This window comes from Geotrypetes seraphini, chromosome 2 (assembly GCF_902459505.1).
Source record: "Geotrypetes seraphini chromosome 2, aGeoSer1.1, whole genome shotgun sequence".
NCBI classification, from domain to species: Eukaryota; Metazoa; Chordata; class Amphibia; order Gymnophiona; family Dermophiidae; genus Geotrypetes; species Geotrypetes seraphini.
The window spans coordinates 212,052,744-212,196,922 of NC_047085.1; positions in this window are offsets into that span (position 1 = coordinate 212,052,744).

Consider the following 144,179-nt stretch of genomic DNA (forward strand, 5'->3'; position numbering starts at 1 on the left):
CAATTTTGTTAACAGTATAACAATAATAAAAAGATCAAATGTAAACATAAATTCAATGAATGAGGTATACTCAGGATTGGCAAATTGAAACAATAATAGCGGTTTTAGCGCGCGCTGAAGATTAGCGTGTGCTAACCCCGTGCTACGCACCAAAAACTAACGCCAGCTCAATGGTGGCATTATCGTCTAGCAATTTAGCAAGCGCTAAGTGCGTGCTAAAATCGCTAACGCAGCTTAGTAAAAGGAGCACAGCACTGGTCGCTGTACATGAAGAAGGACACGGTACTACTCGAAAGAGTCCAGAGAAGAGCGACTAAGTTGGTTGAGGGGTGAGCTAAAATGGTTGAGGGGTTGGAGGAGCTGCCGTACAGCGAAAGATTAGAGAAACTGGGCCTCTTCTCCCTCGAACAGAGAAGATTGAGAGGGGACATGATCGAAACGTTCAAGGCACTGAAGGGGATATACTTAGTAGATAAGGACAGGTTATTCACTCTCTCCAAGGTAGGGAGAACGAGAGGACACTCTCTAAAGTTAAAAGGAGATAGATTCTTCTTCACTGAGAGTGGTGGAAAACTGGAATGCTCTTCCGGAGTCTGTTGTAGGGGAAAACACCCTCCAGGGATTCAAGACAAAGACAAGTTCTTGCTGAACAAGGACATACGCTGGTGGGGCTAGTCTCAGTTAGGGTACTGGTCTTTGACCGGAGGGACCGCCGTGTGAGCAGGCTGCTGGGCAGGATGGACCACTGGTTTGACCCAGCAGCGGCAATTCTTATGTTCTTATGAGCCTTATGTAGAATAAGATCTCCAGAATGTGAACTTATTTATTGTTATTGTGATTATCTATAAAGTATGTCATGGTATATAATTATTTCACTTACAGCCACCAAATCTTGATGTTAAAGCCCAAATAAGTCCATCACTTTCACTTAAAATTCACTATTTCAATCTCGTACTGGATGATGTTTATTTAATAAACCGGCCTCAGACCCACCACCCCACCGCCTAGCAAGAACTTCAAGCGGGAAGAATTACATGGCTCTTCATCATCGGCCCAACGTTTTTTCTATTTGCTCAAATATACTTTCAATAAATTAATTTAAGATTCATTCCATAAATATAATTCACTGAAACTTTAAATAGACTTTAAATTTAACTTTGTCATAGTTAGTTTTTTACTTACCTTATGCGTGACCCGGGAGGGAATGACCCGACATGTTTCGCAAGTGCGCTTTATCAAAGGTCTCCCTAGAGAACATAGTAACATGGTAACATAACATAGTAGATGACAGCAGATAAAGACCCGAATGGTCCATCCAGTCTGCCCAACCTGATTCAATTTAAATTTTTAAATTTTTTTTTTCTTAGCTATTTCTGGGCAAGAATCCAAAACTCTACCCGGTACTGTGCTTGGGTTCCAACTGCCGAAATCTCCGTTAAAACCTACTCCAGCCCATCTACACCCTCCCAGCCACTGAAGCCCTCCCCAGCCCATCCCCCACCAAACGGCCATACACAGACACAGACCGTGCAAGTCTGCCCAGTACTGGTCTTAGTTCAATATTTAATATTATTTTCTGATTCTAGATCCTCTGTGTTCATCCCACGCTTCTTTGAACTCAGTCACAGTTTTACTCTCCACCACCTCTCTCGGGAGCGCATTCCAGGCATCCACCACCCTCTTCGTAAAGTAGAATTTCCTAACATTGCTTTTGAATCCACCACCCCTCAACCTCAAATTATGTCCTCTGGTTTTACCATTTTCCTTTCTCTGGAAAAGATTTTGTTCTACGTTACAAGTATTTGAACGTCTGAATCATATCTCCCCTGTCCCTCCATTCCTTTAGGGCATACATATTCAGGGCTTCCAGTCTCTCCTCATATGTCTTCTGGCGCAAGCCTCCTATCATTTTCGTCACCCTCCTCTGGACCGTTTCAAGTCTTCTTACGTCCTTCGCCAGATACGGTCTCCAAAACTGAACACAATACTCCAAGTGGGGCCTTACCAATGACCTGTACAGGAACATCAACCCTTCTTCCTTCTACTGGCTACGCTTCTCTTTATACAGCCCAGCATCCTTCTGGCAGCAGTCACCGCCTTGTCACACTGTTTTTTTGCCTTTAAATCTTCGGACACTATCACCCCAAGGTCCCTCTCCCCGTCCGTGCATATCAGCTTCTCACCTCCCAGCATATACGGTTCCTTCCGATTATTAATCCCCAAATTCATTACTCTGCATTGAATTTTATTTGCCAGGCATTAGACCATTCCTCTAACTTTTGCAGATCCTTTTTCATATTTTCCACTCCCTCGTCGGTGTCTACTCTGTTACAAATCTTGGTATCATCTTCAAAAAGGCACACTTTTCCTTCTAACCCTTCAGCAATGTCACTCACAAACATATTGAACAGGATCGGCCCCAGCACCGAACCCTGAGGGACTCCACTACTCACCTTTCCTTCCTCCGAGCGACTTCCATTAACCACCACCCTCTGGCGTCTGTCCGACAACCAGTTTCTAACCCAGATCACCGCTTTGGGTCCTAACTTCAGCCCTTCAAGTTTGTTCAACAGCCTACTATGAGGAACTGTATCAAAGGCTTTGCTGAAATCTATGAAAATTACATCTAGAATAGAAACAGTCAATACTATCCATTAACCTGTAACTCCTAACTTATTTTTAATTTTAGCCCCAAAATAACACCATGGCCTCTAATGCCCATCCAACTCCTAGAACTCTTAAAGAGTAAGATGGCGTCGTCGTCCTACTATTCCACTTTAATACACTCCCTCCAAATAGCTGACATCCCCTGCCTCCTATTGGACAAAGCCCTTAACCTATCAAAGACGCCCATTCCACCTCCATATTCAAATTCTGTGGCTCCACAGTATCCAGTTGGTAAATTAATCGCTGTTCTTTCTCATTTAATATTTTTTTCTATATTTGCTCCCACCCCCACCCCCACCCCTGCTGAATATTCTCGATAACTCGCCACCGTCTATTTAAAGTTTCAGTGAATGATATTTATGGAATGAATCTTAAATTAATTTATTGAAAGTATATTTGTAATTCTTCCCGCTTGAAGTTCTTGCTAGGTGGTGGAGTGTTGGGTTTGAGGCTGGTTTATTAAATAAATACAGTTTTATAAGGCAGTAAATATCTGTTATACTAAGGTTAATTACAAAAGTCAAAAATAAGAAACCTTAGATATAAATACAGTTTATCCCGTTTAGGACCTCAGCAGTGCTAACTGTGAGAGAGTTTCATTCACAGATTACAAGCACAGAAGTCTTCATCGGTCATAATTTTTTATATTTTTTCATATAAGTTTCGATTATAGTACTTCATTTAATAAATAGATTTTTGAAAAAAGTACTCATCTCTTTGTTAAAGAAGCATAGCAGGGGTTCTTCACCAACATAGGCTATGTTTCGCCCAGGGGGCTTTATCAAGGTATTTCCCCTGACAAAAGAAGAGAGAGTTACCATAAATAACTTCAGCCTTTATCATTCTATATTACAGAACTAACTCATACAGGCGTAACTTAGAGCCTATATCAGTAGTCTTTGATTTGAGGAAAAATTTGAAAAATGTGAAGTTATTCCTACTGAACAAGTATGTACACAGGAAATGTGTGGACAATGCCAATGGTGCTCTCAAGCGATTGTGGGCCCAGAATGGATCCATCCAGGCACTAAGAGGGTCTTTAAATCAAGGATGAATACCTCATGCAATAGTATGCATGTTATCTATGTAATACAATGCCCATGTCATCTGGTATACATAGGGAGATTTAGTAGAAAAATCATGGTTAGATTAACAGAACATAAGTCTAAAATTAATACCGGAAGTGTAGAAGCGCCGCTAGTCCAGCATTGGCAGGCTATGAGGCATAAAATTAGTGATTTAAAATGGAGAATAATTGATTGCATTGAGATAGGGTGGGAGGGTGGAAACCATGCTGAACGTTTAAATCTTATGGAACAAAAGATGATTTTTTCACTTAATACAGTTAAACCGAATGGTTTGAATACTGAAGTGGAATGGATGACATTAGTTTAAATGTCTCCATGCTCGCTTTCGATTCTGATAGGGTACGTTTGTATGAGGTCATTACGTTGACACTTTTGATAAAAGAACGCCGCCGCCATGTTTCTGCTGCAAACTTTTCCGGCAGTATTCATGGAATCGGCATAATAAAGGTATGTGCTTAAAATATTTTCGAGCGTTTTTATAAACTGTGTTAGACTACTGATATAGGCTCTAAGTTATGCCTGTATGAGTTAGTTCTGTAATATAGAATGATAAAGGCTGAAGTTATTTATGGTAACTCTCTCTTCTTTTGTCAGGGGAAATACCTTGATAAAGCCCCCTGGGCGAAACATAGCCTATGTTGGTGAAGAACCCCTGCTATGCTTCTTTAACAAAGAGATGAGTACTTTTTTCAAAAATCTATTTATTAAATGAAGTACTATAATCGAAACTTATATGAAAAAATATAAAAAATTATGACCGATGAAGACTTCTGTGCTTGTAATCTATGAATGAAACTCTCTCACAGTTAGCACCGCTGAGGTCCTAAACGGGATAAACTGTATCTATATCTAAGGTTTCTTATTTTTGACTTATTAAATAAATGTCATCCAGCACAAGATTGAAATGGTATATAATTATGCATGTTTTCCGTGCCTTACCTAGAAGGTTGGTGACTAGGTGAATCATAAGTTCATTCACTAAATGACAATTCAGTTCCTGTTGGGACTGGGCTCTCTTTAATTTGTCATTAGCTGTTACTTTCTTTTTTTAACCCCAGACCATATGCTTTTTAGCATCCCTTAGGTTTTTTTGTTTTTCATTATCTCTCTAGATTTAAGGTCACTTTAACTCTTCCAGCTGAATCACCATCTCTTATATCTGTTTGGGGTATTTATTTATTCATTCATTTTCTTGCTTCTGTCATACTTGGAGCACCTTAAATCCTATGGGGCTTATTTTCAAAAAAAAAATGCAGATGTCCAAAAAAACAGCATAGTACGGCCCTTGGACGTCCTAAACGCCAGGATGTCCAAGTGCTGATTTTCAAAACTGTATTTTTGGATGTCTTGCAAAGTGTAAAAGTGCCAAAAAAGATACCTAAATTGACCAGATGTCCACTGGAAGGATTAAGTAATAATCCCTCCACACTTCCCCAATAGTCAGTAACTCCCTCCCACCTCCCCAAAATCTGAATGAAACAGTACACACCTGTCTCTAGAACAGCAGCAGCTGGTTTGGGAAATCCTAGTAGAGCAACACACAGGAGTCTTAAGTAGCCTGGTGGGTGGACCCAGGCCCATAAGCCACGCTGACTCAACACTTATGGTGACATGTGTGAGCCTACCAAAACCCAACAAAATCCTACTATACTGCTTAAGGGCTTGAAAGGCAGGTGAGTATAGTAGGTTTTGGAGGACTCAGCATAAATTAGAAGGAGGTTATGGTGAGATGTACTTCTGGCACCCTTTATGTGAAGATCGCAGCAGTGCCTTCTAAGGTGCCCCACTGGTCTATTGGATTTCTCAAAATTCAGAGATAATATATTCCTACTCAACCAATCAATTATTAGTTCCATCTTTGAATTAATCTCCTGTATCTCTGATAAGTTTTCCGGGTTTAATACATGAACCAATTGAATATAATCTGCAAAGGCGAAGGTAGAAAAACCAATTGATTATCCTAATGTTAACAGTGGCGTGAGAAAGATATTAAATAACAGAGGGGATAGAATTGATCCTTGTGGAATCCCAAAAGGATTTTTATACTTAGATGATGATTTGTTGAAGATAACTGTTGAAGATCTGTCAGCAAGGTAGGAAGTAAACCAATCCAGAATCTGTTCTGTTATGCCTATTGATTGCAGATGCCGCAAAAGCAAGTTATGATCAATTGTATCAAATGCGCTGAAAGGTCTAACGAAATTAGGATAACCGATTTGTGGTAGTCCAAGTGATACATAATAGAAGTTGTCAAACCTATGAGAGAGTATTCAATAGAGTGGTGCTGTCTAAAACCAGTTTGATTGGGGTGAAGTATTTTCGTATGCTCTACAAAATCTGAAATCTGGTTGAAGAGTTTCCAAGTTTACCAAGTTTCCAAGTTTATTATATAATTTGATTAATCGCCTATTCCAAGTTCTAGGCGATGTACAATTGCTAAAATAACCAAATATGGGTAATGAATCACACAGACATAAATCTAAGCAAATTAAAATGACAAATGCAAACATTCCTATACAAAGTTTAAATAAATTAAATTAAATAATTTATACATACGATATCAAAACAGAAGGGAAAATTATTAAGGGATTACAATCAGTGTTTAATTCATTATATTTAAGGTAAAAACATTAGGAGGAGAAACAAATATAGTTTGTAATGAAATATTAGATAAAGAGAGACAAAAGCATTATATTTATTCACTAAAAGCATCTTTAAAAAGAAAACTCTTAAGTTTGGTCTTGAATTTGTCCAAATTCTTTTCCTCTCTTATATACAATGGGAGGTCATTCCAGGACTGAGGAGCAGTTATTGAAAAAATAGTGTGATGCCTCGTGTTAATAACTTTTAATGAGGGAATGTCCAGTAAATGTTGGTCTTGTGATCTCAGAAATCTAGAGGTAGAGTAAGGAATTAAAACTCTAAAAATAAAAGCAGGGGTTTTAAATAATAGGGATTTAAAAGTAAGCAAGCATAGTTTAAATAAAATACGATGTGCAACTGGGAGCCACTGTGCCTTTTTAAGTAATGGAGAGACATGATCAAATTTTTTGGCTTTGTAAATAATTTTAATAGAGGCGTTCTGAATAATTTGAAGACGTCTGATTTCTTTTTGTGGCAAACCTTTAAACAAGGCATTACAAATAATCGATTTTAGAGATTACTAGAGAATGAATTAAGATATTCAAAGACTTTGCGCATAAGAATTTGGCCACGGAACGAATTTGGCGAAGTCTATAAAAAGTAGATTTAACCACCTGGCTTATATGATCGTGGTATGATAGTTTGTTGTCAAATATTATTCCGAGAATCCTAATATTTTGAGTCGTCTGCAATGGAATGCCTTTAATAGAAATGGGAGAAAGAAGTCTACAGCAGTCCTTCCATGGAAAGAGCATGATGTTTGTTTTATTAATATTCAAGGCTAGTCTATTAGTATCCAGCCAATGGTGAATTTGATCCAGCTTTCCATTTATTGCTGCTATTTCTTGTGAATTATTGGGATCAATTGGATGTAACAGCTGTATATCATCCGCGTAGTCGAATACCGAAAATCCAATAGACTGACATAGAGTCATAAGGGGAGCAAGAAAGAAGTTAAATAAAATAGGAGAAAGTATTGATCCTTGAGGGTTGCCATAGGGTAATGAAAAACTTTCTGAAGTCATATTATTAAAAAAGACATTGGAAGAACGGTTTTCAAAGTATGACTTAAACCAGAGCAAAACCTGATCAGTCACACCGATGGATTGAAGCCTATTTATTAAGAGGGTATGGTCAATAGTGTCGAATGCAGACGAAAGATCAAGTGAAATCAATACGACAGAAGTATGGTGATCTAAATGATATAATATGGATGTTGTCATACCGATTAAGGAATGCTATTTTTTCTGTGAGTTTGGCCAAAAATGGAATATAGTTTCGAAAGAGGAACTGTTTAGATTCATAGTCATTATTGTACAATTAATGTCAGCCAATGATGGACTAGAAAAATGCGAAAACATGGAAAAAGGAAGGATAGCAATTTCTTCTTTATCAAGGAGGGTTATATTAGTATTTTGTTGAGGAAAGGTTGATCTTATTTTTTGAAATTTTCCAATAAAGTAGTTTGCCAATTCATTGGCAGATGGAGTGTTATTACATAATGTGAATTAATATAAACCGTCCTGAGGTCCCTTGGGAGAACAGTATAGAAAATAAAATAAATGAGTAAAAGAGGGCAGGGGAGGGGCGCCACTGACCCGGGTGCCTCTCATCCTTGCTACGCCACTGTCAAGTTAGTCTCTGTTCTCCCCAAGTTTGATTCAGGATTTTGGCCTCTTTCAAGTACAGTGTTCCCCTGTGAATTTGCAGTTCACAGATTCACTCATTTGCGGTCTGCTCTGACTGCCTCTTCCTGTAGTAAAGTCAGGCTACACCAATCAGGAGCTGCGTGTCAAATTTCGAGGGAGTACTGTATTTGCTATTTCTGTATCTTGGCCTTCAGAATAGTGTGCAGAACCATCATTCTCTCCTGAGAATTTTTGAACAATGGTTCCAGTTCTGTTCCAGTTTCAAGATGATCTGGCTCTAATGATCCTAGTCTACTATCACCTCATCTTACTATTGTTGTAACTATTTCATTGTCTCTTGAACTACTTTTTAGTCCAAAGTCTTTTTCATTAGTCTCTGATTCATTATCTCCTTGTCCTGCAGAGATTTTTCTCTTAATATCAAGCAATTTGTTCTGCACTATGGTCAATAGTGTGTCCAAGTTTTTCTTAATTTCCTTGGACAAGTCACATAACCCCCCATTGTTTCAGGGATAAGCGCAGAGTGAAAGTCTCTCAATATAGGGAAATTTGAGTATTTATTGTACCTGAAAAAGGCATGAGCCAAAATCCATCCCCCTGATCTTGATTCTCTTTTAATCTTGTCAGCTTATTCTAGATACTCACAGAGGATCACTTTTACAAAGCTGTGCAAAAAATTGGCCTGTGCTATGATTAGAGTGACTGTAAAATGGTCCTATTTTGTATTTGTACAATAATGGCCAAGTGCTAATTTTCCCATTAGCGCATAGCCATTAGCGCATGAGCCCTTAACTACATGAATTTTGTAGGCATCAAGGGCTCATGTACTAACCATGCACTAATTGCTTCGTGCACAGAGATGTTACTGCGCTGATTAGTGCTGGGCATGCCTACTCTCTGCCCCCAAACATGCCCCCAGAACTAAAAATAAACCTTATTTTTTAGTGCATGGGAAGCATGCGCAGATGCCAAAAATACCACAGGACACCTGAGTGCACCCTGCAATAGTGGATTTTAACCTGCGGGAAGAAGCACACAGGTTTGGATTCTCTAACTAGCATCTGTAGGTGCCCAAGCTCACCTAAAAAAAACCTTTTAAATGATGTTTTTAAATGAGTTTCAAGGCACCTACTGATGTCTAAAAAATCAGTGCCTGAATCACGCCTCAGTATTTATTTATTTAAAAAATTTATTTAAAAAATTTTCCTAGGCGGTATTACAAAAGTAACATCCATAGAATGGAACAGACAAGACTTATACAAACATCTCAAATTACAGATCATTCCATGTAGACAGTGGGTTCACAGATCCTAGCATTACACTCATCCTAAAACCAGCATTGAACAAAACATCTTTTATTAGAATGTCTCTATAAAAAGTCTAGTTTTAAGCATGTTTTTGAACTTCTTAATATCAGATAGAGCCCTTTGCAGTCCAGTTAATTTGTTCCCCAGTGTTACTCCTATGAAGGAAATAGCGGAGGTTCTCGTACTCTCATAATGTATTTTTGGAATGTCCATCAGTGACAATCGTATCGCACCCTCAGATCTCAGAGTTCCGAGCGGTCGGTAGACAGCCATAATTTGCGATAGATACGAAGGAATCCCATGGTAAATGACTCTGTAAACCAACGTTAATGTTAATGTCTTGAAAATAACACATGATCGCACAGGTGGCCAATGCAGTTCCATCAGCCAAGGTGTTATGTGTTTGAATTTTCTTTAGGCCGCCTAATGTCAGAAGTGGTGTTAGATGGCCTAAAGCACCTATGTAAGGCACGATTCACGACAAAGATAGGCACCGGAAATGTAGGCCTGGAAAACCTACATTTCTGGCAACTACCTTCCCCGGAGGTACGATTCTCTTAGGTTGTCCACTGCCAGCATATAATTCCACTTTATGATTTAAGTTCATGGCTTCTGCATGGTATTTCTTTATCCAGCATCATCTTCAGCTGGATCACTCATTTTCCTCTCTGATTCTGTCCTAAGTTTCGGTTCATTAACTGTTCTTCAATACATCACCCCTCACATACTTCTGTTTACCTCTAGATTCTTTTATCTCTCCCTTTCTTTCTGTCAGTGCCCTTTGCCCCTCTTTATTAAAAGCACAAGAACTAGCCGATTACTTCTGCCAAAAGATAGCCAAAATAAGACAAAAATTCTCAAATAACACAACAATCTCACCTGCATTTGAAAACTCAACCATAAATAACCCTATTCCAACAGCCAAATGTACAAATTTCAAAATTCCAACCATAAACGACATTGAAAGACATCTTAAATCAATCAATCTAAAAGGCTCTCCTATAGAACTTTTTCCACCGTTCTATCTAAAGAAATTTTTTCCTTATTTCGGTCCTTTTATTCTATCGCTCATACAAAATAGTTTTTCCTCTGCTACTGTCCCCACCACTTGGAAAACCTCTATTGTCACACCAATAATAAAAAATTTCAAATCCGGTCACGACGACTCATCCAATTACCGCCCCATTTCCAATTTACCATTCTTAATGAAACTGTCTGAAAAATTAGTCTTTGAACAGCTTTCAGAATTCATCGAATCCTCGAACGCATTACATCCCAATCAAACTGGCTTTCGAAAACATCACAGCACTGAATACTCAATGATCGGCCTCGTTACAACTATACACTACTTTCTCGATCATCATAAATCTGTAGCACTCTTTTCTCTAGACCTATCTGCAGCTTTCGATACTATAGATCATGAACTTCTTCTCAATCGTCTGCAATCATTAGGTATAGAAGGCCAAATTCTAAAATGGTTAACATCTTTTTTATCGGATCGTATCTCGAGAGTCAAATTCAATGAAACCTACTCTGCTAACTTCTCTTCATCATATGGTGTTCCACAAGGATCAATACTATCTCCTCTTCTATTTAACATTTTTCTATCCCCGCTTATCACTATCTCACAGTCACTAGGTTTTACAGCCTTTTCATACGCTGATGACATTCAACTCATGCACCCTCTCAACCCAGAAAACGCAGAAGAAATAAAAATTATCAATGACAAATTAGAACTAATAAAAAACTGGCTAAACAATAACAAACTGGTTCTAAATACTCAAAAAACAAAAACAATGCTTTTCACTTGGAAAGGAGACATAACTCCAAAAATACCATTCGTACTTGATAATATTCCTATAGAATCGGTCTCTAAGCTGAAAATCCTCGGTGTAATAATCGATGTAGATCTTTCATTTCATAGTCACATTAGCGAAATAGTTAAATCATGCTTTTACAGATTACAGCTTCTTCGTTCAATTTCTACCTTTTTAGATTCCAAATCAATCAATATCTTAGTTCATTCTCTTATAATTTCTAAATTAGATTATTGTAATTCTCTTCTAATCAACATAACCCAGAAAGAAAAGAGACGACTCCAAATCATCCAAAACACATCAGTTAAATTAATTCACAAAGCAAAAATATTCGACCATGTTACCCCTTTACTTATCAAATCTCATTGGCTCCCCGTATCTCATCGAATCACTTTCAAAATTTTATTTTTGGTATACAAAACATTGAGATTTAACGAACCCCAATTTATATCAAAAATGATTGTCCCATATAACTCTTCTCGCTCTTTAAGATCTTCCTCATCACAATTGCTTTCAATCCCCTCGCTGAGAATCATAGGCACAAGACGTAATGATATGTTCTCCGTGAAAGCCCCTACACTGTGGAACTCTCTTCCAAATTTTATTAAAAACGAAACAGACCTCGTCTCTTTTAAGAAAATTTTAAAAACATATTTATTTCAAGATGCATTTGATTCATGAAATGTAACACTTTAGGTTCTTGCATTCTTTTTATCTTATCTTACCCCATTATTACCCAATGTGCTTTCCTTTTGATGTTAAACTCTAACAAATAACAAAATTGTAACTTTCCCCCTCCTTCCCACTCTTTCCCGTCTGTCCAATTTGTCTGTCTCTTGTCTAACTTTCGTAAATTAATTGTATTACCACATTCTGATGGTTTTTAAATTGTACATCGCTTAGATATTGTTATAAGCGATTCATCAAATGAATATTAAACTTGAAACTTGAAACTTTTGGTTCCACGGAGTCTTTAATGCCACTTTTGAAGTCCCACAGCTTTATTGTCTTGTGGCAGATACCTGCCAGGAGAATTTAAACAAGTTTGATTAGAAGTTGATGGATAATCTTACTGTTAAGAGCAGAAAATCACTTTCCCTATTGCATTTAATGGAACTGAATCATCTTCATGATTCAGAATCTGAAGACAAATAAAGATGAACCGATCTGGATTTTATTTTTGCTATGCTCAGTCCTAATAACTGGTAATGAAATAGGTCATGCACTGTATTCATGTATTACATATTTATTTTAGTTAGTGCATTTCTTTTGTAAATTGCGATACCTGTTTTTATTTGATAGTATTATTAAAACGTGCTTTTAAATCAAATAAGAAAAAAGTCAAAGTTAAAGGGGTCCTGTTAATCTCCGGCAAGCACTAATGCACTATCGTGGGGTACGCTCAGGTGTCTTGTGGTAGTTTTTAGATCTGTGTCTGCATCCCACATGCTAAAAAAATACTTTTTATTTATTAGCACTGGGAGGGGGGGGTGTTTGGGGGCAAAGACTAGGTGTGCCCATTGCTAATCATTTTACAAAACTGTAGCACAGTTTTTTGTGCCAGCCGTGGCCGTAACAGCACTGACGCTCATAGGAATTCTATGAGCGCCGGAGCTGTTACTGTCGCGGCCAGTGCTAAAAACTGTGTTACGGATTTGTAAAAGGTGGGGTTAGTGCAGCTACATTGCTGCATGTTAACTGATTAGCGCATGGTTAGCGTGGGAGCCCTTACCACCTAGAAAACTGTAATAGCCAAGCGCTAATTGGGAAATTAGCGCATGGGCATTAATCGAGGAAATTGATAAACGCGGTCATTTTACAGCCACATTAAAAGTGGCCTCAGTGCCTGGGAAACTTGCAGGCTAGTCATAGCGCAGGTCACTTTTCAGCGCAGCTTAGTAAAAGGGTCCCTAAAGATTTCTACCTTTATATAAACCGGTGGCCTGTTTGAACACGCAAGGCTGACATAAATGGAAAAACCCTTGTCCATCTCACTTTATACTTATTTAATACTGCAGGAAGACACTTTACTTTGACCTGGCAGTTTTCTCATCTGCCTTAGGGCTTCTAATTCATTCCAAAGTAGAACTGAGGTCTGACACCATGAGCTTTCATTAAGAGCTACCTTGGCATTTCCCCCCAATTTTCTATCCTTTCTCGACCCTCTTCAGCTATTGCAACAATCTGCTAGGAACTATCCTCAGGGCTCCTTGCGGAACCTTGAAATCCCCTAGGTCCATATTCAAAGCCATGTGTTTGGATAACTGTTGTCATAGGCAGCAGAACGCTGTTTGGTTAGGGAGGTGGGCCCAGGAGCTCCGCCCTAGCCCAGTGGAATCCTACGGCATGGCCTGTCACCAGCTCCCAACTCCACCTCCTCCTGGCATTGTACTTTAAATCTTCAGGGCAGCTGCTGCGCAACGTCAATGAGCGGGCCTGCCCATGGAAGTAGAATGAAGGGTTCCGGGACAGGCCTGATCATTGACGCTGTGCAGTGGCTTCCCCGAAGATATATAGTACAACACCAGGAAATGGGTGGGAAGGTGGGCACCAACCATCGACCACCAATTTTTGGGGAGGCCATGGCCCCTGTGGCTTCCTCCGTTCTGATGCCTACAATCAGAGCTTGTACCTGTGAAGCGACTTGCTCAAGATAATAAGAAACTGCAGTGGAATTTGAACTGGGCTCCACTGCTCTAACACTTAGGCTACTCCTCTACTATCCAAACACTGTGCTGAATATCTGGATTTAATTCAGTCATGGAGGCCAGCCTTTAAAACAAATGGTGACTACCACCCCACCCCGCAACAAACATCCTGAGCCCTGGTGACTGAGGGAGCAGACAACATGCAATGGGAAGCAAAACCATGTCACTGTGCCTGGCAGCGGGCAGCACTGGCCCTGGCCTGTGTCTCTAATTCCACTATGGCTCTCTTAATAGGGCAGGGGTTTGGACCTTTCCCAGCAATGCCTAGTCACAAAAAGGATGTAAAATGTGAAATCTGTAAATAGAGTCACTTTTCTATTCCCAAGTCAACCTTATCCTATTTTCAACCTCAGATCTGACCTAGTTGTAGTTTTTTTTTTTTGTGCTTTGCAGTGTGAGTCACGTAAAGCCACCTTGCCACCAAATTATTTTGCATAATCTTTCCATGAAAAGGGCGGGATGTTAGCACTTTTTCAGAAAAGGTGTGCTTGCTAAGGGAAAGGCTACGTGCTTTTTCAGTGTACACATGTAGCAAGTGCTGGCTGGACAGATCTGGCTGCTGTTACACATACTATGGGGTGTTAATTGCCTTAGAATAAGCAGTTTGTTTCTATTTTGACTGGTCTTTTTGGCATTAAACAAGAAATCAGATTGTTACTTATTACGATTCTGGAAGTATTTACAGTATTTCTTTTATATTTCTAAATTACAAAAATATGATCAGAAATAATCATAATCTTGCTACAGAAACCAGAATTATAGGCCATCAAAGAAAAACCATGGCAGAAAACCCTTACTAGTCCACAATAGGTGAAAGACCAAATATCTCAAATTAAAGGAGAGTGTGGTGTAGTGGTTAGAACTACAGCTTTAGCACCCTGACATTGTGAGCTCAAACCCTGAGCTGCTCCTTGGGACCTTGGGCAAATCACTTAATGCTCTACTGCCCCAGGTACATTAGATATACTGTGAGCCCCCCAGGACAGACAGGGAAAATGCTTGAGTACCTGATTTGTAACCAATTCTGAGCTCCTTTGGAAGGATGGGCTAATAAATAAATAAAGGCCCATAAAATAAATAAATGGCCCATAAAAATATTTAGGTTAAATTCAGCAATGAACACCTATTCAATGCAAACTTCTTTACTCCAGAGACACTAATTGAGAGCTGTGTGTTTCTTTTTAGTTTTAAGTTAAATAATCAGGCCCCGGTATTCTAAACTTATCATGCCTTTAATGATTAACACTAAACCAGTTCCAACCGGTTTAGAATCGAAGTACTTCAGCTCTCGATGCACATAATGGCACTGCAGAGTCCTTTCCATGCTTCATAGTATCCTCTGATAATAATATGTTAATATACTACAATGAGGTCATTAATATTAAAATGAGCACTCAGGGAGATGCCCAGACATTGCCTGGTGATGCTCAAAATGATGTGCTGGGGGGGGGGGGGGGGGGGGGAGGTGGGCGTAGCCTGGATCGCTGAGAGATGGCATCATAATTCTACCTACTTCTCCTCTCCTCCTGATTACTACTTTAATATTACAACCAGCTTATCATCACAATCTGCGTTTATAACCTGCGCTTGAAAGCTATGATTTGCTATTATAGCAGAATGAGTACCAACAAACAATATAGAAATGACTTTTTTTGCTCCACGAGCAATTGAGGAATGAAACTGAAACAGGACCCTCGATGAAATGGTGCCGACACGTGAAAACCAGGACATAATAGACCTGATTTTGGCAGAACTCCTAACAATCAAATTGATGATACAAGATAGCGTGTCTAATATTAGCACACTCCAAATGGAAATGACAAGTCTTTTGAATCAGATTCAGTCCTGTGCATCTCACACCTCTTAAATGGAGCATCATCTATCTCATGTTGAAGATGAGGCCTTTGAATGTCACCAAGATCGAGACACGCTGGAAATGCTGCAAAATGAAATTGAGAAAGCCAACAACTGCAGCAGGAGAAATAGCTTGAGGATCATTGGAATTCCCGAGGGAAGAGAGGGTCAGAATGTGCCAGCATTTGTTGAAGACCTCATCCGTAAACTACTCAACATTTCATTTAACCATCCCTTTGAGGTGGAATGGGCCCACAGAATCCCTGCTCACAAGCCTGAAAACATGCATGGCCCTCGAACTATCGTAGCACCTGGCATAGGAAAGCCTAGTAGAGCTCCACAGAGGTGTAGTGTGTTCAGTGGGCTAGTGAACCATAGAGTGGAACACCCAAGCCCATAAGCCACTCTAACCACTACATTCATGGTGGAAAATGTGAGCCCCCCCCAAACCCTACTGTACTGCTATATAGGTGGCACCTGCAGCCATAAAGGCTATTGGGGTTGTAGACAGATGAGTATAGTAGGTTTTGGGGGGCTCACCATAACTTATAAGGGAGTTCTGGTAAGATGTTTATATGGCATCCTTTTTGTAAAGTTCACAGCAATGCCCTGTAAGGTGCCCCACTACTCTGCTGCTATGTCTGGGTGGCCAGTCCATCACAATGCTGGCCCCTCCCACATCCAAAAGATATGGTTCTGGACTTTTGGGACTTGGATGAATTTTGGGTTAAGAATATGGTATAAAAATAGACATAGTGGCGGTCTAGACAATAAAATGTCTGGACGTACAGATAGATGATTTTTGAAAAAAATATATTTTGGACATATTTTTTGAAAGTGGACATTTTGCCGCTGCCAACTTTGGGCAACTAGCGCCCTATGTCCAAATCAGATTTAGATGTATCTTTTGATTATGCTCCTCCACATTAATGCCTGATGTCTGATTTCACTGTACATGTCTTTCTCGTTTATGCCATTGTGAAAGTGTTTGGGGGGTAAGGGGGATTGATTGAATATTACTGTACTAAATTATGTTTGTAGGCATTTTGTATGGATGGAGGGTTAGTTGTGTATTATATGAATGTGTATTGATTTATCTTTTTGTATACTTACAAATCAATAAAAAATGTTGAACTAAAAAAATAAATAAAGTGCTGACCTTTAACTCTCCAAAATTGCTGGCAAGTCTGGAGATGCTGGAAGTGTTAAAAGCGTGTTTTAGGTGCATGTGTTAAAGGTGCATCTTATGCATATGTGTCAAAAGTATACACCAGCAGGTCTGGTCTGAAGTTCGCACGACAGATGGAATTGGAAGATACATTTATCATATTTGATGGAAGGGTTGTTCCATATACATGTATGTTACAAGTGCATCTCATGCGTGTCTTAAAGGTGTGTCTCCATGCATGTTTGTTGAAAGCATATACCGGTAGGTCTGGGGCTGCCGACTGCATGAGAGGTGGAAGTTCATAAAAAGATATGGCGGGTAGCATATACAGTACATGTATACATACATATATATATATATATATATATATATATATACTATATACAGGCAGTCCCCGAGTTACAGGCACCTGACTTAAGTATGACTTGCACTTAAGAACGTAGGCACAGCTTCATTTGATTTCACTGAGCAGTATTTCCAGTGGCATAGACTCCTACACTTCTCCTGCAGCAGATTCAGGAATGATGCATGGCCACATTAAGAACAGTACGCGGTTGTGCTTGCTGTACCTTAGAGAGAACACTGGTAGGGACAGTTGGCCCTTTTGTCAGCTGGGAGCAAAAGTAAGCACCGAGAATCTTAACATCTAGAAGTTCTGAGTTACATACAAATCCAACATAAAAACAGCTTTCAAAACGTAACTCGTTCTTAAACCGGGGCTGGCTGTATATCCCACAGAAGCAGTGTAGAAGAAAGCATTTACATGGTTTGCTGGTAATTCTCCAACTCTCCCCTCTGCTTATGAGGTACCACTTCCTGGCACATACACAAATTTATGCCTCTTTCCATGGTCTATTCTGCGCATGTGTCGGTCACTTTCTCCAATGACTGATTGGATGGAATTTCCATGGAGCTCCACAGAGCTCATTTGCATGTGAAACTTTTGCAGCATTGCTCGTCTTTTTCAAATCTGAAAATTTGCTGGCACTACAATGACCCACAGGATTTTAACAGTAAGGGCTCCTTTTACTAAGGTGCGCTAAACATTTTAGCGTGCGCTAAATATTACCGTGCACTAACCACACGCTAAATGCTAACACCTGCATGTTAGTCTATGGATGCGTTAGCGTTTTAATGCACGCATAAATTGAGCCGCAAGGTAAGCATGCGCTAAAACGCATAGCGCACCTTAGTAACACAGAGAGTTTAGGGACCTCATTGAGTAAAATGATAAGTAACATGGAACAGTCTGCCGGAAGAGGTGGTGGAGACAGAGACTGTGTCTGAATTCAAGAGGGCCTGGGATAGGCACGTGTGATCTCTCGGAGAGAGAAAGAGATAATAGTTACTGCAGATGGGCTGACTAGATGGGCCATTTTGCCTTTATCTGCCGTCATGTTTCTATAATTATTTCAGATTTAGGGTCTCATTTACTAAACTGTACTAAGACCCCCTTTCACTGGTCTTCCCCATGTGCTAGGCCCATTTCTAGCGTGGCCATAAAATCAGCCCTTTTCTATTATATTCTTATGACTGTGCACTAAAATTAGCATTAACACATGGTCATTAAAAAAAATTTATCACGGGCACTTTTACTGCCTCCTATTTTGGAGGTGCCAAGGGCTCCAGCGTGGTCTGCGTTATTCAATATGTACACAGTAATGCCAGTGTACTAGATGAATAGATAATTGATGCCCATTCTCTGCTATGGACACACTCCACTCCCCCCCTCAAAATTACTGTGCACTTAGGCGTAGTAGCGAGGGTGGGAGGCGCCCGGGTGGTGGTGCCCCCCGCACCCTCCTCTCTGCCCTTTTTCTCCTTCCTTGATCCCCATGCCACACTCGCACCCTCCCTTCCCTCCTCTGTACATATTTAAATCTTCGCCAGCGTGAGCCACTGTTCCAGTCCTGCGACCAGGAAGTGATTTCAGAGGGGACACAGGCTGGCGTGAGCAGCAGGCTGGAGAAATTGCTAATGCTGGTGAAAATTTAAAGAGGTATGGGGGGGAGGAAGGGCATGAGCATGGGAAGGCAGAGAGGTGCAGGCACCCCCACTAAGATGGCACCCAGGGAAGTGGGCCCCTCCCCACCTCCTTGCTATGCCACTGCTTTTTTATTATTATTATTTATTTATTGAATTTCACAATATTCACAAGTATAAATCTTGTTCCATGTAATACAGGGAAAGAAACAATTCAAAACAAGTTTTTCAACATTAGCAAAATAAATTTAGCAAAATAAATTTTACCCCCTTCCTTAGACCACTATGTGGGGAAGTAGTAACAACAGTATAATGGAGATGAATTAAGGTATCTAACACTGAAATAAAAAGAAAAGGCTTAGGGCTCCTTTTACTAAGCTGCACTAGCGGTTTTAGCGCGTGCTAAGTGTGCGCTGCATTGCCCCGCGTGCTAGACGCTAATGCCAGTATTGAACTGGCATTAGTTCTTGGGGCGTAGCGCGGGGTTAGCGTGCGGGGCAATGCAGTGCGCTAAAAACGCTAGTACATCTTAGTAAAAGGAGCCCTTATGTCGCTATTGGTTGCAATATTCAAAAATCCATTCCTTAATCAATCCTTAATGATCTTTTTAACTTTTAGAAACTCCCTCAAGTGGTCTGGAGAATAAAAAGTATATTTAATTCCCAAATACCTAACCAGGCATTTACAGGGATATGCTAGAAGAAATGTAGCACTTAATTTAAGATTCTCTTGGCGTAAGGAAAGAAAATATTTTCTTCTCCGTTGCCTAGCTTTCAAAACATCTGGATAAATCCAAAGTCTTCGATCTCCAAATAGTTTTTGAGAATTTTTGAAATATAATTTTAGAATCATGTTTTTTTTTTCATAAAATTTTATTAGTTTTCAAAGGTACGATATAACATATATAACAATGATATACTACAAAAAGCACTGTGTGTATAAGAAAATAGAAAATACAATGCATACACATGAGCATTTGTGGATCATATGCATTACAAGTCAATAGGCTAAGATATAACATCCATAATGCGTGTATGGGCCAGCTAAGATTCACAGTATCTCAAAAGTGGAGCCCATATGAGTTCATATTGGGAAAGGTTGTTATTTCTCTCAGCTATTACCTTCTCAAATTTTCTAGTTAAACAGAATTCCATCATGCATGAAAATCAGCTTTAAAGGTCTTTCCAGTTATAAAGAATGTTCTGAATAGCTAATGCCATTAGAATAGTAAACAATTTAGTTCTTATGCAAATCCATCGGGGCTAAGAGCCCTTGTGTCATTAGAATTACTATGGGAAAGGTTAAATTGTCTGCTAGGTCAAGTATGGAACTCATGGTACTCTACACTCTGGCCAAGTATCCTTTGATTTGATTACACGTAAATAGGAGGTGCATCAATGTACCTGTATCTTGCTGACAAGACCAACAATTAGGTGATAGTGATGAGTCAATTTTGTGTGAAAGGAGAGGAGTCCACGTAGGTTTATGAAATAAGAAATAAATAGATTGTAATAGTGAAGCTGATTTTATGGACTTAAATAAATGAGACCAAACATAATTTCAGTCTATAGCATCAGATGGTAAATTCAACTCTTGGAACCATTTGTTTTCAGTAGTAGATGGAGCAGCATATTTAGCCATTTGAAGCATTTTGTACCATAAGAAAGCTGTACCACCCATATTGGAAATTTGAGTAATATATGAAAGGAGACTTGGACGGTGATCTGATTTGGTTACATTAGAGAATGTTTTCATTAAGCAGTGTTGAATTTGCATTCAATGGAAGTATTGGGTTGGGTTAAGGTGAAATTTGTTGGAGAGGTCTTGGAAGGATAGCCAGCGATCATGTTCTAGTAAATCCTGGAGGAACTATATTCCACTTTGTTGCCATGTAGACCAGGATATCATTGTGTCCTGTATTGTAATCTGAGGGTTATTCCAAAGGGGAATAATACGAGATTCAGATTGGTAATGGAATTGGTAAGTCTGAGTCGACTGCTACCACAGCTATCTTCAAAGATGTCAAGATATGATCCAACTTGTCTTTTTTTAGAAAGAGGTAAACACGCAATACATTGTAAGTTGGCTTTACCATAAATGTCCTGTTCCAATTTAGCCCAGGCACTTATAGTGCTGTTGTTGCAATCTGGTAAGGTTTGCATCCAATATCGTAAAATGAATGAGTAATGATACTGAAGAAAACAAGGGAAGTTGACTCCACCTCATGCTTTAATTGCCTCCAATTTGAAAAGATTGCTTTTTGTTCCAGATAACCTGAGATAGAAGAGAATCTATGTTTTTATAGACATGTTTAGGGAGACGAAATGGGAGCATACTTAAAACATATGTTATTTTAGGAGAAATTACCATACGAATTGACTCCAGTCTGCCCCACCAAGAGAGATTGAGAGGGGACCATTTGTGAATGAGGAACTTCACATTTTCTATCAAATATTCAACATTAAGTTGGATTAATTCTTCAATAGTTGGACCTAGGTGTACACCCAAATATTTCATTTTGGACTCAGACCACTGAAAACCATACTGTGTAGCATCATATTTGGCTTCAGGACATTTGAGGGGCACAATTATAGATTTATTCGTGTTTAGCTTATTTCTGGACTCCAGGGAGTAGCTCTCTATCGTGGATAATAATTGTGGAAAAGAAGATGGGGTAACATATAACAATATATCATCTGCATAAGCGGATATTTTTATTTCTTGATCTTTATGATGAAACTTGTATAGAGGGGTTATTTCGAAAGGCAATCAGTAGGGGTTCCAAGATAATATCGAAAAGAAGTGGGGAGAGTGGGCATCCCTGTCTAGTACCTCTACTGGGAGTAAATGTGGAAGATAAATTACCATTTATACAAGTCCTGGTAGTAGGGGATGTGTAAAGGACTTGAATTTTTTGAATGAAGCTAGTAGAGAAACCAAACCATTTCAGTGCTTGAAACATAAAAGGCCATTCAACTCTGTCGAATTCCTTTTCAGCATCTAGACCTATGGCCAGAATTTGTTGATTCTGATGATGATGTTGATTGTGTAGTTGTGAGATGATATTAGAAAACGTGTATGTATTATCTGAGGAGTATCTACTGGTGATGAAGCCACATTGATCTGGCTCAATGATTTTAGTAACAATCGATTGTATTCTGCGGGAGAGCAGTTTAGCAAAAATTTTGGCATCAACATTTATTAAAGATAATGGCCTGTAATTTGGGATGTGCTATGGGTCCTTGCCTGGTTTTGGTAATACGATGACGGTTGCTTCCGTAAACAATCCAGTAATATTACCTGACTCAATGAGGTATTCAATATATTGTAAATAATAATAATAATAATAACAGCTTATATACCGCAATACCGTGAAGTTCTATGCGGTTTACAAAAGATTAAGCAAAGGTACAAATTGACTGACTTCAAGAGGGGAAGAAGAAAGAGAAGTAATTAGACAGGAAATTCATTGTTGAGGAGAAAAGTGATCAAAAGGACAGTAGGTCACTATTGAGAGGAAAGAGATAAGTGGATCAGTTGTCAAGATGTTTTAGGAACAGGTGTGTTTTTAGACGTTTCCTAAATTCCTCATAAGTAGAGGGAGAAAGTAATTGTTCTAGGTCTTTACCCCATGATGCTGCTTGGTGTGAGAGAAGGAATTCATGGTGTTTTTTCAGTTTGCAATCTCTCACTGGGGGGGAAATGAAGTTGGAATGTGAACTTCTCTTGTGTCTGTTGGTTGAGAAGGAGAAAAGGTCAGTAATGTATTTGGGGGCAAGTCCGTGTAATGCTTTAAAGCAGAAACAGGCAAATTTGAACTTTACGCGTGCCTTCATCGGCAGCCAATGTAGCTGCCGGTAGTAGGGTGTCACGTGGTCAAATTTTTTTAGTCCAAACATTAGTCTGACTGCTGCATTCTGCAACAGTTGTAGGCGTCGCATATTTTTTTGGGAAATTGCCAAATAGGCGATGTTACAGTAGTCAAGCAGGCTTAGTACGAGGGATTGGACTAGGATTCTAAAAAACGATGTAACAAAATAAGCTTTAAGGGATCTGAGTTTCCAGAGAGTGAAAAATCCCTTTCTGATTAAGGAATCTACTTGGTTTTTCATGGTTAGGCATTGATCCAGAGTTACACCTAGTATCTTTATGGAGGGCTGGATAGGGTAACTAAGGTTATTGATACAGAGGGGTGATTTAATGTCAAGTGGATGTGGTGAAGCAATGAAAAAAGTCATTTTATCTGAATTAAGTTTGAGCCTAAAGTTTGTCATCCATTGTTCCATCATGTTTATAGCTTCTGAAGCTTTGGGAATAGTTTCGGAGATAGAATTGGTGAATGGGATGATAATCGTAAAATCATCTGCATAACTAAATAGTTTTATCCCCAGATGGGTTAGCTTCATGCCCAGTGAGGACATGTAGACGTTGAAGAGCAATGGGGATAGTGGAGAGCCTTGGGGCACACTGGATGGATTGCTCCAGGTGTCAGAAAGCTCATAATTAAAACGAACCTGATAGGTGATAAGATAATAAGATAGTAAGACTTCTTGAAATTCCTTGTAAAATTCGACAGTTAGACCATCAGGTCCTGGAGTCTTCCCAGTAGCCATTGTGTTGATGACACAGGATAATTCTTCAGCTGCGATAGGTAAGTCTAGTAATTTGGTATCAGACAGTTCTAATTTGGGATGAGGAAGATCAGTCTGAAAAGAAGAAAAAAAGGGGTGATCTCTATTCAGTTCTGACGTATAGAGTGTACGATAGTACTCCATGAAGGCTTGTGATATGTCTGATGGATTAGTTAGTATGGAAGCATCATCCAGTGTAATACTGGTGATGGAAGACTTATTCTCTCTGTTCTTAAGAGATGCGACCAGAAGATGACCACATTTGTTGTTTTCAGCAAAATAGGAAGCTGATTGTTGAAATATGGTATTGGTACTTAATTGGATATTATACTGGAATTTTAATTTACCATAGCTGTTTTGGTGTGTTCTATAAATTTAGGGTCTTGTAGGAGAGCGGAGTTAAATCTCCATTGTTTAAGTGTGAAAGGAGGGGGGGGGGGTTGATATTAATTGTTAGAGTTATAGCAGCATGGTCTGAAATGGTGATCGGTTGTATATCTGAATCAGCAATATCAGTTATTATGGATTTACTGATAAGAAAGTAATCAATCCTGGAGTAAGAGAGGTGTGGATGTGAGAAAAAGGTAAATTTGTTCTGTATAGGATGTGAAATTCTCCATATGTCAGATAAATGTAAGGACTCAGACATTTGATGCACTGCATACCAAAATCTCGGTTTTTTTTGTATCCAACTTGAGATTTGTGATCTTTAATTGGATCAAGCACCAAATTAAAATCACCACCAAGAATGATTTGGGAATCAGTAACAGTAATGATTGAAGCTGAAATTTCATGGAAGAATTTAGGGCTTGTCTGCGTTTGGAGCATAAATATTGTAGATTGTAAATTTCGATACACCACATGATAAGGTATCTTTGACCATCTCCCACTTAAGTCTGAGGAAGATGAGAGTACATTGAGGCTTGATCAATTTCTGATGATGGTTAACACTCAACCCCTATTCTCGATTGCAGGAGAGAAATAAGTAGGTAGTGCCCAGGATAATTTTATTTTCTTTGATGCAGGATCATCTAAGTGGGTCTCTTGAATCAGAATAATATCCGGGGCAAAAGGTTCCAAATAGGACAATACTTTTTTTTGTTTTGATCTTATTATTAAGCCCTTTTGCATTTAAAGAAATTATTTTAAGTGACATTAACAATATATATATATATATATATATATAAAGTCATAGTATGTTTCGAACATAAATTATAATGAACAAATATCCCATGTGCATACATAGAAGTAGCTGTCAAGAGAAGAACTAGCATTACAATAATTGTGATAAACATCGTCATGCAGTAGAGAACACAGTGAAATAGCGATGAAAACATCTCTGAAAAACCTAACGTGAGTGCAGCTAAATAGCAGGCAAAGAGTGGCAGGGATGGAGCACCCTCATGCACAATTCAAAACATAGATAAACTACTTAAAAGTTTGTGAAGAGAACATGCAAGATATTTTAGCAACATACAAGAGGTGAGGCAGCATGTCAGAAAATGCTGCCAATCTAGGAGTAAAGGTGTCATGCAGATCCGTTGGTGTGCGAGCAGCATGCAGAGTGATACCCAGCACAAGTCAAACCTGGTGTATGGGAGTTGGAGAATGCTGCTCGATGAATGTTGCAAGATCTTCGGGGTTGAGGAAATTCTTCGTTTGATTGTTGATAGCACTGCACAACAAAGTTTTTGCTTCCTGAACACTGCTGGGTGTTTCTTATAGAATTTTGGGTGCTGATCATGAATATTACATCAAAAATTACCCATCACGTACCATTTCAGAGAAATCTTCAATTTTGTCGTGATTTTTTCTTATATTTGGATGCAAACAATTTTTTCTCCCATAAGTGTCTTATCAACAACGGTTTGTGCCACCTGGGTATGTCCATGCATAAAATCTAGCCAGGTTGGAAGCTGTTTTATGGAAGATGACATCCTGGGCATGTCTGGGCAGGTCTGAACGAGCTTGCGCTGTCTCACCATGCTATAATGGTGGCTTCCATACACCGATCCTGCTCATTTGGTTAATATAGATAGTCCGTGTGTGTATATAGTATCAGTATAGTAAAGTATAGTAGTATAGTAGCTGTAGCAATATAACAGTAAGTAAGCTTGATGCTATAGACGTTTTGGTGTCGGGCAATATGTCTCGTCGGTGTCGTAACAGCCGCGACACATTCTGCTATATCTGTGGGGAATATACACTTACGCCTCAGAGACGTTCGATGACTGCCCTTGTAAAGAAAGCCTATCATCTGTATTTTGGCTGCAAAATAGGTGATCAAGACAAGCAATGGGCGCCTCACATTTGCTGTGCGACATGTGCTGTTAGTCTGAGAGCCTGGCTCAGAGGTACTCGAAAGACGATGCCATTTGCTGTTCCGATGATATGGCGAGAACAGAAAGACCATGTGACGGACTGTTATTTCTGTTTGACTAATGTGTCTGGTTTCTCTGCCAAAAACAAGAAGTCAATTGAATATCCTAATCTGCCTTCAGCAATGAGACCCATGCCACATGATGACAGTCTTCCAGTTCCGAAACCACCAGAGGATTGGACCTTAGACGAACCAGATAAAGAAACTGCAGTGCAGGGTTCTAACAGTGACATTGACCCGGATTTTGAACCATCCTCATCAGGCGATCCACATCTGATAACACAGTCCGAATTGAACGATTTGGTCAGAGATTTGGGTCTGTCAAAAGCAAAAGCTGAGCTGCTAGGTTCGAGACTGCAGGAATGGTGTTTGCTATCACCAGGTACGAAAATTTCTGTGTTTCGAGACCGGCATCATGATATAACCAAATTTTTTGCACAAGTCGACAGTCTCTGTTTCTGTTGTGACATTGAAGGATTGTTCTCGGTCTTTGGTTGTGATCACAACCCGGAAGAGTGGCGTCTTTTCATTGATTCGTCAATGTTAAGCCTGAAAGCTGTTCTGTTGCACAATGGCAACGTTTATCCTTCAGTACCTGTTGGCTATGCAGCACATATGAAAGAAACATATGAGAATATGGAAATGTTACTAAAGTATGTCCAGTATACCAGGTATAACTGGAATATCTGTGGAGACCTCAAAGTCGTTGCTCTGTTACTAGGACTGCAGCTTGGCTATACAAAGTACTGCTGTTTCATCTGCGAATGGGACAGCCGAGACAGAGAGTCGCACTATTCTAGAAAGAACTGGCCACTCCGTAAAAAGTTAGTTCCAGGACAGAAAAATGTAGCACATGAATCGCTTGTTGACCCGACAAAGATATTTTTGCCTCCTCTTCACATTAAACTGGGACTCATGAAGAATTTTGTGAAAGCAATGAACAAGGAAGGGGAAGGTTTTCGTTATTTAAGACAGATGTTCCCAAGAATAACTGATGCCAAGATCAAAGAGGGTATTTTTGTTGGCCCCCAGATCAGACATGTTATGAGTGACAAGCGATTTGAAGATCTGTTAGTTGGGCCGGAAAAAATTGGCTGGAAAGCCTTGAAAGACGTTGTTGACAATTTTCTGGGCAATTACAGAGCCCCAAACTACATTCAGCTGGTAGACAAACTTCTCAAAGCATACAAGAGAATGAAGTGCAATATGTCACTCAAGATTCATTTCCTCCATTCACACTTGGACTTCTTCCCCGCAAATCTCGGTGCTGTGAGTGACGAGCACGGTGAAAGGTTTCATCAAGACATAGCTACGATGGAGAAACGATACCAGGGCAATTGGAATCCGTCAATGCTTGCCGACTATTGTTGGATGCTACAACGTGATGCACCAGACACTGAATATAAAAGAAACTCGGGAGCAAAACACTTTTAATTCTGTTTCATTTAGTCGCTTGTGCGAAACGTAAACTTGACTATATATTTTATTGTCAGTAAACATAAAAATGTCTATTTCTCATAGTTCTTACGTGATGCAGTAAAACCAAAACCATATTTGAGCATACCAAGTTGGTACCTGTCATAATCACCAAAAACTTTTCAGGAATCAAGACTTAACCAAAAAATTGTTGTGCAGTGTAGTCACCCTCATTCTGGCCGGGTATAGCAGTCCATATTTAGCATTTAGTTGCTTCAGTCGAGGCCTATACGACAGCAGCTGCTTGCGTTTATAAGCCGTCATCTTGCTGAGGTCTGGTACAAAAAGTATGGTTGCTCCCTCGTGTTTCAGCAGAGCACAAATTTTGGCGTGCTGCATTATATCCAACACTTGTTGATATCTGAGCAATTTCACCACTACTGGTCTAGGGTAGCGATCATTGGAGTTGTGATATGATGGCACACGGTATGTCCTTTCGATCTCAAAATCTTTCCGAAATGTGAGGTCAAGTAATTTCGGGATCCATGCTTCAAGATGTTTAATGAGATCACGACCTAGAATTCTAAAATTGCTTCTTCACGATCTGTTATTACTATCTTCAAGCTCCTTTTCTAATGCTGTAATACGTTGAGTTTGTTTACGAAGCTCAGTCGCGTTGTTTGTAGTCACGTCCATTTTGTTAACAACAGGATCTGGATGAGCTCCTTTGGTCCCTATGACCCATGCTCAATGTCCCCAAAATACTCATCCTAACTATTCAATAAAACACAACCACTCTATTTATTGGGAAATTAGCCGCAGCTCAGTTTATTGATATAAATCATGTTAACATTTTCATAACTTTATTAAATATAAATCCAAGAGCTCCCCCCGAGCTACCAAAAACATACATTCTGTGCCCTCGACCCTGCCACTTCAACAAGGGTCAGAGGGGTGCCATGTCCCTCATGCCCCTTTATCCGGGTCACCTGACCCACCAGGCACGGCACCCCGCCGGCCCACCGCTCATCACCCGATGAGCCCCAATGACCGAGTAGCTCGGGAGATCCGCCCCAAGCTTCCTGAACGCAAGAAAAAACAAAAAAGGGGAGGGTGGGAGGGAAAACCGCCTTGGAGGACCCGGACAGTTAAGTCCTCCGAGCCCTCCCCCTTTTATCCCCTCGCCTCGTTGTGCACGCCCCGGCCCGACCAATAAAATTCAAAAACGGCTTTTTGCCTTTTCGGGTCCAATCAGCCACAACGCTGATTCTCCCGCCCCCCCGACCGCCCCACCAAATCGTAACCCGGAGCTCCCCAGCCCCTTGTTACATCCCGCCATTCTACACGAAGGTCTCTGGCTCCCATTAACAACAGGATCTGGATGAGCTCCTTTGGTCCCTATGACCCATGCTTAATGTCCCCAAAATACTCATCCTAACTATTCAATAAAACACAACCACTCTATTTATTGGGAAATTAGCCGCAGCTCAGTTTATTGATATAAATCATGTTAACATTTTCATAACTTTATTAAATATAAATCCAAGAGCTCCCCCCGAGCTATCAAAAACATACATTCTGTGCCCTCGACCCTGCCACTTCAACAAGGGTCAGAGGGGTGGCATGTCCCTCATGCCCCTTTATCCGGGTCACCTGACCCACCAGGCACGGCACCCCGCCGGCCCACCGCTCATCACCCGATGAGCCCCAATGACCGAGTAGCTCGGGAGATCCGCCACAGGCCTGTGGTCCCACAGGCTCCCCCCCCCAAACAACAGAGCAGCGGCTAACCCAAACCCAAAACGCGCTCGCAACCCACTGCGAAATCATCCAAGAGTAAATCACACCCGATGTCGGACAAATGCACCCTGTCAACATGAAAAAGCCCGCCGCAACCAACGTCAACCCACCCATGTAACAATTGAGTACCGCCTTGCGACTCGACCCACTTTCCCACCTGACGGTTAAACTTAGCCAACCCTCTAGTCCACCGACGGGACGCAAGACACCGCGGGCGCGGAATAACGTCCGACCACAACACATGCGTGCCCGGAAACCAAGCAAAAAGAACCCGCAAATCGTCCTTAATAACGTTAACTAACTGTCGAGCCGACAGTGAATCAACATCATTGCCCCCCAAATGAATAATGAGCACGTCCGGACGACGAGGGCAATCCCGCAAATGAGACAAGAACGGCAAGAGCTGATACCATCTCATGCCACGCTGACCCCACCAAGATACTCGAACACCCAGATGGCCCAGCCCGAGGTGACGACCTCCAGGGCGCAACAATGACCGCTCTCCGGCCCAATGCACAAAAGAATGGCCGATTATCCACACGGAACTGCTCCGACCAGCACCTGAAAGACAAAACATATGTGCCACAAACAGAACAAAAAACTCACCCACCACCCCACAATAACACTACCGACCCTCCGAGCTACCCCCAGGTCCCATAACCGCACCGGAAGGTCTAATATAACCGCGGAAAGCCCCGGACACCCATCGACCCAACCGCCGAATGCCATCCTCCGACATACCGGCAGCACTGGCACAGGTAGCTGCACCTATCCGAAACGAGTGAGTGCCGTAACGACTAGGCTCCTCACCACAGCGCACCAAGGCCAAACGAAGCACCGCCAGGAACTGGAATCTGGAAAGAGGGGACCCATTCGCGTGCACGAACAAGACAGGGGAAACCGCAACTCGAACGGACAAAAATTCGCGCAAGCAAACCACTGGACAAGAAACACAGTCCACCACCCGATGAAGAACCAACCACTGGCCACGGCCGGCCTGATCCGTCTTAGAACTAGCCACATAGATTCGCACCTCACCGACTCCCAGCCGCAGATGGTGAACCAACAACCCACGCCCTCTGGCCCTATCAGCAACACTGACCAACAACTCCCCCACACGCAACGCCCCAAAAAAGGCAAGTGAAAAAACCGCCCGAAAAAGGGACGACTCGTATGACGAGTGGGCCAAATCAGGTAATACCAATAAAAGCCGCACGAGTAAGTCATGCTGAATCGGCAAGCGCGAATCAGGCCTAGGAGGAACAACCCTGCCCATTGCACGCAGCAAACGCCGAACCACAAAACCCGAGGAAGGACAGTTCCAACCCAAAGCTCGACAGAAAAAGGCAAACCCCGCCAACCGCCCCTGAACCACCCGTTTGGAGACACCAGCTCTGCTTGAGTCCAGCACGAAATCCTCAAGAAAGGACTCGGCCACATGCCCCGGAACCCAACCCCTGCTGAACAAAAAGTTAGAAACCACACGGAAACCAGCTGAGTAATGCGACCAAGTCGCAGGTGCTACCGACAAACGGAGCATTTCCCACACTCCTTCTCGACCAGGCTCCACAAATTCTCCGGCATCGCCAAACCTTCCACATGAGCCTCTGGCGCGAGTTGACGAAACTGTGAAAAATGGAAACGGGAGAGAGCGTCAGCAATGCCATTCTGCAAACCGGGCACATGCCGAGCCCGAAGAAAGACATTAAGACGCAAGCAGCGCAGAACCAACTCCCTGACTAGCACAGCCACTGACAGGCAGTGAGCCGTCTGCCTGTTAACCACCTCCACCACCCCAAGGTTATCACACCAAAAAAGTACACGCCTATCCCTCAATTTATCGGGCCACAGTTCACATGCTACAATGAAGGGAAACAATTCCAACAGCGTGACATTACGTGTGATACCCCGAGCCACCCAATCCTGGGGCCAACGCTCCGCACACCAGGCACCCTGACAGTAAAGGCCGAAACCGACTCCTCCTGCCGCATCGGAAAATAACTCTAAATCCCCATTAGACACCTCCGGGGCCTGCATAGGCAAGCAACCATTAAAATCTTGTAAAAAACAAGCCCACATGCGGAGGTCCGCCCGAACCCCGGCCGACAGTCGCAAAAAATGCCGCTTATCCCGTACCCCAGCCGTGGAAGCAGACAGCCGACGCGAAAAAACGCGGCCCATTGGAAGCACCCGACATGCAAAATTAAGGGAGCCAATAAGCGACTGGACAACATGCAAAGTAGACTTACGGGCAGATAACACACGCCCAATGAGATCGAGCAACTTCCGAACCTTCTCCATCGGCAGTCGAGTTACCAGCGCCTCCGAATCCAACTCAATCCCTAGAAAAACCAGGGACGTAACTGGACCCTCAGACTTGTCGATCGCCAAAGGTATCCCAAATTCATCAGCCATCGCTTCGAAAACCCCCTTAAGTCGCTCGCAATCGTCCGAATCACGAGGGCCTATGAAAAGAAAGTCGTCGAGGTAGTGTACCACAGCATCCAACCCAGCGCGCTCAACAACCACCCAATGAAGAAACGTGCTGAACATCTCGAAATAAGCGCATGAGATAGAACATCCCATGGGCAAACAACGATCATAAAAATAGGCACCCTCAAAACGAAACCCCAACAAATGATAAGACTGAGGATGAACGGGCAACAACCTGAAGGCAGATTGAATGTCCACCTTCGCCAGCAGAGACCCCCGGCCAGCCCTGAGGATAAGCCGCACAGCACAGTCCACCGAAGAATACCGCACCGTACACAAATCACGGGGTATACCGTCATTAACAGAACACCCAACAGGACGAGATAAATTATGAATGAGGCGGAACTTACCAGGTTCCTTCTTAGGAACAACCGCCAGTGGAGACACCATCATGACTGGAAAAGGCCGCTCACGGAAAGGACCAGCAATCCGCCCCAAACGCAATTCTTCCCCCAATTTACTACGTACTACCGAACGCAACTGAGTAACCGACGACGCGTTGCGCAACCGCGCCCCCGACAATTCGCCCCGAAAAGGTATCTCAAAACCGACTGAGAACCCACGCTCCAACAGAGAACCGACGCGCGCTGGCCGGTAACGACGCAACCAAGGACCCAACGCACTCACCAAAACCGGTGTGGGAACGACACCGCTACTTGCCGAGGCTCGAGGGCCCAGAAGTCGGTTTCTTGGGACACTTAAGCAAGGGGTGAGGCTGCCCACATTGGGAGCAGGCGTGACGAAACCTGCAATCTGTGAAGGAGCAACTCGATTTGTTGAATCTCCAACAGACGTCACTACCTGCTCCCCCACCGGATCCCACCCCCATCCCGGACCGAAAGGGCCGTCCGCCACCCGAAACGCTCACCGGAACGCGACCCCCGCACCCAGAGACCGCCCCAGACTTGGAGGACATATGCGTCAGCCATAGGTTAACATCCTGCGTCCCCCAGGACATATGAGAATTCTCCTCCATTTTATCTCTAAACGCCTCATCATAGTTCAACCACGTCCAACCCCCGAAACGCTGGTACGCGTCAAGCACAGAATCGGCATAAGCAAGCAATAAGCCATAGTCGCTAGGACGCGCACGCCCCCATACACTAGCAAGCCGCATAAACGAACGGATCCAATTAAGGATAGACCGCGCAACCGGAAAAGGCTTGGAAGAACCCACCTCCCGCTTCGACTTCTTACGGCTCCGCCGATGCACCCTACCTTCCAGAAGACGAAAAATATCAATGCAAGAACGCCGCCTAATCTTACGCCGCAAGGTACACGGCACCCGCTCCCAAAGTTCGGTCAGGGCCACCAAAGCGGGCACACCCCGACCCTCACCCTGTGGAGCAACAGCGCCGCCCCCTGCAGAACCAGCCTCCCTCACCGGCCCGAGAACCAAAGAAGAGGAGGCCGACGATGAAGAGGAGGACGAAGAAGAGGACTGACTAGATGAGGAAGACTCACGCCTGCGCCTCCGCTTCCCTCTACCCCCCTTCTTACCGGATTTCCCCCCAGCAACCAAAGCAGGCGCCGCCTTACCCGCAACAGAAGGTCCTTCCACAGGAACGGAGATGCCGCCGGAAACAACCTCCGCCGCGGATACAGATGGACGCTCCACAACAGCGACGCCACGGCCAGCAGCCACCACATCAACAGAGGGACCAGCAGCGCCACCGCCAACAGCTACTGTCTCCAACGCTGACGTAACCGCAACTCTTTCGCTGGGCTGTCGATCAGAGGCCACGCCAACACTGGCTGCCGATGGACCAGGAACTCCGCCAACTGCACTCCACTGGCTCTCCGGCACGACCAACGGACTCTGTGGAGAAAAACCACAACCAGGAACAGAGCCCAGGAAGCCACCCCCAGGCACCCCCCAACCAGCACCCCCAGCCCCACTCGGCAGGGGCCCGCCAGTCCACCCGGGAACAACACTCCCGCCCCAAAAAGGAGAAAACATGCCAGGGTTCCATCCCTGTTGCCCAGAACCCCACCCTTGCTGCCCGGAACCCCACGGGAAAACCCCATAAGGGACTCCATAAGGCCCCCCAGAACCAGCACCCCACGGTCCCATACCCCAGCTGGTGGATGGCTGGGGCGACTCACGAAAGACCCTCCCCTCCGAACGGGCAGACCCATCCGCCCCAAAAAAGGGGGATGCCTGCCCCGCAGTACCACTACTACCGGAAATGGGGAGAGGAAGAGCTACAGGCTCAGGCTGGTCACCGGAAGCCGGCTGGGTAACCAGAGCCACACTCCCCATCCCCGGCAGCAGACCAGGAGCCACTGAGCTGCTGCTTTCCGGCCGAACAGACTGCCGCCCGCCCGACTTGCCCTGCCCCCCATGTTTCGTCTTCGCCGACGCCTTGCGCGACGCAGCCCCATCCGCGGGCGCCTCAGGCGCCGAAGAACGTCCCGCCACGCGGCCCGTGGAGGCAGCGATCGCAATGGCCGACAGGGCATCCCTTTTTGACCTGCGTGACGGCCTGCCCTGCACCGCTGCACCTCCCGAACCCACCTGTTCGTCAAAGTCCTCAAGTAGGGAATCGCCGGCACAAATGGAAATCTCAGCCTCATCCGAAGCCCCCGCAGCCGATCTCGCCGCCATGCCGCCGCCGAAAAAGACACTGCAACCAGCAAAAACCGCCTTGGAGGACCCGGACAGTTAAGTCCTCCGAGCCCTCCCCCTTTTATCCCCTCGCCTCGTTGTGCACGCCCCGGCCCGACCAATAAAATTCAAAAACGGCTTTTTGCCTTTTCGGGTCCAATCAGCCACAACGCTGATTCTCCCGCCCCCCCGACCGCCCCACCAAATCGTAACCCGGAGCTCCCCAGCCCCTTGTTACATCCCGCCATTCTACACGAAGGTCTCTGGCTCCCATTTTCCAGCATAGTGACACGAGTCTGCAGCATAGTAAACTCTGATGTGAGGTTGGTGAGTTTCTCATTGATTTCAGTAGTTTCCGATTTCGTATCTGACACCAGTTCCTTTAATTCCTTGAGTTCTACCAAAATTTCATGGTTGCTTTCTGTATTGGTTTCTGGTAGTGGCATCTTGGATGGTGATATCGGTTCTGTTTTGTGCCACTTGCTTACCTTCTTATCAGCCATAGTTGTCGCTCTTGTTGCACAGTTATTAATCGGTATAGGGTAAAACTTCGCTCAGCGTGTTCTAAAGACGTAAAAGTTAGATTTGATATTAATAGTTTATCAATTTGAAACTTAGGGTGCAGGAGCTCCGTTCTCATGCTGCCATTCCCTACGGGCTCAGTAGCGCCCCCCTCTAGAATCATGTTTAAATCTTGTTCAAAAGCGAAAGATACTAAGAGAGTAGCTCTTTCAGAATCTTCGGACAAAGTTTGTTCCAAGAGAGTGGAGGCATTTCTAAAATCAATCTGTTTATCTTCACCGTTTTCTTTTCCCCCCCCTCTTTTTGAGGAATTTTTTTATTTGGAAGATAATAAATTTTGTTCAATGGAGAAATGTTGTTAGGAGGAATTTCTATGCCACTGCTTAGGGGTCCTTTTTCCAAGCTGTGGAAAGGATTAGCCTGTGCTTTCCACAGCAAGAGATGGCTTATTGCAGGATGCACTAAAGGCATCCCACAGTAACTCTGTAATCTGTGCATACATACACACTACATGCTATGAAATATTTTTTTTTGCGGAGGGAGTGCTTTTATGCTAGTCGGTCAGTTGGTTCTAACTGATTAGCTCGTGAGCCCTTACTGCCTACAGAATAGGTGGTGGTAAGGGCTGATACACTAATCTTGTTTAACGGCCACATCCTAAATCATTTGCATGCAAACTTGAGAGCGCATCGATCATTCCTGGAGAATCGGCCAACAGCGATCCAGTCGGTATCTTTAGTGCATCCAGGCCTTGGTGCAATATGTATTATAACCAAAAAAACTGTGTTGCTAATAGTATTTAACTTGGTATTTAAGATGACTTCCCCTCCTACTTGAGTTATATAGCACCCTCACTTGCACCATATGATCATAAATTTATATGCAAAACTGGAGATGCCAAATCTTCATCTGTTGTTTTTATTTTTTTACCATTCAGGGACAAAGACCATAGAAGTCTTATACAAGTAATTGGTGAAGCTCTGCTTGGAGTATTGTGTCCAATTTTGGAGGCCTTATCTCTCTAAGGATGTAAAAACACTTGAGGAAATCCAGAGGATGGTAACAAAATTTTACAGGGTTTGCACCAAAAGATATATGAGAAGAGACTGGAATACCTGAACAGGTATACTCTAGAGGAGAGGAAAGAGAGGTAATATGATACAGATTTTCTCTTGTCACTGACTCCAGTGCGATTCTTCTTTCTGTGATAGCAGTCAGGTTCTTTCCTTCTGCTGACCTAATTCCCCCCCCACCCACTTTCCTGTGCAGTAAATCCCCATTCTTCCCTCCTACTTGCAATGCCAGCCCTATTACTATTTTCAATCCTGTTCTCCTAATTTGACCTCTGTATTTGGCATCAGACTGCTTATCATAAGAACATAAGATTTGCCGCTGCTGGGTCAGACTAATGGTCCATCGTGCCCAGCAGTCTGCTCACGCAACGGCCATTAGGTCAAAGACTAGTGCCCTACTAGAGTCTAGCCTTACCTGTGTATGTTCTGGTCCAGCAGGAACTTATCTAACCTTTTCTTGAATCCCTGTAGGGTGCTTTTCCCTATAACAGCATCTGGAAGAGCGTTCCAGATTTATACCACTCTCTGGGTGAAGAAGAACTTCCTTACATTTGTATGGAGTCTATCTCCTTTTAACTAGTGCCCTCTTGTTCTCTCCACCTTGAAGAGGGTGAACAATATCTCTTTCTCTACTAAGTCAATTCCCTTCAATATCTTGAATGTTTCGATCATGTCCCCTCTCAGTCTCCTCTTCTCAAGAGAGAAGAGGCCCATTTTCTCTAGCCTCTCGTATGGCAACTCCTCCAGTCCCTTAACCATTTTTGTTGCTCTTCTGTGGACCATTTCGAGTAGTACTATGTCTTTTTTCATGTACGGTGACCAGTGTTGGACATAGTACCACAGGTGGGAGTGCATGATAACCTTCTCTAATCTGCTAATGATCCCCTTCTTAATCATTCCTATCATTCTGTTCGCTCTTTTTGCCGCCGCTGCGCATTGCTTGGATGGTTTCATTGTCTTGTCTACAAGTACTCCCAAGGTTATATATGGCGCAGCCCCTATCTACCTAGTCAATAGTTTTTCCATAGCTATGCATAAATACAGCAGAAAAACTCATGCTTTGTTTAATTTTCCTTCTGCAAAAGGTTGTAAAAGCAAGAAATTTCTTAATCACTCTTTAGCATCTCAGGCAGCTTTTTATGAAAAAGAATTTCAATCACTGTTGCTTACAGCTGATTCCTATAAACACTTTAGAAAACAGTTGAAAACCTATCTTTTCCCTAAATATGTGACTACTTAACTCACTCTATTTCATGGATCATGTAATCCGAGTAGAACGTTTTGGTAACATGGTTAATAAGCACAATGTTCTGTTATTATGTTATGTTATGTTCGTTTCTCCCCCGGTTAGAGTATGCAAACTAAAAAAACACCATGAGCATCTTCTCTCACATCAGGCTGCTCTATGGGGTAAAGACCTAGAACAACTCCTATTGCCCACCACTTATGAGGTATTCAGGAAACGCCTCAAAACCCACCTATTCCTGAAATACCTAGACAGTTGACCCACTTCCCTCTTTCCCCTCCCTTGCCCTTTCTCCCCATTGTTCCCCACATCCCTTAAGTTAACTCAACTTGTACGTCAACTCAACTTGTACTCCACTAATCTTTTGTAAACCGCATAGAACTTAACGGTATTGCGGTATATAAACTGTTGTTATTATTATTATTATTATGTTTCCTGTGGGTTCTCTCCGAGTACAGCACTGGACATCCTGTATTTGTGCATATGATTTTTGTTACCGACATGCATCACCTTGCACTTATCCTTGCACTTGCCATTTCGCGGCCCATTCCTCGAGTGTGTTTATGTCTTATTGTAGGTCTTCGCAATCCTTCTGTGTCCTCACTAGCTTTGTATCATCCGCAAATTTAATCACCTCACTCGTCATACCAATTTCTAGGCTGTTTATAAATATATTGAAGAGCACGGGCCCGAGCACTGAACCCTGTGGCACTCCACTCATGATGCTTTTCCAGTCCGAGTATTGTCCATTTACCCCCACTCTCTGTTTCCTATCTGCCAACCAGTTTTTAATCGACGTGAGTATTTCACCCTCGATTCCATGGCTCGCAATTTTTCGAAGTAGACGTTCATGGGGAACCTTGTCGAACGTCTTCAACAATCTAGATATACGATGTCGACCGGGTCACCCTGGTTTATCTGCCTATTTACTCCCTCGAAGAAGTGCAGTAAATTTGTCAAGTAAGATCTTCCTTTGCTGAAGCTGTGCTGGCTGGTCCTCATCAAATTGTATCTGTTAAGGTGATCAATTATGTGGTCATTTATTAGTGCCTCTACCATCTTTCCCAGCACCAAAGTCAGACTCACTGGTCTGTAGTTTCCCAGATCTCCCCTCAAACCTTTTTTGAAGATCGACATAACATTTGCCACTTTCCAGTCTTCCGGAATCTTTCCTGATTTGATCGACAGATTGACTATTAGTTGAAGCTGTTCAGCTATAACCCCTTTCAGTTCCTTGATTACCCTCGGGTGGATGCCGTCTGGTCCCGGGGATTTATTGCTTTTAAGTCTATCAATCTGTCTGCATACCTCTTCTAGACTGACTGTTGACCGTTGACCCTGTCAATTTCCCTTCTTCATTTCCAGTGTATAGCCTGTCGGCTTCTAGTACTTTGGATAAATCCTCTTCAGTAAATACAGACAAAAAATGTGTTCAGTTTGTCGGCGATGGCTTTGTCCTCCTTTAGTATTTCCTTTATTCCATGGTCATCTAACAGCCTCACAGCTTCCTTTGCAGGTCGTTTCCCCTTAATATATCAAAAGAACAGCTTAAAATTCTTTGCTTCCTTGGCTATTTTGCCTCATAATCTCTTTTGGCCTCTCTCACCACCTTATGGCACTTGCTTTGATGTTTGTGCTTTTTCCAGTTTTCATCCGTTTTTGTCCTTTTCCATTCCTTAAATGAAGTCTTCTTGTCTCTGATCGCTTCCTTCACTGCTACAGTGAGCCACGCTGGTTCCTTGTTCTTCTTCCCCTTGGAACCCTTGTTGATACTGGGTATATATAGACTTTGCGCCTTGGTGACTATGTCCTTAAAAAGGGACTGTGCTTGCTCTAGTGTATTTACAGTGCTTATCCTCTTCCTAATCTTCCAAACCATGACTCCCATCCCTTCGCAGTTTCCTTTTTGGAAGATCAGTGCCGTGGCCATCGTTCTGGATGTAGTTTTTGGTTCCTGTGTCTAGGTTGAAGTGGATCAAATTGTGATCACTGTTTTCCAATGTCCCTTCTACATCTATACCTTGTGCCGGTCCTTGTAGTCCATTTAGAATTGCATTTCTTCTCGTATTTTCCATGACAAGTTGTTCCAGGAAGCTATCGCCTACAGCATCCAGGAACTTGGTCTCCCTACTGCAGCTGGAATTGCCTAGGTTCCAACCTATCCCCGGATAATTGAAGTTGCCCATGATAACTGTGTTGCCTCCCTTGCATTCGTGTTTAATCTCGTCCGTCATTTCTCCATCAGTCTCTTTGGACTATCCTGGATGTCGGTAGTAGATGCCGATCTTCGTATCCGTTCCATTTATTCCCGGTATTTTGACCCATAGAGACTCTACCCTATTATTTGTTTTTGGCGTGTTCTCTCCAGTAAACTCAACTCCCTCTTTTTGTCCTATTCTGTCCCTGCGGTATAGCTTGTATCCACACAGTGTCTCAGACGTTGTCCTCGTTCCACCATGTTTCCGTGATGCTGATGATGTCTAGGTTATCTTTTTGTGCCATAGCTTTCAATTCCCCCATTTTATTCCTTAGGCTCCTTGCATTTGTATACATACACTTAAGTTTGCGGCCTGTTGCTGTTTTGCATTTCCGTCCCCCTTCTGTCTCCCTCACTTCCGTCCCTTTCGATCCGTCGGGATTTCTATCTTGCCTATGATCCGGTGAGTCTTCCCTGCAATCTTCTTGTATGGTATCCTCTAGGTATACCATTTCCCGAACCATTGACTCTTGGTCGACTGTTAGCTTTCCCCTTCTTTTTAGTTTAAAAACTTCTCACAGTAATAAGCTCATACTCTTTGGTATCAACAGTGTGTTTACAGTATTTATGCATGTGTGTTGGAGAGGTGGCATATTACATTTCATCCATTACCCAAATGAAAACGGAATATAAAAATATACTGGATGGGTAGGAGGAAAGTAATGAAGTGATCTCAAGGAAAACTATTTTGCCTGCTTGGCCTAGACTAAAGGGTTTTGTCTTCTGCCAGGTGAGAAACCGAGTTAGTTTTCTTTTGCATGCATTTAGTTGATAACTTCCTTATCTTATGTGGAAGCTGTAATCTTAAATGTGGTCTTTGCTCAACATTCACACATGCTTTAGGAATCAGTCATCTGCAACACCTATGTTTACCTTACTGGCATTCTTTTACTACTCACACAGATTGTAATGCTATAAACCTGGGGAGGAGCTGCTATTGCTGGGCTGCTTTATTTTTCTTCATGCTTGCTACTGTTACAACAATGGACTGGATAGTAGGTTTCAGCTTCTGCTGCCTATAGGCTTGTGCCTGGAAATAATTTTCATTTTCGGATTATTTCTGCATATTTTAAACAACGTTTGGACTTTTTTTTGTTTGCTTAACACATTCTCAATGTTTAACGACTAAGTACTTAAGACATGTGCTTAAAATTAAGCCTAACATACTAACATAGTAACATAGTAGATGACGGCAGATAAAGACCCGAATGGTCCATCCAGTCTGCCCAACCTGATTCAATTTAAATTTCTAAATTTTTTCTTCTTAGCTATTTCTTGGGTTCCAACTGCCGAAATCTCTGTTAAGACTTACTCCAGCCCATCTACACCCTCCCAGCCATTGAAGCCCTCCACAGCCCATCCTCCACCAAACGGCCATATACAGACACAAGCCGTGCAAGTCTGCCAAGTACTGGCCTTAGTTCAATATTTAATCTTATTTTCTGATTCTAGACCCTTTGTGTTCAACCCACGCTTCTTTGAACTCAGTCACAGTTTTACTCTCCACCACCTCTCATGGGAGCGCATTCCAGGCATCCACCACCCTCTCTGTAAAGTAGAATTTCCTAACATTGCTCTTGAATCTACCACCCTTCAACCTCAAATTATGTCCTCTGGTTTTACCATTTTCCTTTCTCTGAAAAAGATTTTGTTCTACGTTAATACCCTTCAAGTATTTGAACGTCTGAATCATATCTCCCCTGTCTCTCCTTTCCTCTAGGGTATACATATTCAGGGCTTCCAGTCTCTCCTCATACGTCTTCTGGCACAAGCCTCCTATCATTTTTGTCGCCCTCCTCTGGACCGCCTCAAGTCTTCTTACGTCCTTCGCCAGATACGGTCTCCAAAATTGAACACAATACTCCAAGTGGGGCCTTACCAATGACCTATACAGGGGCATCAACACCTTCTTACTTCTACTGACTACGCCTCTCTTTATACAGCCCAGCATCCTTCTAGCAGCAGCCACTGCCTTGTCACAATGTTTTTTCACCTTTAGATCTTCGGACAGTATCACCCCAAGGTCCCTCTCCCCGTCCGTGCATATCAGCTTCTCTCCTCCCAGCATATACAGTTCCTTCCTATTATTAATCCCCAAATGCATTACTCTGCATTTCTTTGCATTGAATTTTAGTTGCCAGGCATTAGACCATTCCTCTAACTTTTGCAGATCCTTTTTCATCTTTTCCACTCCCTCTTCGGTGTCTACTCTGTTACAAATCTTGGTATCATCTGCAAAAAGACACACTTTTCCTTCTATCCCTTCAGCAATGTCACTCACAAACATATTGAACAGGATTGGCCTAAGCACTGATCCATGAGGGACTCCACTACTCACCTTTCCTTCCTTCGAGCGACTTCCATTAACCACCACCCTCTGGCGTCTGTCCGACAGCCAGTTTCTGACCCAGTTCACCACTTTGGGTCCTAACTTCAGCCCTTCAAGTTTGTTCAACAGCCTCCTATGAGGAACGGTATCAAAGGCTTTGCTGAAATCCAAGTAAATTACATCTAGCATATGTCCTCGATCCAGCTCTCTGGTCACCGAATCAAAAAAATTCAATCAGGCTCATTTGGCACGATTTATCTTTTGTAAAGAAATGTTGCCTCGGATCCTGTAAACCATTAGATTCAAGGAAGTACACTATCCTTTCTTTCAGCAAAATTTCCATTATTTTTCCAACAACTGAAGTGAGGCTCACCGGCCTGTAGTTTCCTGCTTCATCCCTGTGACCACTTTTATGAATAGGGACCACATCCGCTCTCCTCCAATCCCCAAGAATCACTCCCGTCTCCAGAGATTTGTTGAACAAGTCTTTAATAGGACTCGCCAGAACCTCTCTGAGCTCCTTTAGTATCATGGGATGGATCCCGGTCTGGTCCCATCGCTTTGTCCACCTTCAGTTTTTCAAGTTGCTCATAAACACCCTCCTCCGTGAACGGCGCAGAATCTACTCCATTTTCTCGTGTAACTTTGCTAGACAATCTTGGTCCTTTTCCAGGATTTTCTTCTGTGAACACAGAACAGAAGTATTTGTTTAGCACATTTGCTTTCTCCTCATCACTTTCCACATATTGGTTCCCAGCATCTTTTAGCCTAGCAATTCCATTTTTCATCTTCCTCCTTTCACTAATATATCTGAAAAAATTTTTGTCTCCCTTTTTTACATTTTTAGCCATTTGTTCTTCCGCCTATGCTTTCGCCAGACGTATCTCTCTCTTGGCTTCTTTCAGTTTCACCCTGTAGTCCTTTCTGCTCTCCTCTTCTTGGTTTTTTTTTTTATATTTCACGAACGCCAACTCTTTCGCCTTTATTTTCTCAGCTACTAGGTTGGAGAACCATATCGGCTTCCTTTTTCTCTTGTTTTTATTGATTTTCTTCACATAAAGGTCCGTACCCATTTTTATCGCTCTTTTCAGTTTAGACTACTGTCTTTCCACTTCTCTTATGTCCTCCCATCCTAACAGCTCTTTCTTCAGGTACTCTCCCATAGCATTAAAGTCCATACGTTTGAAATCTAGGACTTTAAGTATCGTGCGGCCGCTCTCCACTTTAGCCGATATATCAAACCAAACTGTTTGATGATCACTACTTCCCAGGTGAGCACCCACTCGAACATTAGAGATACTCTCTCCATTTGTGAGGACCAGATCCAATATCGCTTTTTCCCTTGTGGGTTCCGTCACCATTTGTCTGAGCAGAGCCTCTTGAAAGGCATCCACAATCTCCCTACTTCTTTCCGATTCTGCAGACGGAACATTCCAGTCTGTATCCGGCAGGTTGAAATCTCCCAACAGCAGAACCTCCTCTTTCCTTCCAAACTTTTGGATATCCACAATCAGATCCTTATCAATTTGCTGCGATTGAGTCGGAAGTCTGTAGACTACACCCACATAGATAGAAGTTCCATCTTCTCTTTTCAGAGCAATCCATATCGCTTCTTCCTCTCCCCAGGTCCCTTGCATTTCAGTCGCTTGGATATTGATCTTTACATAGAGAGCTACTCCTCCACCTTTTTGACCATCTCTGTCCTACCTAAAAAGATTATATCCCGGTATGTTTGCATCCCATCCATGTGATTCACTGAACCATGTCTCTGTGATAGCGACAATATCTAGATCTGCCTCTAACATCAGGGCTTGCAGATCATGAACTTTGTTGCTTAGACTGCGAGCATTTGTGGTCATCGCTTTCCAGCTATTTTTCAGTGATAATCTCCTTTTTCGTATGGATTTTTGTTTCGTTTCACTTTTTGTTGCAATACTAAGAAATGAGTTGCTGATATTGCTTATGTTGCAGTCTTTACTACTATCACATCTTTTCTTTTGCCGGGGGTGGTCTCTATAATTGTCCTTCGTACATACACCACCCTCACCTTCTAGTTTAAATGCCTAGAAAAATATTGTCTAAATTTCTCTGCAAGGTTTCTTTTTCCTGCTGTAGTAATATGTAGCCCATCAGTGCAATATAGCTTCTTGTCCTTCCATGTATTTCCCCATCCTCCTATGTACCTGAAGCCTTCTTGATGACACCAGGCTTTGAGCCATCTATTAAAGTCCTCTGTGTTTTTCACTCTTTCCTCCCCCTTTCCATATGCAGGCAGTATTTCAGAAAAAGCTAAAGTGTTTACAAAAGGTTTCACGCCCTCACCAAGCTCCCGAAACCTTTTGTAAACACTTTAGCTTTTTCTGAAATTTAGACAATATTTTTCTAGGCATTTAAACTAGAAGGTGGGGGTGGTGTATGTACGAAGGACAATTATAGAGACCACCCCCGGCAAAAGAAAAGATGTGATAGTAGTAAAGACTGCAACATAAGCAATATCAGCAACTCATTTCTTAATATTGCAACGGAAAGTGAAACGAAACAAAAATCCATACGAAAAAGGAGATTATCGCTGAAAAATAGCTGGAAATCGATGACCACAAATGCTCGCAGTCTAAGCAACAAAGTTCATGATCTGCAAGCCCTGATGTTAGAGGCAGATCTAGATATTGTCGCTATCACAGAGACATGGTTCAGTGAATCACATGGATGGGATGCAAACATACCGGGATATAATCTTTTTAGGAAGGACAGAGATGGTCAAAAAGGTGGAGGAGTAGCTCTCTATGTAAAGATCAATATCCAAGCGACCGAAATGCAAGGGACCTGGGGAGAGGAAGAAGCAATATGGATTGCTCTGAAAAGATAAGATGGAACTTCTATCTATGTGGGTGTAGTCTACAGACCTCTGACTCAATCGCAGCAAATTGATAAGGATCTGATTGTGGATATCCAAAAGTTTGGAAGGAAAGAGGAGGTTCTGCTGTTGGGAGAGGTCTACTTTTAAATGGACAGGCACTGGCGCAGTTATAAATATAGGCATAGTGGTGGTCTGGACAATCAAAAGCCTGGACGTACAGAGAGATGATTTTTGAAAAAAATATAATATAGACGCACTTTTCGAGAATGGACATTTTGCTGCTGCTGACTTTGGATGAGTAGTACCCTACATCCAAATCAGACTTTGACATGTTTTTTGATTATGGCCCTCCACATGTCAAATGATTTTAAAGCACTAGCACTTATAGATTACCCTTATTGTACAACTCGACTCCTTCGATCTTTCCAGCAAGACTTATTATTGGTCCCTTCACTAAAAATTGTTGGAACTAGGAGAAATGATATGTTCTCTGTACTAGCTCCCCAACTGTGGAACACCCTTCCTCTATTTATCAGAAAGGAAAAAGATCTTATTTCTTTTAAAAAATTATTGAAAACTTTTTTATTTAACGATGCTTTTAACGATTAATTTCCTTTCCTTTCTCCCTTTTTTTTTTTTTTTTTTTTTTAAATTTATTTTATATATTGTCTTTCCCTTCCATTTGTTCTTTCCCTTTATTAAGAGAAATATTGTAACCCTTTCCCTCCTTTCCTCCTGTTATGTCTTATGTTTTTGTTAATTGTTAGGTAAAGAGAAATTTTCTCTATTTTATTTAATTAATTAATAATTATTTGTGATTATGTTTCGGATGTTTTGCAATACTAATGTGATATTATGTTTTGTTTTCTTTTAACTTGTATTTTATTGTACATCGCCTAGAAAGCTTTATATAGGCGATTAATCAAAATAAACCTGAACTTGAACCTGAACTACTCCTAAGTGGGAAAAGGGGGGGGGGTGAAATTAAACCCCATGAAGTGTGTTAAGGACCAAAGGTAGTGTGACGTGATATGGGCAAGAGAGAAGCAGCATTGCTGAAAGAACATAACGGATGAAAGAAATGTGAGTGAAATGTGCACTGTATATAAATGTGATTATAAACTGGAGAAGCAATAAGTGAAAAAATGGTAGAAAAAAGATAAAATGAAAATGGGATCTAGTTTCAAAAGAGTGCACTAAAGAAGGGGAGATGAAAGGGACCATGATCCTGATGACATGAAAAGCACTTGAAGAAAGAAATGAGAAAAATGAAACAATGTAAACGAAAGGAAGTGTGAAAAGCAAGTGACATTAAGACCATGTATGTGATAACCAGTGCTGGTGCAGGACAACCATGTTAGTAAAGTATCCGTAAAATAAAGAAAAATTGACCCCAGCAAAACCCGGGCGTCTAGTGAAACACCACCTATTTATATCTTAAAATGAAAAACCACAGAGAAAATAAAAAAAAAAAGAAAACCAAAAACTTGCAAGTAACTTGCAAGTGTAGGCAAACTTAAAGACGCTGCGGGAAGGATCACGCGATTAAAAATATAGGAGGTGGTGACATGAACACGCTGAAAATGTGAACTGCGAATGTGAGGAAGCTAGAAAAAACTGGAGAAATTATATAAAACAAAAACTACACTAAACAGTAAAATTCCCCCCCCCCCCCCCCAAAAAAAAAAAAGAAAAGAAAATGAAAAGAAAGCGAATAAAAGATGAAAAAGTGAAGATGATACAAAGAGATGCAGTGTTGCTTTGGAACATGTGGTGAATGAAAGGATGATATGGTGGGTGGAATTGCCACGAAATCTATGGTATGATTTGAGCATGAATTTGTGTACAGGAAACAAGTAATATGACATAATATACTAGAATATATATGAAATTATAATAAATAAAAAATATGTGTAAAAAAGAAATATATAAAGACAAAAACATATAGGGAATAATAACCTGTGGGGATGGTGTGTCTAAATGATGCCATATTACTTAGGGAGTAATTAATCTATTATCTGTGATAATCCTCAATAGCAATCAAATCACAGATTAAATCCTTTAATTAACGTGACTAATTAAGATAGTGCTCAGACCCACAACAGTGTATTTGTTCAAGTGAGGGGAATACTTAGGTTTCATGGCTTCTCTTCTTTAGGACTTTTTTTTATATTCTTTATTCATTTTTAAAACTTACAATAAGTGCAACAGCATATAACATCAATTTATATTTAAATATATCACTTAATATCCTATTAAAATTTAATTCAGGTCCCATAACCCTTCCTCCCCCATATACAATGACTTTCATCAAAAATAAGAAGACATATAATAACCTTCCCCTCTCCACATTATTTTCACTCATAAGAAAACCAAAATACCCCAAATATTTGTTTTGACACAGTTATTACCATACATGGGCCTGCCTGTTATGTGACCAGCACTACATCTGCCACAACGAGCAGTTAAGTATTTTTGATTGCTATGTTTATGAGATCTAGGCGGTAAGACATTGATAGTGCAATGATGGTCTGAGGGCAGTTCATGTTTAGTTCATTTCACTTGAACAAAAACATGGTTGTGGGTCTGAGCACTATCTTAATTAATCACGTTAGTTAATGGATTTAATCTATGATTTAATTGATTGCTATTAGTATACAAATTACATTACATTACATTACATTAGTGATTTCTATTCCGCTTGTGCCTTGCGGTTCTAAGCGGATTACAAGTTAGAAGACTGGACATTTCCAGTAGCATTGCAGTACATGTAATCAAGAAGGTATCCAGTTACAATTATTAGTCTGGACTTTTCCAGGAGAAATTGATAGCAGGTAGTAGATAGTGATAGGTTGTTTAGACGAATAGAGATAATACTGTCCGGGTGTTGCTGGTGGAGGTGATGGAGGTGGTCATGAGAGCATTTTCTAGTACTTTTGTGAGGTTATGATGATGGGAAGTGTTTTTTGAAGAGATGAGTTTTGATTTCTTTTCGGAATACTTTAATGTCTATTGATTTGGTCAGTAGATTGGTGATGGTAGTATCGATCTTTGCTGCCTGTGTCGCTAAAAGGCTGTCGTATAGTTTCTTTCGTCGTGTTCCTTTGAGAGGGGGGTGAATGAATAGGCTCTGAGTTCTCCTTAGTCTGTGTGAGAGGTTACGGTGTAGTCTGTTGTTTAGGTAACTGGGGGCTGTTCCATGTATTACTTTGTATAGTAGACAGTAGAATTTGAACTGGGATCTTGCTTTTATTGGTAGCCAGTGTGAGTCTAGGTATGCTTTGGTGATGTGGTCATATTTGCCGAGTGAGTATATGATTCTGAGGGCTGTGTTCTGAACTGTCTGTAATTGTTTTATCATGTAGTTTGGGCATGACAGGTATAGGCTGTTACAGTAATCTACAATACTTAGTACTAGGGATTGTACTAATATCTTGTATTGATCTTTGTTGAAGAATTTTCTTATTTTTCTTAGGTTACGTATTGTGAAGAAAGCTCTTTGGATGATTTTGTGGATTTGAGACTGCATTGTGCAATTTCTGTCTAGTTGTATTCCCAGGATCTTGAGTGTACTTTGCATTGGGTACTTGATTGTATTTAATTCTAGTTCTGTGAGAGATGGTTTTTTTTCCTTCTCTAGTAGTAGGAATTTAGTTTTTTCCGAGTTCAGTTTTAGTTTATGACTTGACATCCATTTTTCTACCGTTTCCATTATTATTTTCAGGTGGTTTGTGGATGATGGGTTTTGAATATTAAAGGGGAGGAGGATGGTTATGTCATCCGCGTAGCTGAATGATACTGTGTTTAGGGCGTCTAGGGTTATGCCTAGGGATGCTATGAAGAGGTTAAATAAAATGGGTGATAATGGTGATCCTTGTGGTACTCCACATGGGTTTGACCATGGGTCGGATAAGTGCTCTTTTGATTTGACTTTGTATGTTCGTGTTTTGAGGAAGCTTTGGAACCATTTGTGAACATTACCTGAGATTCCTATTGCGTCTAATGTCTGGAGTAGCGTGTGATGGTCAACTAAGTCGAATGCCGCAGAAAGATCGAGTTGAATGAGAAGCAGCTTGTTTCCTTTGCTGAGGTGTTGTCGGACAATGTCTAATAGTGATACCAGTAGAGTTTCTGTGCTATGGTTGGATCTGAATCCGGATTGTGTTGGATGTAGTATGTGATGGTCTTCAAGGTAGTTGGAGAGGTGTTGTGCGACAAGGCCTTCTGTTATTTTAATGTATAGTGGGATTGAAGCGATTGGTCTATAGTTTGCAGGATTATCTATAGGACCTTTGGGATCTTTTAGGATAGGTGTAATTATGATTTCTCCTAATTCCGGTGGGAAATGACCTTCGCTTAATGTTGTTTGAATCCATAGTGTGAGGCTAGCTTTAAATTTGATGGAAGCTGTTGCTAGTAAGTATGAGGGACAGTTGTTCAAGTCACATGAGGATTTGCTGTATTTTTTGTAAAGCCTATCCAAGTCTGACCATTGTATCTTTGGGAAGTTTGTCCATATCCTGTCTGCTGGGATTGCTTCATCTGTTTTGGGATTGATGCGTATTTCTTCTATGTTGATTCTTGAGTTGTTGAATGTGGATCTGGTTGTGATGATTTTGTGTTTGAAATGATCCGCTAATTGGGTGGCTGTGGGAGTTTGGTTTCCTTGGGTGGCGAGAAATGGTTTGGTATCAGTGAGGTTTCTTACGATGTCAAAAAGTATTCTTGTGTCTGGTTTTTCGGTGCTGATGAGTTTGGAGTAGTAGTTTTTTCGTTTTTCCTTCAGTTTGGTATTGTATTGTTTGATTAGGATTTTCCATTCGTCTTTGATGTGATTGTGTTTTTGTTTTTTCCATGTCCTTTCTAATTGTCTACATTTTCTTTTTAGTTGTAGAAGTTCGTCGTCGAACCATTTATTAGATGGTCTGTCTATTTTGTTTTTGTTTTTTATTGGAGCTAGTTCGTTTAGTGTAGATTCACTGAGGGTCCGCCAACTGTTTATGAATTCTTTGGGGTTGTTGGGGTCGATTTCGGGGTCGACTGTGTTCCAGAATGTGTGAGGTTCGATTTTCGGTCTGATCTTGATGAGTGATTTCTTTGGGATGGGTTTGTTGTTATTTTGATCATGTGGAAAAACAGACCATATAGTGGAGTGAAATGTGACAGTGAGGCCGTGAGGCTATTCTACCATGAATGGAGACTAGTGGCATGTGTGATAGGTGAAAAATAAAGCACAATGTGAGGTACCTGAACATACATATGGTCCTGTAAGTGTGATAAATCTTACGAACATATTACAAATACATTAGTTCAATCTAATAATACAAAATAGACTAATATATAAAAAATAATCTATATATATAAAATCGGAGGTATGTATGTGTGTATGTGTGTGTGTATGTGCCGCGATCACGCAAAAACGGCTTGACCGATTTGAACGAAACTTGGTATGCAGATCCCTCACTACCTGGGATGATATGTTCTGGGGGTCTCGCGGCCCACCTGCACACATGGGCGGAGCTACAAACAGAAAATCAGATTTCACCCATTCATGTCAATGGAAAAAATGTAAAAAGCTGCCATTCTCACAGTAATTCAAAAACGGCTTGACCGATTTGAACGAAACTTGGTATGCAGATCCCTAACTACCTGGGGTGATATGTTCTGGGGGTCTCGCGGCCCACCTGCACACGTGGGCGGAGCTACAAACAGAAAATCAGATTTCACCCATTCATGTCAATGGAAAAAATGTAAAAAGCTGCCATTCGCACTGTAATTCAAAAATGGCTTGACCGATTTGAACGAAACTTGGTATGCAGATCCCTCACTACCTGGGGTGATATGTTCTGGGGGTCTCGCGGCCCACAACTCTATGTTGCTTGCTCAAGGGTGGGTTCACCCAATAATTTATATGTTCTTGCTCCAGGAGGTGAAACTAAAATTGTTGTTTATAATCACGTTTTGCGTTAGTTGTATTGTATTCATTTTGTCAAATATTTCACATTTTAATTTGAATATTGTACTTTTTATTAAGCTGTAAAAAAATAATTTCATTCACCACTATAAAGTATCTTTATTTGAATCCATTTACAGTGTTATTGCTATAATTAAATACCCGTGCAACGCCGGGGCATCAGCTAGTAATATAAAAAATAATAAAAATAAAATAAAATGCATAAAGCCATATAAAAATAGAAAATGTGAAACATCTAAGAAATAGAAAACATTAAAAGCAATACAAAATATTATAAGCAATATAAAACATCAAATACATCTTTCGTAAAAGACATACACAGGCTTAAAAGGCTGATCAGTAGAATTGGTGAAGCAAAAATCTAAATGGAGACAATATACAGCTAGAGCAAGATCTGACATAATGAACAGGTGAACATAATGTGCAAAAGAGTAAAGTGAAAAGGCCAAAAACATCCAGATAAAATAATTACAACAACCACAGATACATGTCATAATCTGAAGATATGGGAAGGATAAATAATGACTGCATTTGAAAAAATGGCTGAATATAGAATGCATACCATCTTGGTACAAATCTTAAAGTTTCAAAATCATATAGTGCCAGAAAAAAACTGAACAAACTGAGGTGGGCAAATAATATGATCTGAGGCAAAAGGGGGCAGGTATAACAAGAAATGAATGAGTTCAATGTCCAAGTTTAGGCCTAATGGAGAGACTGTATTAAGTTCAAAAATAGCTCATTGTTCAGCACTTAAAAGTGTGAGGTTCGAATCACCACCTCTCCAACGCTTTTTGAAGGTCTTGAAAATGAACTTTAAGGGACTCTTCTATCAAACTGCGCAAGCAGATTTTAGCGCAGAGAGCCATTCTGAATGATCTGTGCTGCTCCTGACGCTCATTGAGTTCCTTTGAGCATCGGGAGCAGCGCAGTTCCCCGTACTAAACACTGCTATCACAGTTTGATAGAAGATGGCCCCTGATCGAGTTTTCTAACTCAATCCAATGACTGACAAGGGGAACGGATCTCACATTTCTCAATATGCAGCTGCGATGTTCAATTATGGGTGTTTTGATTTTTCTTTTCATTTTGCCAATATAAAGTAATTCATATGGGCACTTGATGATGTAGATCATGAACTCTATTACTGGTGCTTGTGAAATTCAGTTTGTAATTATTGCTAGTCCTGGGGAGTGTAAAGGAGGAAATCTGAAGACAATGTTTACAAATTGAGCAACCCCCACAGAGATGGTGTTCTGTATGAATAGGTGTTGTCGTGTTGATGATTGGATGTGCGGATGGTACTAGTTTATCGCGTAAATTGCCTTCTCTTGAGTAGGCGATGACAGCCTGATTTTTCTTGAAGCATTTATGAATTTCTAGGATGTGCCAATGGTTTCTAATTATTCTACGAATGTTGTCAGAAAAGTGGGAGTATTTTAAAGTGCACACTAACTTTGGAGACTTCTTATCTCTGATGCCAGTTTCCAAAAGGTCTTCTCGGTGTTGTAATTTGGTTTTTGATAGCCATCTTTTATATGATCAGTGGAGTAAGCTCTTTGTTTAAATCTGGTTGCCATAGTCACAGCTTGTTTCTCAAATTCTGTATATGATGAACATAATCTTTTCAAATGCATGAATTGACTGTAGGGTAAATTCTTTTTTTAATTGGTTCTGGTGAAAGCTGGAAAAGTGTAACTATTCTTATTTGTGGGGTTTTCTGTATATTGTGGTAGAAAAACTGTATCATTCTTTTGTGATGAGAATATCCTAACAAGGAATCTGTTGATAGTCATATGTCATTTTGAATTTGAGATTATTGTCACACAAATTTAACCATCCTAAGAAAAGATTCAACCTGATTTCATTACTCTTCCACAGTTGAAAGGGGATAGATTCCGTACAAACGTAAGGAAGTTCTTCTTCACCCAGAGAGTGGTAGAAAACTGGAACGCTCTTCCGGAGTCTGTTATAGGGGAAAACACCCTCCAGGGATTTAAGACAAAGTTGGACAAGTTCCTGCTAAACTGGAACGTACGCAGGTGAGGCTGGACTCATTTAGAGCACTGTCTTTGACCTGTGGGCCGCCGTCTGAGCGGACTGCTGGGCACGATGGACCACTGGTCTGACCCAGCAGCAGCAATTCTTATGTTCTTATGTCGACATAATGCTTGCACATTCGTATTTCCTCAGAGAACTCGTATTCAGTTAGAAATCTGTTTTGAAAATCAGCGACATACAAGTTTTCTATGTCAGGGGCCATGGAAGCACCCATTGCGGTACCTTTTGTTTGTAGATAAAAAGGACCATCAAAACAAAAATAACTTTGCGTTAAGGCTATGGTTGCCAATGTGATTATGAATCTGTTGGGAATCCGTGTAACCTCTTTTCTGTTGTGTAACGTTTGTTCTATAATGTGAATGGCATCAATCTGAGGTATATTGGTATAGAGTGACTCAATATCCAATGAGTGAGCATACCAATGAGTGAGACATAGGTGGGACTGTAGGTTACACACATCCCTGCCACATTTAGTTACCTGCACTTACGTCAGCTCTGTACACTAGTACACTTCCCCCTCCGCATTCGCGGTGATAGGGGAACGGCAAAGTAGTGAATAGAGAAAAACCGCAAAACACTTTTCGTATGTTATTTGCGGTTTCCCCCCCCCCCAAAAGACACAAAATCTCAAATAACCTGACCTGAAAGTGTATCTGGGAGGCTCGATTTTCTCAGTGCATCGCTGGGAGCAGAGATTTCCTGTGATGTAAATATGGGGGCAGGGCCTTCGATCGAACAACCGCAAATAACCGAAACTGTGGACCGTGAAACTGTGAATAAGGAGGGGTTCCCAAACCTAGGTGCCTAGTTTCTGTTACAGAATAGACTCCTACTGCCCACCATTGGGGTGACTAAATGGAGGTGTACATATGCACTGTCAGATCATTACAGAGATCCCTGGGAATAATTGTTTGCATTACCCCAAATCTGGCAGAATGAAGCTGCAAATGATACGTCGTGTGATTGATATGTTAGTGTTAATCATGTGTTTTGTAATACCTTGTGTTAAAACTTCATTATACAGTAGCCTGTTTTTGTAGGTTTCACCTAATAATTCATTATAATGATGTATGAACCACCCCAATTGTTAAGTGCTGCTCTTTTGGCTATGTCAATAAAGCGTGAAACACAGCTGAAAATTTTGACTGTTGTTTTATTGACTCAGATATACCATGGTATTAATTAGTGCTATGTACAATATAATTTGCTGGAGAAGAAACATGACTATAAAGACTATTAGTACTTTCTCCTGTTCTCCATCCCTGAAAGGACCAGTCACAGAACAATAAACACACAAGAGCTCATTTTGTACCTATACAGGCAATTAAGGGCAGGAAAGCAGACAGAAAACATGTTGCATCAATCTTATTTTTCATGAGCATCTTGAATTTATTATTGCATCCCTTCTGGCAATTACCTGCTCTAAAACCTAGGATGAGACCCTGTTGACTGGGTCCAGTAAATAAAATAATTGGATGTGTAAACCATGTTCAGAGACTCTGCTAGTTCTTTAGTCAAAGAAGAGAGTGTGTGGGGGTGGGGGGAAAGGGGGAGTGTGTGTGTGTTGCATGTAGCCAATGCTCCTGGGAAGGATAGAACATTTTTTAAACTTTTCTTTTGTTAAATTAATGAAAAATGGTGGTCATTATCACATTATTTACCTGTTAGGAAAAAAAAAAGGTTAATGAGGGAATTCTATATATAGCACCTAGTAATTTAGGGTTACCATATGGCTCCAGAAAAAGGAGGAAAGATTGAGACTTCCGGGTTTTACTTCCATTGAAAGCAATAGAAGTAAAACCCAGATGTCTCAATCCATCCTTCTTTTTCTGGAGCCATATGGTAACCCTACCTAGTATATGCTATTTTGTGCCAATATGCAGTGTGGACAAGCATTACACTAGTCAACAAGCATTTTGCTACTGGAGTTCTGTCACCTGTACCTTAACAAGGGCCATATGCTGAGAGTGGGGGTAAATGGACAATACTCGGATGTAGGACGCCTACAGCTGCCTAAAATCGGGACGCACTTTGGAGAATCAGTGCCTTAGAGTTGATCTCAGTTAGGGTTCTGGTCTTTGACCTGGAGGCTGCCTTGGGAGCGAACTGCTGGGCTGGTCTGACCCAGCAGTGGCAATTCTCATGTTCTTATGTTCTAAATCTGAAGACAGTTTTCGTCTATCACATCCTGTTTTTAAGTTATGCATCAGTTTGTGTTTATATCATTTTTGTCAATAATGCTACCGTGAAGCGTCGGTATTGTACTGTTTCTGAAACAAACAAAGACAAGGCCCAAGTATTCCACAGTGAAAGAACAGAAGTCCAAACACAAAAGGAAAAACTGTAGAATGCAATGATCTTGATGAGGTGTTCATTAAGACAAGTAAAATAATAAAAATATAAAAATATAATGATCTTCACTTTGTGAATGACTGATGTATGATGTGATATGGATCCTACACGGTCCGTGTTTCAGCTTAAAGCCTTCTTCAGGGGTCCAGATCAATATTCACTCAATGATGTCAAAGATATGAATAAAACCTTGTCCATGAAACGCAGCAATTTGAAAGTTTATATTAAAAAGTGATTGTGCTGCTTTTTCTACCTGTGAATTTTTATATTTTGTTTGTTTTTAATTATAATTATTATGAACAGACAAGGTTGTTAAAACCATCCTGATAATTTCTGTTATGTCTGCGAACTATTTACTGCACAAGATCAGCAAAAGAATCTGTCTAATAGACTTCAAAGTGCTTACAAGCATTATTTTGGCTGTAAAGTTGGTGACCAAGATAAAGCGTGGTCCGGATTAACACAGTGGCTGAATGGGAAACAGAAGAAGATGCCTTTCGCTGTACATGGTGTGGCGTGAACCAATAAATCATCACTAAGACTTGCTATTTTTGCATGATAAAAATTGCTGGATTCACAAAGAGGAATAAAGCAAAAATTGTGTATCCTGATTGCCCTTCAGCAATTAAACCCGTTCCTCATGACTCAGAGAATCCAGTTCCAATTCCTCCTTCCACATCTGCAGCACAATGTGCCGAAAGTTCAGATAAAGAATGTGCCTCTGCAGCTGTGGCGGAGTTGTATGAACCTGAAGTGGATGAAAAGCAACCTCACCTGCTAACTCAAGAAGATCTTAATGATCTAGCTAGAGACTTGTCACTTTCAAAGGAGAAAGCAGAATTGTGTGAGTTAAGAGAGGCGTAAATATATGCTGTAACTTGTCTCCTTATAGTCTTCGAGTTTGTTTTCAGAGTAAACTCCTTAACACAAGTTTGGTGGGACACAGTTCATACTCGCAATATTGTGCCGATGTGGCAAACTGTCTAAAAAAATCAGTAAAACCCAGATGTCTCAATCCGTCCTTCTTTTTCTGGAACCACATGGTAACCCTACATCAGGCTACTCCAGAGACCTGCTTGCTGCTGTATAGAACTGGTCATAACATCTGAAGCTGTCAGACAGGCAGGTATGTACTGTTTCATTCACATCTTTGGGGGTGTGAGAGGAGGTCAGTGACCACTAGGAGAGTGTGGGGGATATCATGTTTACATCCCTCCAGTGGTCATATATTTATTTATTCAATTTTCTATACCATTATCCCATAGGGACCTCAGAATGGTTTACAAGAATTTATTCAGGTACTTAAGCATTTTCCCTTGTCTGTCCTGGCGGACTCACAATCTATCTAATGTGCCTAGGGCAATGGGGGATTAAGTGACTTGCCCAAGGTCACAAAGAGCAGCGAAGATTTGAACCCACAACCTCAGGGTGTTGAGGCTGTAGTTTTAACCACTGTGCCACACTCTCCCAGTTTGGGCAGCTTTTTGGTACTTATTCATTATTAAAATAAGTCAAGTCCCAAAGGTCCAAATTATGCCTTGGACATATTCTTAAATGTTTGATGGTAGAACAACATCAAAGTCTTAAGCCCTCCCTAATCCCGCCCACATCATGCCACCAACATGCCCCATTGAGATTTTGACAAATTATTGATCAACAGTATAGATATCCGTCTACAATATACGTTTTGAAAATAGCAAATTGAAAATGAGCCCTATTGAAGGCAAACAGCATGAAGAAGTTAGCAATCTTAAGTTATCACTTCTAGAACTACCCTGATGGTGACATTTGTCCTTGAACTAGATTGGAATCATATCCTATGGCTATATTTTCGTCATATGGATGAGCTATTTTTGGGCTCTAAAGTTCATGTGTTCCCTGACTTAGCTAGGGAGATACATAGGAGACGTCAGGGTTTCCTGACATTAAGGCTGAGAGCAATAGCTCTTGGCATGACCTTTGTGCTACGATTTCCTTGTTAATGCTTAATTAATGTTAAATCTAAAAATTATTTGTACTTTGAGCCAAAATAGCTCTTGGACTTTATTTCATCTAAGGAAGAACCAAGGGTTACTGAATGACTAAGCTGTATGCGTTGGCTTTTGGAGTAGGTGGGGTATTGTGATTTTCTTGTATAAATATATTTTCCAGATATAATTTCTAATCTTGGCTTCTTTTCCTCTCCTTCCCTTTTCCTTTTGTAGTAATATGTGGATTATATAGGAGAAAGATTTTCTTCTGAAATATTATATATATATATATGTATATACATACATATATATATATACAGTATATATATATATGCATATATATATATATATATATATATATTTTATTTATCCAAACACATAACTCAGCTGATAGAGAGCTTATATTAAAATCAAGAAGCTGCATTGAGAATTGAATACAACACTGATTGGTTTTCAATAAAATTTGGTGTCAGGCAAGGATGCATCTTGTCACCTTATCTGTTCGACCTGTACGGTGAAACCATCTTCAGAATAGCAAATTTGGAAGAAGAGAGTGTCGGTTTCAAAGTTGGTGGCTGAAATATAAACAACCTGCACTATGAAAATGATGCAATGCTTATCACTAGCAACAAAGAAGACATGTTGTATCTACTGAGAAAAGTCAAAGCTGAAAGTCATAACATGGGATTAGAACTGAACATAAACAAGACAAAGATCATTAACATGGAAAATGATGAAGATTTTGAGCTTGAAGGTGATAAAAGTTGTAAAGGATTTCAATCTCCTAGGCTCTTTTGTAAACAAAGAAGCAACTAGCAGGGAGGAAATACTCCATAGAATTTCACTTGGTTGCTCTTCAATGAAGACTCTTGATGTGGAGGGGCATAATCGAAAGGAACGTCTAAGTCCGTTTTCATCTAAGTCGCAAGTCGTCCAAAGTAAAAAAATAGCATAGGACACATTTTCGAAAAATATATTCAAAAAATATATGTTTTCGAAAATCGTCTAACTATATATCCAGCTGCCTGATTGTCCAGATCGCTAAATTGTCCATCTTTATAACACATTTTCATCCAACTTTTCGTCCAAGTCCAAAATGCCTAGAAACAGACCTTTTGGACGTGGGAGGGGTCTGCAAAGTGCTGGACAGGACACCCATACAGAGCACATAAACAGTGGGCTACCTTACAGGGCACTGCTGTGAATTTCACAAAAAGGGTGCCATGTAATCATCTAACTACAGCTCCCTTATAGGTAATGGTGAGCCCCCCCAAACCACCTCCAGAATCTCCTAGACTCACCTATTTACCACCCTAATAGCCCTTATGGCTGCAGGAGCCACTTATAGGGCAGTACAAAAGGATTTGTTTTTTTTTTAGGGGAGTGCACATGTTTCACCATCAATGCAGTCATTACAGTGGTTTAAGGGCATGGGTGCTCCTCTCCATGGGTCCCTAACTCACCCCCAAGACCACTTAAGCTGCCTCTGTGCAGCGCGACTAGACTTTCCTATGCCAGGCTGCCAGGTGCTGATGGTCTGGAGGCAGAATTTAAAAGTTGTGATTACGATTTTTATGGGGGGGGTTCGGTGATCACTGGGGTAGTGAGTGGGGGTCTGTACTATGTGTTTGCAGTGCTTATCTGGTCACTTTAGATTGTTTTTTTGTGACTTAGACCATGTTTTAAATGGTCTAAGTCACAACGTCCAAGTTTCGTCTATGCTGTGTTGTAAAACGTTCGGTTATATTTGCAGTATGACTAAGTCTAAGCTGGCCCACGTCCCACCCAATTCTTGCCCTCGACACTCCTCCTCAAACACCCTGTTTAGCTCTGGTCATTCAGTGGCACTGTGAAGGCCTAGGTCATTTTTAAATACGTCCAAAGCTCGGTTTTATTATCAGCACTTGGACGTATTTTGACAATGTTTGTCCAAGTGCCGACTTAGGCCGGTTTTTGGACATTTGTCACTTTCGATTATGAGCCCCAAAGTATTCAAAGGCAAGTAGGTAACACTTTAAATGAAGATCAGACTTCTCCATGCATTCATTTTCTCAGTGGTCAGTTACAGATGCAAAAGCTGGACACTATGTAAACAAGACAGAAAGAAGATTGACTCATTTAAGCTTTGGTGCTGGAGAAGGATTTTAGGCATGCCGTGGACTGCCAGAAGAACTAACAAATCAATTCTGGAAGAGATCAAACCATCTTTGTCACTCGAAGCCCACATGATGAAGTTACGACTGTCTTATTTTGGTCACACCATAAGAAGAGAGAGATCACTGTAGAAGGACATCATGTTTGGGAAGATCAAAGGAACCAGGTGAAGAGGGCGACCTGCAATCAGATGACTGGACACTTTGAAAACAACCATTGTGATGATGCTGGAGGACCTTTCCAGGCTATCATAAAACCGATTTCTTTTTAGATCCGCATAGCACCTACCATCTCAAGCACATTACCCAACCTCTCAATCACATTACCCACCCTCTCAATCACATTACCCACATTTCTGATCAAACTTCCCTACCCCCAATCACATCCTCCTACTCCTGATCAAAGCCCCTATCTCCGATCAAACACCCACACCCAACCCTCACTTCCTAGATCCCATTCCTCCATACTCCAAAGGGCATCCAGACACTATCATGGTCCTCTTACCAGTCCTGTACCTTGTAGTACAGTGGGCCTAGGGAAGGAGCAATCCCTAGTCACTCTTTCCCTGCCAACATCAATTCCAAAATGGCACCCCTAGTGGTTGTCCCATGATACAACCACTAGGGGTTATGTTTTTGTATATTACGACTATTAAGGGTCATCTTTCCATAAAAAGATAGCATTGCTCCTTTACAGAGATACAGCAGGTAGGTGAGTCCTGTATTAAATCAAGGCGCAGTAAAAGCACAACTTTTACCACACCTTGATTACTTCCCTCCCCAGATGCTACTTTTTATTACATTTCAAATAATACAGGGTGGGCCAAAAGTAGGTATACAGTATTTATTTATTATTTCTGTTTATGGCATCTAAACAAAGAAAGAGAAATGAAAATAGAGTAGCTGGGCTGGTAAATAATTAGCCGCACGGCAAACAAAAATTCTTACAGTCACACATCTGAAAGGCCTTTGCTCTCTAAAAAGGACTGTATTTGAGAGGCCTCATGAAAATATAAGTACAGTATGTCCATGATACATTTATAAGTGAGATTTAGCACCCATACATAAAACTTTGATGATAAGAAAAAAACTTTTTATGTCTAGTTTGAGTCCATTTTGAAACATCAGGAACAATTGAAATCTTCCCACCAAGAAAATTAGAACATATCAGTCACATTTAAACTACCAGGTGAAACGTCTGCCAACTGGGGTTCTTCATCACCCCCAGTTTGCCTTTGTTTTGAAGAAGGTAAAAAATAAACATTTTGAAGAGGAGGCAACCTAGAATCAGACTAGTGCAAAACCTTTTTTCAAAAATCTATACAAGAAGTCTTTAGAAGGTGGTAGAACTCGTGGACATGAATTTAGGTTGCAGGAGGGCTGACTAAGTAAATACTTTTCACAGAGAGGGTGGTAGATACCTGGAAGTCCTCCTGCAGGACATAATGGAGATGAAACCAGTAACAGAATTCAAAAATATGTGGGATAAACACAAAGGAATCTTGTATGGAAGGCATGGAACCAAACAAGCTTAGCGTTGATTAGATGTCAACACCAGTAACTAAGAAGCAAAGTCAGCACTGGGAAAATTTATATGTTCTATGCGCTGAATATAGTTGGACAGATAGGCCAGTTCTGGGCAGATTTCTAAGGTCTGTACTTTGATCATGGCTGGATAGATTTGGATGGCCTGGAGTGGGGCTTCTATGACAACTTCAGTAGTTGGAGAACAAGGCCAGTGGCCAGGCAGACTTCTATGGTCTGTGTCCTGAAACTCAAGATCAAATATGCCTATGTAGTATCACTTCATGCCTTATGCTATGAATTTATATTGTTGGGCAGACTCGATGGACCATACAGGTCTTATCTGCCATCATCTACTGTGTTACTGTGTTATTTTTCTCCTTTTTTCCAGTCCTGTGAAGGTATAAGAATGTCCCACACTTGGATGATATATTTTAAAGGTAAGAGTCCTGTGTTAGAGAGCTCAAAAGAGTTCTGGTTTGTCATTGAGGAACTTGAAAATCAATCAGCTACCTGCTGGTAGTCTCAGAGAAAACATTTACACCTTGATCGCTTCAATCAATGTGGCATTATTCCAGAGGGGTAACGCAGAGATTCTCCATCTGGTTCAGCTAGAGTGAAGAGAAGGGATAACATGCTTATTACAGTGCATCACACGAGGAGGAAGCAGATGAGAATTCTGTAGAACAGGATGTTGGAAGTCAGATACCAAGAGATGGCCCCAGAATGAAGAAGCCCTTAAAGCCCTCCTCTCTAGAAGATCCTATGCCTGATCAAACTAAAGAAGATCCTGATAGAATGTGGCTTTGTGAATACAGAGAGAAGATACAGATTCACTTCCTAACAAATATACTCTACGACAAATTATCATCCCTAAAAAGTTGAATTTTAGATTCAAGTTTATATTGTTGAACCATCTCATTTATCCCCTCTTTTACGAAGGCATAGCGTGGGTTTTAGCTATGTGATGCTGGGTTCCACGTTAGGAGTCACTGTCCAGGAAAAGGATCTAGGTGTCATTGTTCAGGATACGTTGAAACTTTTAGCTCAGTGTGTGGTGGTGGTGGCGGCGGCTAAGAAAGCAAATAGAATGTTAGGATTATCAGGAAAGAAATGGAAAACAAAGATGAAAATATTATAATGCCTTTATGGTATGGCTGCACTTCGAATACTGTGTGCAATTCTGGTCACTGCGGCTAGGGCTCTTCAGCTTGGAGAAGAGATGACTCAGGGTAGATATGATAGTAGACTATAAAACACTGAGTGGAGTGGAAAGGATAGATGTGAATTGCTTGGTTACTGTTTCCAAAAATTCTAGGACTAGGGTGCATATGATGAAGCTACTAAGTAGTATACAGTATATAAAACAAACTAGAGAAAATATTTGTTTATTCACTGTGTAATTAAACTCTGGAATTTGTTGCCAGAGAGTGTGGTGAAATCAGTTAGCATAGCAGGGTTTAAAAAAAGGTTTGAATTATTTTCTAAAAGAGAAATCCATAGGCCATTATTGAGATGGCTTGGGAAAATCTACTGCTTATTCCTAGGATAAGCAGCATAAAATCTATTGTACTCCTTCGGATCTTGCCAGGTACCTACAATCTAGTTTGATCACTGTTGGAAACAGGATACTAGGCTTGATTGACCTTTGGTCTGCCCAGTATGACAATTCTTATGTTCTTATTCCACTTCTGTGGTACTTCTCATTCTGTTTCTGCTCTAGGTTTCAACAAGGTGTCTGTGAATTTAGACTGGTATCTACTATGACTTGTTCCATATAGCATTGCAATTTTGTTTCCAGCTGATATTGTGGTTATTGAAATAGTGTCCTGGCTCTGTTTCAATAGGGAAGTGATGGAGAGGAACATGGTGATATAATTCAAAATAGCATGGGATAAACATAGATGCAGGGCAGGATTTTCCTATAGGCTAACTAGGCTTCAGCCAAGGGCCTCAAGATCCGTGTCACATTTTTTATAAAGGTTAGTACATGTTTCATTTAACATATTGATATATATTACAGTAATGATGTATTTTATTATCTCTCATGTAATTTACAAACTTAAAAATGGGAGGTGAAAGGGCCTCATAAGTGGAATAGCCTAGGGCCTCTTTTCATCTAAATCCGGCCCTGCATAGAGGAATTCTAATTAGAAAACGAAGGCTGTAAATTAAAGAGCTAAGGCCAGTACTGGACAGACTTGCACAGTCTGTGTCCCATATGTGGTGATATAGTGTAGGATGGGCTGGGGAGGACATCAATGGAAACTCCACTAACTTGGAACATGAGGATGTTACTGGCCAGATTTTATGGTAGATATCCTACAAACAGGATAGTTGGATAGGATGGAGAGAGCTTGGATGGCAATTTTGGCATTTGGAAACTAAGACAATACCAGATGGACTGTACAGTCTACAACCCAGAAATATCAAAGAAGAGACAAGTTAATTTAATCATGTAATTTTTTTTTGTAATTAGAAAACGAAGGCTGTAAATTAAAGAGCTAAGGCCAGTACTGGACAGACTTGCACAGTCTGTGTCCCATATGTGGTGATATAGTGTAGGATGGGCTGGGGAGGACATCAATGGAAACTCCACTAACTTGGAACATGAGGATATTACTGGCCAGATTTTATGGTAGATATCCTACAAACAGGATAGTTGGATAGGATGGAGAGAGCTTGGATGGCAATTTTGGCATTTGGAAACTAAGACAATACCAGATGGACTGTACAGTCTACAACCCAGAAATATCAAAGAAGAGACAAGTTAATTTAATCATGTAATTTTTTTTTGTAATTAGAAAACGAAGGCTGTAAATTAAAGAGCTAAGGCCAGTACTGGACAGACTTGCACAGTCTGTGTCCCATATGTGGTGATATAGTGTAGAGAATGACACGGGGAGCGATCCCCGCAGCGAACCGCTGCGTGGCTGCGGTTTGGCTGCGGGTTATGGTGACCTCATTAGCAAATCGCCGCAGACGCGGGGACAAATCCTTTCACCGCCCGCAAAAACGGTGAATAGATTTGTCCCCGCAGGCCAATGTCCCCCCTTCTAGGAACCGCTATTTACCTGTGTTTCACCGTGCTCCTCATTTGTCAGATCAACCCTTCCTGCCAATAGAACCCGCCCCCCCCCCCGACGATCGCCCTCAGCCCTTCATGCCGACAGAACCAGCCCTCCCCAACGATCGCGGCAGGAGGATATCCAACCCCTCCTGCCAGCTCCCCAACAGCCCCCCTATGATCACTGGTAGGAGGGTGCCCAACCCCTCCTGCCGGCACCCCCAACGGCCCCCTATATCGCCAATAGGAGGGTGCCCAACCCCTCCTGCCGGACCCTCCCCCAACAAACCCCGCCATCCCGAAACACCACCCTTAGTCTTACTTTCCAAGTTGGACCGGACAGCTCCTCGCTCGTCTGGCCAGCAGGCCTGCCTCCGTCCAAATGAGGCGGGCCTGCCCCTCCCCTCCCCTGCCTAACCCACAGGATCCTAGGGCCTGATTGGCCCAAGCACCTAAGGCCCCTCCTATAGCGGGAGTGGCTTTAGGTGCCTAGACCAATCAGGCCCTAGGATCCTGTGGGTTGGGCAGGGTAGGGGCGGGCCCGCCTCATTTGGACGGAGGCAAGCCTGCTGGCCATACGTGTGAGGAGCCGTCCGGTCCAACTTGGAAAGTAAGACTAAGGGGGTTCCGGGGTGGGAGGGTTCGTTGGGGGGGGGGTCCAGCAGGAGGGGTTGGGTACCCTCCTGCCGGCGATCTTAGGGGAGGCCATTGGGAGGACCGGCAGGAGGGGTTGGGTACCCTTCTGCTGCGATTGTCGGGAGGGCCGTTGGGGGGGGGGTCTACAGGAGGGGTTGGGTGCCCTCCTGCCGTGATCGCTGGGGGGAGGGGAGACTTGCAGCCGTAGCCGCGGTCACTATGCTAATCACGGCAGGGAGATCTTTGCCGCGATTAGGTACAGCGGCCGCGTCTACTTACCATGTAGGCTAACATTGTAAGCATTTAAAGTACATGTCGTGTTTGTTTTTGCATTGCTAGCCCCAGGGGTGGTGGAAGATTAGTGATTGAAAAACTGTATGAAAAATAACTATTTTAAATTTAGTGATCAAAATGTGTCAGTTTTGAGAATTTATATTAATTAATTTTTTCTCTGCGTGTTTTGTTTTTGTATAGTTATTAACTAATATTTAACTAAGTTTTAAAGTTTTAAAGTTTTAAAGAATGTTTCCTTTATACGTAAATAAAGAAAAGTATATAAAATCGTACCCGTTTGAGGCTTTTATGTATGCAGCGGTGACGGTGACGGGGCGGTGAATGGGGTTGCAGTGGCGGTGACGGGGCGGTGAATGGGGTGGCAGTGGCGGTGACGGGGCGGTGAAGGGAATGGCGGTGACGGGGCGGTGCAGAGGATGGTGAGACGGGGACGGGGCATTGACGGGGACCAATTTTTTCACCGTGTCATTCTCTAATATAGTGTAGGATGGGCTGGGGAGGACATCAATGGAAACTCCACTAACTTGGAACATGAGGATGTTACTGGCCAGATTTTATGGTAGATATCCTACAAACAGGATAGTTGGATAGGATGGAGAGAGCTTGGATGGCAATTTTGGCATTTGGAAACTAAGACAATACCAGATGGACTGTACAGTCTACAACCCAGAAATATCAAAGAAGAGACAAGTTAATTTAATCATGTAATTTTTTTTTGTAATTATTTATAACAAAAAAACAATGCGTCAAAACAGCAGTATGGGGGGAGCGTTTGCAATCATGTATTTTTAATGGACATAACTAATGGGCAGACTGGATGAACGATTCAGGTCTTTATCTGTTAAGTTGTAGATTAGGGGAGGTCAGCAATATCGTAGTTTGCCAGCAGTGATTCTGGCCACTAAGGCCAGGAAGAGGACAATTTCTTGGGTGGTTGGTCTCATGGAGACATCCTTTCAGTCAGTATGGCATTACTTGAGTGGGCCCAGTAGCAGCCTACTTAGGGATTTTTGAATTCTAAGAACTGGGAACAGCCCTTGCAGAGAATGCCTTCTAACTGGAAAATATGGTAGAGGACACTCAGGGCCGCCATCAGAAATTTCTGGGCCCCTTACTGAGCAATCCTATTGGGCCCCCCACGCACCCCTTCTCCCCCCCCCCCCCCCGACCCTCCCTTCTTCCATGGGCCGAATACACACATACTTTTCTCTGTCACCGCACTCTTTGACCAAAAGATTTGTAAGCCTGCAACCACGTCAAGGTAGACTCTTTCAGCAGGGCCCTAACCTAACCTAAACTAAACTAATCTATACCTATCTATTCTAAACTAACATATGTCTAATACTGAACTAATAACAAACTAACAAACATCTGCATAATAAATAACTAATAAATAATAGTGCTAGTGGCTATAATTCACTTTTGAATGTAAAATCTCAGTTAAGGATTTCTTTTGACCTTTGTAGGCCAGAAGTAGATCACAATTGCACAATATTTTTTGTAACAAGTATTAAATGTGTTTTTATAAATACTGTAAGCTTAATAAATATATCAGAAAAAACTACACATCTAAGCACATATCTGAACATACACATCTGTATGATCCCATCCTCCTCAGTTTGCCTATAGCTGCATCATGCATGTTAAAAATGTACGATATGTTGATATGTGCACCTTCCTTCCTTCCCATCCATCCTCCTCAGCCTGTCCTTACACATCCACAGCTGCATGTTAATGATGATGTATATGTTATGATGATAAATAAGTGCATATGAGCACATCATTAACATGCAGCTATGGATGAATATAAAAAAGAAACAATATTCTGTACAATTGTCAATTTATAAATGAGCGTCTTCTCCCCACTCTCTCTTCCCCATTTCCCTTCAGCGTCCTCAGCCCACTCTCTCTCCACTTTCCTTCAGCGCACACACATAAAAACAAGCAAGTAATTTATATCATTTTCATTCTATTCATTCATAGAAATTAAAGCCTAAATAATGCCAGTCACATAACAAAACATGATTTTACAAAAATAATTCCCTGCACAGTCAAGCCTGCAAGGATTACTAGATGTCTTTCAGCAGCTCCCCTCCCCCTTACCTTTGTGGCCAAGTCAAAATGATCTACCAACAATAAAATTTTAAAAACACAAAGCACGCTGTACGCAGAGAAAATGTTAATTATCATTTATATTCCGCGGGTTTTCAAAGAGGTCAAGGCAGATGACTTTATGCAATGTCACCTCAGTAACAACTATACAAAAATAGACAAATATTCCCCCTCCCTTTTTACTAAAACGCGATAGCGATTTTTAGCGCAGGGAGCTGCGCTGAATGCCCCACGCTGCTCTCAACGCTCATAGGCTCCCTGCACTAAAAAACGCTATTGCGGTTTAGTAAAAGGGGGCCATAGTGCAAAATATAGACAGCATATATAAATTCTCAAAGCAGACACATTTTGATCTTCTATTCCCCGTGTACACAACCATCTCTTTCCTTCCCTTCCTCTCTCCCAAGTCCATGCCTTCTATGTCCAAAAACCCATTCCCTTCCCCACCTCAGCATCTCTTTCCCTCCCTTCCTCTCTCCCAAGTCCATGCCTTCTGTGTCCAAAAACCCATTCCCTCCCCCACCTCAGCATCTCTTTCCCTCCCTTCCTCTCTCCCAAGTCCATGCCTTCTGTGTCCAAAAACGCATTCCATCCCCCACCTCAGCATCTCTTTCCCTCCCTTCCTCTCTCCCAAGTCCATGCCTTCTGTGTCCAAAAACCCATTCCCTCCCCCACCTCAGCATCTCTTTCCCTCCCTTCCTCTCTCCCAAGTCCATGCCTTCTGTGTCCAAAAACCCATTCCATCCCCCACCTCAGCATCTCTTTCCCTCCCTTCCTCTCTCCAAGTTCATGCCTTGTGTCCAAAACGCATTCCCTCCCCCCTTTTGTGTTCCGCGTTTGCCTCCCAGCCCATCTTTGTAACTTTCTCAGCAAAACGGAGCTCGAGCCGAGAGGCTTGTTTCCTGCCGCGCACAAATAGCCGACCGGAAGTATTCTCCGACGTCAGCGCTGACGTCGGAGGGCAGGCTTTGCTTAAGCCCTCCCTCCGACGTCAGCGCTGACATCGGGGAACACTTCCAATCAGCTAAATGTGAGCGGCAGGGCAGGTAGGAACAGAAGACGAGCCTCACGGCTCGAGATGTATTGAACTCCGAAGGTGCCCCGTCCAGCTTTCTCCTGTGCATCTGAGGCGGACCGCCCCCTCCCTAGACTGTGGCCTAGGACCCTGGGGGAGCCCGGGCCCCCTGTCAGCTCCGGGCCCCTGAATGCAGGACTGGTAGTACTGCCCTGATGGCGGCCCTGAGGACACTAGCAGAGCAGTCTTGGAGCTGACCCCAACTGGGCTGTGGAGATAGAGCCAAAGCAGAAATGTAGTCTATCCATTTGGTTATACACGGTGGGCAGAGGAAAAGTTTTACCAAGAACTACTTGGCTGATGTGCTCATTATCCACAACTTTTATGTATATTTGATTGCAGCAGCCTTTTATGTCCATCAAGTTGTCTGCTATCATTTATGGCTTTTGCCATTCTGAAAAGGGGAGAGAAAGACAAGTGCCAAGAAAGTCATGTGTGCCTATGTTACAAAAGCAGAGATAAATTTGAGTCATGAAAAATGAATGACAAGCACCGAGATCTGAAATCCCTGCTATAAACTGTGATCAGCGCAGTTTTCTGTATGATCCCAAACATTCACACTGCTGTGTGTGGCCAAAGCTGGAACCCTAGGAATACAGCCAAACACACAGGGGTTGCAAGAAAAGCAATAGTTTGTAGAGCTCAAAACAAATATTTCTTATGTCTGTTTTCTCCACAGACTGGACACTCAAAAACAAAAAAACAAAACATTTCTCCTTATTCCACGGTTCCTACAGTCTTTCCTCAACACAGCGGTTAGTCCAGACTCTGTTACTCAAAGTTCTAAAGAAGCTTGTCCTAACTTACTCAAGCCTCTGCTTCTGGTAACAATCTCTGCTGAGGTCCACCCTTCTTCATCAGTCTCTCCCCAGGCACTGCAGCCAACATCACATTAATGTCCGTGCATATGCAGAGGCCCTCCAGATGTGGCCCCGAGCTCGGGGACATCTAAAACCCGAACAAACTGCCAGGTTTTGGAATGCCCTCAGGGTACCCAGACAGTCCTCTAAAAAGAGGACATGTGTTTTCCCAGATGTCTGGAAACCTATTTTAACCTTCTTTTCTCCTGGGCACCATCTCTCTAACTTACTGTCTCGCAAACTTTTTCGAGCCGGGGCACACTAAACCTAGTGTCCCCGCCTCGAGACACACGGAAGTGCACTGGCATTGGCATGATGATATGTGCATTCATGATGTCATGTGCATTCATAATGTCAGCGCGCCGCCGTCAGTGCATGTGCAAAGGCCCTTCAAACGGGCCTTACACCATGAGAAGGACCTGCGCTGGAGAGAAGGGCTGGCAGAGAGAAGAGGTACCGACGCCGGCCCAGCACCTCTTCTCTTCCCTAGTGTACTGCGGCAAACCTGAAATCTCAGGAGGCACACAGTTTGCGATACACTGCTCTAACTCATATCTTGCTTCTTGTCTTGTTTCCATGCTGTTCCGAGATGGAAGTGTAGCTAAGTGGGCTAACAAGCCAACTAGCATCAATAATTGGGGGCTAACAATCATAATTGGTGTTAATTGGCAACATTTTGGATTTGCGGGCACATCTTGCTAAGCATTAGTCTATAAAGATCCTGATGCAAATCTTATAGCGCACAACTTAAACATGAGTGTGGCCATGAGAGGGACAAGAGCAGATCAGGGGCATTCACTGTGCAAGATTACTGAATACCAGGGATCTGTGCCAAGATTTAAACCAGGTTTCAGTTGGTGTAAATCTTCACACATAAAGCTTGGCATGGAAATTGACTAAGTGCTATTCTATAAACCAGCGCCCCCCAACTTGGTGATTGTGAGCCCACTGGGACAAACAGAGAAAAATGCTTAAGTACCTGAATAAACTCATGTAAACCGTTCTGAGCCCTCCTGGGAGAATGGTGTAGAAAATTGAATAAATAAATAACACATGACCAGACAACAAGATAGGAAAAAGAATTCATTCATTAGAATATATCAATTTTTAGACAAGAAGCAGAAGGTGTCTGAATCAATGCTTGTCAGTGGTAAAGGAGCCAGAATCATTTTTTTCCCCAGTACCAGGTGGAAGTTGTTGCGTCACCAGTCGGTTGTTCGTCCCTCACACAGCCTATTTGGTAAAACGTGGCCTCGTCAGGCACTACCAAGAACACAGCAAGATTGTTTGTGCATTTGGACTCCGATTGATTCATTTTGGCTTTATTCTCTTGGATGATTTTGTTTCATCAATTATTCTTGCACTTTCAATTTCATGGAATGGCCCCTGACGCAGGAAGAATACGCTGAAACACGGCCCATGTCGGGTTCATCAATAAATTTAAGCTTTGCCTGGAACCTGAAGGCCCATTGGCCCAGATTCTGTAAACGGCACCATTATGTGTGACCACCCAGAAATGTGGTGGTCACCATTATGTGTGACTGCGCTGTTTACAGAATCACCGCCACATCGAAAGTAGGCCAGGGTTTTGCAGGCCTACATTTCCAGTGCCTACTTTTGACAAGAATTGCGTTGATAAAGGTGCCTACTGGCACCTATGTCCACTTCCGGCGTAAACCACACCTACTTTCAGCAGAGGGCGCCGGTAGGCACCTCTATGGATGGGAGATGGCTGCCGTTCTTTGCAGGCACCTACATTTTTTAAAATGTGTTTTTAATTAGTTTTAAACAATGTGGTCAATTACCACACCATTTATCACCAATTAAAACAGGTGGCGGTAGGGCGCCTACTGCCATCTTACATACAGCCCCTTTTAGCAAGCTGCGCTAGAGGTTTTTAGTGTGAGCCGACACGGTAAATGCTGCAATGCTCATAGAATTCCTGTGAGCGTTGGAGCACTTACCTCACCAGCCCGTGCAAAAAAATCTCTAGCACAGCTAGATAAAAGTGTGTGGGGGGAGGGGGGGTTAGAGCACCGTTACGAGAATCAGGGTTTTTGTGTTTTCTGTGTGGCTTCCTCTCTGCACTGACCGACCATGCAGGCCAGTGTCTCCTACCCAATGGCGTAGTAAGGGGGGAGGGGCGGTCCGCCCCAGGTGCCAACTCGGTGAGAGCGCAGGCACCCATTCTCCTCTCTGCCCCCACTCCTTCCCTGTCCCACCACTGCTGTGGTGGCATGCTGTTTCCCTTCCTCCACACCTCTGCAACGTTCCTGGTGTGAGCAACAACCCCCAACCTGCTATTGCGCCAGCGTCGGCTCTTCCTCTGATGCCACTTCCTGGACCCGCGCTTAGGAAGTGACATCAGAGGAAGCGCCAAAGCTGGCGCAACTGCAGGTTGGGGGTTTGCTGCTCGCACCAGGAACATTACAGAGGTGCGGGGGAAGGGAAGTGGCATGCGGGTGGCAGGAGGGGGCAGGGAAGGAGCATTTAGTGGTGGAGCGGAGAAAAGGGCGGGGAGGGACAACACCACCCAAGGCATCTCTCACCCTTGTTACGCCACTGCTCATGCCCCTTACTTCACACTGTTACCCCGTTCCCTGTGCCATTTTGTTCTATATTTAGCTGATATGTTCAGTTTGGAGCTTCTATTTTTAAGTGCCTATTATTTATAAATTTAGGTGTTTACTTTTCTAGTTGATTTTGTGTTCTTTTAGACTCCTCCTCTGCCCTCCAACCCAGCCAGCTGATTAACCATTCCCCTTAACTGTATCCATGACATCCTGTTTGTCTGTCTTGGCTCTTTTCAGCAGGGACTGTCTTCTTTGTGACTGTGTAGTGCTGTATGCGTCTGGTAGCACTATAGAAATAATTCATGGTAGTAGTAGTGTGAAGAGTTTCAGTCTTTGGGAAGCAGAGCTGAGATTGTGATGTCATAATGCCTCATTCCACCAATGCCTAAGAGCCAACCTCATCAGTGATGTCACAATGGCTTGATTGTTCTGTACTCCCCTCTGCCCTCTAACCCAGCCAGCTGATTAACCGTTCCCCTAAACTGTATCCATGACATCCTGCATCAGTCTTTGGGAAGCTGAACTGAAATTGCGATGTCATAATGCCTCATTCCACCAATGCCTAAGAGCCAACCTCATCAGTGATGTCACAATGGCTTGATTGTCCTGTACTCTCTTCTGCCCTCCAACCCAGCCAGCTGATTAACCATTCCCCTTGACAGTATCCATGACATCCTGTTTGTCTGTCTTGCCTGTTTAGATTGTAAGCTCTTTCGAGCAGGGACTGTTTTCTTCTTTGTGACTCTGTGCAGTGCTGCGTGAGCCTGATAGCGCTATGGAAATAATTAATAGTAGTAGTACTACATGCTTGCGTTTGTCAGTGTTTTTGTGACGCATTTGCTATTGCTGGGTACTTTTTCTAGTTGAATCAAACAGACACAGTTGCCCAGTTGAGCAATCATCAGCCCTTAGAAAGCACAAAGACGGAATAGAAGATCCAAGGCAGGTGAAGGGAGGGATGAGAGAGCACTTAGGGCGTGATGTTTTTCCAGTGTTTGTCCAACAATCCACAATTCTTGCTCATATAAACACTTTGCTTTATTTTTCCGTGGGTGGTGTTTTATCAGCATTTATTGGTTGCAAACTAATTATGTCCTCGCATTTCTCTGTCCAGTAGGTAAACTGTTTATTCAAAAACTTGTTTTTATTTAAGGGCTTTATTTTCCAAAATGCATGGTGCTCAGAGATTTACCTAACGGGATTAGACACTGACTAAGGTGTGAATTATAGATAAATTACATGTACCTACGCCTGTGTTTTGATATTCCGTGACTCATGGTGCAGACTGTTTGTGCAACGTTCATGGGCAGAGATGTCTTTTAAAAACAATGGTGAGCAGTGATAACAAAAGTTACAAGAGCTCTCTCTCTGGACTGTGAAATCCTTCACCAAGTCATGCAAGCTTCACAGCATGATACAATATGGCGAATGTCATACAGCTAGTCTTATGTAATACTAGGTCGTTTCACTAATGGGTTGCTTTGCCTTATCCTGCCTGAGGATCTAATTTAAGACTAAAAAGTCTTAATAGCTGGAAATGGTTTTACTGTAAACAAACCTTACGTCAGTTCTAGGCATGATCATACTGATTCTGGGGGTACATAAGAATATAAGAATAGCCCTCCTGAGTCAGACCAATAGTCCTAGTTTGGTATCCTGTTTCCACAGTGGCCAAACCCGGTCTCAATTACCTGGCAAAAAACCAAAAGAGTAGCAATATTCCATGCTACTGATCCCAGGGTAAGCAGTGACTACCCCCATGTCTGTCTCAATAATAATTTGCTGGAGGATTATTTGTAAAATGACACTTATAAAATTATCCCGTGTATGTGGTGACATGTACTTGCATGTTGCTCTGGAGAAGACATGTTCAGGGTCAGGCCCTGAATGAAGTGTGGGTAGAGTGGCAACTTCCACATGTAATTTATAAAATGCCTTCGTAGATCGGAGAAGGTTATCATGCCGCTGTACCGGGCCATGGTGCGCCCTCACCTGGAGTACTGCGTACAGCACTGGTCACCGTACATGAAGAAGGACACGGTACTACTCGAAAGGGTCCAGAAAAGAGCGACTAAGATGGTTAAGGGGTTGGAAGAGCTGCTGTAAAGCGAAAGATTAGAGAAACTGGGCCTCTTCTCCCTCGAACAGAGGAGATTGAGAGGGGACATGATCGAAACATTCAAGGTACTGAAGGGGATAGACTTAGTAGATAAGGACAGGTTGTTCACCCTCTCCAAGGTAGGAAAAATGAGAGGGCACTCTCTAAAAGGGGATAGATTCCGTACAAACATAAGGAAGTTCTTCTTCACCCAGAGAGTGGTAGAAAACTGGAACACTCTTCCGGAGTCTGTCATAGGGGAACGCACCCTCCATGGATTCAAGACAAAGGTTGGACAAGTTCCTGCTGAACAAGGATGTATGCTGGTAGGGCTAGTCTCAGTTAGGGCACTGGTCTTTGACCAAAGGGCCGCCGCGTGAGCAGACTGTTGGGAATGATGGACCACTGGTCTGACCCAGCAGCGGCAATTCTTATGTTCTTATGTGTGCCCTCCAAGGACAATTCTGTGACAGGGTGCTTGCATGGCAGGAAATTCCAAATTTGATATACCACCTATCAGAAGATATCAGAGAGGTGTATGAAAGACATAGCAAAAGGATAAAGAGAACAGTGAGGGCAAAAAGATGAAGATGAGAAAAGAGGGAAGAATTACAATTTCTATTGGGAAGAAAAAGGGAAGTGTGTGTGTTGGGTGGGGGTGGGGGACGGGGGGAGGCTCAGTTTTGCAGCTCACATACCCACTCTGGAAGGTTTCAGGTTTATTAATTTTTTTTAATCGCTTAGGGGCACTAGGTTCATACAAGCGGGTACAATACAAATGAAAAAGAAAGAAAAGAATGCCATAACATTTTTTAAAGTAAGAATAAAAATAAAAACAAATTGTTTTCTGATATCCTCTTCAGGCCCCCCAGTGCAGCAACCCCTAACAATAAAGCTAAGCTCTGGATTTGGCAAACCCTCATATCTGAGAAAACAATCTAAAACCAATGGGCCTTAAAATAAGGGTAATGACAAAACCGCTCATTGGGTGGAACATGGATGGGGTTAGCTCTTGTGCATGCCACTTACAGATTAAAGTACAATAATTTATGCATTTTTTTTTCTATATTTAGGTACTTGTAGTTATACTGGGTCTATGGCAGGTACCTGTGGGTGTCTAAATGTAAGCTGTGCCTATATTAGGTTAATCTTGTATTCTATAATGGAAACTGGGAACCCAGATGCTGTTTTAGAGTATGCACTCATCGCATGGTATTGGGGTGCTTAAAGCAAGGTGCCCATTTATAGAGGTACCCCCTTTATGTACAAACATTTACACCTTCTCTTGAGCAAATATATATATAAACTGTATATATATCTATATATTTATATCTATCTATCTATCCATCTATATATTCATTCATGACTTCATTCTAGCTATGAATTTTGCTGTTTATGTGAAGCAATTTTATAAAAACACAGTACTGCCCAATATTCAGTCTGTGGCAGTAAGTGGTATTTGAGCCATTCACAGGTTGAACTGACCCTGGATGCTCATTATTGGGGCATATGTGACTCAACATTATTGAAAATTCAGGTATCAGCGGTCAATGGACAATGTACAAACTGGTGCCAAGTTAATTTGCATGTCTAAAATTAGGACACCATTTTTCCTGATCTAACTATGGCCTCTTTGATGAAGTCATTTAGTGAAGGCCACTGTGGTAATTGTCCCGAAGCCCATAGGGATTTAAAGGGATTCGGGGCCATTGCCACGAGGCAGCTGCTAGCATGGCTTTGTAAAAGAGGTGGGTGGGGGTGTTTACGTGGCTACTCAGTTGATTAGTGGATTGAAAATTGCCACTAACTGGTTAAGTAGGTAATCCTCCTCTACTTCCCTAGCCTGACCCTACCTAATCGGTTAGGAAAGGCTTGTGGGCTAGAATACGGCCCACTAAGTGCTTTTCTCTGGCCCTCAGAAACTTGGCAAGTCTTGTAGTGCTTACGGCAGAATTTCTGCTTACACGCCTCAACTCAACTCTCTAAGCATGAGCTGTGCAGTGCTGGAAGTTCAGGTTGATTTCATAGTTTCAAGTCTCACAAGACTTGAAACCACGAAACCAACCTAAACTTCTGGGACCACGAAGCTCGAGCTTGCAGAAAGCCAACTTGTGGGAAACCAGGTGAAGGAAAAGAAACTGAGTGAAGGCTGGGGGGGGTGGGGTGGTATTACATGAGTGAGAGAAACTAAGTGAAGGCTGAGGGGAGGGGGAGGTTTCGTGAGCATGAGAGAGACTGAGTGAGGGGACAATGCACTCCCATATTTTGCCACTATTTGACGCAAAATACTATTTGCAACAAAATACAGCAGAGCATGTTTTGGCCCTCCAATATGTTACAAAATAAAATGTGATCCCCAATATAAAAAGGTAGGTTTAGGAGATGGCCAGTTAGTGGCAATATCAGGCAGTACTAACTGGTTAAGAGCTGTCAAATATCATGTGATGGGTCACTCAGCAGAGTTTAACAAGGCAGGAGTCTCTCTTGCCTCTTTAAACCCTTTTGACTATCAGGCAGATAGGCTTTTTCTATTGCCTCTCTAAAATAACCACCTAGTTAGCTTCTCCACTTGGGCAACCTGTTATAAAATTACTTTTTATAGTGCAGATGCTATATTGTGCGACCAAAGTTGTGTGCACAGCTTAATTGTTTAATAACCTAATCAGCACTGACAGGCAATTAACATCTAATTGATGCTAATTGGCAACTATTAGAAGTCACACACACGATTACGATTACGAATAACTGGAAAAATTGGAAGAGGCTGAATTACAGCTGTTGGTGGAACTGTTTATGTAACCTACCCTCTCTAACTGCATTCCATATGCATTTTTCATACAGTTCTTCACTGTCAGTTTAATTTCCATCCTATAAGTTCACATAGAATTTTTCTTTTTTCAACCATCTTTATTTTCTCTTCTTTATTAATTTCCAGGTACTTTAGTTAGATTGTGAGCCTTCGGGACAGTAAGGGAATTTTTTAAGTACCTTCTTACTTCTCATTTATAATCTTAATGTATATATTTTCTTCAAACCGCTTAGAACCTAATGGATGAAGCGGTATATAAGAAATAAATTACATTACATTACATATTCAAACTGGAAAGGATAATTGCCATGCAGCAGGGACATTTTAAAAAAATTTCAGGTTATTTGGGAGCCATTAACAAGATACTGTAAAGATTGAAATTACTGTATAGAATAAATATTATTTTTTCCCTTTGGTTCATACACGTCTAGGGTGGGGTGGGGAGATGGGAATATTTTATGATTTCTTTTGCTTATGAATAACTGTTGGATATAAGGGAGGGACGTTATTTGATGCAAGTTAGAATTTGATGATATATTAAGTGTTATTAAAGTGTAAATGAATTATGTATGCATGATTTGATTATGTATTGTTTTGTGTGATTTTTCCTTTTTTCCTTTGGAATTATTGAATATTGTAATGTATTCAAAATTATAAATTAAAAAAAAAAAGTATAAATGATTGTATTATATGTTACACTTATTGCGAGCTTTAAAAATGAATAAAGATTAATTAAAAAAAAAAAGAAGTTACACACACACAATTTTCTAAGCACAGTTTATAAAGTGGTGCGTATAATTCTAGTGCGCAGATCTCAAAAGGGGGCATGGCTAAGTGAGGAGCATGGACGGCTCATGGGCATTCCTAAAAGTTAGACGCACTCATATAAAATATGCCTGATCTGCATACAACTTAGGCGCAAATATTTAGGCCCATTTCATTGACCTAAATGGGTGCACCTAAATGTTAGTCTTGCATGCACGTACTAAGAAAGTATCATTCTGATTGGCATCAAATTTTTAGGTGCCATATATAGAATTTGGGGGCAGTGGCATAGCGAGGGTGGTGGTGTCTCCCCCCCTTCTCCACCCCTGCTCCTTCCCCACCCCCTCCTGCTACACGTGCTCCCCTTCCCTTCCCCGTACCTGTTTAGCTCCCCGGCGCGAGCAGCATTTTTAACTTGCTGTCCGCGCCAGTGACAACTCTCCCTCTGATGTCACTTCCTAGACGCAGGACCCAGAAGTAACGTCAGAGGGGAGTGCCGAGGCTGGTGCGAGTGGCAGGTTGGAGCTGTGGCTTGCACCAGCTAGAGCTAGAGGTTCAGTGACGGGTAATTGAAGGCGCGCGGCAGGGAAGGAGTGGGAAAGAGGGGGGGGGAGGAGAGAGGAGAAGAAGCACGGGCACCCCCACCAAGATGGTGCTGGGGCAGTCTGCCCCCAACCTTACTATACCACCGTTTGGGGATAAGTGTGAAAACTACTTTATGTTTGAATTCTTAGAATTACAACAAACTCCAAAAACAGAATTGCCAAAGAACCTTATAAAGAGACCCACAAAAAGGCAAAAAGGTCAAAGGTTCCCAAGAGTGGTAGTGAAACAGTGTCCCCAGCAAAGGTTAAATCAATAACCAACACAATAATGTGTATAAGGTAAGTAATTATCAGAATTTTACAAGACTTAGGTCCCCTCAGTGCGAAGGGACAGCGACGGGAGCATAGCTACAAAGCTTCACGCATCAAGGTGGCGCCAGGAAGGCGTATACCTACACACCATCATAGGGTTCCAGAGTGTGTGTTTTTAAATCAAAATGACACTATCACCAACAAAAGCAGTGCAAAATAAACACAGGGCACTATTACAGCAACCAAACAGGGAACCCCCCAGCCAACTCCCAAAATTGAAAAAGCAAAACTTAGCTTCAAATGATTTTCATCCAATGTCCAAGGGAAGTGAGACAGGGCAGATGGAACGCCAGAAGACCAGGTTCAACCAGCCTGGTTTCGGGAACAAGTCCCTTGCTCAGGAACCCATAACTGAACAAATCAATCAATGGCAGTCCTCCAGGAGAACTGGGAAAAAAGGAGGAGCAAACAGGCCTTCCCGGCGCCATCTTGATGCGTGAAGCGTTGGAGCTATGCTCCTGTCGCTGTCCCTTCGCACTGAGGGGACCTAAGTCTTGTAAAATTCTGATAGTTATTTACCTTATACACATTATTGTGTTGGTTATTGATTTAACCTTTGCTGGGGACACTGTTTCACTACCACTCTTGGGAACCTTTGACCTTTTTGCCTTTTTGTGAATTCTTAGAATGGCAATCTCACCACCCCTCTTTAACTACGACAAGTTTACAAAAGGTCACTTACCCAAATCCTTTTAAAATGATTTGTACAGAGCTGCCAGTTTTACACAAAGTTCCTGTCATTTTCTAAAGGTGACATCAGTTCTCATAACTTTTAGGGAGAGGGTATTTTGAAAAGAAAAGGTCAATGGAAGCTTGAGGCCTTATCACCTGCGTCTCTGCCCGTTGACCATCCCACATACAGAGGTAAGAGAATGATTTTTAAAAATAACATGCATGTGCTGAGCCATTTGAACTATGTGACCTAAAGCCTTCTGTATTTAGGCTGCATCATGCAGGACTATTTTTAGGAGGGTGTCAAGCTATCAGCTATAGATAGCGTGTGGTGAAGAGGTCAAACTGTATGACTCTTATACACAGGCAGAAGTCAATCAGGCTTATTTATATGCAATGATTTATCTTGTAAAAGCTTATGGAACTTTATTTAACAAAGTGGACTGTAACCCTGCCAAAAGTGGGGCAAATGAGCAGACTTTAGCTGCAAGGACTTTTGCCGTATGCCTTTTTTTTTTTTTTTAAATGGTAGGTTAAACCCGTATAGCATTTTACCCCAGAAATATACAATTTTGGTGAGGGGATAAACTATTTTCATTGGGGATTCCTCCTTTGCTCTGCCCCCTTATTCATAAATTACAAAACCTGAAATATTCTAATCAGTTAGTTAAAAATAAAGGGCTCCTTGTACGAAGCATAGGAGCTAATACCGCCATGGCCTTTCAACTTGGACTATTGTTTTCCCACTTCCCTTATGTTTTCACATCCAATCAACTCTTTCTTCAGGTACTCCCCCATGCTACTAAAGTCTGCACATTTGAAATCCAGGACATTGTGGTTTGTGTGGCCATCCTCCACGTTGGCTGTTATATCAAACCAAACTGTATGATGATCGTTACTTCCCAGGTGGGCCTCCACTTGGACATTAGAGACACTTTCCCCATTTGTGAGTACCAGATCCGGTATCAAATTTTCCCTCTTCAGTTCCATCACCATTTCTCTGAGCAGAGCTCCTTGAAGGGCATCCACTATCTCTCTACTTCTTTCCGATTCCGCAGACGTAATTTTCCCATCAGCTTGCATCAGGTTGAAATCCCCCAGCAACAGTATCTCTCGTTTCTCCCCCAGTTTTGGGATATCTGCAACAAGATCTTCATCAATTTGCTGCTCTTGAGTTGGAGGTCTGTAGATAACACCCACATAGATAGAAGTTCCATCTTCTCTTTTCAAATCTATCCATATCGCTGCTTCTTTTCCTCAGGCCCCCTGCATTTCAGTCGCTTGGATATCAGTCTTCACATAGAGAGCTACTCTTCCACCCTTTCGACTATCTCTGTCCTTTCTAAAAAGATTATAGCCTGGTATGTTTGCATCCCATCCATAATTAGTATATTAGTATATTCACAATAAATAATCCAATTAATACCATAAGAACATAAAATCACAGACTGTGCTAATGAATAAGATCACATTAAAAAATGATTAAAACATACCCCAAATATTATTCAACAAGTATCACCTATTGGCAATAGTATGAAACATTAAAAAAGCAATCATTAGACATTTATGGAACTTTTCCCAAATCAGTTATAAATCTTAAAAATGTAAAATCAGCCTGTCTAAAAAACACATACAATCTTGATCAACAATTCTCTTTCCAACAAATTTTCACTTCACAGAGGCACTCGCCAAGGCTGTCCACTCTCCCCCTTATTATTCAACCTAGCTCTAGAACCTCTCCATTCGTCAATGTCCCTCAATTAAAGGCATTTCCACTTCCTCTCGACAGATTAAATTAGCGGCATATGCTGATGATGTTCTCCTCTTTATCCAAAATCCTACTAATTCCCTTCCAGCTCTCGTTAACATCGTCTCTCAATACTCCTTGCTCTCTGGATACTCAGTTAATTGGGAAAAATCGGAGATTTTCCCCCTTAATGATCATATCTCTCCCTCAGACCTCACTCAATTTTCTTTCCCATGGTCGCATGGGGCTGTGAAATACCTAGGTGTCTTGATACATAAGGATCCAATTCACGCTCAAGATCTTAATCTGTCTAAAATCAAAAACATAGTCCTGAACACGATATCTCGTTGGTCTCCATTGTATTTATCTTGGTGGGGCAGGATTGCTTCCATCAAAATGACTCTTGCCCCCCAAATAAATTATATCCTCTCAATGCTCCCATCTTTATGTAAGAAAACATTTTTTCTATGGTTGGATAAAAAAATTTCTGAATTTATTTGGAATAAGAAAAAGCCTCGAATTGCTCTTGCCAAATTGAAAGCCTCCAAAGTTCATGGCGGTTTAAATTTACCAGATTTCTACTTTTACTATATTGCATCAATGGCCAAATATGGAGCTTATTGGATCACTGACCCCTGCTCCCAGGACCCTCCAGCTTGGTTTGAGATAGAATGATTTATATGTACACCACTACATGTCTCTTGTATGGCAACAATTTCAATCCCTAGACACTTGAGAAGATACTCTCTGTTGAGTGCGACGCAGCATGCCCTTCATCTATTAGATGCGATAGCAGAAATTTCAATCAAAGATAGCCCATTTGTGTCTATTTGGAACAACCCCAAACTCCAACACAATGGAAAATCACTTTCATGGAAAAGATGGCAGCGGGCTGGGCTGTGGTTTCCTCATCAAATAATTACTCAGACCTCTATTGTTCCTTTCAATACACTCTGCTCTACATACTTATTACCTCCTTCCACATTTTCTCAATGGCTTTCCCTCACTGAAACAATATCTTCTCAGTCCCTACGATTTGACTTTGAGTCATCCATTCACACTATACGCCATTGGTCTCTACTGGCTATATCGAAGGGCAAAGCAATCTCTTTATTTTACAGCATACTAAGGGACAACTCCTTTATATTTTCTCCTCATTCCATGAAACACTGGGAATCCATACTAACAACCCCTCTTACTGATGTTGACTGGGATCTTTTTGGTCCTCGACAAATCGTCCTCTCTTATCCTCCAGAGTTTCACAGTCAATGTTCTTCGTCATGTGGAATGCGGTATGGACTCCTTTTCGGATGTGGAAAGCCAACCTTAAACAAGACTCTGTATGCTGGAATTGTATGAAGGAGGCCGGAACCCTTGATCATATGCTCTTCCACTGTACTCCAGTTCGCTCCTTCTGGTCTCACATTTGGGACACTATAAAGCACGTTACTAACTGTTCGGATGAACTTTCCTTGGATATTATAATTCTCAGATCTCAACACCCCTGCTTTGTTCTTTCGAATTGTCCTCCTAAACTTATTGACACTATGTTTGTGACTGCCCTTATGCATATATTAAAGAATTGGAAATCCTCTTCATCATTGGATTATACTTTTTGGTGGAAATCTTTGTGCATGTATCATAAATTTGAATCATATGCTTATGAGAAGAAAAATATTGCTCGACTATCCATGAACATGACACTATGCAACTCGCCTTGGAAATTATTAGACTCCTATGTTAGTTCTCTTTCATAGACACTCCTGTCTTTCTCTCTTTCTCTTTCTCTCTTTCTCTCTTTCTTTCTCTTCTTCTCTTTCCTTTCTCTTTTCTCTCCTTCCTTCTTTCTTTACTGTTTTCTTATAAGCAGTCCAAGTACTTTGGATGTCTTAGAAGATTTCAAACCTAATTACAGTTGATTGTAGTTACTGCTGTGTTACACTAAGTGTTATTAATTTTGAGATCCCGATGTCGTACATGTATCTGAATGTATATTTGGACTGTATCTTTTCATAAAGCTTAATAAAAAAAATATTGAATAAAAAAAAAATAAAAAAAACACATAACCTCTCACCTCTCCCTTGCAAACTGCAACTGTGGTGAAACTGTCGTCAGTTATCCTAATAAGCATAAATCCAGTTTATTAAGGACATCTGTCGTTTAAGGTCAATGGGGGATTTAGGGGTTCTCTACACATTATTTAACTATGTTAGATTGCAAAAATTTCAATTTCTTGGTACCAAACTATTTGAAACCTAAATGATTTCAAGGAGTGGGGGATTGTGTGGTGCAGTGGTTAGAGCTACAATCTCAGCACCCCAAGGTTGTGGGTTCAAATCCCATAATGCTCCTTGTGACCATGGGCAAGTCACTTAATCTCCCCCCCCCCAATTGCCTCAGGTCCACTAGATAGAGTATGAGCCCACCGGGACAGATAGGGAAAATGCTTGAGTACCTGATTGTAAAAAACGCTTAGATAACCTTGATAAGCAGTATATCAAATCCTAATAAATTTGAAAAGGAGCCCTATATCTTTAGTGCTCCTATATATTTGACTTTGATTTTTTTTTTTAAGAATTATAATTGGTTATTGTCTCTCTATTGTTTGTAAAGTACTTTTTAAGCTCAGTTCAGCAGGTCTGAGGTTGCACAGTGCTTTGTATATGTTGGCTTTGTATTAGGTATTCTACCTCTTAACCTCACTTGTTGACCTAGGGCACTGCATTAGGTGTTCTTAATTAAATAATAATTTATATGACCCTTGACCCTGGCACACTTGTCTTTAAAGTCCTTCACCTGACAACAGTTTCACCACAGTTGCAGTTTGCAAGGGAGAGGAGATATATGTTTTGTAGACCAGCTGATTGTACATTTTTAAGTTTTATAACTGATTTGGGAAAGATCCCACAGTTGTCTAATAACTGCTTTTTAATGTTTCATACTATTGCCAATAGGTGATACTTGTTGAATAACACCCTTTGGGTATGTTTTAATCATTTTTTAATGTGATCTTATTCATTAGCAAAGTCCACAATTTTATGTTCTTATGGTTTTGATTGGATCATTTATTGTTAATATACTATCTTGTTTTATTTTATTTTTTGACTGTCAGTTTTTACAGCCCCCTGATGCAGGCACCAGCAATATTCAGTACTGCTGCCTACAGAAGGAACACGATGATGAAGAAGAAGAGGGCTTCAACAACATCCAGAAGAGGTAGATGGTTTGGAATACAGTGCTTCCCCGCAAATTCATGGTCCGCGATTTGCAGTCCTGGTCATTCGCGGTATTTTACGAACGTGAAGGGGAGGCAGGAGAGGACAGCCAGAGCGCCGGCGAGTGAAGGAAACCACTCGCGATATGATCCGACCGCCTCTTCCTGTACTACAGTCAGGCCTCACCAATCAGGAGCTGCGTGTTAAAGTAGCTCCTGATTGGCGAGGCCCGACTTTAGTACAGGAAGAGGCGGTTGGAGCATACAGTAAGTGATTTCCTTCATTCGCTGGTGCTCTGGTTGCCCTCTCCTGCCTCTCCAGCTGCCCTCTCCTGTCTCCCCTGCCTAAAAACCGTATTCGAGTTTTTTTGACATTCGTGGGGGTTCCTGGAATGGAACGCATGCGAATATCGGGAGAGCACTGTACTCCTCAGTTTTACTCTCCTTCCAACTCATAGTCAGAGGTAGAAGGGGAAGAAGAGGAGCAAGTAGATGAAGATGAAGAAGAGAGACAAGATCATACCTCTCGTCCTTTCATGTAGCCTGAGAATAACAGTAACATCATTCCTATCATCACAAATATACAATATAGAAGTTGCTGACCCTTAGAACCAGCCCACATGGGCTCAGGAATGATCCATGAGGTGCAAGGCTTGAGCGCCACCAATAACACTGAAATCAGCATAAAAGATAAGTGCAATAATGTCATAACTGATCGTATGGAAAAGTGATAAAGTGCTAAGTGCTAAGTGCATAGTTCACTGCTATCTACCATTTTTGAGTTCATATTCTTTGGTGGTGCAGGTGTCTGAGGTATTTTCCTCTTATTAATAATCATTCATATAGTTGTGCACAGGAAACTTGTTTCTATACTTTGACGAAGAACATTTTTTTCCAGACTCCATTTGGATTGTCATCCTCATAGTAGAGAGACTGGAAGACTTTTGTCCGCAGAACTTATTTATGGGATGTAGAAAATACGTTGTGTTTTAGGGCTGCACTATGATAGAGTGGGAGTGTGAATGAGGTCTTAACGTGGAAGTATTAGGTCTGTCCTAATTGTAATGGAGTTCTTTTCTCTCCATAAGAGCTCCTTTTACAAAGCTGCAATATTGATGCTGCTGCAGTAAATGCACCGAAGCCCTTAGGAATTGAATGGGCTTTGGTGCATTTGCCGTGGCAGCGTCGCAAACATGACTTTGTAAAAGGAGCCCTAAGTTTTTAGTTTACTTTGTAAACCACCCTGATTTGGAAAGGCTGGGTGGTATATCATGGGGCGCATTTTCAAAGTAACTAAACCATAGAAATGTATGGTACTTTATGTGTCTAAGTGCTTTGATAATGAGCCTTTCAAGTCTGTTACATAAACTAGAAAATGATGTGGCCAAGTGAGTAAATGTATCCTTATTGAAAGGCTGTAAAGAGAAGCACTCAAGAAAATGACTTGGCCCTATGTTGTCGAGGATAGAACGTTTGCAATTTTGCTTATAGCTTAAGGGGCAATTTTTAAAGTGTCCAACTTAGGGCATAGTTTGCTGGTGATTTTTAAGTCATTTCTCAGATTTACTTTTTTTTCTACTAGCCTATGACTTAGAATGGATATCTGTTTTTCCTGCTGGTATGAACCTGGCTTATCTCTTTTCTTGCTCTTTGATGATTAACTGCTCCTCTAAAGGTTGGCATATCAAACCTTGCAATAAATAAAAACATAAACAAAGCGTAACCCATAAGGATGTCCAAGCGTAACCCATAAGGATGTCCCAGTAAAAATAGGGACAATTACATCAGGACGTCCCAAATGTTCTCACATGTATTTTCAAACAGGAAATATGTCAAAATTTCCTGTTTGAATGAGTTGGATGTCCATGTGCTGGAACTCCAAATAATGAAAATGTGTGTGGGGGGGAAGGGGGAAGAGGAGGAACGGGGGGATGATGACAAAGGAACATGGGATATGACAGCATTCTTAAAACATTGTCACATAGACATCCAAGCAGAGCAGAGGAATAGTCTAACGGTTAGGGCAGTGGACTTTAAACCAGGTTCAAATCCCATTTTTAACTGGTTATAAAAAAAAATTATTTTGTAATTGAGAGAACAGAAAAATACCTATTGTATCTGAATTTACACCATTTCAATAGCCTTCAGACTTGCAGGTGGTTTATATATTTAGGTATAGCAGGTATATATCACTATACCTAAATAACCGCTAGGCTACTCCTCAGATCTACATGCCCATGATACCTAAAGTTGTCCCAGAGCCTGGTATTCAAGTTTCAAGTTTCAAGTTTAATAAAATTTGATGGTTCGCCTATTAAATCTAAGCGAATTACATAATAAAAAGGATAGTAGTATAAAACAGTAAAACAAGTTATTTTACATTAACATTTTTCAAAGGGCTATGACAGATTGACAATACAGACGAACTAAGAAACATTAGGAGAGGACATTAGGGAATAAAAGTTACAAATTGTTGTTTCCTCAAGGGAAGAAAGGGGTATTCATCTCCAGCTTCACTTTCAAGGGAAAGGGAGGGGGACAGTAACCACTGACTAGGGGATTAAGAAGGTATTATGCCTTAATCCCTCCAGTGGCCAGTTGCTCAATCAGAGCCCTTTTTTTCTTTTAATCTTAGATGTGATTGAAACAAGTTTAACTAAGGATAGGATAACCAGGTTACCTATTCCAGAAGGGAGGCATTTGGGCCGCTCCTGGATTTCTGCCAACCTCATCCTGTTGCATTATGGGACCTGCAATACTAATTTCAATGGATAGAACCATGAACTACAAATATCACACTGTTTTGGGATGTAATTTTAAAAGCAGGACTGGCCAAAAAGTCTCCCTTCTGGAATGGGTAACCTGCTCACTCTAAGGCAGGGGTCTCAAAGTCCCTCCTTGAGGGCCGCAATCCAGTCGGGTTTTTAGGATTTCCCCAATGAATATGCATGAGATCTATGTGCATGCACTACTTTCAATGCATATTCATTGGGGAAATCCTGAAAACCCTACTGGATTGCGGCCCTCAAGGAGGAAATTTGAGATCCCTACTCTAAGGGCATCCTTCTTTTTAGATTTAGATGTTTCCTTCCCTTTGATAGCTGCTATTGGACATCCTGATTTTGGGCCCTTCCTTTGGTTTCATATTCGGGGGAGGGAGGAATCACTGGAGGATTAAGGAGATGGCTTACCATCATCCCTCCAGTGGATAGCTTCTCAATCAGGGTACCTTTTTGTAACCTGGGTGTACTAGATACCTAACCAGATCTAAATAACAATGTTCATCTTTTTGGATATAGATGTTCCTCCCCCTTCTTGAAATCAGAGTTAGACATTCATATTTTAGCCCTTCTCTAGTCTCACCCCAAACATGGCCAGACCACACCACTTTGCCAAATGGACATACTGCAATTTTAGATGTCTGTATCCTGGCTTTATAAAATTGGGATTTGAAAGTCCATGCAGTATGGATGTCTTCATGCCAGTTTTCAAGTATTTAACCTTTGGATGCCGTGGGCCTCTCCTGCCTCTGTAAACTTTTGCTTCTGGTGATGGAGCTGACTTTTCCTAGACCTGGGCAGTGGCACCTTCATTTTTCTTTTCTATTCTTCTCTTGTACTTGTTTTTGTTGCTACTTATTTATTTTATTCTAATTCATATTTACAGTTGTATTTAAGACTAATTTGACTGCTTACTGAGAAGATTTTAAGTTGCAAGTTATTCTGTTTATTGATTTATTGATTCTATAGCATGTTATTGACTCTGTAGCGTGTGCATTTCTGTGTATCTCTGAAAACCTTGTGTATGTATCCTGTGCAACCCATTCTGGGCTCTTGGAGAGGACGGGCTATAAAAATGAACAAATAAATAAATAAAACATGATTAGAGCTTCTAAAATAAGGGCCATAGTATTTTATAAATTATGCATGTATGAGTTCGGCCCAAGCTCCTCCTATTTCTACACCCTGCTTTGCAAATCCATGTTATGTAAGTTAAGTAGATATTTACAGAATAGTACTTAGGTGGAATATTGACAGTTACACATGTATGTGCAACTACATGCAAATAAATGTCCTTATTCTAAACATTTAACACGCATAATCGGTGAATAAATGTTAGTACATAGATTATGGGCTTATTCTCTTGTCTGAAAATTGATTATGACATTGTGGCATCTTCACAATAACCTGGTTTCTCATTTTGTCTGCAAAATGGCTGCATTTTATATGTCTTTCGTCAGTCAGCCTGTACCATTTGAGTAAATTATCTACAGAGAGAGAGAGCTCAGCTCGGCAGTGGTCCCTTGGATTTGATGCTTTCTGGTGACTCAGATTCTGTTGATTGAGCTGTGCTGCTAATTTGCTACAATAGCAGTTGAATAATGTTTCTGGAGGGTTTATACACACACAGAGTAATGACACAATACACTATAATTATTTACTTAGGATGACATCAGTGCTGGTGTTTATTGTTGTCTGTGCTTGGCTGACTTGATTTAGATAAAGATAAGTTAGGCCAAAGCAATTTGATCCAACTAGCATCAACATAAACAACCAGAGCTGACTACGGAGATAAAATTTACGTAGCTTGTGTAACATTTTCTTCATTTGCTCTTTGCACTGCGTTACCCGGTATGGTTGCTGTGGGTGACCAGGACTGACAGGTTGCCAAGAACACTGCAAAGTCATTTTGCAATGTGCAGTCATGGTGTGACCAGCCCTGCAACACACCCTAGAAATAAAACAAAATAATAGTTCTGGGCAGGCAACCACAGTACAAAATAACTAAGAGCTATACTGGTGTCTATAGGCCATGATATTCAGTACATTAAAGCTTCGTATAATAATGTGAACAGGACCTTAAACAATTACATCCACCTATAGAAACACGGTCGGTGTAAACAGTGCCCTGAACTGAAGTGGAACTCCCTGCTTAAAGAAGTCATTTTCAAATCAAATAACTGAGGAAAGCATGTGGTGCATGGGCTATGTAATTCTTTTGAACCCTTCTGCCTATGTGTGAGCATGTGTGTGTGTGTGTGTGAAGCTGTATTGTCTCTGTTAGTGTTTTTGACCTGAAGTAGAGAAAAGACGAGGTGGTTTGAATGGAATGGTAGTTCGGAAGGAATGATAAAATAAAAATGTATCAGCATCGGGGGAAAGGAAGCAGCAAGCATGTAGGCATGCTTCATAGAATTATTTCCAGTCCCTACGTCTGGAGAGGAAAGGAAGAGAGGGGGAGGATATGGTACATAGGGATGGGAATGGAAGAGAGATGCATGAAATGCTATTTAAGAAAAGATGGGGATAAGGGTAAAAAAAAAGAGGAAGGAGATAGTACACATGGATAGAAAGGAGGACAGGGGAAGGAGAGATGGAACAATAGATAGGAGAAGGAATCAGAAAAATGGAAGAAAGTTGAATATTAAAAGTTAATGCCAAAGATGGATGTAGGGCAGAAAGTGAAGGAGAAAAAACCAGAAAATAGATAAGAAAGCCCTGGAAACAGTTAAGAGTATAGGCAGAAGGAAGTGCAACCAGAGATTGGGAAAAAATGAGCAGAAATAAAATCACCAGACATCAAAGGTAGGAAAAGTAATTTTATTTTCAGTTTAAGTGATTGAAATATATCAGTTTTGATAATTTATATCTGCTGTCTATAATTTGCACTGTTCAGGAAGAAATGCATTTCTTTCTTTTTCTCTGGTGTTGTACTGCATGCAGACTCTGGCATCTTAGGGTTCTGTTTGTATATATTAGAACTTTTAGTTTGTGGTCCTGTATTTGCATAGAAGGGCATAAAAAAAGTCTAAGTCCCCTTTTGGCCTAAGGCCCTAAACGTTGAAAGTAGAAGCAGGGAAAATGTCCATTTTCAAAAAAAACAAACATCCAATAGGAATTGTGGTTTTTTTTTTTAAAATAATGGTCTGCCTCTATGTTCAGCTGTTTAAACACCCAGACCACCAATATTTATTATTTTATTTATTTTAATTTCTTATATACCGCTATACCTTAAAGTTCAAAGCGGTTTACAGTAAAGATACATTTTGTCAGGACGTGTTGTGCGAGGGGAGAGAGGGTAAGAGTTAGTCTCAAATCTAGAATTGGGGGGGGGGGCAGGGTAGAGCGGAGAAGCGTTGTGAGGAAGAGGAAGTTGGGCATTTAGAATTTGTTAAACAATCGAGTTTTCAGGGATTTTCTAAAGCCTGCGTATGTAGTGGCCTCAAGTATGGGTTTTCCAAGCCAAGTGTTCAGCCTGGCTGCCTGGAAAGATAACATTCTATCTAAAAACTTTTTGTATTGGTAAGATTTCAGGGAGGAGTAATTAAATAGGTTTGTTCTGCGAGTGCTCTTGTTGGAACCGTTGAGAAGGAACTGGGAGATTAGGTAAGTTGGGAGCATCCCAAGGAGAGCTTTGTAACAAATACAGGCAAACTTGAAGATGATTCTGGATTCTACGGGTAACCAGTGGAGTTTCTGATAGTACGGGGTAAAGCACCTAAGTCCCAAACGCCCAACAAGAGATTTTAGGCGAAGGAGGAGCCAGTCCTTCACCTAAAATCTATAACCGTCTGTAAAAAAGAACACTGGTTACAGAATCCACCTTTCCTCAGCAACGATCGCGGCAGGAGAGATGAGCCATCAGGCAGGAGGGAGCCCAAGCCCTCCTGCCCTGGCGACTACTCACCCGCCCGACGATCGGGGCAGGAGGGAGCCCCAGCGACCCAACCCAGCCCAGCCCAGCCCACAGGAGGGGCCTAAGGCTACTGGGCCAATTCAGCTCAGCGGCCCCTTTTTTGGCACTTATACCTGTTTTGACTTGGTCTAAGTCAGGGATCTCAAAGTCCCTCCTTGAGGACCACAATCCAGTCGGGTTTTCAGGATTTCACCAATGAATATGCATTGAAAGCAGTGCATGTACATAGATCTCATGCATATTAATTGCGGAAATCCTGAAAACTCGACTGGATTGCGGTCCTCAAGGAGGGACTTTGAGACCCCTGGTCTAAGTCATAACGTATAAGTGCCGACTAGGCAACTTGCCTAAATCTTTGGTTATACCTGGTGTATGACTAAGTGTAGGTTGGCCTGCCTCCCGCTCATCTCCCGCCCTTTCTCCTCCTCTAAAAATGCCTCTTTTCGCTCTATGTGTTTAGAGGCAGGGGAAAGGCCTACACTGGTTTTAGATACGTCTAAAACCAGCTTTTGGTTATGGGTACTTGGACGATCAGGATTTTTGATTGTCCAAGTACCCATTTAGGCCACTTTTTAGACATTTTTTTTGTTTTGATTATGAGCCCCATAGGGTTTATCTATGTTCTGCACTTGTTACCGAGGCCAAGTGTTCTAGTAGGAATGAATGTCGTGAAGTGTTATTTGGTGTCATGGCCCAAATATGAAGATATTTGTTGACTCTTCATCAACTCTTTAGGACCCAAAAGGGCCCTTACTTATAAATTAGTGAAGACCACTGCTCTAGAGCATGTGCTAATTACTAGTATTATCACAGAAGTAAGAAGTGAAGTATGAGGGGCTGCTGAAAAGTTCTCAACTGAACCAACAAAGTTGGGGCAGTCTCCATCGAAGGCTATACACTTAGGACATGATTTTGTATAGGATTCCCGGTCTCAGCAACTGCCTAAGTGACTTTTGAGAATGGCACACAGGCATCCTAATCACATCTGTCCTAATGGACAGAAGCCTAACCCTGCCTAACCACCCCGATTCTCTAACTGCTGCCCATGTCACAGGTGCTGGTTAGAGAATCGTGTTGCCGCTGACCTGATTATGGTAAGGGAATTTCCCTGCTGCGATCAGTTGAGTGGCAGCTGATGGGAACCCTCAAACCCCCATGGGAGGGGCTTTAGGTATCCCAGTGCATCCCAGGATGCACTGGGAAGGAGGCCTAAGACTCCGGTTGGCCCAGGTGCCTAAGACCTCCCCTTTAGTGGGTCTGCTGGCTGGAGGGTGTATGCCTCCCTCTGGCTGGACCTTAATTTTAAAAGATACAGGGGGAGTGGGGGGGATCAGGAGTAGTGTTCCTGTTAAGGGGGATGCTGGGTGGGATCTCCAGGTGGGTGGGGGGCCCTGGAAGGGGGGAATGGTTGCCAGGTGGCCGAGGAATGCTTCAGGGGGGGGAATTGGGCATGCCTCTTACTGGGGGATGCTTTGGGGGGGAGGGAATGCTTTGGGATGTGGCTGCAGTAAGGACTGGGAATCCCTCCTGCTGGCCGGCTTCACGGGGGAGGTGGGCTCCCTGCTGCGGCCGTTCAGCTGATTGCAGCAGGGAGATTTCCTTGCTGCAATCAGCTCACTGGCCCCATTTATTTTAAATACAGGCCTACATTTCAGGTATCTTTTGTGGTCCCTGGGAGATGTCTAGGGCTGCTTAAACTCACCCAAGGCCACTTCCAGGTGAAACCATGCCCATGCCCAGCCTTGGGCAAGCTTAAGTGTCCCCACACGTCTCCCTCAACTGTGACAGATGCTTACAGTGTAGCTGGCCTGCCTCGGAGTGTTTTGTTTTTTAAACATGCATCCCAATTAGTTGGTTTGACAGTGGTAAGACGCCTACCACCTCCTACAATCAGGACGCCTATTATAGAGTTTGGACCTTAGTCCTTCAGTTTTCCACTTTTTTCATTCCATAGTTTGCCGATGGAACAAAAAAAGTGGTAGATCACTGGACTAAGGGCTCTTTTTACTGTGCTGCGTTAGGGCATTAATGCGCGGAATAGCGTGCGCTAAAATGCCACGCACGCTAGATGCTAATGCCAGCATTGGGCTGGTATTAGTTCTAGCCACGTAGCATGGGTTTAGCGCACACTAAAACGCTGCATGCGCTAAAAACGCTGTCACAGCTTAGTAAAAGGAGCCTTAAGTGTATAGCCCTCTATGGAGGCTGCCCCAGCTTTGTTGGTTGGGCTGAGAACTTCTCAGCGGCCCCTCGCATATAATGCCTACTTATACCCCCCTTTTATGAAGCCCCGCTAGGGTTTTTTATCGCTGGCCATGGCGGTAAAAGCTTTGACGCTCATAGACCAAGAGTAGAAAAACAAAAAATAAATTATATACAGTATGTATAGTATATGTATATATGTGTGTATAATAGCTAGATGGATATGTATGTATACGATATATATATATATATACTAGTCTTTAAGCCCTTTAACGGGTGCTAGAATAGATGTGTGTGTCTTTCTTTCTTTCTTTCTTTCTCCTTTGCCGCTGTCTGTCTTTCTTTCTTTCTTTTTTTTTTCTTTCTCTTTCCTTGGCTGCCCACCACCACTCCTTGCCTACTCCCCCTGTCCAGCAGTAGCCCTTCTCCCTTCCTTTTACCTCCCCCATGTCCAGCAGCACCACTTCCCTGCTCCCCCTGTCCAACAGTAGCCCTTCTCCCTTCATTTTACCTTTTACCTGTTTTTTGTGGTGGTCTGCAGTGGTTTTGGGGTCGCAGCATCGTGGAAGAAAGGCAATGTTTGAACCGCCGTAGGCTCCTATTGATGGTGAAACTGCTGCATGCTCTACTGCGCATGCGAAACCGCCGAATGAAACAGTCGCACTCTCTTTCTTCTGCCTCCTTCTGCCCCACACACCACAAGCCGCCCCACACTCCTCAAATTGAATTTGGCATGGAGGCACACATCACGGCGGCAGGGATCACGGCCTCCTAAGTGCGCATGCACGCTTAGGGTTTTATTATAGAGGAAATATATATATATACTAGCTGATGCCCCGGCGTTGCACGGGTATTTAATTATAGCAATAACACTGTAAATGGATTCAAATAAAGATACTTTATAGTGGTGAAAGAAATTATTTTTTTACAGCTTTATAAAAAGTATAATATTCAAATAATAATGTGACATATTTGACAAAATGAATACAATACAACTAACACAAAACTTGATTATAAACAACATTTTTAGTTTCACCTCCAGGAGCAAGAACATATACATTCTTGGGTGAACCCACCCTTGAGCAAGCAACATAGAGTTGTCCATGGGAAAAACAGGGGGATCTTAAATCCATTCCACAGTATGTAATAGTTTGTCCTTGTGATTTCTTGATTGTGATAGAGAATGCAAGTCTCACTGGAATTTGCAATCTCTTAAACTGAAAAGGAAGATCTGTTGGAATAAGTGGTATCCGCGGGATAAATACGGTTTCACCTTGTCCCTTTCCGGTTAAGATAGTCGCTTCAATTACATTGGACAGTAACCTCTTTACACAAAGCCTTGTGCCATTGCAAAGTTTTGGTGGGTCAAGGTTGCTAAGTAACATAACTGGAGATCCCACAGCTTTTTACATTTTTTCCATTGACATGAATGGGTGAAATATGATTTTATGTTTGTAGCTCCGCCCACGTGTGCAGGTGGGCCGCGAGACCCCCAGAACATATCACCCCAGGTAGTGAGGGATCTGCATACCAAGTTTCGTTCAAATCGGTCCCACAGCTTTTTACATTTTTTCCATTGAATTGAATGGGTGAAATCTGATTTTCTGTTTGTAGCTCCGCCCACATGTGCAGGTGGGCCGAGAGACCCCCAGAACATATCACCCCAGGTAGTGAGGGATCTGCATATCAAGTTTCGTTCAAATCGGTCCCACAGCTTTATACATTTTTTCCATTGACTTGAATGGGTGAAATCAGATTTTCTGTTTGTAGCTCCGCCCACGTGTGCAGGTGGGCCACGAGACCCCCAGAACATATCACCCCAGGTAGTGAAGGATCTGCATACCAAGTTTCGTTCAAATCGGTCCCACAGCTTTTTACATTTTTTCCATTGACTTGAATGGGTGAAATCTGATTTTCTGTTTGTAGCTCCGCCCACGTGTGCAGGTGGGCCGCGAGACCCCCAGAACATATCACCCCAGGTAGTGAGGGATCTGCATACCAAGTTTCGTTCAAATCTGTCCCACAGCTTTTTACATTTTTTCCAATGACTTGAATGGGTGAAATCAGATTTTCTGTTTGTAGCTCTGCCCACTTGTGCAGGTGGGCCGCGAGACCCACAGAACATATCACCCCAGGTAGTGTGGGATCAGCATACCAAGTTTCGTTCAAATCGGGCAAGCCGTTTTTGCGTTGCCAGCTTTTTACATTTTTTCCATTGACATGAATGGGTGAAATCTGATTTTCTGTTTGTAGCTCCGCCCACATGTGCAGGTGGGCCGCGAGACCCCCAGAACATATCATCCCAGGTAGTGAGGGATCTGCATACCAAGTTTCGTTCAAATCGGTCAAGCCGTTTTTGCGTGATCGCGGCACATACACACATACATACCTCCGATTTTATATATATAGATACATACATACAAACACACAATTTTAGATTTAGGCACATATATTTCAGCCTGTCATTTAGGTTCAATAATGTACTTAACAATTTTGGCAAGATAAGGCTGCTGACGTTTCCCTTCTACCTCTTATGCAGGTGCTATTATGCTGAGACGAGCAGATAAAGGACAGGTTCAACCAGTCCTGGCTTTGCATTACTTAACATTTTGTCTTATTGTTCTTTTTATTGTTTACTGAAATCTTCTATACCACTACAAATGACTGGGAAGTTAATTCAGAGAGGTTTACATGAGCTTGGTTTATTTATTTATTTTAAAAATTTCTATCTTGTTTATATCCTAAGCGGGTAACAAATGATACATACATAAAAGATAACAAACTTTACAAATTCATCAGAACATCAAAAATAAAAATCATTATCTGATATTCAATTCACATTTACATGAGCATCCATAATGGTGTTACAATATGTGAGCTTCAGTAATGTTGTTATAATACAGAGTTAGGGACTTTCTGTGTTGGATTTCTATACATGCACTTCTGTGATGGTGTTATACAATATAATGCATGATTAGAATGGGACTGCTTTTTTTCTGATTATACCATATTTACACACTTTCTTCACTAGGGGATACTAAATTTGCCCTATATATAAATTTATCTTCCATATTTATACCATGGTACATTCATCTTACGTATTCATTCCATAGTACACTCCTCTTTTATTCGTATCGTCCTTCCCCCCCAGCCATCTTATCTAGGCCCTATCCCTACCCTCTAACTCCTCCCAGGACTCACCTGGGAGGCTCCATGATAGTCTAGTGCAATGAAGAGGGAGCAGTACCTTTAAGAACTTAAGATCTTAAGATCCATTATGGGACAGACCAAAGGTCCATCAAGCCCAGTATCCTGTTTCCAACAGTGGCCAGCCCAGGTCCCAAGTAGTAAAACAGGTTTTATGCTACTTATCCTAGGAATAAGCAGTGGATTTCCCCAAGCCATCTCAATAATTGCGTATGGATTTCTCTTTTACATAATTATCTAAGCCTTATTTAAACCCTGCTAAGTTAACTGATTTTACCACATTCTCCGGCAATAAATTCTAGAGTTTAATTAGTTTGTCTTAAATCTACTACTTAGTAACTTCGTTGCATGCCCCCTCGTCCTAGTATTCCTGCCTCATCTTACTCTGGCTTCAAAAAGATACCTATGACTCTTTAGTGGTAGTCTTTTAGAATTACCAATAACAGGATTGGATCTGGGATTAGATCTATTGGGGATTGCTGGAGGGAAGGTTAGATTGCACCAAAAGGGGGACAATTAAAAAGTGCTTCCTCCTAATTACATTAAATGAGCCCTGATTAAGGGGAAACACTTTTTAATTGTCCCCCTTTTGGTTGTTAGCCCCTGATGCAGCTTAATTTCAGACAAAACATGGCTACATCGGGTAGGTCTGAATTGACTATTCTGCAATAAAATTGTCTGGTTTCCACATCGCTTGGTGTGTCTATTCTGCTCCTTGAATATCAATATATATTTTTTTAACTCAAAATGGGTTTACATACATAGCAACAAGAAATAAAATGGAAAACGTTGGGAAAAATAATAAAGAGCAAATCAGGGGAATCCAAGCTGTTTCTATTGCTGCTCTCTGATCCTTAGTTGGAATTGCCCTACTGAGTTCTTTCCCCCTCTCCTATGAGTTAAATGGCGGAAAGGCAAGAGAACTGTTTGATACATTGCAGCGTGGAGCCTTCAAAGCGAAGCTATAAATACTTACTTAATTTTTTGGCATCCCTCTGCTTCCTCACAGCATACATAACAACTATCCCCACTGAGATCAATAGGCAGCTCTGCCTTCTTTGTAGAGAAGTTAAAAACAATGGATGTCAAATTACTTGGGCTGTAATAACAGATTCATTACAAAGATGTGATGCGCCTTTTTTTTCAGTCTGTTTCTGGTGTTGGTTCACATACCTCTCTTGTTACAAAAGCATACAATTCATTATGAAAAATACAGACTTTATTACCCTATTTAAAAAAAATGAATATACAGTATATATCTATAAAGGAAGCGCTTATACAGCCAGATAAAACCTACCTAAGTACGAGCGATGCAGAAATAGAAGATTAGATTAGATAAGTAGTATCCCAAAATCTGTAAGTTAGAAGCAATGCTTTAGGTTGTGATATTCTAGAGCTGAATACTGATTTCTGGTATTATTTAATTTAAATTAATTAATCAGCACTTGTATTTTGTTCTTTCAGTCACAAAGCAGAGCAGTTGACATAAATTCAAAACAATAATGTTCACAATAAAAACAATGTAAAATCATGCAACTTATAAATATACAGATATATTAAAAACAATAATCAAAGCCTATAATATATAAACAATATTAATCCAAACCAAATACCTAACACTTCCCCTTTAAATACTCAGCCTCCTTCAATATATCCACCATTTACTCCCAGTTATAGCAGCATATCATAGTAATATAGTAACATAGTAAATGATGGCAGATAAAGACCTGAGCGGTCCATCTAGTTTGCCCAACAGTCATGCTCATTATCAATTCATGATTAAACCAACAATGAATGTGGAATTTCTGGGAGAAAGCCCGTAGAAGTCCGCTCAGCATTTTCCTTAGGTTCCAACTACAGGAGTTGCCATAGAAGTCCATTCCAGCCTATCTGATTTCATCATTTGCAGGAGACAAGCCATAAAAGTTTGCCTGGCACTGGCCTTAGTTCTTCACAGCCGGAGTTACCATCTATGCACCGCTTGACACACCAAACACACATGCCACCATTTAAGTTTTGCTTTTTTATACCATTCATTTTCTAATTAGAGATCCTCTATGTTCATCCTACACCATTTTGAATTCCATCATCATTTTTGTCTCTATACTTCCTTTGGGAGGGCATTCCAGGCATCTATCACCCTCTCCATGAAAAAGTAATTTCCTGACATTATTCCTTAGTCTACCATCCCACAACCTCAATTCATGTCCTTTATAGAAAAGACTTATTTCTCTATTAATACCTTTCGAGTATTTAAATGTCAACATAATAGCTCCCCTATCTCTCCTCTCTACAGTGTATACATATTCAGACCTAGTCTCTTCTTGTATGTCATACCATTTTTGTTGCCTTCCTCTGGACTGCTTCAAGTCTTTTTACATCCTTAGCAACTTATGGCCTCTATAACTGAACACAATACTCCAAGTGGGGCCTCACAAGTGACTTGTACAGGAGCATCAACACCTCCTTGCTTCTACTGATTATGCCTCTTTCTATATAGTCCAGCATCCTTAGGTTATGACCACTGCCTTATACTGTTTTCTTGCCTTCAGATCCTCGGACATGATATCACCCCAAGGTCCCTCTTCCCGTCTGTGCATATCATCAGCCATCCATATAAGTAGAAAAAAAAGCATATTTTCAGCAATTATATAAAAAAGGTAATCAGAATTACTTTTCAAATTATCAGGTAAGCCATTCCAGATCACTGGTGATATCCTTAAAAATATTCCAATTTTGTCCTTTCAAAATGAATATCCTTTGGACAGAATATTCTGAAATTGTGGGTACTGTTTGATATCAAAACCCTTCATGGCACATGAAGAATTAGTCTATCACGTAGGTATCCTGGCTTTTATAATAAGCATGAAAGGCTAGGTAAAAAAACCTTAAACCTTATCCTCAGCTCTGGTGGCAGCCAATGTCAAGAATCCTACAGAGAAGATACTCCATCTCACCTGTTCTATGTTTAATGATCTTAGTGCCATAATTGGATTAGATTTATTACATTTGATATACCGCTAATACATGAGTATTAAGCAGTTTACAATACTACTAAATAGAAGTGGAGGTTATAAAAAACAAACAAAGAAACAAAAAAACTCTAAAATACATTAGGGATAGAAGATACATGTTTAGAAACCATCAGAGGGTAGAATAAATACAAAAAGGTCGATAGAGGGCATGAAAGCGCAGGAGATGAGAAAGTGGGTAGGGGTAATGAAGATATGAGAATCAGAGACACAACGATCAGTAAGAATTAGAGCCATTGTTGTAAATGCTAAACATACGCAGACTATGGCAGACTATTCGATTTTCTTTAATGATTTTTTGGCATACCCTGCTAGATTGCATTACAGCAGTCTAGGTTACTTAACACAGTCATCTGGACCACTTAAGGAAATTCTAAGGTCTTAATTAGGATTATAACTGCCACATACTGTATTTAAACCACACATTCTACACCACAACATTAATTTGGCCTTCCAGCCTAAGCTATGAAATCAAGCAAGATTCCCAACCATGTGAGGCTAATTTTTCCTGTTAGAGGGTCCAAACACACCCACAAAATCAGCGGAGGAGTAGCCTAATAGGGTGAGTAACATGCTGAGAACCAAAGGCACCTGGTTCAAATCCTACAGTGGCTCCTTGTGACATTGAGCAAGTCACGTAACCCTACGTTCCTCAGGAATAAAGTTAGATTGTGTACAGGGAACCGGGACAGGGACAGGGAAAATATGTTACCTGAAAATAGTTTGCTTTGGAAAAAGGTATGAGCTAAATGGACCTATTAACTCTTCAGCCAAGCATAGACTATAGACAGTCCTCTGGTTTTAGGAATGAAGGTCTTAAATCAAAAGGAATTAATATGAGAGGGCAAGTTCACTATTAGAACAAGTGCACTGGCTGCTGATTAAAAAGAGAATCCAATTCAAGATAGCCTGCATTGTCCACAAAGCGATCTATAGAGAAAGCTCGGAGGGACTAACTTCTGATATTAAAGTCCCACGCTCCTTCAATTCATGTGTATCGCAGTGCTTCAAATTACCCTTCCCATTACTTCAGCAAGTTCGGCAGAAGATGTTTGAAGCTACCTTTGAATATCAAGGTTGCCTCATTTGGAACAACCACCTCTCATTCTAACAATGTAACTTCCAAACTTGATCTAAATCTTATTGTAAACAGCATAGATTCTTTGCAGAAAATTGTGGTTTTGTATTGTAAATAGAACACAAAATTGCAAATTATTAGCATACATATAAGAATAAAACCTGAAGGCCCAGATTTGAATAGTTAAAAGGCTAATGTACAAATTAAAAAGCACAGGGGACAAAGAGGATCATTGAGAACACACTTGGAGTATTGTGTTCAATTTGGAGGCCATATCTGGTGAAAGATATACGTAAGAAGACTTGAAGCAGTCCAGAGGAAGGTGACAAAAACGGTAGCAGGTTTGCACCAAAAGGCATACGAGAAGAGACTAGAAGATCTGAATATGTAGAGGAGGGACAGGGGAGATATGATACAGACATTTAAATACTTGAAAGGCATTGATATAGAACCAAACCATTTCCATATAAAGGAAAATGGTTAAACTAAAGGGGAAAATTTGAGGTTGTGGGGTAGTAGAATCAGGAGTAAAGTTAGGAAATTATTTTTAATGAAGAAGATGGTTGATGCTTGGAATGACCTGGGATGAAGGAGAGTAAAACGATGATGGAATTAAAAAAAAGTATGGGATGAACACAGAGGATCTCTAGTTAGAAAAGGGATGGTGCTGGGCAGACTTTATGGTCTGTCCCATAAACGATGAGATGGTTTGGATAGGCTGGAGTGAGCTTTAACAGCAACTCCAATAGTTGGATCCTAAGGACAGAACTGGGCAGATTTTGTGGTCTATGGCCTGGAAACATCAAAGAAATAAAGACAATTTAATTTAATCATGAATTTATAATGCATGTAACTATTGGACAGACTGGATGAACTGTTCAGATTATGACTTCCTCCTTAAAAAAATGTGAAAGGCAATTTTATAAAATAACTATGCCCATTGCAGACATAAGTGTTTAGAATACTAGCTTATACAGTATGCACATATATACTAATATTAGTCTTTAAGCCTGTTACATTAATGGGTGCTAGAATAGATCTTTCTTTCTTTCTTTCTTTCTTTCTTTCTTTCTTTCTTTCTTTCTTTCTTTCTTTCTTTCTTTCTTTCTTTCTTTCTTTCTTTCTTTCTTTCTTTCTTTCTTTCTTTCTTTCTTTCTCTCTCCTTGGCTGTCCACAACCACCCCTTGCCTGCTCCCCCTGTCCAGCAGTAGCCCTTCCTTTTACCACCCACTGTCCAGCAGTACCTCTTCCCTGCTCCCCCTGTCCAGCAGCAGCCCTTTTCCCTTCCTTTTACCTCCCCCCTGTCCAACAGTACCTCTTCCCTGCTCCCCCTGTCCATCAGCAGCCCTTCTTCCTTCGTTTTACCTCCCCACTGTCCAGCAGCATCCCTTCCCTTCTCCCTTGTCCAGCAGCAGCCCTTCTTCCTTCCTTTTACCTCCCCTACGGATCATGGACGCAGAGAATACGAAGTTTGAAGTGTGCATGCGTGCTTAGGGTTTTATTATAGTAGATGCTGTCTAAGCGCTATTCTGTAAATATGCAGCTACTATGCATAGTATAATCTTGTCCTTGAGAAGCCTGATTGGTCCTCAGGGCTTCTAAAGGGATGCTGGGATGGCAGGAAGTTATTCCCAGAGTGTAGAAGATTCTGAGAACAAAGCTATGTGAGAATCTGGTGAAGCCCTATGTACTCTTAAACCATTTTGTAAAGATATGATGTGAAGGTGTTAAAATCTTACTCAGTACTGGTAGTGGCAGAGCTGCCTTACTAATTGTGTAGCCCTATGCAGACCAGTTCAGAGGTCCCCTGGTGGTTAGGTATGGCCCTCTGTCTCCAACCTCCCCTACCTTGAAACTTGAGTTTCTACGTAGAAGACTCAGGGCAGCAACTACGATTCACTTAGGTTGTCTGCTGCTGATCCCAGAGCCTGCTGGTCTTCAGCTTGCTTGTTTTGAGATCGGGGCAGGCAGAAGAGGAGAGGGCTGAGGAGAGAAGCAGAAGGCAGGAAAGAGGAGACACGTGGAGGCAGAAGGGAAGGAGCAGGAGACGAGGCAGAGGGTGAGCGGCTGCGGCGAGAGTTAGCTCCGCCCACTCCCTGACATCACCAGCAGCGGAGTTCCCCCTTAAATGGGGAGGGGCTAACCGGATCAGCTTGTCTTCAGCTTGCTTGTTTTGAGATCGGGGCAGGCAGAAGAGGAGAGAGCTGAAGAGAGAAGCAGAAGGCAGGAAAGAGGAGACACGTGGAAGCAGAAGGGAAGGAGCAGGAGACGAGGCAGAGGGTGAGGGGCTGCGGCGAGAGTTAGCTACGCCAACCCCCTGACATCACCAGCAGCAGACTTGGAGCTCCCTCTTAAAAGGGGAGGGGCTAACCGGATCAGCTTGTCTTCAGCTTGCTTGTTTTGAGATCGGGGCAGGCAGAAAAGGAGTGGGCTGAGAGAATCAGAAGGCAGGAAAGAGGAGACACGTGGAGGCAGAAGGGAAGGAGCAGGAAACGAGGCAGAGGGTGAGGGGCTGCGGCGAGAGTTAGCTCCGCCCAACCCCTGACATCACCAGCAGCAGACTCGGAGCTCCCCCTTAAAAGGGGAGGGGCTAACGGCGCTCAGCCGTTCGGCGCGCGGCGAAGGCGAGTGGCAAAGGCGCTCGCCTTAGCGAGAGCACCTTTGCGAAGGGCCTCAAGAAGGGCCAAGTCACTACACCCAGGAGCACCAGGTAAGGAAGAAGCAGGCGCAGAAGGTACAAACACACACAAGCAACAGTAAGGTAAAGTAGAGAAAAGGTAGCACACGCAAGAAGAAGGCGACAAGACAAGAAGCAGGCACAGAAAGAAGCAGGCACACAAGGAACAAACACACAAGCAAAGGTAAGGTAACACATAAGCAAGGTAAGGTAACACACAAGCAAAGGTAAGGTAGAGCGAAGGCAGCACACACAAGAATGTAATGTAATGTAATGTAATGTAATTTATTTCTTATATACCGCTACATCCGTTAGGTTCTAAGCGGTTTACAGAAAATATACATTAAGATTAGAAATAAGAAAGGTACTTGAAAAATTCCCTTATTGTCCCGAAGGCTCACAATCTAACTAAAGTACCTGGAGGGTAATAGAGAAGTGAAAAGTAGAGTTAGAGGAAAAATAAAAATAAAATAAACATTTTAACAAGACAGCATTGATCTAAATACTTTGGAAGGTAGAAGAGAGGAGAGAAAGGAATAGAAGCAGGCAGCAAGGCAAGAAGCAGGCGCAGAAGGAAGCAGACACAAGGACACATAATCTTAACTGTTATCTTAAAGTAGGACAACAATGGAAGCAGAGGGAAACCAGAAGATGAGCTTTCCGGTGTTCTGCACAGACTGTCATATGTATGACTACCTCCCCTCGGGGAGACAGTCGTATGTATGCGGTTGGTGTCAGGAGCTGAAAAGCTTGAAGGAGGAAGCCAAGCGACTAGAGGACAAGATACAGGAGCTAGAAGGACTTTGCACCATGGAGGACCCAATCAGGACCACTGAAAACTTCATGAGCAAGAGACACATCGAGGAGGAAGTCAGGGAACTCGAGGAATTCATTGAGGAAGCATACAGGAGGAGGGTGGAAGAAAACGAACTTCAGATGAAAGATGAAGTAATACCAGCACCAGTATGGAAGGGCAAATAAGTAACAGATGACCTCAAAGAAGACAACCACAGAGGAATACCGTATGAGGGGGATGAATTGGCTAGTCGATGCCCAGAAGAAGGAGAGAAGCACACCGAGGACATTGACCTGAGACCGAAGCGGAAATTGAAGAAGGGAAAGTCAGCGATACTAGTGGGAGACTCGATCCTGAGGCATGTGGACAGCCACATAGCAGGAGGGAGAGAGGATCGACTGGTGACCTGTCTGCCAGGAGCAAGAACCAAGGACATCGGGACAAAATTGGAAATATCCTGGAAGGAACGGAGATGGAAGAGTCCGCAGTAATGATCCACATCAGAACGAACGATGTCAGCAGGAGAGACTACAGAAGAAGAACACTGATAGAACAGTTCAAGATTCTGGGAAGGAAGCTGAAGATGAGGACCCAGAAGATAGCGTTCTCGGAGATCCTACCGGTACCAAGGGCAGATGTGAAAAGGCAGGAGGAACTACAATCAATAAATGCATGGATGAGGAGATGGTGTGAAGAAGAAGGATTCCACTTCGTGAGGAACTGGTCAACGTTCTGGGGCAAGAGCAAGCTCTACAGGAAAGATAGACTTCACCTGAGCACGGCGGGAACTAGACTTCTAGCAAACAATGTCAAGAGAGGAATAGAACAGGCTTTAAACTAAGAAGAAGGGGAAAGCCGACAGTCGACCATGCGTCGATGATTCGGAAGAAGGTATTCCATGAAAATACTAAGGGGAAAAAAGACTGGGAAGAATCGAGGGACAAATTGCAGGAGTCGACTAACCCAGAAGAAGAGGTTAGAAAGATTTTAGCAAAAGAGAAGAAACTAAAGACCTCAGGGAAGCACAGGGAAAGGAAATGAAGGCAACAAAATACCAGGAGCTAAATTGCATATATACTAATGCAAGGAGCCTAAGAAACAAAATGGGGGAATGGCCAATGCAGAGGACATAGACATCATTGGAATCTCTGAAACATGGTGGAATGAGGAAAGCAAATGGGATACAGCACTGCCGGGGTACAAGCTCTATCACCAAGACAGGTCAGGACAGAAAGGCGGTGGAATAGCACTATACATAAAAGAAAGCATACAATCGACAAGAATGGACACAGCAGAGACGACCAACAAACTAGAATCACTATGGGTTAAAATACCGGGAAGGAAAGGGCCTGAAATAAAGATAGGCCTATACTATCGTCTGCCCAGACAAACCGGAGATATCGATGAAGAAATGGAAGCCGAGATGAAGTGAGAATGCAAAAGTGGTAACATGGTTATTATGGGAGACTTCAACTACCCCGGGATAGACTGGAGTCTTGGAAGCTCAAGATGCGCTAGGGAGACAGAATTCCTGGAGGCTATACACGATTGCTTCATGGAGGAAATGCCACTCTGGATCTAATCCTAAATGGACTAAGGGGACCTGCAAAGGAAGTGGAAGTAGTGGGACCGTTGGGAAACAGCGATCATAATATGATCAAATTCAAGGTTGAAGTAGGAATACTGAAAGGAAAGAGAACATAGCGACAACTTTTATCTTCAGTAAAGGAAACTATGAAGCAATGAGGGGAATGGTAAAGAAGAAACTTAGGAACACTTCCAAAAAATGGCAAACAGTAGAGCATGCCTGGTCTTTTTTCAAGGACACGGTGAGCGAGGCGCAAAATCTGTATATCCCCAGATTCAGAATGGGGTGCAAAAAGAGTCGAACAAAAGACCCGGCGTGGATAACTAAAATAGTGAAGGAAGCGATAGGCAATAAGAAAAATTCATTCAGAAAATGGAAAAAGGACAAAACTGAGGGAAACTGGAAAGAGCACAGGAAGTATCAAAAAGAATGTCACCGTGTGGTTCGAAAAGCCAAAAGAGAGTATGAAGAGAGACTAGCCAGGGAAGCACGAAATTTCAAACCGTTCTTTAGATATGTTAAAGGGAAGCAGCCGGCTAGGGAGGAGGTAGGACCACTGGATGACGGAGACAGGAAGGGAGTGGTGAAGGAGGAGAAAGAGGTCACGGAAAGATTTAACATGTTCTTTTCGTCTGTATTTACAAGTGAAGACACAACCAACATACCGGAACTTGAGCAAATCTTCAACGGAAATCAAGCACAAAAGTTAACATCCATGGAAGTGAGCCTTGATGATGTGCGCAGGCAGTTAGGAAAACTAAAAACTGACAAATCCCGGGGTCCAGATGGAATCCATCCAAGGGTTCTGAAGGAACTTAAGGAGGAAATAGCGGAACTACTGCAGCAAATTTGCAACCTATCCCTGAAAACAGGCGTGATCCAGGAGGACTGGAAGATAGCCAACGTTACGCCCATCTTTAAAAAGGGATCAAGAGGTGACCCGGGAAACTATAGACCGGTGAGTTTGACCTCGGTTCCAGGGAAAATGGTGGAAGAACTGATAAAAGAAAACATCGATGAACATTTTGAAAGAATCAAACTTCTGATAACCAGCCAACATGGTTTCTGCAGGGGGAGATCGTGCCTGACTAACTTATTGCACGCGGTGACTTAGAGGCAGGAAGGAGCAGCGTAGCTGAAGTTCAGCTTCAGTTAGGAGAGGGGCAGCGTTTGGTGCCGAGCACCAGAAAAGCAGGCGGAGGGAAAGAGGAGACAGGGCTGGGGAAGAGGCGAGAGTTCGCTCCGCCCTCCCCAACGCGTCAGAGCCAGTGCCGGACTCCCCCTTAAAGGGGAGGAGCCAACAGCACGCGAAGGAGCCTTGAGAAGGAGCCCAGGCAGCCCAGCAGCAAACCTAACTTTAAGCTAAAAAAAAAATATATATATATATATAATTTCTTCTCTCCACTTTCTTCTTTCTCTGCCCTTTCGGCTTCTCATTCTTCTCTCTCTCTCTACTCTTTCAGCTAGCTGCACGCCGGAAACCACTCTCAACCACAGAGGGACCGTAGGAGCAAGGAGAAAGAAATGGAGGCTAAAGGAACACAGCAGAGCTACCCAGTTTACTGCATCGAGTGTCATATGTATGACTACCTCCCCTCCGGGAGGCGGGCATACATATGTGGTCGGTGCCAGGAGCTGGATAGCCTGAGGATGGAGGTAGGCAGATTGAGGGTCAAGGTCCAGGAACTGGAGGGACTACGCAACACAGAGGAGACGAGCTGGCCAAACAAGGACACAGACGGAGAAGGCCTCATTGTAGACCAGGTGAGGGACCTCGAGAGATTCATCGAGGAGGCCTATAGGAAGGTGGAAGAACAGGACCAGCAGCTGTACAGACGGATGTCAGCAGACGAGACCCAGGATCCACAAGGCGACACCGGGGAAGGACCTAGCGGAGGAACCACACAAGAGGAGGAGACCGTGACTCACCGAGACCCCGAGGGAGAGACACCACACTACACAGAGGACACGGACCTGAGACAGAGGAGGTTGCTGAGGAAAGGGAAGTCTGCTATTGTGGTGGGAGACTCGATCTTGAGAGAGGTAGATAGTCACATAGCTGGAGGAAGGGAGGACCGGCTAGTGACTTGTCTCCCAGGGGCCAAGATACGAGACGTCACTGACAGGATCGAGAGGATCCTGGATGGAGCAGAGACAGAGGAGACTGCGGTGATAATCCACGTCGGAACAAATGATGTGAGCCGGAGAAATTTCAGCATGGCCACGCTGACTGACCAGTTCAGGGTCCTGGGGCGTAAACTGAAGCGGAATACCCGGAGGATAGCATTCTCAGAGATCCTGCCTGTACCGAGAGCAGATGCAAAGAGGCAGGCAGACCTCCAGGCTGTGAATACATGGTTGAGGAGATGGTGCCAGGAGGAGGGTTTCCACTTTGTGAGGAATTGGACGTCGTTCTGGGAAAAGAGTAGGCTCTACCGGCGGGACGGCCTGCACTTGAGCACAGAGGGAACTAGACTACTGGCCACCAATGTGAGGAAGGAGATCGAGAGGGCTTTAAACTGAGGAGAGGGGGAAAGCCGACAGCTGATCTGATGTTGACGCTTCGGACAACAGTATCCAGAACAGATGCTGAACGGGCTGACTGCATAGAGGATGTAGAGAGACCGATGGATCTTATGATCAGACAGCGAGGGAAACAACAAGTAAAGGGAGCTTGCTGGGAGGAGACTAAGGGGCATGGGGACACAGGGGGACTGGGTGGCACAAGGGCGAAAACGGAGGGCAACATAGGGTTCACACAAGGCGAGGGGGATCGAACAGAGGCCAGGGCCCAAGAGGGGGCAAGAAAACCCAGAGGAAAAGCGGGGAAGTGGGGCGACGGGAAGGTGGGGAAACTGAAAGCTACGAGGGTAAAAGCTGAGGGCAAAGCAGAAATTCAGGAAACAGGAGAGGCGGCCCAGGTAAATGCAGAGGTGGAGGAAAAACGACGGGACCTGCGATGCTTTTACGCAAATGCAAGAAGCCTCACGGCCAAGATGGGGGAACTAGAGGTTGTGGCCAAGGGGGAGGACCTGGATATAATTGGAATTACAGAAACATGGTGGACAGAGGAGAATCATTGGGATGTAGCGCTGCCGGGATACAAACTCTACAGAAAGGACAGGACCCACAAAAAGGGGGGAGGCATATCACTATATATAAAGGACTCTATCTACTCGGTCGGGATGGATATGGCAACGAAGGCAGAGGGGCTGGAATCGCTATGGGTCAAATTGCCAGGAAACAAGGGTGCAGGCATAAAACTGGGGCTGTACTATCGCCCACCTGGTACACCGGAAGGAGTCGGGCACGACTTGGAAGCTGAACTGAGACAGGAGTGCAGGACTGGAAGTGTGACAGTGATGGGGGACTTCAACTACCTGGGGATAGACTGGAGTACGGGCCACTCCAACTGCACTAGGGAAACAGGATTTGTAGAAACTGTGAGGGACTGCTTCATGGAGCAACTGGTCAGGGAACCGACGCGAGGGAGTGCTACTCTTGACCTTATCCTGAACGGATTAGGGGGGCCTGCAAGTGGGGTAGAAGTGGGAGGACCACTAGGCAACAGTGACCACAATGTGATCAGATTCACATTAGAAAGGGGGACACCCACAGTAAGGAGGACCGCAACAACTGCGCTCAACTTCAAGAAAGGGAACTATGTTGCTATGAGGGAAATGGTGGGGAGTAAGCTCAAAAACATCTATAGGATGGAGACTGTGGAAAGCGCCTGGACCCTATTCAGGGACACCCTGCAGGAAGCACAAAGAAGGTACGTCCCCAGTTTCAGGAAAGGCTGCAAGAACAAGAGGTCAAAGGACCCAGTTTGGATATCAACAGAAGTAAAGAGGGCAATAAATGACAAAAAAGTATCCTTCCGGAGATGGAAAAAGGACCCAACGGAGGAAAATCACCAGGCGCACAGGAATTGCCAAAAGGAATGCCACCGAAAGGTTAGAAAAGCAAAAGAAAAATACGAAGAGGGGCTGGCCAGGGAGGCGAAAAACTTCAAGGCATTCTTCAGTTACGTAAAGGGGAAGCGACCAGCAAGAGATGAGGTGGGCCCGTTGGACGATGGGGATAGGAAGGGTGTGATTAAGGAGGATAAAGAGATAGCTGAGAGGTTGAACACGTTCTTCTCATCGGTTTTCAAGAGAGAAGATATAACTAATATACCGGACTCAGAGGAGCTCATGAGTGGGGAACAGGCTAAAAAATTGGAGCACATAGAGGTAAGTAAGGAGGATGTCCTCAAACAGATAGACAGGTTAAAAAGCGGCAAATCTCCAGGTCCGGACGGGATCCACCCAAGGGTTCTGAAGGAACTAAGACAAGAAATAGCGGGCACAATCCAGCATGTTTGCAACCTATCCTTAAGAACTGGAGAGGTACCAGAGGACTGGAGACTGGCGAATGTCACACCTATCTTCAAAAAGGGATCGAGGGGTGACCCCGGGAACTACAGGCCGGTGAGCCTGACCTCAATTATAGGGAAGATGATGGAAGCTATGATTAAGGACAGCATTTGCGAGCACATTGAGGGAAATGGCCTACTGAGAAAAAGCCAGCACGGATTCTGTAAGGGAAGGTCGTGCTTAACGAACCTTCTGTACTTCTTTGAGGGAATAAGCAGTCGGGTGGACAAGGGGGAACCCGTCGACATCATTTACCTCGATTTCCAAAAGGCTTTCGACAAGGTTCCACATGAAAGGCTGCTTAGGAAGCTATGGAGCCACGGGGTGGGAGGGGAAGTGCACAGATGGATCGAGCACTGGTTGTCGGGTAGACTGCAGAGGGTCGGAGTAAAGGGCCAATTTTCTGACTGGCAGGGAGTCACGAGCGGTGTGCCACAGGCCGTTACTCTTCAACATATTTATCAATGACCTGGAAAAGGAGGCAAAATGCGAGGTTATAAAATTTGCAGACGACACCAAACTGTGCGGCAGAGTTAGCTCCAGGGAAGAGTGTGAGGAACTGCAAAGGGACCTAGACAAGCTGGAAGACTGGGCAAACAAATGGCAAATGCGCTTTAATGTGGAAAAATGCAAGGTCATGCATATAGGGAAAAAGAACCCGTTGTTCAACTACAAAATGGGGGGCATTGTTAGGAGAAAGCAGTCTTGAGAGAGACTTGGGTGTGCTGGTGGATGCATCACTGAAGCCATCTGCACAGTGCGCAGCGGCCTCGAAAAAAGCCAACAGGATGCTGGGCATCATAAAGAGGGGCATAACAACCAGGACGCGGGAAGTCATCATGCCATTGTATCGATCGATGGTGCGTCCTCATCTGGAATACTGCGTTCAATATTGGTCGCCGTACCTCAAGAAAGACATGGCGGTACTTGAGAGAGTCCAAAGGAGAGCAACGAAACTGGTAAGAGGGCTGGAACACTGCCCATACACCGAGAGGTTGGACAGGCTGGGGCTCTTCTCTCTGGAAAAAAGGAGGCTCAGGGGTGATATGATAGAGACCTTCAAGATCATGAGGGGCATGGAGAGGGTGGACAGGGACAGATTCTTCAGGCTGAAGGGGATAACAGGTACGAGGGGGCATTCGGAGAAACTGAAGGGAGATAGGTTCAAAACAAATGCAAGGAAGTCTTTCTTCACCCAAAGGGTCGTTGACACTTGGAATGCGCTACCGGAGGAAGTGATCGGGCAGAGTACGGTACAGGGATTCAAACAGAGACTGGACAGATTCCTGGGGGATAAAGGGATCGTGGGATACTGAGAAAGTATAGAAACTCAACCAGGTCGAGCATGTGCAAGACCGGAGGGCTAGGACTTCGATGAGAAGATAGGACTCATCAGGAAACCAGGATGGCATGGGGGCCCCTTATGGTGATTTAGACAGGTCAGGACCTGTTTGGGCCGCCGCGGGAGCGGACTGCTGGGCGTGATGGACCTATGGTCTGACCCGGCGGAGGCACTGCTTATGTTCTTATGTTCTTATGTTCTTCGAGGGAATTAACAAAAGGATGGACAAAGGAGACCCCATAGACATCATATATCTAGAGTTCCAGAAAGCCTTTGACAAGGTGCCTCATGAACGTCTACTCTGGAAACTGAAGAACCATGGGGTGGACGGAGACGTGCATAGATGGATCAGAAACTAGTTAGAGGGTGGGAAACAGAGGGTAGGGGTGAAGAGCCACTACTTGGACTGGAGGAAGGTCACGAGTGGTGATCCACAGGGCTCGGTGCTCAGGCCGCTGCTATTTAATATATTCATAAATGATCTAGAAACAGGATGACACCAAACTATTTAGTGGAGCTCGGACAATGGAGGACTGCGAAGAATTGCAAAGGGACTTGGACAAACTAGGGGAATGGGCAATGAGATGGCAGATGAAGTTCAACATTGAGAAGTGTAAAGTATTGCATTTGGGAAACAGAAACCCAAGGTACAATTATACGATGGGAGGGAAGTTATTGAATGAGAGTACCCAAGAAAGGGACTTGGGGGTAATGGTGGACATGACAATGAAACCGACAGCACAGTGCGCAGCGGCTGCTAAGAGAGCGAATAGAATGCTAGGCATAATCAAGAAGGGTATTACAGCCAGAACGAAAGAAGTTATCCTGCCGCTGTACCGGGCAATGGTGTGTCCGCATCTTGAGTACTGCATCCAATATTGGTCGCCGTACCTTAAAAAGGATATGGCGTTGATCGAGAGAGTTCATAGGAGAGCGACACGTCTGATAAAAGGTTTGGAAAACCTTTCATATGCTGAGAGATTGGAAAAACTGGGACTCTTTTTCCTGGAGAAGAGGAGACTTACAGGGGATATGATAGAGACTTACAAGATCATGAAGGCCATAGAGAGAGTAGAGAGGGACAGATTCTTCAAACTTTCGAAAAATAAAAGAACAAGAGGGCATTCGGAAAAGTTGAAAGGGGACAGATTCAAAACGAATGCTAGGAAGTTCTTCTTTTCCCAACGTGTGGTGGACACCTGGAATGCACTTCCAGAGGGCGTAATAGGGCAGAGTACGGTACTGGGGTTCAAGAAAGGATTGGACAATTTCCTGCTGGAAAAGGGGATAGAGGGGTATATATAGAGGATTACTACACAGGTCCTGGGCCTGTTGGGCCGCCGCGTGAGTGGACTGCTGGGCACGATGGACCTCAGGTCTGATCCAGCGGAGGCATTGCTTATGTTCTTATGCTCTTTACTGCATCCCAACCTTGCAGAAGTAGGAAGTTACATGAGAAGGGGGTGGGACACAGCTGAAAGCAGGTTCCAGTGTTGGCAGCAGACAGTAGTAAAACCTGGATGTCTCACTGCCAATGTGAATTGCTGTCACTGCCCTGAGCTTGCTATGGAAAAATGCTGTTTTAAGGTATGGGTGGGGTTCCAAGACAGGGGGACATGCTGGGGTGGTACAGGGCTCTGTGCAGCTGTTCCTGACACTTCTGCTTGAGGTCATCCCTGATAAGTGGAAGTCATTTTCAAGTGTGTCTTTTTAAGGAGAATATTTACAGTGTAACTTGATCTAGGCTGGATTAAAAAGCTTTGCCCTAACAGTAAGTGTTCATAACCATGACCTCCCTTATAGTTGTACAAGCTTGCAGTTTTGTAAGCCAAATCCTGCTTATGTTACAGCTCATAAGTCCAATTGTGCATAGCTTGTCTAGATGAATGAAATGATATCCAGGTCTAGACATTCCCAAATTTGCAGAGTATTTGAGCTTATGATAATTGCACTAGATGGCAGGGGTTCAACAGTTTTGCCCTGAGAAATTACTCTTAGCTAATTATCCTGTTCTAAATACCCCTTTGAATTTACCTGGACCAACACTAAGGTCATGGGAGTCTACATCTTCAGATGTAGACCCCCATGTCCTTAGTGTTGGTCCAGGCAGATAACTTTGGACTCGAGGTCCAGTTACAGGCCAAGTCCCTTCAAGTCCTGCTTTGAGACTAGTTCAGAGATATCTAGAAAGTAGATTTGAAGCAAGTGGTTTGCCAGAACATGAATATCTTTTCCAATGCCCCAGGCCAAATGCTTTTCAAATGACATTATCATGGACCTGGATTCATAGTTTGACAGCATCTATATTGGATCTGGAGGCTAAGCATATGGGCAGTGACTAAAAAAGTGGAAGAAACATTAATTTCATGGTTAATGAAGAATATATTGGCAATTGACCATCTCACATTATAGTGGTTCCTAAACCAGATAGGAGAATTTGCTTCTGCATTAACTTCTAGAGAGTCATTGTTGATCCTCACTCACATTTAAGGATCAAATTAATTCCCTTGTTAAGAAGTGCTTTTTCAGCCTCCGCATGTTAAGGAGATTAAGAGCTTGTTTCCTTCCACAGCACTTTGCAGTTTTGGTTCAGTCGATTATTCTGGCACGCCTGGATTATTGCAATGCAGTATAGCTCAGAGGATGGGTATAGCTGGGTCTTTCAAAGGCCAGCTTGCAAAGACTCCAGTTGATTCAAAACACTGCTGCTAGACTTATCTTTGGAAAAAAGTAAAATCGACCATGTTTCTCCATTACTTAAGGAACTACATTGGCTTCCTGTTCATCTCATAATTCAATTTAAGTGCCTCTGTATTGCGTTTAAGATCCTATATGGTATTTTTATTACTCTAGTTCTGTTAGATTGGAATGCATACAGATCACATCTTGTAAGAAATTCTCAAAAGCTGAAACTTTCTTTTCCTTCTCTCAAGTGTAAATCTAACTCTCTCAAGAAATTTGGTCAATCATTTTTTTTAGATTGACAGAACTTTGGAATAGTTTGCCTAACTCATTAAGATGCTCAAACCCTTTTTCTTCCTTTTGGAAATCATTAAATACATTTTTGATTGCTAAACACTTTGGAAATTAGTTTCTTTTTTTCCTTTTTCTCTTAATTTAACTTTATTCTTTTTGTTATTGTAAACCGAGTCGAGCTCCTATCGGTGATGACCCGGTCTATAAAATTAAGTTTATAAATCTTAGTTTTAATTTAGTTTATTGCAGTCAAATTATATCTTTCATCTAAATTTTCTCCCAGGTGCATCTAAATTTCACTTCCAGGTGCTGCTCATAGGAAGTGACGTCAGAAGGAGAGCTGATGGGGTCACGAGGAGCACATTGTTGACTGCCACGAGCAACAACAGAGTGTGGCGCAATGATTAAAGCTACAGCCTCAGCACTCTGGGGTTGTGGGTTCAAACCCATGCTGCACCTTGTGACCTTGGGCAATTCACTTAATCCCCCCATTGCCCCAGGTATAAAAAACTGAATAAATAAATAAATAAACTGAGTCTGAATTTAAAAGGGCCTGGGATAGGCACGTGGGATCTCTCGGAGAGAGAAAGAGATAATGGTTACTGTGGATGGGCAGCTCTATGACCTCACAATGCAGGTGTAAAGAGCTTTAGCCTATAGGAAGAGGAGATGCAAATGTTAAGAGCATTAGCCAATAGGGAGAGGAGGAGATAGTGGATGCTGTGGATGAGAGACTGGATGGGCCATTTTGCCTTTATCTGCCATCATGTTTCTATGTTTCTAACTTCAACTAGAGGTATGGGGGAAGGAAAGGGGAGAGGGGCGCACATGGCAGGCAGGATTGGGGAAGGAGCGGAGGGTGAAGATGAGGGTGGGGGAGGGTGCCACCACCTCATTACCCCACTGATACTATCATATATGTGTGCTATGTTTACACCAGATTATAGTTAACCATTCTAAGTGTGCTATATTTACATCCTCCTAAATAGGTTAACTGTTCCAACTAAGTAGATTATAATTATATACATCCTAATTGCTCTAACAATGTGTACCATATTTGCAGTGGTATCGTGCGACTTGGCTTTATATAATGGATTTTTTTTTTAATAGCAAGGGTGGAAGCTAGAATTGTGGAGATAGTTGCATTTGTTAATTGGTTTCTTGTGTTGATAAATTTAGAAACTGTTATAACCTTCCAGACATCAATGCACAAAGGGCCAGATTCAAGAAATTGTGCTTTAATTGGCTGGTACCTACAAAAATGGCACTAGCCATGTGTCAATCACGATTAGGCGCCATGAACATAATCACGGCTACTGGTGCCTAAGAAAAAATGTAGACACCAGTAATGTAGGCAAGGGTTTTAAACATCTACATTTCCAGCACCAACATGTTACAAGAATTGTGTCTAGCAGTACCCAAGACCATCTTCGCCCATAATCATACTTACTTTGACCTTAGATGCTTTGCTATAGATGAAATTCTGGTACCTACCGTGGTAGCCCTCTCCCAATGCCTACATTTTTAAAATTGAAATTTTAATTGTTTTTAAATGACACAGTCAATTATTGTGCCAATTAAAGCAATTATATTGCTTTATATTGCCTACTGCTGCCTAACTTATGGTGCCATTTGCAGAATATGACCCAAAGTATATTATTTGACTGCTTTGACTTTTTTTCACTTCTGACCACAATAGTAACATAGTAACATACATAGTAACATAGTAGATGACGGCAGATAAAGACCCGAATGGTCCATCCAATTCAACCAATCCAACCTGATTCAATTTAAATTTTTTTTTTTTTTTTTTTTATTATTTTATTTTTTTTAAATTTTTCTTCTTAGCTATTTCTGGGCAAGAATCCAAAGCTTTACCCGGTACTGTGCTTGGGTTCCAACTGCCAAAATCTCTGTTAAGACTTACTCCAGCCCATCTACACCCTCCCAGCCATTGAAGCCCTCCCCTGCCCATCCTCCACCAAACGGCCATACACAGACACAGACCGTGCAAGTCTGCCCAGTAACTGGCCTAGTTCAATATTTAATATTATTTTCTGATTCTAAATCTTCTGTGTTCATCCCACGCTTCTTTGAACTCAGTCACAGTTTTACTCTCCATCACCTCTCTCGGGAGCGCATTCCAGGCATCCACTACCCTCTCCGTAAAGTAGAATTTCCTAACATTGCCCCTGAATCTACCACCCCTCAACCTCAAATTATGTCCTCTGGTTTTACCATTTTCCTTTCTCTGGAAAAGATTTTGTTCTACGTTAATACCCATCAAGTATTTGAACGTCTGAATCATATCTCCCCTGTCTCTCCTTTCCTCTAGGGTATACATATTCAGGGCTTCCAGTCTCTCCTCATACGTCTTCTGGCGCAAGCCTCCTATCATTTTCGTCGCCCTCCTCTGGACAGCCTCAAGTCTTCTTACGTCTTTCGCCAGATACGGTCTCCAAAACTGAACACAATACTCCAAGTGGGGCCTCACCAATGACCTGTACAGGGGCATCAACACCTTCTTCCTTCTACTGACCAAGCCTCTCTTTATACAGCCCAGCATCCTTCTGCTAGCAGCCACTGCCTTGTCACACTGTTTTTTCGCCTTTAGATCTTCGGACACTATCACCCCAAGGTCCCTCTCCCCGTCCGTGCATATCAGCTTCTCTCCTCCCAGCATATACGGTTCCTTCCTATTATTAATCCCCAAATGCATTACTCTGCATTTCTTTGCATTGAATTTTAGTTGCCAGGCATTAGACCATTCCTCTAACTTTTGCAGATCCTTTTTCATATTTTCCACTCTCTCTTCGGTGTCTACTCTGTTACAAATCTTGGTATCATCTGCAAAAAGGCACACTTTTCCTTCTAACCCTTCAGCAATGTCACTCACATACATATTAGAAACATAGAAACATAGAAAAAAGCGGCAGAAAATGGCTATAGCCCACCAAGTCTGCCCATTCCAAGTATCCTCCCCCCCTGAGTTTACTCCCTTAAAGATCCCACGTGAGTATCCCATTTTCTCTTAAAATCCGTCACGCTGCTGGCCTTTATCACCTGGAGTGGGAGTCTGTTCCAATGATCCACAACTCTCTCGGTGAAGAAATACTTCCTGAAGTCGCCATGAAACTTCCCTCCCTTGATTTTTAGCGGATGCCCTCTGGTGGTCGAGGGTCCCATGAGCCGGAAGATATCATCTTCTGACTCGATGTGCCCCGTGATATACTTATACGTTTCAATCATATCTCCCCGTTCCCTTCTTTCCTCAAGTGAGTACATCCGCAATTTCTCTAGTCTTTCTTCATACGTGAGATCCTTGAGCCCCAAGACCATCCTGGTGGCTGTTCGCTGTACCGACTCGATTCTCAGCACGTCCTTTCGGTAGTGAGGTCTCCAAAACTGAACGCAGTACTCTAAGTGAGGCCTCACCATGGCTCTGTACAACGGCATCATAACTTCAGGTCTCCTGCTGACGAAACCTCTGCGGATACACCCCATCATTTGTCTTGCTCTGGAGGAAGCCTTCTCCACTTGATTGGCAACCTTCATGTCCTCGCTAATGATCACTCCTAGATCGCGTTCCGCTGTGGTCCTAACCAAGGTTTCACCATTTAGTACATAAGTTCTACGCGGGTTTCTCTTTCCCAGGTGCATTACCTTGCATTTTTTAGCATTGAAGCCAAGCTGCCAAGTAGTTGACCATTGTTCCAGCAGCAGTAGATCGTGTGTCATATTATCAGGTAATAAGCTTCTGCCTACTATGTTGCAAAGTTTGGCGTCGTCGGCGAACAGCGATACCTTTCCCCTAAGTCCTTGCGTCATATCTCTTATGAATAAGTTGAATAGAATCGGACCCAGGACCGAGCCCTGCGGCACTCCACTTATCACGTCCGATGCTTCAGATGGGGTACCGTTCACCACTATCCTTTGATGTCTGCCGCTCAGCCAATCCCCAACCCATGTAGTTAGAGTGTCTCCTAATCCTATCGATTTTAGCTTGTTCAGTAATCTTTGATGAGGGACGCTATCAAATGCTTTACTGAAGTCCAAATACACTACGTCCAGTGACTCTCCAGCATCCAGTTGTCTAGTAACCCAGTCAAAAAAGCTAATCAGATTAGATTGGCAGGATCTACCCCGGGTGAACCCGTGTTGGTGTGGATCACATAGTTTTTCTTCGTCTAGGATTGTGTCAATATTCTGTTTGATCAGTGTTTCCATGAGTTTACACACTATAGACGTGAGACTCACTGGTCTGTAGTTTGCTGTCTCTGAACAGGATTGGCCCCAGCACCGAACCCTGAGGGACTCCACTAGTCACATTTCCTTCCTTCGAGCGACTTCCATTAACCACCACCCTCTGGCGTCTGTCCGACAGCCAGTTCTGACCCAGTTCACCACTTTGGGTCCTAACTTCAGCCCCTCAAGTTTGTTCAACAGCCTCCTATGAGGAACTGTATCAAAGGCTTTGCTGAAATCCAAGTAAATTACATCTAGCATATGTCCTCGATCCAGCTCTCTGGTCACCCAATCAAAAAATTCAATCAGGTTCGTTTGGCACGATTTACCTTTTGTAAAGCCATGTTGCCTTGGATCCTGTAACCCATTAGATTCAAGGAAGTACACTATCCTTTCTTTCAGCAACACTTCCATTATTTTTCCAATAACTGAAGTGAGGCTCACCGGCCTGTAGTTTCCTGCTTCATCCCTGTGACCACTTTTATGAATAGGGACCACATCCGCTCTCCTCCAATCCCCAGGAATCACTCCCGTCTCCAGAGATTTGTTGAACAAGTCTTTAATAGGACTCGCCAGAACCTCTCTGAGCTCCCTTAGTATCCTGGGATGGATCCCGTCTGGTCCCATCGCTTTGTCCACCTTCAGTTTTTCAAGTTGCTCATAAACACCCTCCTCCATGAACGGCAGTAGAATCTACTCCATTTTCTCGTGTAACTTTGCCAGACAAACTCGGTCCTTCTCCAGGATTTTCTTCTGTGAACACAGAACAGAAGTATTTGTTTAGCACATTTGCTTTCTCCTCATCACTCTCCACATATTTGTTCCCAGCATCTTTTAGCCTAGCAATTCCATTTTTTATCTTCCTCCTTTCACTAATATATCTGAAAAAATTTTTATCTCCCTTTTTAGCCATTTGTTCTTCCGCCTGTGCCTTCGCCAAATGTATCTCTCTCTTGGCTTCTTTCAGTTTCACCCTGTAGTCCTTTCTGCTCTCTTCTTGGGTTTTTTTATATTTCATGAACGCCAACTCTTTCGCCTTTATTTTCTCAGCCACTAGGTTGGAGAACCATATCGGCTTCCTTTTTTTCTTGTTTTTATTGATTTTCTTCACATAAAGGTCCGTAGCCATTTTTATCGCTCCTTTCAGCTTTAACCACTGTCTTTCCACTTCTCTTATGTCCTCCCATCCTAACAGCTCTTTCTTCAGGTACTTTCCCATTGCATTAAAGTCCGTACGTTTGAAATCTAGGACTTTAAGTATCGTGCGGCCGCTCTCCACTTTAGCCGTTATATCAAACCAAACCGTTTGATGATCGCTACTACCCAGGTGAGCACCCACTCGAACATTAGAGATACTCTCACCATTTGTGAGGACCAGATCCAATATCTCTTTTTCCCTTGTGGGTTCCGTCACCATTTGTCTGAGCAGAGCCTCTTGAAAGGCATCCACAATCTCCCTACTTCTTTCCGATTCCAGTCTGCATCCGGCAGGTTGAAATCTCCCAACAGCAGAACCTCCTCTTTCCTTCCAAACTTTTGGATATCCACAATCAGATCCTTATCAATTTGCTTCGATTGAGTCGGAGGTCTATAGACTACACCCACATAGATAGAAGTTCCATCTTCTCTTTTCAGAGCAATCCATATCGCTTCTTCCTCTCCCCAGGTCCCTTGCATTTCGGTCGCTTGGATATTGATCTTTACATAGAGAGCTACTCCTCCACCTTTATGACCATCTCTGTCCTTCCTAAAAAGATTATATCCCGGTATGTTTGCATCCCATCCATGTGATTCACTGAACCATGTCTCTGTGATAACAACAATATCTAGATCTGCCTCTAACATCAGGGCTTGCAGATCATGAACTTTGTTGCTTAGACTGCGAGCATTTGTGGTCATCGCTTTCCAGCTATTTTTCAGCGATAATCTCCTTTTTCGTATGGATTTTTGTGTCGTTTCACTTTCCGTTGCAATACTAAGAAATGAGTTGCTGATATTGCTTATGTTGCAGCCTTTACTACTATCACATCTTTTCTTTTGCCGGGGGTGGTCTCTATAATTGTCCTTCGTACATACACCACCCCCACCTTCTAGTTTAAATGCCTAGAAAAATATTGTCTAAATTTCTCTGCAAGGTTTCTTTTTCCTGCTGTAGTAATATGTAGCCCATCAGTGCAATATAGCTTCTTGTCCTTCCATGTATTTCCCCATCCTCCTATGTACCTGAAGCCTTCTTGATGACACCAGGCTCTGAGCCTCTATTAAAGTTCTCTGTGTTTTTCACTCTTTGCTCTCCCTTTCCATATGCAGGCAGTATTTCAGAAAAAGCTAAAGTCTTTACAAAAGGTTTCACGCCCTCACCAAGCTCCCGAAAAGCTTTCTGTGCTGCAAGTGTGGAGTTGTTGGCCAGGTCATTTGTTCCCAGATGGATAACAACATCAGTGTTAAAATCCTTAGTTTCTCCCTTAATTATAGTCAGTATTTGCCTGGAACTCCTGGTAGCTGAGGATCCTGGAAGACATTTCACTATTCTGGTCTCCTCGCCCTGTGTTCCAAGGTTAATGCCTCTGATGATGGAATCCCCCAACAGTAATAGTTTTCTGTTTTTGGCTTTTTTATTTGTACTTAGGGTGCGCTTGTTCTCTTGAGTTACCTTCATTGGTTCCAGTCCCACCTCCCTTCTGTTTTCTTGAGTATCGCAGTGCACTAGTGGAGCGAAGGAATTCTGTAGAGGTAATATTAGTGAAGGTGGATGTTTCTGTGTTACATGTCGCAGTCTTCCTGAGCCTACTGTGACCCATTTATTTCTGGACTGTTTTATTCTTTGAGGTAGAGGTGGTAAGTTGGTATGATTTTGTGGAGTGATGGAAGCTGCTTTAATTGTATTCAATTCCTGATTAAGTTTGCAGAGCTCCTCCTTAATACTGGCAAGTTGAAGACAGATGGGGCAAGCCTTAAGCCTCCAAATAGTATGTCTTGGAATTAAAGCACCACAGTGATTGCATAGAATAAAGGTCATCTTGATTGGTTTTGAAGTGACTTGATTTGAGTAGTCCTGATTATATGGGTCTCTATATATGAATAGTGGTCCCTGGGGTTGGTGGGACTATAAGTCTTACCCTTATTCCTATGAAGGGAAAGGGAAAGAGGAAATAAGATTTAACAGAGGAAAGAGAAGGGTTTATTTTTTTGTGCTTTTTTTTTTTTTTTACTGAGTGTTTCTAACTTGAAGCATATCCGATGCCAAGAGTGGATTAATTGATTGACAGGCTGGGAAGAGTCCAGTTTATTTTAAACATTGGACCTGATTAAGGGGTATTGGCAGATGCCCTTTTCTCCATACGCCAAGATGAAGATCACCACTTCTAAACCTCAGGGATTGTTCCCAATTTATGATACTTCCCTTCAAACTTCATGAGGATCTGCTATGTTCTAGCATCTGGGTGATCACTTGCTGAGACCCCCATAACAGCGGTCACATACCTGGATGGCATTGTCATCTACATAAAGATTGGAAGACCTATCTGAACAGATTGGTTGAGAATAAAACCTGAAGAAATGTTTCCTGGCAGGAAAGAATGTCCAATACTTGAGGTATTCCATTGGAAGGGACAAGTGAGATACCAGATCCAGAAAGCGAAGGCTATTACCCAAATACCCATGCCTAAATTCAAGAAGCAAGATTGATTGTTCTTGGCACTAGTTGGTTAATACAGTAGTTCATGCTAGGTTTTGCTGAGAAGGCAGAACCATTGATTTGCCTTTTACAGAAGGCCCTGAATAAAGTTTGTTGGTCTTCTGAGCTGGATGCCACCTTCCAAGGCTTGAAAGATGTCCTTTGCTCTGAATTAGTTCTGATTTGCTCTAACTTCAACTGACCATTCATGTCAGATGTGTCAGACATAGGCATCAGTACATTCCTGGCCCAAGAAGTGATAGGGGAAGAACATCCCACAGCTTTCATCAGTTGAAAATTGTTTCCTCATGAGAAGAACTATATTGCAATTAAGAAGGAGGCCCTAGATGTTAAGTGGGCACTGGAAATGTTCTAATACTATTTGCTAGGGCTTCCCTTGACCCTGATAAAGATTATGAATCCCATAAATGTTTGGCCTGCTATAACCAATCTAATGTTCAAATCATGTTGGGGATGGAACCAGTTAATGCAAGAACTCATTTGGTTTTGGTTGAGCTGAGGGAGAGGGTATATGGTGGAGTATATAGAAAATTGTTGATCTCCCTTAACAACACAGAGTCACTATAAAAAACCAGGTCTTGCAGTACAGTACATGTTTGGTATAGCTCAAGTCAGGTCAGAACAGGGAAAGTGTGGCTTAGGAAGCCCAGATAATATCCTTGAAAATGGACAAGCCAGAAAAGCCCAGGGAAAAGGGATACAGCCCTACAGCATATGCCCTACTGGTTGAGTGGAAAGCAATAGTGGTCAATGGAGATTGCTCTGAGGGAAGGGATGTTACCAGTGGTGTGCCTCAAGGTTTGGTTCTTGGGCTTGTTCTTTTTAACATTTTTGTCAGCAATATTGCTGAAGGACTGTCAGGTAAAATTTGCCTCTTTGCAATACTGTGGACACCCTTGATGATATGAATAACATGAGGAAGGACCTAGCGAAGCTTGAAAAATAGTCTGAAATTTGTCAGCTAAGATTTAATGCTAAGAAATGCAAGGTCATGCATTTGGGCTGCAAAAATCTGAGGGAACAGTACAGTTTAGGGGAATGAAAAACATTTGTGCATGAAAGAGCAGTGGGACTTGGTGTGATAGTATGTGATGATCTTAAGTTGGCCAAACAGGTTGAAAAGATGATGGCAAAAGCTAGAAGGATGCTAGGGTGCATAGGAAGAGGTATGGCCTTTAGGAAAAAGGAGGTATTGATGCCCCTGTATAAGCCTCTGGTGAGACCTCATTTAGAATATTGTGTGCAATTCTGGAGTCAGTCTAGATGGAGGCTAATAAAATGATCAGTGGTCTTCGTCATAAGGCATATGGGAACAAACTTAAAGGTGAAATACGTCTACACATACTCCCAGGACACGCCCTCCAACTCCAAACTGCTCAAAAAATGATCCTACTCCCATTTCCTAACAAACCTTTGAGATAACTTACCTCCACACATCAGATCCCTTGAGGGACTTCTAAATTAGAGAATGACATGGGGACAAATTTTCCCCATCCCCGCAGGAACTCATTTCCCATCTTGTCCCAGAGAGATATTTTCCTGTCCCTGTTCCATTCCCCATTCCTGCAAGCTCTGTCCTCATCTCCACAAGCCTCAAACACTTTAAAATCATAAGTGTCCAAGGCTTGCATGATTAAGCCAGAGCTTATAGGAATAGGGATAGGGACAGTGATAAAACTTGTGGAGACAGGACAGGGAAATTGAATTCCTGCGGGGACGGGGAAAAATTTGTCCCCATGTCATTCTCTATTCTAAATTTCAGGGAAGCAATAAAAACCTACCTCTTCACCTAACCCTACCTACTCAATCTCAAACTGTCCTTTACCCTCTTCCTCCATATTTGCCTCTGCGGAATCCTCTATAGCCCATGGATATATTATCTGATACTTGTAGATATAGGTCATCTATGAATAAATGATGCCTGTACACAGTATAACACGGTGGCCAGATTATCTGCCATGTCTATGCTAGGCTTGATTAATCTCTATAAAACATGCAATATGTGTTTAGATTGTATTATCACACAGGTTTCTCAAGCTGCACACCATAGTTGCAAAATTGAAACCCCCATGCAATGTTATATTGTAATACTAGTTTTTTAGCCCGTTACATTAATGGATGCTAGTAAAGCCTCCTTCCCTCACATGTCCCCTATGGAATTGGCAGTGGAGGAGAAGGGTAGATCTAAGAGTAGCTGGTTTTTGGCCTGAAAATGTATTTTGGCAGGGCAGTTTTGGAGGGGCCGTCAGCCTGCTCCTGAGGAAAAGAGTCTGTAAGTGTTAACATACTGCCTACCAGAGACTTCAAGTAAATGCTTGTGTAGAGCTGGTAATGCAGGAAATAAGCATCAAGGATTGAAAAGTCTTCCTCCCAAACAAATTCAAACTCCTGGCCTCTCTACCTGGGGGAGCCAAGTTATAAGCCCTGGAATGTTTGGCTTGTTTGAGAATGCATTCTGCCACCAAAGAGTGGTGAGGAAGCTGAACCCTCTCAAATCCAGAAACTTTCTGGATACAATACTGCATATCCACCTTCTTAGGTGCAACCTGCACTGAGAGGGGAATTTCCCAGTTCTTCACCAGTGTACCTTTCAGGATAGGGTGGTATGGTACTGTGACCCCTCCTCTGGGAGGAAATTTATAGTCCAAGACCACCAAAATCTCAGCCCTAGGCTTCTCCTCCGTCTCCAACTTAAATAAAATGGCAAAAGCCATCTTCTGAACAAAAACAGCAAAAGAGGCACACTCAGGTGGTGACTTTCTTCTTTCTTGAGGTGGCAAAAGATCAGAAGGTACTCCATGACTTCTCCTCCTCCCTCATCTGCTCCCTCCACCGCCATCCGCGTCTTCTCATGGCCCGACTCTGCGATCGCTCCCTCCGCCGCCATCCGCGTCTTCTTCAGACCATCCTGGCCAGGCGTTTGCCCTCCGCCGACAGCCACCTCGCCTCGAATCCCTCCTCCCGGCAACCGCCGCCAGCACCACTCCTTTAAGCCCTCCTCCTGTAGCGCATGCGCACTCTTGCCGCCACATCCCGACAGATCAGGGATCAGGGAACACGCGGTGCGAGTGCGCATGCGCGCTTAACGTTTTATTAATATAGGCATTAAACTGTAACCCATTCTGAGCTCTCTGGGGAGGATGGGATAGAAAACAGAATAAATACATCAATAAATAAATAATAAAGTATGCTTTGGAGGAAAGGTGGTATTGAAACTCAAACTACATACACGGATCAATTTATAAATTATCCAACCCACACTTAAATATATATGAACTAACCAAATAGGGTTTTTTTTGAGGATAACTTCTATGTACCTATGTTCAACAATTTTATTTTTTGCACATACAGTGCTTTAAATTATTAAAGATTTAAATATTTTGATTCATTTAGGGCAGTTCAAGGTCCCCAATGTTGGCTCTGGCTGAGAAGCCATTAAGATAAATGTTGTTGCTCTTGTATTAAACAAGTATTGAGAATTATATATAATTAAAAGAAAAACTGTACTCCCCTTTGATTTAGTTAGTTATATATTTTCTTCACATTCTTCAATTTTATTGATAAATTAATAAATTAATAATAAAGACTTTAGGGTAGGAAGGAGGTTTTGAGGTAGATAATTCCATCACATGCATTCAGAATGAAGACTTGAAATAACATCTAAGTTATAAGAAGTCTCTTTACTGAGAATTATGCATATTTATGATACTTCAACCTCATTATTAATCATAGGGATGAGTCCTATTTTTTAAATCAGGTGATAGTTCATATAAGGGGGAGAGTGTGGCGCAGTGGTTAAAGCTACAGCCTCAGCACCCTGAGGTTGTGGGTTCAAACCCATGCTGCTCCTTGTGACCCTGGGCAAGTCACTTAATCCCCCCATTGCCCCAGATACAGTAGATAGATTGTGAGCCCGCTGGGACAGACAGGGAAAACTGCTTGAGTACCTGAATAAATGCATGTAAACCGTTCTGAGCTCCCCTGGGAGAACGGTATAGAAAAATGAATAAAAAGAAAAAAAAATGTGTTGAAAATAAATGAATCAAAATATTTAAATCTTTAATAATTTAAAGCACTGTATGTGCAAAAAATAAAATTGTTGAACATAGGTACATAGAAGTTATAATAATAATAATAACAGTTTATATACCGCAGTACCATGAAGTTCTTTGTGGTTTACATAAGATTAAACAAAGGTACTAATTGATTGAACTTAAGAGAGGTGGAAGAAAGTGATTAATAGGTCAAGAAAACCATTATTGAGGAGAAAGAGATGTACGGGTCAGTTGTCTAGATACTTCAGGAACAGGTATGTTTTTAGACACTTCCTGAATTCCTCATAAGTAGTGGACGAAAGCAATTATTCTAGATCTTTACCCCATAATGCTGCTTATCTTAAAAAAAAACCCTATTTGGTTAGTTCACATATATTGTAGGAAAGGTGGGACAGGGGAGATATGATAGAGATGTTTAAATGCCAATGTGGCATACATGTGCATGAAGCAAGTCTCTTTCATCTGAAAGGAAGCTCTGGAATGAAAGGGCATAGGATGAAGTTAAGAGGTAATCTAAGGAAATACCTTTTTACAGAAAGGGTGGTAGATGCATGCAGTAGTCTCCCCTTAGAGGTGGCGGAGACAAAGACTGTGTCTGAATTCAAGAAAGCATGGAACAGGCACTTGGGATTTCTTAGGGAGAGGAGGAGATAGTGGCTGCTGTGGATGGGCAGACTGGATGGGCCATTTGGCCTTTATCTGCCATCATGTTTCCATGGGCTCCTTTTACTAAGACGCGTAAGGGCTTTAACGCGCGGAATAGCGTGCGCTAAATTGCCGCGCGTGCTAGACCTCAATGCCAGCATTGAGCTGGTGTTAGTTCTAGCTGCGTAGCGCAGGTTTAGCGCGCGCTAAAAACGCTAACGCGGCTTAGTAAAAGGAGCCCTATGTTTTTCTAAGTGCTCTTTGCTGCCATGTGAACACCTTGCTATCTGATTTTCCTAACACTGGGAATACTGCAGGGTCAGCCTCCGTATCCTCTGAAGGTAGAAAGCTGGGTAAAAAAAGAATGTGCTATACCGCTATGATGATTAATTAGTCTATATACTGTATTTTTGCTTGCTCAAGTATGTTAATTTTATGTTAGATTGGACATTGTGCTGTCCTTTTAAGTTCTATTTGTTTATGTAGCTGTTTATTTCCTACTAAATGTATGTTTAGGAATATGTATTTATGGTAGAAACGGACATCTGGAAAGTAGAATACTAGTGTGTTAGAAAATCATGTTTAACTATGAGATAGAATAAACAGTGGTTTCATTTGATACCTTTTTCAATAACTGCAACTCTGTCCTCTGTGCACTAAGCTGTGGTATACAGTATTACTGCAGGATTTACTGGGTATCACAGTTTAGCAAATCCTGTAGTAATTTTTCTTGCATTACTGTTTGGCTGTTTCGTTAAATTCCCTTTTTTATTGCATTTATATTGGAAAAATATTCATTCGCAAACAACATGCATGCACTTGCCATTGTACTTCCGGGTATCTTACTAAAGGCTCCAGATTTGGCAGAGACATTTGTAAAATACAGGAGGAATTGAGTATATCTTGACCTATACACCTCAGTTCCCATCTACATGACCTATGCAAAATGGGCCTTCACACTTCTGTCTCTGTCTATAATCTAAGTGGGTAGCTGAAACAATAGGAGATAAAATGGCCCTCTTTACAAAAGAACTTTAAGCCCTAATATGCAGTTAGCACCAAAAAAAAAGGCTTATCACAAAAAGGTTAAAGCATTTTGCAGTAACATGCCTGTTTACATAGCTAATTGCACATTTTTTTTAATTTTGGGGAAGGAGACTGGTATTGGGGGAGGGGGGGTTGGAATGAGCATGCCAGTGCTATCCAGGTAGCACATTCTGATTAGTGCAAGCTAATTTAAATAACATGATGCCTGCTAATTAGGAGGTGGCAGGTACTCCTGCATTAATTTTTTTGCAAGTCCTGCATGCTAATGGAAAAATGATCATGGGATCTGCAAAAATAACAATAACAAAACCTCTTAAAATACAGACTTAATGCAAAGAAAATCTCGTTAAAACATGGTAAACCCATTTTTTTAAGCAAGTTTTAGCAAAGGGCCCCAAAATGACTGTCCAAGGCCACAAGTCCTAAGCTTGACCTAGCTAGATCTTGGGCTCCCGACAGTAAAACATAAAAATAACGAGTGGTCTATGGGCCTCACCCCTGATAATGACATGCCAAACTCCCTGGAGGTTTTCCCTCCTTTCCCCCACCCTGCCACGCCTGCCCTTCTCTTTAGGAGAGGCCTCACTGCTGTCTGGTGGCATCCCTAAGCCCCCTCCTGACCTCTTTTCCAAGACTTCCCCCATATGTACCTGTAGGCAGGAATAATGCCTACCCCCCCCCCTGTCTCTGCCACCTTCATCTTCAGGATGCTGGTGCCCTGTTCTACGTGGTGCATCCTGGGATATACTAGGGCAGGGCCAACCTACAATGAGGGGAGTAGAAGCTTAGTGCTTAGAGCTGCTGTCTCAGCACCCTGAGGCTGTGAGTTTGATCCTGGTTTGCTCCCTTTGACTCTGGGCAAGCCACTAACCCTCCATTTGTCCCAGGTACCACAGATAGATTGTGAGCCTGATGGGACAGATAGGGAAAATGCTGAAGAGTATCTGATTACTATTCAATCTGTTGTAAATCTCTTCATGAAAAGGCAGTTAATATATCCCAATAAATTAAATAAATGAGTGAAAGACATGAGATTTGAGCACTGATCTTCCGTGGTTCTCAGTCCCTAGATGATTCCTAGTTTAGAAGTTATTGACAGCAAAAAACTAATATCTATTAATTCTGGCAGCGCACAATGGACCCAATAAAAATGTGTAAGAACCAGGGGCGGCCCTGTAATGAGGCCAGCTGTAATGAGGCGGCGGTCTCAGGCGTCATTCTTGAGGGAGCGGCATCTTGCTGCCAGACAGCCTACCTTGCTTGTCGGCTCTCTCTGTCATTCTGCTTCCCGGCATCTAACCCACAAATCGGCATTTTTCCCATTCTCTCTCCTCCCCCCGCATCTACCTTTAATTCCTATACAAGTTGCCGGGCGGCAGTAGCGACTCATAGAGCTACCCTGTTTTGGTCCCAACATCTTCTCTCCACTGCACCCACCTCAGTGGAAAGAGGAATTTGTCACAGAGGGCATGCGATAGTGGAGAGAAGACACTGGGACTGGTGGCAAGCTAGCTCTTTGCGGGGAGGTAGAATATCAGCGGTCAAATAACTAATTTTATTATGGTGTGTTAAATTGAGCTTCTCTTTTGCTTTTTTTCTTATTTTGCTCCTTGTTTGAGCATTATATATTTCCTTTGTGTTTTTGCAGAAAAGCAGGTTAAAGTATGTGTGGCAAGAAATATGGTTCTTTGAGTTTGTCTGGCAGGATTTGTTTTGCTTTATATGGGTGACCTGAGCCTAAATGGTATTCGAGGCTCTGCTGTCATTTACTGTGTTACTGAAGCTACTACCCTCTAAGAAGTTGCTGCCACAGGCAGCTGGCCAGTCTTGCCTTATAGTTGGGGCAGCTCTTTCCCCACCCCCATTTTGGATGCTTGGGGGGGGGGGGGGGGTTTGCCAGCTCATCCCTTGCCTCAGGCAGTAGATTGCCTAGACCACCCTGGGTGAGAACCATAAGGACAGGATCTATAGCTGACATTTCTATGGAGTCACATTAAGAACCACCATCTGTGGCTGTAGCTAACGATTCTGAGGATTACCAAAGTGATAGCTAGGTTAAATAATTACAAGGGTAGAAGGTAAAAATGGAGAATACCCTGGGTATCTGTGAAGTGTCATGGAGACATAATTCAACCGAACTTGCAGAAGGAAACTGCCAGGCAAAGACAAAACAGCAAATAAGACAATTTGGAGAGGTGAGGGAGGGAGGCACAGATTTTTCAAAAAGCAAGAACACATAATGTAGGGAAATGCAGATGGTCTTCCAAAAAATAGTTGAATGGGTTTACAGAGGCAAGGCAACAGAGTCAAGGCAACAGTCAAACATTTATTTGAAGCAACAATTGCAAAATGACTCAACACGGAGCCTTGTTTCGACATCAAACCGCCTACCTCAGGAGTCATACAATCTGAAAGCCCTTCCTTCTTCAGTTAGTACTAAAACATAACATAACATAAATATAAAACTCACTTGTATACCGCAAATACCATTAAGTTCTATGCAGTTCACAAAGACTAGTACTACAAATGAATAAACATCCAATATCTAAATTCCTAAAGGTTCCCTAAAAAGATACGTTTTTAAGGCACGTCGAAACTGTTGTTACGAATTTGGGAATATGAATATATGAGTTAAATCCCTCATAAAGGCATTAAAATTGTTGCCCCAGTGGAAAAATGCATAAAGAGACTTCCGAATGAAGCACTCAAAGCTGCATCAGTGTCTGAAAATCAGTAGGAATACAGCTGGGAACCCTAATAATTAGTAGTCAGTCAAATAAAATTAAAAAAAACAAAAAATCTGCTGAAAGGTAAGTTGCATTCATTTCCAGAGATCTCAGTTGCCTTGCAGGATGCAAAAGAACATACTGTACACAGCAAACCCAAAGAAAATTTTAATTGATATCATAAAAGAGCATTTCAAGATAGAACTTGTTTTGAATTAACCAAGGATGGGGCAATTCTGGATTTTCTGTTTGGTAACATGGTGTTTGATAACAGGGATTAATTTGGACAGGATATAAATCAACACCTGTAGGTTTCTTATGTGATCTAATAATACACATGGAAGAGTGAAGCTACAGAGGATGAATTGGGACAGAGGAGATTCGCTGACTCACAGAAAGAGAAGGTTTAGTAGAAACTGTGGTGCAGAATATTTATGATAACAGAATTACAAGGCCTAGTATTTTCTAGTGGGGATTTCTTTTATGTCTGAAACTAGGCAGTTTTGTTTATTTTCAGGTATTTTGGCCTAAATTCTATATATGTGCACCTAAAAAATTAATGTAGAAAAAACCCTATTCTATTAATGGTATTTAAAGTTAGGCACGGTTTACAGAATAGCACTTATGCCTGGGAGTCATGCCTAACTTTAGGCATGTTAATTCACTAGTAACACAATCAAATTTTCACAAGGGTCCTTAATCAAGACTATTTCACATATGGTAGTATAATTTTTCCACCATTTAAATACCCTTATGGTTTAACTATTTTTTCATACAGTTTTAAAGGATCCTCAGCGGCACCACTTGGAACTCAATAGCATTTCATTGTACCAAGCTTTACGTGTCAACTCGTCATCGGGTCCCCATTGTTCTAACAATTTTCATATATTCTTCACTTCTGTTTGATAAATATGCAGAAGTGAAGAATATATGAAAATTGTTAGAACAATGGGGACCCGATGACGAGTTGACACATAAAGCTTGGTACAATGAAATGCTATTGAGTTCCAAGTGGTGCCGCTGAGGATCCTTTAAAACTGTATGAAAAAATAGTTAAACCATAAGGGTATTTAAATGGTGGAAAAATTATACTACCATATGTAAAATAACTTTAGGCATGGCCATTTACACCAACTGAAACCTGGTACAAATTTTCATGCCTAAATAAGATGCAAGTCCTCCTTATTCTGTAACTGCACACATAAATCCAAAAGATGTTCCAAATACGCCCATGACCCTCCCATTTCTGGACCCCCGTTTTTTAAGTCATGCATAAAATTTTAAAAACAAACAACATGGAACCAGATCCTGGACTTCCAAGAGTTAAAATGGGATGATTTATTGATGCCTTTTCCAAATACAATATCACAATATAATAAAAGCCAAGCACAATACAGGAAAATATAATAACTGTGTTGTATATTGCTATATTCTAATGATAAGATCCTAACCGGGCCGTGTTTCATCAATGGCAGCCAGGTAGGAGCTCCAAAGGAATTTTTCGCAGATGTTTCTGTGATGCTGCTGTTATTTTAGCTGTGTTCAAAGGACCCCTGAGCAGGGTAAGATTAATTCTTCGAGGGCCCCTAGGCACACAAGTATACTGGGCCCCCCTGGCCCTGCCCCACCCACGCCCAACCTACATTTATCTGTTTTCTTATTCACTGCTTTATTTCCACTTGCATTTCTTTCTTTTCTTTTCTTAATTCAAAACAAAGATTAGCATACCAGTGCACAGTTTTTCTTCTATGCAACCCCCAAACATCTCTGAACAAATCCCCCTTTCTTCCCTTTCTACCTACTTACTCAGGACTTTAACTCTGAACCCTTTCCATACATATATAAAAGTGTTCAAATATTTGTAAAGCAGTAATACTATCCGAAATATAAGTCTCTATTAATAACCAAGTTTACAATGCCTCTCAACTGCCTCACTCTATATCAACCAACTGTAACCCATATGTATGTATAAACAACCAAATCTGTAACTCCTTTAGTACGTTCTACTCCAAGTATGTTAACTTGTAACGAAACAACAAGGCAAGCAGTCCACCAAAGAATCCAACATAAAACAAAAGAATATCGGCAGAAAACAAGGAGATTCAAATCAGGTTTATTCAAGATGCTCCCAAGAACCATGCCTGATGCAATTCATCAAACAAGGCTAGTCAGCACTAACAGAAAACCATGTCTTTCATTCACACAGAACACAGAAACACCCTCACCCAGTATGGAATAAGTAATCACAAACTAAAAATAAAAATATATAGATAAAGGTTAAACTGAACCGCCAAGAAGCCAAACTGCATACAGTGAAACACCACAGAAACAATGACTCATAGCCCCATAATACTCTGCAAAATATAAATATAGCAGATGCAAATTTGAAGAAACTGACAAACAATCACCACTTTAGAAATTAACAAATAGAAATAAAACAAAAATTGAAAATAAGAATATACCATTTTGTTGGATTAATCCATTTTTCAATTAACTTTCAGAGGCCATAGCCTCCTTCTTCAGGTCAATATAATATACTGTGGTTATATTATACTGTCCTGACCTGAGAAAGGGGGTTTTGGTCTCTAAAAGTTAGTAAAAAATGTATTAAAATTAGTCCAATAAAAAGATTACCTTATTTTCTGTTTATAAAAGTTTTATCAATACAACTACAATACTATTTTATTCTAAAGCAAGAAAAAAATCATTTTCTACCTTTTGTCGTTTCTGCTTTAATCATCTTGTCTTCACTCTTTTCTTTCTAGCCAGCATCTGTTTTCTCTCTGTCTTCCATGCAGCATCAGCCCCTTCTATCCCTCTCCCTGTTCTCTCTTTCTATGCTCCTTCCATAAACTGTCTATCCTGTGCTCCTTTTCTCCTTTGTACATGATTGATTTCATCTCATGATTGATTTCAGCTCTGTCACCTCTCCATGTTTCTCTCTCTGTCACCACCCCCTCTCCATGCTCTGGCATCTTTCTCTTTTCCTTTCATTCCTTCCCACCCCATGGTCTGGCATCTCTGTCACCTTCCCTGCCCTGATTCCCTGGCATCTCTCTCCTTTCCTTTTCTTCCATCTCTCCCTCCCCTTCCATGCTCTGACATCTCCTCCTTCCTTTCCCCCTTCCTTTTCCCTTGGTCTGGCATACCTTTCTCCTTCCCTCCATGCCCTGGCATCTCTTCCTCCCGCCCTCCCTCTCTTCCCTCCATGCCCTAGCATCTCTTCCTCCCTCCCTCGCTTCCCTCCATGCCCTGGCAATTCCTTTCATTCCCTCCTTTATCTTCCTTCCCCCTCTCTTTCTCCCTCCAGTTGGGTGCAGTAATTCTCTCCCCCTCTGCTCCCTTTCCTCCTTCTGTTACCCAAGGCCTGGCATCATGAACGTCTTCGGGCGGCAGCATTCACAATTCGCTGCTGTTGCCGGCTTTGGGCCTTCTTCTCTGTCGGGTGCTGCCTTCATGGAAACAGGAAGTAGACAGGACCCGGCAGAGCGGAAAGCTTGCAGCCAGCAACAGCAGCAAATTTTAAATGCTGTTGCTGCCTGAAGAAGTTAATGACGCAATGCTTTGTTCATAGGAATCCCCCTGAAAGAGATCATATGGTTACAGTTCATCCAAAACATCTCAATTAAACTCTAATGGAAAGCAAGAAATTTGATCACGTTACCCCAGTTCTTGAGAAATCTCACTGACTACCAATAGTTCACTGAATAACCTACAAGATCTGTCTATTAACCTTCAAATCAATTCTCCATAAAACCCCAGCCTTTATCGTGTGAGTTTTAATACCTTATACTCCCGTTCGATCACTTAGATATGATAGCCAACACTTGCTGGTAATCCCTTCTTTGAAATCCATTAATACCCATAGGCAATACATTTTCTCTGTCGTTGTTCCACAACTATGGAATTCCCTTCCCATATATATAAGGGAAGAATGTCTTATAGACAGATTCAAAAGCAAATTGAAATGCTTTCTTTTTAAAGATGCTTTTAATTGCTAATGTTCTTTTGGAATCTTATTACTATTTTAATTTTTAGAAAACATATACGTTGGCTTCCCCCCCTATCATTTTACCCCCTATTTGTCTTCTTTACTGTCAAATATTATAGTTCCTTCCCCATTTTCCTGTTGGATTTGTTTTGTTTTATTGTCTGACTTATGTTAATAATGTCATCTCCCCGTACTGAGAAATGTACTACATGTTTTTAGATCTGTTCATCGCTTTGTATTACAATTAAGTGATCCATCAAATTTTATTATTATTATTAAAACTTAACCTCCACACATTTTCTCTGCATTTAATCTTGCTAATCTATCTGAAATTAAAAGTCTTCTCCCCTTGTTTTACTACTGTATCTTAACTATTGTTTCCTTATAGTTTGTAAGAATTTTAATTATTTTATTATGTAAACTTTTGTAGTCTGCTTTAGATAAAGGCGGACTAGAAATAATAATAAGCTAAATTAACGTGATATTGTGACTTTGCTGTCCTGATTACTTTCTCTGGTTCTCTCAGCTTTCCCAGATGCTCTGTTATATAATGTAGTTCTTGTATTCCACTAGCTACCAACATCAATGGTTCAAAGTGGATAATAAAGAAAAGAAAAATATTACAATAAAATGATTGACAGAAAATTTTCTAAATAAATTTTCAAATTTTTCTGAAAAGAATAATAAGAGGTGGAAGCTCATAAATTATAAGGCAAAGTTAGCCAAAATTAAACAGCCTAGGAATGAAAAGAATTCTCTAAGACTTTTTTGAATCGAATTCCACAAAATGATGGAAAAATGCAAAGATATGGATCTCTGGCTCTTGAAAGCTAGAGCTTAGAAGGAAATGAAAACAGACCATGCAGATTATGATTGTACAAGCACTGCCGTGTCCACTACATTTTTCAAGGTTAGAAAGGTCAGTGCCTTTGTTCAACCATAAAACTGTCTTCAACTGACTAAGCACAGAACCCTTTCTAAAGTACATGCAGGAAGGCATGTGTATGTTGCAGCAAATGTGACAAGAGCATTTTTTCACAAGTGTAAACTTGGAAAACATAGAGGAAATGCTGCAACTGACGTGTTTTAGAACTTGCATGTGCATTTAGATATGTATGCTTGGCATTTTTGAAACCTATAGATGTAACGGCTCCTAATTCTTGAATGTAACACCATCCAAATATAGCTGAGGTAACCTTTTTCTCCAGAAACGTGTGTATGGGGGGGGGGAAAGGTTGACATGAATATAAACTGAACTCACGGTAATCTTGGAGTGAAGGGGCGTGGCCTAGTGGTTAGAGCTGCTGGCTCAGCATTCTGAGATTGTGAGTTCAATCCTAGCCTGCTTCTTGTGATGCTGGATAAGTCACTTAATACTCCATTGCCCAAGGTACCACAGTTAGGTTGTGAGCCTTTCAGGACAGATATGATTACCATTCAATGTATTATAAATCACTTTGGGCAAATCTATTCACGAAAAGGCAGTGAATACAAGGGGGGTGCAGAAAAGTTTTCAGCCCAACCAAGAAGAGAATGATGTAGATATGGTTCAATCAATGATCTGAAACAATGCCAAAACATAGAATTTCAATTCTTCAAATTGGCATTTAATGAAATAAGATAACACTCTTTCAGCTACAGTGGCAATATAACACTCAGAATTTAGGAAGTTGGTTGTTGGGCTGAGAACTTTTCAGCACCCCTTTGTAAATAAACTTGCATCAGTCATTTTGAGTAGTGAGACTGCACGGGGCAGGAGCATAGGAGGATCGCTCTTGCCTTGGCTCACCACTAGACCAACAGACAGGGCTTAAAGTAGGCCCAGGGACAAGCCTGTGGGGAGTCTAAGAGGGGAAAGGTTTTCAGCCCAACCATGATATGAAATGAAAAGTGTCAAGAAAAGTACGGCATAACTTGTATGTTTCAGGGCTCCACATCATTCTCGTCCTGGCTGGGCTGAGAACTTTTCAGCAACCCCTCATAAACTATTTTTGGGCCATTTTTTTGGCCCCATAATCTAGGTTTATATTTGAGTATATACTGTACAGTACACTTCCCCCCTCTGAATTCGCGGTTTCAGCATCCGCGGTTTCGGTTATTTGCGATTTTAAACCAAAAACCCCATTTTAATTTTTCGGGCTATTTTAAGCCCTTTAAGCCCCTCCTTAAGCCTTACCTGGTAGTCTAGCGGGTTTTCGGGGCAGGAGCGATTTTCCCATGCTCCTGCCCTGTGCAGATCGCTCACAGGAAATGGCTCGAGAGACTACTGGAACTCAAGGCAGCCATTTCCTGTGAGCGATCTGCACGGGGCAGGAGCGTGAGAAAATCGCTCCTGCCCCGAAAACCTGTTATACCACCAGTAAGGCTTAAGGGGGGGGGGGGGCTTACAGGGCTTAAAATAGCCAGGGGGAAGCGGGAGTTAGGGGCAGAACCGGCCCAAATATTATTCATGTTTTTTTAATATTCGCGGGCTAGCTCTGCCCCTAACCCCCGTGGATACGGAGGGAGAAGTGTAATTGCAGATGATACAATCTTTCTTTAGGTTCCTAGCTGGATAATATCACTGCATTTTGTAGGTAAGATAGACAAGCTTTTCAAAACACAATCTGCCCAATATTCAGAGCTATTTAATTGGTCAGGAACGGCTCCTAGCTGGTTAAATATCACTTAGCTGGCTAAGCACTGATATTCGGTGCAAGATGGCCACCAAATATTAGCATTCAGTGACTAGGCTGGTCACTGGCTATGTCACTTAACAAAGCTGGTTATTGCCACTTTTCATTGGCTATAGACCAGTGTAAATAGCAGGTTTATCTTTGGCTGCTATAACTTAGCCAGTCAGCTGATGAATATCTTAACAAGCAGCATCAGAAGTGGACAAAAAAAAAAAAAAGAAAAAGAAATTCAATGCCAGTCGCCAGATATGGCATGGCATTGAATTTCCTGGTTTTCCAACAATTACAGGAATCAGCCCAGATAACTCCCGCAGTCTAAATATTGAGCCTAGTATCTTAAATGAAAGCACTAAAAATATAAATTACATTTGCATATCTACATATCTACATAATGATTTAAAAAAATTTACAATACTGATGACATATGCATGAATAACAACCTGAAATGTATCCTTATTCAATAAAAGACCCACATATTTGTCAAAGCCTTTTTATTAGTCCTTTTCAAAGTTTTAGATACATGTTTTCTATGATTGAAATGAGGTCTTGGCAGCTAACAGTCTTAATAGATAAGATGAATTGTACATTTGTTTAAGTAAAAAAAAACCCCAAAACAACTGCAGACTATGTACAAGATGCAGGCACTGTTTATTTCAGACTTTAATGGTATATACAACCTTATTACCAAACCAGGGACCCGTTTCACCCCTCCTGATAAGTATGAATATTTCAAAATGCAGGTAAAGTCTGGTGCAATATGTATCTTATTTCCAGTGCGGAGTAAATCTTCGCGATGCTGTAATTTAGAGCATTGGTAACCATTGTATATGTCATCCAGAGGATACCCTCTCTTAGAGAACCTGTAAGCCATGTGGGGAGCTTGTTTTTCGAACTCCTCATATGTGGTACATAACCTCCTGAGCCTCAAAAATTGGCTATAAAGAAGAACACCAGATTCATCTGGTGTGATATAACATTAGCTGAGCTGATGTCACCAGCTGGTAATATTTATTGAATGATGGTGTGGGTAAAATGGGAGGGGGGACAGATAGTGAGGGGAATATATGAGGTGTTATCAAGGGTCTGTAGAATAAGGATTGACAATTTTATAAGAGGAGGTAAGAAAGGGTTAATAGATAGAGCTTGTAAGAAAGAAAAATGATTAGGGAGGTTGCTAAGGTGATGGGGTGGAGCAGTCACGTGATTGGTTGGATGTTGTGGCACTCTGGAGTGAATTCTGTGAGGAAAGGGGAACAGTAGAGTAGTCTCTTCAGGAAAAGATTATTCTCTTCAGAGTATATTAATTCTTACTAAAAATATTCTTCTTCATTGTGATTTTAATGTTAGGAAGTTTGGTTTATTTTGAGTAAGATAATTTTTTGCCTTGTTAACCTTCTCTGTGTCTGTGTTTTAGTCAGAGCAGGATATTTTGTCTGTCAGGTGCTGGATTTGTTGCCTGATTAAGCAGAGACTGCAATGGAGAGGGGCAGTTTGGGCTCTTCTGTGGAGGTTTCACAGCCTGGCAGCACAACAGTCCCCTGTGTGGAGTTGCAGTTAGCGCTGTCTGCACGACAGTGAGCAGAGTGGGTTGGCTGTGAGGGAGATGGGATGTGAAAGGTGTTTGCTCGCTAATGTACGGTGTGTGAGAGAGGGACTTACCTGTTGGGGTTATTTTGTGTGACACAGAGAGGTCTTTCTGTTGAGGTGTAATTTTGCCAGGTTGTTTCTTAGTAGGCAAGTTTAGGGGAGCTGGCAGGTGGTTGGTCTTTAGTTCACGAGGATAGTGACTGGCTGGTCTGTGTGCCACATGGTAGGGCACTTCTAGATAAGTTTGAGGCTTTGACTCTAAATTCTGGTGTTAGAGGGAGGGAGTTGGGAGGTGCCGATGCTGCATTCAGGTGTTTGTTTTTACAGCTAGGCAGAGTTGTGGATTTGTGGCCTTCACAGATTTGGTGTTCCAATGTCTGGGAGCTTAGGAGCACTGGCAGCTGCCATTGCAATAGTTATGTGCTCAGCGGCTGCATGACTGTATGGCATCAGCATTCACAGTATTGTGATTTAAAATTTTGTTTGGAGTGTCAATAGGGGCCATCTTCCTAATTTTCCTTTTGTGCTGTGGCCTTTCTGGGTCTCTTGGATTTTCATGTGTCTGCCATTCTTTCTGTGGTGATTCAGCATGGTGTCAGCTGTCCTGATTTGTTAGCTCAGCTGGAGATGACCTGTTCTTGGTGTTTCAGGTACATTCATATTATGTACTTGTGGTGTTTTTCTGGGTGTGTGGTGTGTGTGTGTTAGGGGGAAATAGATTTCTTGGTGTCTGTCTCTGTGGAAAGGGAGAGGGTTCATTGTAGTAAAGTTGAGGGTTAAACAAAGTTATTGTAAGGGTAACAACCTATTGTGTATGTCATGTATAGGATATACTGAGTGGAGTGCAGTGAAAAAGGTTGATGTGAATCGCTTGTTCACTCTTTCAAAAAATACTAGGACTAGGGGGTGTGCAATGAATCTATTAAGTAGTAGATTTATAACAAACCAGATAAATATGTCTTCACACAACATGTGATTAATCTAAGGAATTCATTGCTGGAGAATGAGGTGAAATCAGTTAGCTTAGCGGGGTTTAAAAAAGGTTTGGGTACTCTCCTAACCGAGAAGGCCTTATTGAGATGGCTTGGGGAAATCCTCTGCTTATTCATATGATAGGCAGCATAATTTCTGTTTTATTACTAGGGCATAGAATTTGGATTATAGGATCTCACTAGGTTCTTGGGTCCTGGGTTGGCCACTGTTGGAAACAGGATACTGTTCTTGATGGACTTTTGGTCTCTCCCAGTATCACAATTCTTCTGTTCTTATAAGGTGCAAGGCATCAGAAGCACTATTGGATAGAGTTAAGGGGGAAGGGGGTTGGTCGAGTAGTCTGGAAAGTAAAGATAGAGATGGAAGGATAAATATCTGCCACGATAATGATGGGGGACAAGACATTTTTGAATTTATTAGGGATAGGAAGACATGCAAAAGTGGCATTGTGGAACCCAAGGGTACAAGAGGCCAACAAGTAGCAGATGGTAAAGAGATAGATGACTTCTTCACTAATATTTTCTGTTCTGGGTTCACAGCTGAAGTGTTTGGGGGGGAGGGTGTACAAACACCTCATGTGACTGGGGCAGGAGGTGTAAAAAACACTGATTGATTTTCAGTGGCTTGGGTTTGTGAGGGTTCGTTAGAACTACGGGTGGATACCACGAGGGGAATGGCTGGTACATCCAAGGGTACTGCAAGAATTTGGGGGTAGTTCTGGTGACTCTGCTGACTACCTTCTCACTGCTTCTGTAGAGTAGGGAGTGGGTAATGCATGAATAGAGCAGGGAGAATATGGTTTCCCTCCACAACAAATGGAGAAAAGGCAGCACTAGGGATATACAGACCGGTAAGTTTGACTTATTGGTGAGTATCTCAATAGAAACACTTTTACAACAGAGCTTGGGGATTCACTAGAGACAGATTTGGATCGACAAATCTGCTTACTTTCTTTGGGTGATCTTGGCATTAGATAAGGGGAGTGTGGTGAATATGGTGTATTTTGATTTTAGTCATTTTACCATTTTCATAGGCATATCGTATTCAGTGTTCTCGGTATGGAGGGCTCCACTGGTGGTCTGGGGCAGGAACTAGTTGGTCACTAAGGTGTCAGTGGGTTGTGGTCCCAGGAGATGGTTATGCCAAGGGAGGAACTTATCGGTAGTGTGTTTGAAGGTTTGTTATTGGGCTTGTTCTTTTCACAATTATGTAAGTGGGATTGTTGTAGGAGGCCAAAGCAGTAATGGACCAGACAGTCCTGATGGTGTGCCTAACGAGGATGGGCTTAAGTTGTAGAATGGCTTCATATTGTGCAGCTCAGATTTCATGTTTAGAAATGCCAGGTCATGCATTTGCATTGCTAAACCACAAGGGAATGGTGCAATTAAAGGGTGAAGACCTTGGTGTACGAATGAGGAGTGCAGGTTTGGTGTGATTGTATGTGATGAGCTTCAGGAGGCAACCAGGTTGTAACAGTGCTAGCAAAAGCTAGACAGATGTTTGGATGCATGGGAATCAGTATGGCCAGCAGGACAATGGAAGTTTGCTGCCCCTCTACAAATTTTGGTGAGACCTCCTTGTGAATTTTGTGTACATTTAAGTTCAGTTCAAAGGAAGGCTACTACAAGGGTTGATGGTCTATGTCCTATAGGCATATGGGAACTGAGTTCATGATCTCCATCTGTATACTTTGAGGAGGAGCATGAGAAAGGAGATAATAGTGATGTTTAAATACCTATGTGGCCTAACTATACATGAGATGACTCCCCTTTTATTTGACAGCAAATCCAAAGTAAGAGGGCAGGGGATGCAGTGCAGCAGTGCTGGGCTCTGCAGTACGGTATGGCGCTACATTGTTACAGAAGGTGAGGTAGATGCATGAAATAGTTTTGGAATTCCAGTAGGTGTAGGAGTAGTAGATGCATGAAATAGTTTCTGAATTCAGGACGGCTTTGTATAGGCACATGGACTCTCTGGGAGAGAGGAGTTAATTGTTACTGTGGAGGGGTATACTGGCTGGGCATTTTGGTCTTTATCTGTCCTTATGTTTTTTCTAAGTGGCTTTGTTTGTGTCCTCAGACTGGAGGAACTGCAAGGCGCTGAGATAGGTGCTGAGAGCCAAACTGCTTTGTTTGACTCATTTTCTGCAATTTTGGGTGCCAGAGGTGAATTGCTCCTTTCTCTTATGGAGCAGCCGCATGTTCTATTAGTACTGTATTGTTTGTTTGTAGGATGATTTTAGAAGATGGTTCACTTGACATTTGCTGGTGTGGGGATTTTATGGAAGTTATGAAATTGGTTGTGGGTGCGTGTGATCTGGTGTCCATGTGCAGGGTTTACTTGTTTGTTTGTTTTTTGTATGAGGGTTTAGTGACATTTGTTTGCAGTATTGCCTGATGTGTGCACTTCATGATTTGTAGTGGTGCTCTGGCGATTAGCCTTTTTGCAGCACTGGGCAGATTATCGAGTGGGTAAACTGGCACCTTCTCGACCTGCTATTGTGTTCACGGGGTAGCTGTCTGGAGATGTTGGGTTGACTGCAGGTTAAATGCAATTGCCTATTCCCCGGTCACCTTCTTGGAAGGATCAGGAATTTGGATTCTTTTATACGTGTGTGTGGAGTAACGGGAATGTGCAATATCTTGTTTACCATTCTATTGGGCTGGTGAGGATTTTCTTAGCTGTTTCTGAGTCCAGTGGGGCATGGACTATAGATTTTATGGTTAGGTATATGGAGCATTTGTTGGGAGTGACCCTTGCTAATTCTTTTCCAGCAAAGACAGTTTCCTAATCTTCTATTCTGCTTCCCTTATGATTCTTTTGGTGGGTTGTGACATTTGTTCAGCAAAGGGAGAGGATTTCATACTGCCCCTGAGGCAGGATCTGTTGTCTGCTGTCTGTGTTTTCCCTAATGCCCCCACCCCTTTTTGTTTTGTTTGGTCCTCTATTGAGTGTGTAAGGAGGATTGGGACATGGTTGCTATTGAGTGGGTTTAATACTAAGCTTTTGGAGTTATGGATAGCATGTGGGGGTTTAGAGTGGTTTCTCATGAGTTTGTTGCAGCTATTTTCCATGGACATTATTGTCCTGATGCTGTCAACCTTTCAGGCATAGGTTTGGCCTATTTTATTGGAGACTTGTTTTAAAGCTGTTGGCCGCAGCTTATGTGGTGGGGGGAGCGGTGACAAGCTCGAGGCTGTCACCGCTTGTGGCGGAAAATGGGGTTTGGCCCAGTTGGATCTGGGAGATGAGCAGTTAATAAATAAATAAATGTGACACTCGTATGCGATACCGCTGCGAGGGGAAGCATGACCTTGCGTCACCGTGGATCATGTTTGGGGGGAGGGGAAGCATGACCTTGCGTCACCGTGGGCCGTTTGGGGGAATGTTATAAATTTAAAGACTTAACTGGAGCTAGTTTCGACACCGAATAGCTCCCTTGGGGTGTGTGAAATATGCATTGGGGGTTTGTTGGTTTTTGGACACAGATTGCATTGTAAGTGAAGATAATATTCAGATAGATAATAAAGCTGCGGCCAAATATTTATTCCAATAAAACTGAGTTGTGTGATTATTGATTGATGGTGATTAGCTTTCAGTTGCAGGTGACGGGAATGCGAATGCTAATGTTAAGAAGAACACCAGATTCATCTGGTGTGATATAACATTAGCTGAGCTGATGTCACCAGCTGGTAATATTTATTGAATGATGGTGTGGGTAAAATGGGAGGGGGGACAGATAGTGAGGGGAATATATGAGGTGTTATCAAGGGTCTGTAGAATAAGGATTGACAATTTTATAAGAGGAGGTAAGAAAGGGTTAATAGATAGAGCTTGTAAGAAAGAAAAATGATTAGGGAGGTTGCTAAGGTGATGGGGTGGAGCAGTCACGTGATTGGTTGGATGTTGTGGCACTCTGGAGTGAATTCTGTGAGGAAAGGGGAACAGTAGAGTAGTCTCTTCAGGAAAAGATTATCCCTCCCTCCCTCCCATTTGTGCTGATGTTATGTTTTGTGTCAGTGTTGTGGGGTGGGGTGGGGGGTTTACATGTTATATGTCGACTTGAGTGGGTTTGGTGGAGCTTATGGGGTTGGGGGGGAGGTGGTCGCAGCTTTGGGTGGGGCGGAAAATGGGGTTTGGCCCAGTTGGATCTGGGAGATGAGCAGTTAATAAATAAATAAATGTGACACTCGTATGCGATACCGCTGCGAGGGGAAGCATGACCTTGCGTCACCGTGGATCATGTTTGGGGGGAGGGGAAGCATGACCTTGCGTCACCGTGGGTCATGTTCGGGGGGAGGGGAGGGGAAGCATGGCCTTGCGTCACCGTGGGCCGTTTGGGGGAATGTTATAAATTTAAAGACTTAACTGGAGCTAGTTTCGACACCGAATAGCTCCCTTGGGGTGTGTGAAATATGCATTGGGGGTTTGTTGGTTTTTGGACACAGATTGCATTGTAAGTGAAGATAATATTCAGATAGATAATAAAGCTGCGGCCAAATATTTATTCCAATAAAACTGAGTTGTGTGATTATTGATTGATGGTGATTAGCTTTCAGTTGCAGGTGACGGGAATGCGAATGCTAATGTTAGGGAGATTCTTTTTGAGAGGTTTCTGATGGAAACTAGAGTAATGTAAATAATTGTTTTTATCTGTAGGCTTTTTGTAGATTGTAGTGTGGAAACTATATTGTTCTTTAGAAATCATGATATCTAGAAATGCTATTTGTTGGTCGTGGAATTCCATTTTGAATTTAAGATTATTATCGCATGTGTTCAGCCATTCAAGAAAGGAGTGTAATCTAGAACTGCTGCCCTGCCATAAAATAAATATGTCATCTATGTATCGTTTATATAATCTGACTTCATTCTGATATTTATGTGTCATGAGAAACTTCTTCTCAAATTCAGCTACATATAAATTGGCAATGTCAGGAGCCATTGAGGCGCCCATAGCTGTTCCTTTAATTTGTAAGTAAAACTTATCTTGAAAACAGAAGTAGTTTTGAGTTAAAGCCTTAGTTGCTACTGTGATGATAAATCTATTAGTTATACGGCTGTGGGTGGTCCTATTATTTAGTGTGTTACCAATGATATGTAGTGCCTCCATTTGGGGAATGTTTGTATATAGAGATTC